General features: G+C 38.3%; 1 protein-coding gene across 1 annotated transcript; it reads left to right on the forward strand.

The window, feature by feature from the left end:
* Positions 1-37,459: 37,459 nt before the first annotated feature.
* On the forward strand, positions 37,460-106,831 carry TOPAZ1 (testis and ovary specific TOPAZ 1; the record flags this gene model as incomplete). Its single annotated transcript, XM_079714017.1, has 20 exons — positions 37,460-37,817; positions 38,275-40,732; positions 51,659-51,720; positions 52,416-52,543; positions 60,923-60,987; positions 62,904-63,049; positions 64,665-64,750; positions 65,484-65,609; positions 69,315-69,378; positions 76,986-77,137; positions 77,343-77,435; positions 79,143-79,258; positions 85,694-85,760; positions 86,817-86,991; positions 87,694-87,794; positions 90,686-90,851; positions 95,758-95,922; positions 97,486-97,689; positions 102,974-103,157; positions 106,612-106,831. 20 exons carry the CDS (start codon positions 37,460-37,462, stop codon positions 106,829-106,831), a joined length of 5,136 nt encoding a protein of 1,711 aa, XP_079570143.1.
* Positions 106,832-108,993: the final 2,162 nt, after the last annotated feature.

Below are 108,993 nucleotides of genomic sequence, written 5' to 3' on the forward strand. Positions count from 1 at the left end.
GAGGCTCTCGTTTACACTGAAGCCATCAAAGTATCTGAATAGACATGGGCAAAGTATCTGAATAGACATTTCTCCAAAGAAGATATGCAAAAGGACAATATTCACATGAAAAGATGTCCAACGTGATTAGTCACTAGGGAAATGAAATCAAAACCACAATGAATTATCACTTCACACCCGCTAGTATGATTAGAATCAAAAAGGCAGATAGGGCTTCCCTGGTGGCGCAGTGGTTGAGAGTCCGCCTGCCGATGCAGGGTACGCGGGCTCGTGCCCCGGTCCAGGGGGATCCCGCGTGCCGCGGAGCAGCTGGGCCCGTGAGCCATGGCCGCTGGGCCTGCGCGTCCGGAGCCTGTGCTCCGCGGCGGGAGAGGCCACAGCAGTGGGAGGCCTGCGTACCACAAAAGAAAAAAAAAAAAAAGGCAGATAAATGTTGGTGAGGATGTGGAAAAATTGGAGCCCTCATACACTGCTGGTGGGAATGCAAAATGGTAAAACAGTCTGGCAGCTCCTCAAAAGGTTAAATATAAGGCTACCATATAATGCATCAACCCCACTTCTAGATATATACCCCAGAGAAATGAAAACATATGTCTATGCAAAAAACTTGTGCACAAACCTTCAAAGCAGCATTATGCATCGTAGTCAAAAAGTGGATCCAACGCAAATGTCCATCAACAAATAAATGAATAAACAAAATGTGGTATAGCTATGCGATGGAATATTATTCATCAATAAAAAGGAAAAAAGCACTAATATACTGTATGACATGGATGAATCTTGAAGACATGCTAAATGAAAGAAGCCAGACACAAAAGATCACATATTGTATGATTCCATTGTTATGAAATGTCCAAAATAGGCATATGCATAGAGACAGAAAGTGGATTCGTGGTTGGTCGCCAAGGGCTGGGGTGGTTGGGAGGAAATGAGGAATAACTGTTAATGAGCATGGAGTTTCTTTTGCACATGATGAAATGTTCTAAAATCAATCGTGGTGATGGTTGCACAACTCTGAATATATTTTTTAAAATGTTTAATTGTACATTTTTAATGGGTTAATTGTATGGTATATGAATTATATCTCAGTAAAGTTGTCATTTCATTTTTTAAAAAACCCATTGGAATAAAACTAACAAGGTCTAATGGAACAAGTTGTTCTATATTTTGAAAATCTTTTTTGGTGGATTTGTTTACAATTAGGTCTACACAATAAGAAATTCTCCCAAGTGCATTTCATAAAAGCAGGGCCACTGTGTGTTGTTGGTTAGGTTGTACACTCAACAATGTACTTAGCAGTATGTAGCAATCCTGCCTGAGGGGAACTCCATCTCAGACTGTGTGCTTTCTAGCCTGGGGGAGTAGAGATGACCTGTGCTTTGACCTTCCTTTGTGTCAACAATCAAACAGTGGTGATTCTTCCTTTCCACTCGTTCTTCCACATTTCAAATGGCCCAACTCACCTAAGTCTCCTAAACAATTCTCTTGAAATGCATGGCCTACAAAAGAAGGCCAGAGCCAAGAGCAGAATGGATGTGAAACCCCAGCCTTCCTCCTGGTTGGGTTTGAAATATTTCTATTTACTTCCGGAGTCTGTACTGATCATCTGGGGACTCCATTTGTCTCCTCCCCGGCCCTGCAACCCTGGATTGTGATTCTTGCTAACAACTGATTGCCCTGATTCCATTTCAACAAAAAAGACTGGAAGTTTTACCTTGAGCGTTAAAGAACTCTTCCTTATCTCCTAATGGCTTAACATAGAAAACACACCTTAACTGCTAAAGGAAAGTGAACCCTGACTTATGGAACAGTTTGGTACACTATTATTTTGAGAATAAAATGAGATGACGTATGTGAAAAAAACCTTGAAGTTTTATAGAGAACAAATGATTTGAGAGCTAGAAATAATTAAGGAGTTGATAGTAAAACACTTTAAGCTGTGTCTCATCAGGCTAACTATTTTACTTCCCTGGGCCTCAGTTTATCCATTAGTAAAGTGGGCAGAATGGTAGTACCCTTTTCATAAAGTTGTTGTGAGTACTAAATGAATTAATATATATTAAGAACTTTAGAAAAACATCTAGTTCCTACTTTGCTCTTATTATCGTGTTTGCTCTTTCATTGTACATTCCAGATTCCACTTTGAACGAATTTTGGAGAGATCTGTTCTAATGTATTGACCACCAATTTATGGGGTTCTTCTTATCCTATCTCCAATTTGTCTAAATAAATAAATTAAGCAGCATTTAGTGGTTAAGAACCTGATTTTGGAGCTGATCATCTGGATTTTAAAGCTGGTTCTGTCATTTCCCTATAATCTCTCTGAGCCTCAGTCTTACCATCTGCTAAATGGGGATAATAGAAGGACCAACCTTATAAGGTTGTTGTGAAGATTGAGTCATTATGTGTAAAGACTTAGTACAGAGCCTGATACATAGTAAGCACTGTGTGTTTGCTATTATTAGGTTCAAAATGTGAAAATATTACTGATGGTCTTATGATCAGTCCTCCTTACTCTTCTGAGTTGCTGCTAAAGTAAAAAAAAAAAAAAGATCTCCATTGATAATCAGGTACAAACTAGGTCCACCCTCTCAGGCTAAGGTAAGGTAGACCTCACTACCAGATAATCATCTCAGGGTATCCATCCTGAGTTTAAAGCCCAGAATTTACATCAGGTTAAACATTTAATCAAGTTAAGCACAAAGGAAAATGACTAATAGGAACCATTTTAGGTGATTATTTTTTCATGCAAATTCAGATTTCAGGAGCACACAAATGACCCTTGCACTCAAAGGCAGCAAATACAATCTGTGCCCTCCACAACAGGGCAATGAGTTTGTTAGCAATGTGTAGGGAGGGCTACAGTTGATGACAAAACAATTCATCACACTTTAAGAATTGCTCAATGACTGTCATTTTCCCCATTTGCACTTTCCAAGGCTCTGATCACACTGTGATTAAGATGAACCCTCAGGGCTTCCCTGGTGGCACAGTGGTTGAGAGTCCGCCTGCCGATGCAGGGTACACGAGTTCGTGCCCTGGTCTGGGAAGATCCCACATGCCGCGGAGCGGCTGGGCGCATGAGCCGTGGCCGCTGAGCCTGCGCGGAGCCTGTGCTCTGCAGTGGGAGAGGCCACAGCAGTGAGAGGCCCGCGTACCGCAAAAAAAAAAAAAAAGAAAGAAAGAAAGATGAACCCTCAGATGCAAGGCCATAAGGGTAAGGGTTAGCAAGTACTACTGGGATGGTCCTGACCTGGTGTGCCACGAGGGAGAGAGCTGAAAGAGTATACTTGAAAGCAAGGTTATCCCTTAAAATCGTCATTATATTATTCTGACGTGTCCTGGGAATAATAATGTCTGACTGTTAAAAAAAAAAAATGACAACAGTCCACAGTAAAGCCCAAGCCAGTGCTGGACTCCAGTCCTACCAGAGTATGTTCATGAATCCTGGACTTTAGATTCTAAAAATAGGCAATATTCTCTTGTTAATACTGCTTAGTTTTGGTTAGATTAGCAGTTGAAGGATCAGAGGGAATTTGACAGAATATGCACCCTCAAGGGGTTATCTCTGAAGAATTTCTTACTGATTCACACAGAAATTATTGAACCACCTAAAACATTCAGTGAATCACAAAACCAAGTGATGAATGCTAATGTCAGCCAGTGATGAAGAAAAATGTATGGAAACATTAAAAAAATATTAATCTTGACATACTATTATGTGTCTGTAGCATGCATATGAAAATTTGGACCCCCAAATTTAAATATAAGGAAAGATTCATCACCACCCTACTTAAGAATCTTTATTAGCCATAAAATAGCTATCTCTCAGGAAGGGGGCCTCCTTCATATTTCTCTTCTCACAGAACAGAGGTTCTTATTAAAACCAAGTGTGGAAAGGAAAACACTGACAGACTGAAGCATAAAAATCCAAATGTTTTGTTTAACAAAAGATATTGCAGACAGAATTAAAAGACAAGCTACTGATGGGACAAAATACCAGTAACATACACAGCCAGGAAGGTAGTAATATCCATAATACAGAGATCTATAAATCCATAGAGAAAAATAATAAAACCCCCCATATTGTCAAAGGACAGGAATACAAATTCACAGAAGAAACAACAGTAATAAATACATGAAATATGTTGAACCTCAGTAATATTCAATGAAGTACAAATTAGAATATGCACTTTTTGGTGATCACAAGATAAAAAATTAAAACATTAACCATAACAGTAGGAATAGAATTTTATTTATTTATTTATTTTTAACATCTTTATTGGAGTATAATTGCTTTACAATGGTGTGTTAGTTTCTGCTTTATAACAAAGTGAATCAGCTATACATATACATATCCCCATATTCCCTCCCTCTTGCATCTCCCTCCCACCCTCCCTATCCCACCCCTTTAGGTGATCACAAAGCACCAAGTTAATCTCCCTGTGCTATGCGGCTGCTTCCCACTAGCTATCTGTTTTACATTTGATAGTGTCTGTATATCCATGCTACTCTCTCACTTCATCCCAGCTTACCCTTGCCCCTCCCCGTGTCCTCAAGTCCATTCTTTATGTCTGTGTCTTTTTTTTTTTTTTTTTTTTTTTTTTGCCGTACGCGGGCCTCTCACTGTTGTGGCCTCTCCCATTGCGGAGCACAGGCTCCGGATGCGCAGGCTCAGCGGCCATGGCTCACGGGCCTAGCCGCTCCGCGGCATGTGGGATCTTCCCAGACCGGGGCACGAACCCGTGTCCCCTGCATCGGCAGGCGGACTCTCAACCACTGCGCCACCAGGGAAGCCCTATGTCTGTGTCTTTATTCCTGTCCTACCCCTAGGTTCTTCAGAACCTTTTTTTTTTTTTATTCCATATATACGTGTTAGCATACGGTATTTGTTTTTCTCTTTCTGACTTACTTCACTCTGTATGACAGTCTCTAGGTCCATCCACCTCACTACAAATAACTCAATTTCATTTCTTTTTATGGCTGAGTAATATTCCATTGTATAAATGTGCCACATCTTCTTTATCCATTCATCTGTCGATGGACATTTACGTTGCTTCCATGTCCTGGCTATTGTAAATAGTGCTGCAATGAACATTGCGGTACATGACTCTTTTTGAATTATGGTTTTCTCAGGGTATATGCCCAGTAGTGGGATTGATGGGTTATGTGGTAGTTCTATTTTTAGTTTTTTAAGGAACCTCCATACTGTTCTCCATACTGGCTGTATCAATTTACATTCCCACCAACAGTGCAGGAGGGTTCCCTTTTCTCCACACCCTCTCCAGCATTTGTTGTCTGTAGATTTTTTGATGATGGCCACTCTGACTGGTGTGAGGTGGTACCTTCATTGTAGTTTTGATTTGCTTTTCTCTAATGATTAGTGATGCTGAGCACCCTTTCATGTGTTTGTTGGCAATCTGTATATCTTCTTTGGGGAAATGTCTGTTTAGGTCTTCTGCCCATTTTTGGATTGGGCTGTTTGTTTTTATGATATTGAGCTGCATGAGCTGCTTGTATATTTTGGAGATTAATCCTTTGTTAGTTGCTTTGTTTGCAAGTATTTTCTTCCATTCTGAGGGTTGTCTTTTTGTCTGGTTTATGGTTTCCTTTGCTGTGCAAAAGCTTTGAAGTTTCATTAGGTCCTATTTGTTTATTTTTGTTTTTATTTCCATTTCTCTAGGAGGTGAGTCAAAAAGTATCTTGCTGTGATTTATGTCATGGAGTGTTCTGCCTATGTTTTCCTCTAAGAGTTTTATAGTGTCTGGCCTTACATGTAGGTCTTTAATCCATTTTGAGTTTATTTTTGTGTATGGTGTTAGGGAGTGTTCTAATTTCATTCTTTTACATGTAGCTGTCCAGTTTTCCCAGCACCATTTATTGAAGAGGCTGTCTTTTCTCCATTGTATATTCTTGCCTCCTTTATCAAAGATAAGGTGACCATATGTGTGTGGGTTTATCTCTGGGCTTTCTATCCTGTTCCATTGATCTATGTTTCTGTTTTTGTGCCAGTACCATACTGTCTTGATTACTGTAGCTTTGTAGTATAGCCTGAAGTCCTGGAGCCTGATTCCTCCAGCTCCATTTTTCTTTCTCAAGATTGCTTTGGCTATTCGGGGTCTTTTGTGTTTCCATACAAATTGTGAAATTTTTTGTTCTAGTTCTGTGAAAAATGCCAGTGGTAGTTTGATAGGGATTGCATTGAATCTGTAGATTGCTTTGAGTAGTAGAGTCATTTTCACAATGTTGATTCTTCCAGTCCAAGAACATGGTATATCTCTCCATCTATTGGTATCATCTTTAATTTCAGTGTCTTATAGTTTTCTGCATACAGGTCTTTTGTCTCTGTAGGTAGCTTTATTCCTAGGTATTTTATTCTTTTTGTTGCAATGGTAAATGGGAGTGTTTCCTTAATTTCCCTTTCAGATTTTTCATCATTAGTGTATAGGAATGCAAGAGATTTCTGTGCATTAATTTTGTATCCTGCTACTTTACCAAATTCATTGATTATCTCTAATAGTTTTCTGGTGGCATCTTTAGGATTATCTATGTATAGTATCATGTCATGTGCAGACAGTGACAGTTTTACTTCTTCTTTTCCAATTTGGATTCCTTTATTTCTTTTTCTTCTCTGATTGCTGTGGCTAAAACTTCCAAACCTATGTTGAATAATAGTGGTGAGAGTGGGCAACCTTGTCTTGTTCCTGATCTTAGTGGAAATGGTTTCAGTTTTTCACCATTGAGGACAATGTTGGCTGTGGGTTTGTCATATATGGCCTTTATTATGTTGAGGTAAATTCCCTCTATGCCTACTTTCTAGAGGGTTTTTATCATAAATTGGTGTTTAATTTTGTTGAGAGCTTTTTCTGCATCTATTGAGATGATCATATGGTTTTTCTCCTTCAATTTGTTAATATGGTTTATCACATGGATTGATTTGCTTATATTGAAGAATCCTTGCATTCCTGGGATAAACCCCACGTGATCATGGTGTATGATCCTTTTAATGTGCTGTTGGATTCTGTTTGCTAATATTTTTTTGAGGATTTTTGCATCTATGTTCATCAATGATATTGGTCTGTAGTTTTCTTTTTTTGTGGCATCTTTGTCTGGTTTTGGTATCAGGGTGATGGTGGCCTCGTACAATGAGTTTGGGAGTGTTCCTCCCTCTGCTATACTTTGGAAGAGTTTGAGAAGGATAGGTGTTAGCTCTTCTCTAAATATTTGATAGAATTTGCCTGTGAAACTATCTGGTCCTGGGCTTTTGTTTGTTGGAAGATTTTTATCACAGTTTCAATTTCAGTGCTTGTGATTGGTCTGTTTACATTTTCTGTTTCTTCCTGGTTCAGTCTCAGAAGGTTGTGCTTTTCTAAGAATTTGTCCATTTCTTCCAGGTTGTCCATTTTATTGGCATAGAGTTGCTTGTAGTAATCACTCATGATCCTTCATATTTCTTTTTTTTTTTAACATCTTTATTGGAGTATAATTGCTTTACAATGGTGTGTTAGTTTCTGCTTTATAACAAAGTGAATCAGCTATACATATTAAAAAAAAAGAATATATCCCCATATCTCTTCCCTCTTTTGTCTCCCTCCCTTCCATCCTCCCTATCCCACTCCTCTATGTGGTCCCAAAGTACCGAGCTGATCTCCCTGTGCTATGCAGCTGCTTTCCACTAACTAGCTAGCAGTTTTACATTTGGTAGCATATATATGTCTCTGCCACTCTCTCACCTTGTCTCAGCTTACCCTTCCCCCTCCCCGTGTCCTCAAGTCCATCCTTTAGTAGGTCTGCATATTTATTCCCATCCTGCCCCTAGGTTCTTCATGATCCTTCATATTTCTGCAGTGTCAGTTGTTACTTCTCCTTTTTGCTTTCTAACTCTATTGACTTGAGTCTTCTCCCTTTTTTTCTTGATGAGTCTGGCTAATGGTTTACCAATTTTGTTTATCTTCTCAAATAATCAGCTTTTAGTTTTATTGATCTTTGCTATCATTTCCTTCATTTCTTTTTCATTTATTTCTGATCTGATCTTTATTATTTCTTTCCTTCTGCTGACTTTGGGGTTTTTTTTCTTCTTTCTCTAATTGCTTTAGGTGTAAGGTTAGGTTGTTTATTTGAGATGTTTCTTGTTTCTTGAGGTAGGATTGTATTGCTATAAACTTCTCTCTTAGAACTGCTTTTGCTGCATCCCATAGGTTTTGAGTTGTCGTGTTTTCATTGTATTTGTTTCTAGGTAATTTTTGATTTCCTCTTTGATTTCTCCGGTGATCTCTTGGTTATTTAGTAGTGTATTGTTTAGCCTCCATGTGTTTGTATTTTTTACAGATTTTTTCCTCTAATTGATATCTAGTCTCATAGCATTGTGGTCAGAAAAGATACTTGATATGATTCCAATTTTCTTAAATTTACCAAGGCTTGATTTCTGACCCAAGATATGATCTATCCTAGAGAATGTTCCATGAGCACTTGAGAAGAAAGTGTAATCTGCTTTTTTTGGATGGAATGTCCTACAAATATCAATTAAGTCCATCTTGTTTAATGTATCATCTAAAGCTTGTGTTTCCTTATTTATTTTCATTTTGGATGATCTGTCCATTGGTGAAAGTTGGGTGTTAAAGTCTCCTACTATGATTGTGTTACTGTCGATTTCCCCTTTTATGTCTGTTAGCATTTGCCTTATGTATTGAGGTGCTCCTATGTTGGGTGCATAAATATTTACAATTGTTATATCTTCTTCTTGGATTTTTCCCTTGATCATTACGTAGTGTCCTTCTTTGTCTCTTGTAATATTCTTTATTTTAAAGTCGATTTTGTCTGCTATGAGAATTGCTACTCCATCTTTCTTCTGATTTCCATTTACATGGAATATCTTTTTCCATCCCCTCACTTTCAGTCTATATGTGTCCCTATGTCTGAAGTGGGTCTCTTGTAGACAGCGTATATACGGGTCTTGTTTTTGTATCCATTCAGCCAGTGTATGTCTTTTGGTTGGAACATTTAATCCATTTACATTTAAGGTAGTTATTGATATATATGTTCCTATTACCATTTTCTTAATTGTCTTGGGTTTGTTATTGTAAGTCTTTTCCTTCTCTTGTGTTTCCTGCCTAGAGAGGTTCCTTTAGCATTTGTTGTAGAGCTGGTTTGGCAGAGCGGAATTCTCTTAGCTTTTGCTTATCTGTAAAGGTTTTAATTTCTCCATCGAATCTGAACGAGATCCTTGCTGGGTAGACTAATCTTGGTTGTAGGTTTTTCCCTTTCATCACTTTATATGTGTCCTGACACTTCCTTCTGGCTTGCAGAGTTTCTGCTGAAAGATCAGCTGTTCACCTGAAGGGGATTCCCTTGTATTTTATTTGTTGCTATTCCCTTGCTGCTTTTAATATATTTTCTTTGTTTTTAATTTTTGATAGTTTGATTAATATGTGTCTTGGCGTGTTTCTCCTTGGATTTATCCTGTATGGGACTCTCTGTGCTTCCTCGACTTGATTGACTCTTTCTTCTCCCATATGAGGGATGTTTTCAACTGTAATCTCTTCAAATATTTTCTCAGTCCCTTTTTTTTTCTCTTTTTCTTCTGAGACCCCTATAATTCGAATGTTGGTGTGTTTAACATTGTCCTAGAGGTCTCTGAGACTGTCTTCAATTATTTTCATTCTTTTTTCTTTATTCTGCTCTGCAGTAGTTATTGCCACTATTTTATCTTCCAGGTCACTTATCCGTTCTTCTTCCTCAGTTATTCTGCTATTGATTCCTTCTAGAGAATTTTTAAGTTCATTTACTGTGTTGTTCATCATTGTTTGTTTGCTCTTTAGTTCTTCTAGGTCCTTGTTAAACATTTGTTGTATTTTCTCCATTCTATTTCCAAGATTTTCGATCGTGCTTACTATCATTACTCTGAATTCTTTTTCAGGTAGACTGCCTATTTCCTCTTCATTTGTTAGGTCTGGTGTGTTTTTACCTTGCTCCTTCATCTGCTGTGTATTTCTCTGTCTTCTCATTTTGCTTAATTTACTGTGTTTGGGGTCTCCTTTTCACAGCCTGCAGGTTCGTAGTTCTCATTGTTTTTGGTGTCTGCCCCCAGTGGGTAAGTTTCATTCAGTGAGTTGTGTAGGCTTTCTGGTAGAGGGGACTGGTGCCTGTGCTCTGGTGGATGAGGCTGGATCTTTCCTTTCTGGTGGGCAGGACTGCATCCAGTGGTGTGTTTTGGGGTGTCTATGAACTTATTATGATTTTAGACAGCCTTTTTGCTAATGGGTGGGGTTGTCTTCCTGTCTTGCTAGTTGTTTGGCATAGGGTGTCCAGCACTGTAGCTTGCTGGTCGTTGAGTGGAGCTGGGTCTTAGCGTTGAGACGGAGATCTCTGAGAGAGATTTCACCGATTGATATTACGTGGAACCAGGAGGTCTCTGGTGGACCCAGGTCCTGAACTCAGCTCTCCCAACTCAGATGCTCAGGTCTGACACCTGACTGGAGCACCAGGACCCTGTCAGCCACACGGCTGGGTGTATGACTGTTGTCTCCTTTGCTTCACATCCCAGGGCTCTTTGCTCAAAAAAGGTGACCAGGTTCAGCTTAGAGACAGCAACACCTGGCACGCGGCCCAGAGGGCAGACAGGGTTTCGACCGCCAGGGTCTGTCCCAAACGCAGTGGCAGTGAGGCTTTGGGTGGGGTTGGGGGTTGGGCCACCCTCCTCTCAGTCTTTGGGACAATCTGTGACCGTGGAGGTAAGAGAAGCCGAGCAAGGAGTTTGGGCTCTGTGCAGATCCACTCGCCATCAGGAATAGAATTTTATATTGTAATTTCCATCTTCATTAAAATAGAGACTTTTAAAATCTCTTTATGACTAACTTCATTTGTTTAACCAGTATTGATTGGATGCTTCTAAAGCCGATAACAGGCTAGACCATGCAGTAGTTAAAAAAATGAATAAAAAGACACCGACAAGTAAACTGTAGTCGAGGGAGAAAGAGACCAACATCCAAGCAACCAATGGAATACAAGACAGAGTGAAGTAGGTACGTATATGAGAGATTTGGAAGATCAGAAAATTCCCAGTGGGAGATGTCTTCAAGAAGGCTGGCATTTGAGCAGAACTTGTAATACTGAGCTGAAATAACATAGGCAGAAGTAGGAAGAATATTCAGGTAGATTGAAAAATAAGAATAAGAAAAAGAAAAGTGAAATCACAGAAGGAAGGTCATATGAAGTCTATAAACACTGAAGCTGGTGTGAACATGGTAGCAGGGTGGCCAGTGGTTAGACTGGCAAGTTGAAAATGGCTCAGTATGGCCTATTTAAATAAAGTTCAAAAAGAGCCAAAACTTTACTAGGTCATTTAGGAACAGATGCATAGGGAGTAAAACTATAAAGGAAAAAAGAAGTGGTTATCACAGGAGGCAAGAAAGAATGGGAGTGGGGGAAGCTTCTCATAATAGGGAAATGTTCCCTTTGTTTCTGGCTCCTAGTGGTGGTCACATGGGTGTGTGCTTTACAGTTATGGATTAAAATATTCATTTTATCTAGGAATGCTATAGTTCACAATTAAAAGCATAATTTTAACCCTTTTTTAAAAAAATACAGATTTGATTCTCCTTCGTGTTCTAAACTATTTGGTAAGATTTGTTTCTAGGTGTTTACATGAAACTGTTTGTAACAAGTGAAAATCAGTCCTTCTACCTTTATGAGAATTTCAGTATTAAACTATGGAACATAATTCAATTTTATGAGTCTCAACACTGAAGGAAGGAGAAGGGGGAAGAAAGTTAAGCTCAGAATTCACCCTGCACCAGATTATGAACAGGCTCCATGTGGCCACACACTCGGCTGAACTGACTCTGCTAACCAGCAGGAAGGTGGTTATAAGAGGTAGGCTGAGCCAGAGCCTACCGGTCTTGGGGTCCTCAGGCATAGGTGGGTAGGGATGCCAAGAAGACAATTTCTTTGAACAGATTCAAGGAGTGAGGTCAGACCTGGGGAGAGAACACAAAGCTTGAGTCCAGAAAGGTAGAGACTTTTAGTGCCTGCACAGGAAAGGGGCTGCAGCCTTACGAAGGGCTTTGGATGTGGGGTATGAGGTGAAATTAGCAGCTCTATAGCAATTCTAGCTTATAGACAAGGCTCAAGGCTCTTTGAGGGGGTTGATTCCAGAGCCCCTTTCCTCCTTAATTCTTAGTCATTTCCATCGAGGCTCACAACGTCCAACTGCTTGCTTGGGACACTGTGGTATAAATAGCCTTTTTTTTTTCAATGTACTTTGCTCTTTGTAAGGTATTTTGAGACTCCTCTTATTCCTCAAAGTGTAGTCAGTAACCAAGGGGATGTCTATCAACAAGCCTAGAAAATGGTCAAAAACTTGTGACCAAAAACAAACCCAATTTTGAGCTAGGTATTGGCAATATAGTAGTACTGTGCTTAAGAACTTGCTATCTCAGGTGAAGGAGCAAGATAAAAACCTACCAGACCTAACAAATGAAGAGGTAATAGGCAGTCTACCTGAAAAAGAATTCAGAATAATGATAGTAAAGATGATCCAAGATTCTATTTCCAAGATCCAAAATCTTGGAAATAGAATAAACAAAATGCAAGAAACAGTTAACAAGGACCTAGAAGAACTAAAGATGAATCAAGCATCGATTAAAAACACAATAAATGAAATGAAAAATACTCTAGATGGGATCAATAGCAGAATAACTGAGGCAGAAGAACGGATAAGTGAGGTGGAAGATAAAATAGTGGAAATAACTGATGCAGAGCAAAATAAAGAAAAAAGAATGAAAAGAACAGAGGACAGTCTCAGAGACCTCTGGGACAACATTAAACGCACCAACATTCGAATTATAGGGGTTCCAGAAGAAGAAGAGAAAAAGAAAGGGACGGAGAACATATTTGAAGAGATTATAGTTGAAAACTTCCCTAATATGGGAAAGGAAATAGTTAATCAAGTCCAGGAGGCACAGAGAGTCCCATACAGAATAAATCCAAGGAGAAATACGCCAAGACACATATTAATCAAACTGTCAAAAATTAAACACAAAGAAAACATATTAAAAGCAGCAAGGGAAAAACAACAAATAACACACAAGGGAATCCCCATCAGGTTAACAGCTGATCTCTCAGCAGAAACTCTACAAGCCAGAAGGGAGTGGCAGGACATAATTCAAGTGATGAAGGAGAGAAAGCTGCAACCAAGATTACTCTACCCAGCAAGGATCTCATTCAGATTTGATGGAGAAATTAAAACCTTTACAGACAAGCAAAAGCTGAGAGAGTTCAGCACCACCAAACCAGCTTTACAACAAATGCTAAAGGAACTTCTCTAGGCAAGAAACACAACAGAAGGAAAAGACCTACAATAACGAACCCAACGAAATTAATAAAATGGGAATAGGAACATACATATCAATAATTACCTTAAATGTAAATGGACTAAATGCTCCCACCAAAAGACACAGATTGGCTGAATGGATACAAAAACAACACCCATATATATGCTGTCTACAAGAGACCCACTTCAGACCTAGAGACACATACAGATTGAAAGTAAGGGGATGGAAAAAGATATTCCATGCAAATGGAAATCAAAAGAAAGCTGGAGTAGCAATTCTTATATCAGACAAAATAGACTTTAAAATAAAGATTATTAGAAGAGACAAAGAAGGACACTACATAATGATCAAGGGTTCGATCCAAGAAGAAGATATAACAATTGTAAATATTTATGCACCCAACATAGGAGCACCTCAATACATAAAGCAAATACTAACAGCCATAAAAGGGGAAATTGACAGTAACACAATCATAGTAGGGGACGTTAACACCCCACTTTCACCAATGGACAGATCATCCAAAATGAAAATAAATAAGGAAACACAAGCTTTAAATGATACATTAAACAAGATGGACTTAATTGATATTTATAGGACATTCCATCCAAAAACAACCGAATACACATTTTTCTCAAGTGCTCATGGAACATTCTCCAGGATAGATCATATCTTGGGTCACAAATCAAGCCTTGGTAAATTTAAGAAAATTGAAATTGTATCAAGTATCTTTTCCGACCACAATGCTATGAGACTAGACATCAATTACAGGAAAAGATCTGTAAAAAATACAAACACATGGAGGCTAAACAATACACTACTCAATAACGAAGTGATCACTGAAGAAATCAAAGAGGAAATTTAAAAATACCTAGAAACAAATGACAATGGAGACACGACGACCCAAAACCTATGGGACGCAGCAAAAGCAGTTCTAAGGGGGAAGTTTATAGCAATACAATCCCACCTTAAGAAACAGGAAACATCTCGAGCAAACAACCTGACCCTGCACCTAAAGCAATTAGAGAAAGAAGAACAAAAAACCCACAAAGCTAGCAGAAGGAAAGAAATCATAAAGATCAGATCAGAAATAAATGAAAAAGAAATGAAGGAAACGATAGCAAAGATCAATAAAACTAAAAGCTGGTTCTTTGAGAAGATAAACAAAATAGACAAACCATTAGCCAGGCTCATCAAGAAAAAAAGGGAGAAGACTCAAATCAATAGAATTAGAAATGAAAAAGGAGAAGTAACAACTGACACTGCAGAAATACAAAAGATCATGAGAGATTACTGCAAGCAACTCTATGCCAATAAAATGGACAACCTGGAAGAAATGGACAAATTCTTAGAAATGCACAACCTGCCAAGACTGAATCAGGAAGAAATAGAAAATATGAATAGACCAATCACAAGCACTGAAATTGAAACTGTGATTAAAAATCTTCCAACAAACAAAAGCCCAGGACCAGATGGTTTCACAGGCGAATTCTATCAAACATTTAGAGAAGAGCTAACACCCATCCTTCTCAAACTCTTCCAAACAATTTCAGAGGAAGGAACACTCCCAAACTCATTCTATGAGGCCACCATCACCTTGATACCAAAACCAGGCAAGGATGTCACAAAGAAAGAAAACTACAGGCCAATATCACTGATGAACATAGATGCAAAAATCCTCAACAAAATACTAGCAAACAGAATCCAACAGCACATTAAAAGGATCATACACCATGATCAAGTGGGGTTTATTCCAGGAATGCAAGGATTCTTCAATATATGCAAATCAATCAATGTGATACACCATATTAACAAGTGGAAGGAGAAAAACCATATGATCATCTCAATAGATGCAGAGAAAGCTTTCGACAAAATTCAACACCCATTTATGATAAAAACCCTGCAGAAAGTAGGCATAGAGGGAACTTTCCTCAACATAATAAAGGCCATATATGACAAACCCACAGCCAACATTGTCCTCAATGGTGAAAAACTGAAACCATTTCCACTAAGATCAGGAACAAGACAAGGCTGCCCACTCTCACCACTCTTATTCAACTTAGTTTTGGAAGTTTTAGCCACAGCAATCAGAGAAGAAAAGGAAATACAAGGAATCCAAATTGGAAAAGAAGAAGTAAAGCTGTCACTGTTTGCAGATGACATGATACTATACATAGAGAATCCTAAAGATGCTACCAGAAAACTACTAGAGCTAATCAATGAATTTGGTAAAGTAGCAGGATACAAAATTAATGCACAGAAATCTCTGGCATTCCTGTACACTAATGATGAAAAATCTGAAAATGAAATCAAGAAAACACTCCCATTTACCATTGCAACAAAAAGAATAAAGTATCTAGGAATAAACCTACCTAAGGAGACAAAAGACCTGTATGCAGAGAATTATAAGACACTGATGAAAGAAATTAAAGATGATACAAATAGATGGAGAGATATACCATGCTCCTGGATTGGAAGAATCAATATTGTGAAAATGACTCTACTACCCAAAGCAATCTACAGATTCAATGCAATCCCTATCAAACTACCACTGGCATTTTTCACAGAACTAGAACAAAAAATTTCAAAATTTGTTTGGAGAAACAAAAGACCCCGAATAGCCAAAGCAATCTTGAGAACGAAAAACGGAGCTGGAGGAATCAGGCTCCAGGACTTCAGACTATACTACAAAGCTACAGTAATCAAGACAGTGTGGTACTGGCACAAAAACAGAAAGATAGATCAATGGAACAGGATAGAAAGCCCAGAGATAAACCCACGCACATATGGTCACCTTATCTTTGATAAAGGAGGCAGAAATGTACAGTGGAGAAAGGACAGCCTCTTCAATAAGTGGTGCTGGGAGAACTGGACAGGGACATGTAAAAGTATGAGATTAGATCACTCCCTAACACCATACACAAAAATAAGCTCAAAATGGATTAAAGACCTAAATGTAAGGCCAGAAACTATCAAACTCTTAGAGGAAAACATAGGCAGAACACTCTATGACATAAATCACAGCAAGATCCTTTTGGACCCACCTCCTAGAGAAATGGAAATAAAAACAAAGATAAACAAATGGGACCTAATGAAACTTCAAAGCTTTTGAACAGCAAAGGAAACCATAAAGAAGACCAAAAGACAACCCTCAGAATGGGAGAAAATATTTGCAAATGATGCAACTGACAAAGGATTAATCTCCAAAATTTATAAACAGCTCATGCAGCTCAATAGCAAAAAAACAAACAACCCAATCCAAAAATGGGCAGAAGACTTAAATAGGCATTTCTCCAAAGAAGATATACAGACTGCCGACAAACACATGAAAGAATGCTCAACATCATTAATCATTAGAGAAATGCAAATCAAAACTACAATGAGATATCATCTCACACCAGTCAGAATGGCCATCATCAAGAAATCTAGAAACAATAAATGCTGGAGAGGGTGTGGAGAAAAGGGAACACTCTTGCACTGCTGGTGGGAATGTGAATTGGTACAGCCACTATGGAGAACAGTATGGAGGTTCCTTAAAAAACTAAAAATAGAACTACCATATGACCCAGCAATCCCACTACTAGGCATATACCCTGAGAAAACCATAATTCAAAAAGAGACATGTACCAAAATGTTCATTGCAGCTCTATTCACAATAGCCCGGAGCTGGAAACAACCTAAGTGTCCATCATCGGATGAATGGATAAAGAAGATGTGGCACATATATACAATGGAATATTACTCAGCCATAAAAAGAAACGAAACTGAGCTATTTGTAATGAGGTGGATAGACCTAGAGTCTGTCATACAGAGTGAAGTAAGTCAGAAAGAGAAAGACCAATACCGTATGCTAACACATATATATGGAATTTTTTTTAAAATGTCATGAAGAACCTAGGGGTAAAACGGGAATAAAGACACAGACCTACTTGAGAATGGACTTGAGGATATGGGGAGGGGGAAGGGTAAGCTGTGACAAAACGAAAGAGAGGCATGGACATAGATACACTACCAAACGTAAGGTAGATAGATAGTGGGAAGCAGCCGCAGAGCACAGGGAGATCAGCTCGGTGCTTTGTGACCGCCTGGAGGGGTGGGATGGGGAGGGTGGGAGGGAGGGAGATGCATGAGGGAAGGGATGTGGGAACAGATGTATATGTATGACTGATTCACTTTGTTATAAAGCAGAAACTAATAAAAAATAAATAAAAATAAAAAAGAACTTGCTATCTCTATGTCAAGTTGTCTTGAATGTAGAGGTAACACTGGTGTCAGGACTTGCCTTTCAAACATCTCTAGCATTCTATGCACTCAGGAGAATTACTTTTCTAGTCTACCTTCTGCCCTAATCTGCCACTGATGGTGTGTTCTTGTTCTTTGTATGCTGACTCGTCCTTTTGACTTAAGGGTCTCAAATTTCTCTCAAAGGGGCACCTGGACAGTGATGGGTGTAGATGGGTAACTAAAGGGTCCCATTTACCCCCTTCTGTGCATACTGCCTTTGTGTAACATTCTCAATTCGACAGTGGAGTGGCCGTTATCTAAACTGATACAGAATGAGGTAAGGAGGGAGTTATGGGGATTTTAGAGACTCATCAAATTTTTGGAGGCAAGACTTGCCACACTTATAAAAATCATGGCATCCAATATTGAAAACTAGATTTCTTCCCCAAATTTTTCCTTCACAAAATCCTGCTCAGAAGGAACCAGAGGCCAGAACTCTTTATTTCCTTTTTCTGAGAGGGAAAAAGTGATTCTTAGGAGATGTCTATCCTGGTTTGGCAATTTCCATGAAGAAAGAAACAATGGGCTGTCTGAAATATCCAACTGTCTGAACTAATGCTGAATTGGAGGTTAACTAAGAAATCTAGCATTTTGGGACCTGGGGTGGGTTGATGGGGAGGGGAGGCAGATTGACAGGTGGAGACAGTAAAGTAAGACTCCTCCCTTGAGCCAGCTGTTCCCTGTGAACCCTAACTGAGCCGAGCAGTCTAGGCAGCAAAATCTGTCAAGAAGGGAGAGACACCTCTCAGGCTAAGATGAAGGGGAGATCCAAAAAATTGAGCATCTCAATGTTATTCCAGTTTGAACTCCTCACTCCTTTGGTGGTCCTAATAAAGAACTAGGTGACTAGGAGAGGGCAGAGCTCCAAGGAAAGAACAAAGAGCAGGGATAGGCTGGAGAGCTGGGATGTAGAAGCTGATCTTTACTTACAGGAGCATGTGCTTAAAGCCTGGTGTGTTCATGTCTCAAGTTCCCAGCTGCCTGTCTCTGCCTCTCCCAAAATTCCTGCCATTCTCTCATTGGGAAGATCAAGGGGACAATAAAAGTAACTGGATAACCGCTTGGGAGTTGCAGGAGACAGGAAGGATGCCTTTTACGACAGCCTTTTGGAGTTGCTTTCCTGCTGGCTCTGCTTCCCACTTGAAGGGACCCAGAAGAAAAATTGGTCAGGAAGAAGGCACAGCTGGCGAGCTCATGGACAGTACCTAATGTAGCTCATTGAATGGGGCTTGAAGAGCATTAAGGCCAGGTGCCCCTGTTTTCCTGTTGCGCTGGCCCCTCTGGCAGTAATTGGGGGGGCCAAGTATCCCCCCAAACTTAGAAGGCTCCTTGCCTCACTTGAAACCAAAGCCTTGGACATGTTATACTGGGGCAGGTGGAGGTTTTGGGGGTAACTTGCAACAGATAGAGAGAATCACTGGGGGATATGATTGGCGGGGGGGAAGCCAGGTCACGCTGCTTAGAAGGGGTCTGCTACCTGTGTGGGTAAGCCACGTAAAGGGGAGCAACTGCTAAATGATTTAGGGTTGGTTTGTAACTTTCTGTAGTGGCTCCAGCTGACTTCAAGGTGAATCACAGGGCAGGTAAGCAGTGACTGGGGGCCAAGCCAGTATCAGGGAAAAACCACAGACCCATAAAGTGTGAATGTGGCTTATCACAGTGACAGGGCAGTAGATTTTTAAAAGTCTGGATTCTACTCAGGGGAACAAACGCTTCTGGAGCATATTTAAGCCAAGCATCCTGCAGAATCTTACCTCATTTAGTCTCACAAGGCATGCAGGAAGTGACTTCTCACCCAGATCTTAGATGGCAGTTCTCAAACGTGAATGTGCATGGGAATCCCCTGCAGGGCTTGTTAAAATACACATTGCAGGGCCTCAGCCCAGTGTTTCATACTCAGAAGGACTTGCACTCTAGCAAGTCCCCAGGTGAGGCTGATGATTTTGGTCAGGGATGTTTGTCATTGGCAGAAATACTGTGCATAGGAAAGGGCAGTAGTTTCAGTAGTGACTTAGGTAGAACTGCAGGCGAATAGGGGTGTCTTCCTAAATGTTAGTGTATATACAAAGATGGTTACGTTGCCTGAAGCCACTGATTTCATGAAGAGCAAAGGATTTCAGTTTCAACAAAGGCCTAGCTCTCTGAGGTAAACTGTGTGTTCCCTTTTGTGAATACACCAGAAGAAAGTTGGGGTTGTATCTGTGTAAAGTCAGAAGTTTGCTATTAACTTCCAACTGGAAGTGCTGACCCTTTAGGTAAATGGTTTTTGAGAAAGTCAAAACAGGTACCAAAGGCTCTGGAAAATGTATACAAATGAGAACGGCTGAGCTGCTGTTTGCTTTGTCTGATGGGATAATGATAGGAGTGAAGTACAAATGTCAGCACCAATACAACTTAGATAAATGGGGGGGGGTTGCATGATTAATTGATTTCATTTCCTGAACCTGATTATCTGTTTTCCTGTCACTTACACCTGCATTACCAAGTACATTGGGGCAGGGAAATTGCTGCTCTGCTTTTCTACAGGTAGAGCTTGCATTTGATGACCACATTGTACAACTTACAATACACCAGTAATTTCCTGACAGCTTCCACTTAGGGAACATATTACTATATTTATCAAGACATCTGAGTTGCATTTTCATGATTCCAAGTATAGCTTGTTTGTTTCTTTTCTTTATCTGAAGTGACTTTGAGAATGTTGGAAGTTCTGGTGGAAGTTATGATGAAAAGTAGCATAATCAGAACTGAAGTTTTAATTGACAATATGGAATTCCAACTTTAGGAGTCCCTCCGGGTGATGTGAGTTTGAATAATTTTCTGAAAATATATTTCTATATTGTTAGAATGCGTAACAAAAGGCATGTGGGTTTTTTTTTTTAAAAGAGATACAAACTTTGAAAACAAAACTTTGTGCCCTTCCTCTAAGAATTGCCCTTCCTTTTGTAATCCTCCAAACTCTAGAAGTTTTCTGTATGTCCGTTATTTGTCTGCTTAAGAACCTGGAAGGGGCTTCCCTGGTGGCGCAGTGGTTGAGAGTCCGCCTGCCGATGCAGGGGACACAGGTTCGTGCCCCGGTCCGGGAGGATCCCACATGCCGCAGAGCAGCTGGGCCCGTGAGCCGTGGCTGCTGAGCCTGCGCGTCCGGAGCCTGTGCTCCGCAACAGGAGAGGCCACAACAGTGAGAGGCCCGCGTACCGCAAAAAAAAAAAAAAAAAAAAGAACCTGGAAACAGCCATGACTGTTATCTTACCTTCACATTCTTTATGATAACACACCATCTAGTGAGATTGTTAGAATGCAATTAGCATTCTAATTATGCAATTAGCATTCTAATTCTGCAATTAGCATAACCCAAGATGTCAGTTAAAGGGAGGGAAGAGTGTACATGTTCACAAAGATGAAAATACATCTGTGTAATATATGACCTTGGTCAAGTGTGCCTCCCTTTTCTTTGAAATCTGCTCTTTTTAATGTGTAAAGTTCTTGTACATAGGAAATGCTCAAGTGTCAGTTTTAGCCTAAACATTCCGGGGTAAGCTCCTGCTTATAGGGAATCAGGATTATAAGGGAGAGAATACAAGATGTAATATCTATTTGCTCTGGCAATATAGATAGAGCAAACCATTAAAAGCAGACAGAATGAAGAAAGCACATGGAAAAGTTAGCTGTCTTTAGCATTCACTTCGGTGGTGGTAGCAGCATTGGTTTTGTAGCTCTGAGAGTACAGTGTGTGTGATGTAGGAGGGCAAATGTGTAATTACGAATATTCCAATCTATCATCTTCTGTATCCTTGAGAACCAGGATTCTCTTATATGGAAGAAAGGAAACGACAGAGATAAGATGAAAGAAGTTAAGTAAAAATCCTGCACTCATGAATTTGAAATAAAAATATTAGCATGAACTCAGGGTATTTTCATTTAGCTTCCTAACTCTGCTGAAGAGGTCTAGAAATCATGACCAACCTGTTAGCAATGAGCACCCCTAGCTCCCAGACTATGGCCTTGAAACACCATTTTCTGTTAAAAGAAACCAGGGCTTCTTAGAGAAATAGATGATTCCAGGGGCAGGATAGAAAATGTACTAGATGAGTCTGGAACATCTTGCCATGTCAGAAAGTTAAGGAAGCTATCAAAGCTATCAAAGATTAACAAGATTGTGTTTCTAAGGACTTGATGAGGCACAGGCCATAGATGAGAGAATTTACACGGTAATAAAAAGATATAATGGTAATAAACAGAAACATTCAAATATGTTAAGTCATCAGTAAATCCATTACGAAATGTTACTAAAAGGAAACAAGTCACCTCTGGAGCATGATAGAGAACAAACTCTTTTTAAAAAGTAGTAAATTGAACCAAATAATGTCCCTGTTTTTTCTATATAGATGGAACCACTAGGTAACCAACTAGTTGATGAGGGGAAGTTTCTCTGTATGGAAGTAGCTACCCAGCTAATACATAAAAGAATAATAGATTTAGAATATCACCACTCTGCACTCCCCAGTGAACTAATGCATGCAGCATCAAAGGCTAATAATACCACAAAGGAGAGGTGAGCAGACATTATGTGCCTCCCAATGCAAAAAGACATTGCCGCCTATGAAATTATCTTGAAAAAAAAAGAACCTGAATTGGACCATCTCAAAATTCAGAGAACAGAAGACAGTGACAAATTACACTATAGGGATGCCATCAGCAAAAGCCAATCTATGGGAAACTTTAGAGCAGGGGTCCCCAACCCGCAGGCCACAGATCGGTAGCCTTCCATGGCCTGTTAGGAACCGGGCCACACAGCAGGAGGTGAGCACTGGGCGAGCAAAACTTCATCTGTCTTTACAAGCACTCCCCATCGCTTGCATTACCGCCTGCGCTCCACCTCCGGTCAGCATTATGGTGAGTTGTATAATTATTTCATTATATGTTACAATGTAATCATAATAGAAATAAAGTGCACAATAAATGTAATGAGCTTGAATCATTCCAAAACCATCCCCCACCCCCGGTCCGTGGAAAAGTTGTCCTCCCCGAAACTGGTCCCTGGTGCCAAAAAGGTTGGGGACCGCTGCGTTAGAGGACAAATGATTCAATTTCTTCAAATTGCAAAATGAAAAAGGGAGGTGGTGGAAACCTGTAGTTTAAAAGATTTCAAAGACATTTATTTTTAAGGAGCAAGCTAAATTACTGCATATAAGGATGCACATGTTGGGGTTAAAACTATAAAGAAAAGCAACAAAGAGCTGTGATTGCACAGGGCACAAAAGTGCTGCCAAAATAGATGGCAAAGGTCTATTTCTCGACCTGGGTAATGATTGCAAGGGTATTTGTTTTATAATTTATTAAGCTATATTTTATGTGGATTTTCTGTTCCTGTTTTACAAGCAAAAAAGTAGTGGGAAAAAGAGATACACGTGATCAACGGGGTCCACATCGTTTGTCAGAGAAAAAATCTCCTAGAAAACAGTAAGAAAAAGACAGTCAACATAAGAGAAAAATGAGCAGAAGACTTGAAGAAGCACTTCACAGAAAGAGAATATCCAAATAGCCAATAAGCAAGACAAGTGCTGAAGCGAAATACAAATTAAAACCACAATTAGACACTGCTACATGCCCACCAGAATATATTTAAAGTGTTGGCAGAGATGTACAGGGACTCTGAAATTGCTGGTGGGAATGTAAATTGGTACAACTGCTTTGAAAATAATTTGGAATTATCTGATAAATTTAAGGACACACATCCAGTGAGAGCTGTGAAATGTTCAACAGCCAGCTCTCTGGAAGCAAAGCCCTAATTTATAGTGTTTGCTGATTTCCATGGTGTAAAAACTAGGAAGTGATGAGTCTTTTTTAGAAATATAATTAATTGCAAGTTTATATAATTTAGTTTTTAATAAGAGCTGTGTTAATTACAAAATTCCTGAAAATTTAATGTTTGGCTTCATGGGCCAGCATGAGCTACAGCATATATATTGCCATGGCCACAGCCCATGACCCAGAAATTCCACAACACCCTAGAAAACGTGTTCATATGTGCACATACAGAAACATAGTCTTGTCTGTAACTGTTCAAAACTGGAAATAACCTACTATCCAATAATAAATGGATTCAATAACTTTGTTATGGTCATACAATGAAGTTTATTATACAACAATGAAAAAAGCCTGGAGTTACATGGAACAATATAGATGAACTTTTAAAACAATGTTGAGTAAAAAGTAGACACAAAAGAATACATCATTACAACTCGGTTAATATAAAGTTGAAAAGCAGGTGATGCTATAGTGTTTAGAGACATACACATAGGTAACGAAACTGTAAAAGCAAGTCAAGAAAATGCTGTAAAACACAGGATGGTGACTATCTTTGCTTGAAGAGGCAGGGTTGTGTTCAAGGCACATGGGGTATCTAGGGTGCTGAAATGTTGCTTCTTGAACTGATGGTGGTTACCCAGACCTTCACTTAAGCTGAACATGTGCTCCAAATACTTTTCTGTATGTGTGCTGCATTTCTAAATACGTTTCTGTATGTGTGTTCCATTTCACAATTTTTAAAAAAGTTAAAGTGAATAGAAAATTGTCTCCAAGCATATCTTTCAAGGTGCAGCAAAAGGTAGTATCTGAAAGGCACCCTAGAGAAATGCAGAAGGCCCAGCAGAGAGCAAGAATCCAAAACCTGGCCACAGAGCCAGTGGCCATGAGCAAGACTGATTCTCTCCAAATCATTTCCCTTTGCGAAACTGGGCCTGTCACCATGCACTGGCCCACTTCATGGCATGACCATAAAGATAAAATGTGTTGATGGCTTAAGCACTAGAGAAATACATTCAAGGGAGGCTTGTGATTCAGTGATGAACTTGATGGGCAATGCAGGCGTGAATCTCCGCCCTGCTCCAACCCACTGAGAGGACACCCCTCTGAGCCTCAGGGTTCTGATCAAGCATCCTGCAGCAGCAACAAGCCCTTCCTTGTAGGGCTGGTAGGGGGATCTTAAACACCACGTCCCTCATAGATCACACGCCGATCGTGATTCTTTAACAAATGTATAACCTGTATTGAGCAAGCATTACATAGGTGTGGGACCACAACTATTCTTTTGTTTTCCTCCGTCCCTTCAGACTTCCTACAGTGAGGAGTAATACTATCCTGAGCCTGGGTGAAGACTCGGGCAGGATGAGAATTTTCTGGTCACTCCCAGATAGTCCTCTGTTGCTCTTAGCCATAGATAATCTTGATCACAGAAATTAAAGTGTCTAGTCCCTCGCGATGGTCTTGGTCTCGACAACCGTGGTTGTCAGTTGGCTCTGCACTGTCTCCCCTCTCAGCTCATTCCTGCTCCCAGATGAAAGCCTCCAATGGGAAGAGGGATCCCCTTTCTCCTTGCCCCTCTTTTCCAGCTCACTGTTTTTCCTGTCTCCCTTTGCTTTTCCTCCCTTGCTAGTTGTCTCAGAGAGAAGCAGTGGTCAAAGTCATCTCTCATGGGCTCTGCAGAGCCTCCTCTTGTCCCTGAACCTGAGCAGGTGCATCTATTTTCCAGGTAGTCCTTGAAACTCTTTTGTTAGCCACCAGGCACCCAGCCTCCTCCTCCTAAGGACACCCCATCCTATGAGCTGACCCTACTAGACATGACCAAGACTCCCTTATGTCAGCTCTCCCCTGTATGGTCCCATCTGGTGCACAGTGGATGCTGTCCAGTCTCCCGCCCAGACTAGTTCTAGGAGTCCAGACCCACCCCCACCTAGCCAGCCTACTGGCTCCACTACCAAGGCAGAGAGTCAGCTCTTTCCCACTCTGGGTTTTCTGGGGAAGCAAGGCATCAGACTCCATTTGTGGTTCACTTTAGTTTTTCTGAGGCATGGGTCAGGCCTCAGTTCCGGGTCTCCCAACTGGATGGAGTCCAGATCAAACTCCTCAAGTGGTTTCCTGGAAGCCACCCTTGCTGGGCTTATGTCAGAAAATATCTCCTCACAAAGGGAAAGGATTCAGCAGAGCGGCAGCTCTCTCCCTTGAATATCCATTTGAGCCACCATAAACGTTAGCTGACTGTTACTTCTAAGGCTCGACCAGTGGCCAGGCATCACGCTGGGTGCTGGGAGAAGAGAGATCAATAAGACACTCTCTTGGCTCTCGAAGAGGAATTGTTCTTCCTCGGGGTCTCTTGAACCTGCCACTTGCTTTTCTAGTGTTTCGCTCTAACGCAATGGCTGTGGAGAGGGCCCTCTGCTTGGTTACCTCCCTCCTGCATGCTCAGCTCTTCCAGATCAGCCTTCCTGAGCCTCGACTCTGACAGTCCCACCATTCCACACTGCTCAAAAAGGAGATTTCAGGCCCCATGCATCCAATGAACGTGTACTCTGGGCCAGGTACTATTTTCAGCAGGAGGGATACAGCAGGGCGTGGAGGAAGACCCTGCTCCAGCTGCGGGCTGGAACAGACCGACAATGAACAAGCACACCATATGGCACGTGTTGGAAGTGCCAGGAGGAGAATGAAACTAGGGAAGTGCCTGGGAGGAATATCCCATCTTTGAGTGGTGCCAGTGTTGGAGTTTACCTAAGCCCTGTGATCCTGCAGAGCAGGGAAGGTTAAGGAAACCCCACTCACTCCACCCTTTGTGTTCCAGAAAACTGCTAACTGCAAAGAACAACCTTTCCGCCATAACTGAGATAAGACTCCCAGGTGCCTCTTATTTATCCATGACAAGGCCAGACGCTCAAAATTCCCTTTCTTTGCCGCATAATTAACTGAACTGTTTGTCCCCACTGATCAATTGTAACAAAATGCTTGTCTACCAAACTTTAGCTAAGCTTCTCTCCTCCCTTTAGGTTCCTGAACTTTGGCCCGCCCTCACCCTGAGCCAGCATACGACCTCCCCTGAGAACAGGCTGGCCTCAGGGTCAGACATCCTCCGATCTATCCGATCACGCCACCCTGTCATCCCACTACCCCAAACCTGGTTGATTCTAGCTTTATTTACTCCTCTCTGTAAATAATCTCTTGGAATCAATCCATTGACACCGACTAGATCAGCGATGTGTTTATGTGTAATATGTGAAACGATGTACTTTCCCAGTGTGTGAACTACACTACTACCTTATTCTTATTTTATTTATTTATTCTATTCTTATTTTAAAATTTAAATTATGTTAATGAAGATGATATAAAATGAAAAGTTCAAAAGTAGACCCACAGACATAGGAAACAAACTTATGGTTACCAAAGGGGAAAGGTGGGGAGGGGTAAATTAGGAGTTTGGGATTAACAGATACACACTAATATATATAAAATAGATAATCAACAAGGACCTACTGTATAGCACAGGGAACTCTACTCAATATTTTATAATAACCTATAAGGGAAAAGAATCTGAAAATGAATAGATATAGAGAGAGATAGGTAGATATAGATATATGTATAACTGAATCACTTTGCTGGACACCTGAAACTAACACAACATTGTAAAACAACTATACTTCAGTAAAAAGTAAAATAAAATAAAATAAAAATAAATAAATTAAAAGTTCATCTTCTCAGTTGTATCACCTACCTTTCAACTGCTCCAAGTGTTACATGTGACCAGTAGAGACAAGAGCATTCTTTAGAAAATTGAAGTTTATTCATTTAAATACTGAATTAAAGATCATTTGGATTGAAATACTTAAGTATATTGCAAAGCACCTGCCCATATTAAGTTTTTTTGGTGATTTAGATCATTCATTTTTTTCTTTAATATTTATTTATTTATTTATTTATTTATTTAGGCTGCTCTGGGGCTTAGTTGTGGCATGTGGGCTTCTTAGTTGTGGCATGGGGACTTCTTAGTTGCGGCATGCATGCAGGATCTGGTTCCCTGACCAGGGATCAAACCCAGGCCCCCTGCACTGGGAGCACAGAGTCTTACCCACTGGACCACCAGCGAAGTCCCTAGATCATTCATCTTTGAACTGTGTATATAAATCATGGTACTATGTGTATACATTGTACATACAGTGGTTTCCTATCCCTTTGATATTTACTATGTTTTTGCTGTTTCCCAAGAATCCAAGTGCTCATCTGCTTTTAGTATAATTTTCCCAACTGTGAAATGGAGATAACAATACTATTAGCTATCTCATAAAGTTAAATGATATAGTGAATATAAACAACTTAGAACAGTACCTGACACATAGAAAATACTCAATGAATATTATGTATGTTTAAGTTACAGTAAATCAACTATACTTCAATTAAAAAATAAAATTAAAAACAAACTTTTTGCCCAACTCTGGAGGCACTTGTAGATCTTATGGTCACAGTGTTCTCTCCATTGTAATAGCCTCTTTCCCCCCTTGCAATAATCCTTTTGAACAGAAGTCTTTCCTCGCTAAGTCCAGATGTGTTTTTTGTTTGGCTTGGTCAGGGAGAGTCTCTTTCCACAGGAACGTTTCAGCAGAGATGTGAGGAAGTCAGGACGTGGAGCTGATTGATTCTGGTGGGAAGAGACATTCCAGGCAGGGGGAGAGCAAATACAAAAGCCCCAAGGAGAGAACACACTTAGCATGTTCAAGTGACAATGAGAAGACCAGTGGGTTAGAGTATCACAAGGAAGAAGAAGGTGGTCAAATATTAGGGCAAAGGGATGCCAGGGACGTGATTATGCAGAGCCTGTGGAACATCAGAAGGACTTGGGATTTTATTTTAAATGGGACGGGTACCCAGTGGAGGATTTGGAGGCAGAGACAACTTGCATTTTACTGAATCAACTTGACTACCATGTGAAGAATAGCGGGGCAAAATTAGAAGCAGGGGAATAAGTTAGGTTTTTTACAGTAGTTTGACAAGAAGGATGGTGGCCTAACTAGGGGACAGAAGTGGTGGAGATGATGAGAAATGGTGAGATTTGGGATGTTTTTAAGGAAAGCAGACCAAGTTTGCTAATGATTGGATGGGGGTGGAGAAGTGGGCCGGTGAGAGAGAGGATCCCAGAATGAGTCTAAGGTTTTTGACCCGAGTAACTAAAATTATAGAGTTGTCATTTACTGAGCTGATGAAGCTATGGGAGAAGTGGGGGAATCAAGGGTTATATTTGGGGCACGTGAATTTAAAATGTCAATTAGATATTATCTTAGCTGGGACAGAGCCCAAGGCGAGGACCTATGTGTCAGTCGTTTATTTAGGAGATGCAGGGGCCAGTGGTAAGAATAGGGATAGTGAGACCAGGATGGAAGAGAATCCAATAAAAAGGTGTGCTATCCACTGCTATATATAAAATAGATAACTAATAAGGACTTACTGTATAGCACAGGGAACTCTACTCAATACTCTGTAATGACCTATATGGGAAAAGAATCTAAATTCAATCTAAATCTATGGATATATGTATACATATAACTGATTCACCTTGCTGTACAGCAGAAACTAACACAACATTGTAAATCAACTATACTTCAATAAAAAATAAATTTTTTTTAAAAAGGTGTGCTATCAAGGTAGCTTCCATGTGTGATGATGGCTCAAATCTTCAGAGATACCTGAGAAAATATACCAAATGCCCCCAGGATCGTCTGCCTGAAGGGCAGGAGGCAGGACCTTTTTTTTTTTTTTTTTTTTTTTTGCGGTACGCGAGCCTCTCACTGCCGTGGCCTCTCCCGTTGCGGAGCACAGGCTCCGGACGCGCAGGCTCAGCGGCCATGGCTCACGGGCCCAGCCGCTCCGCGGCATGTGGGACCCTCCCGGACCGAGGCACGAACCCGCGTCCCCCGCATCGGCAGGCGGACTCCCAACCACTGCGCCACCAGGGAAGCCCCGGCAGGACCATTTTTTCCACTAGCTCCCCACCCCTGCTGGCTGAGAGTTTCTCCAGGCATGCTAACATCACTGCACTTTCTAGTTGCCCATGCCCTGAATGAAGCCAGCTGTCTGCTGTGGGGCACTGGAGGAATCCCTGGGGTAGGAAAGGAAAACTCTTGGTGACTGCTCTCTGCTAAATGAGTCAAACCCTGCAAGGAAGTGTTTATCCCAGCCACTTGATCAAAGGCATGGACAAGAGGCTTCGAACCATTGGGCTGGAGATATGAAGTCATCAGTGTATATGTAAACGTATAATATTCTCTTGAGTGGGAAAAAGGCTAAAAAGGAGGAAAACTTCCCTGTCACACTTCAAATCAAACCATTTAGACAACCATCCACTCTATCCATTGGTGAGCTTGACTTTGACATAGTAGCTACCGGCAGAGTCCCCTCCCCTCTGAGGTTTTCCCATATTGGAAAGTGAAATGGGAATTCCCTCCTCCAAAAATGATATAATAGACAACAATGTTGGCTCTAATTCAACTGGAAAATTTGAGAGGCATAAATACAAGCTTCCTTACAGAGATGCTAGAACACGGGCACATGCACCACAAACATCCTTAGACAGGTGTGCAGCCCCATGCAGAAGCAGGAGAATAAATTTGTGCTTGCCTCGCTCTCTCTCTCAGACCAGAGGTGACTGTCTCCTGAAGAATGGCCACTTGGAAGTGCGGGCAACTCAGCAGCAAGCAGCGGAAACACTTAGGAAATGACTGATTCACAGCACTTTTAAATTACTTAGCTTCCCTTGCCTCACAGTAGTAAAATGAAGAGGTGAGACTGGATGATTTCTGAGGTCCTGTTCTGCTGACAAATTCTCATTGTGTTCCATTTTGGACTTATTACATTGAGTAATTGACTTCATCTGACTCAATGACACAATCAAAGGCTCTTAAAGAGCATGGAGTTCCTGGAGCCAGAGTAAAGAGCGGTGCGTCATCCTCGGCTGCTCTGGATCTGGGGCCCTCTAGTGGACAGAAAGTCAATTGAGTTTCCAAGTCCGGGCTTTAATACCTGAAGTAAAATATTTGGGACCCACTGGCCAGTTTTGAAATCTTTGACTCTTTTTCCCCCTAGAGGTAAAACAGGATTATAGATTTGTTTTTCTTACATTTAAAGCGTTCCAATATGTTATTCTCTGCTGAATATAAGATTCGGTGATATTCCTGGATGGAAGATTCACAATCTAAAGTCGAATAAGAAGCTACCCCTGGTGAAAATATTGGAAATAACTTAGGAGAAAGAAAAGCGACCATGTCTTGGGAGAAGACCATGGTTATTCTTGCATTATTTAGACATTTATTTCAAGATGGCAAAAGAACATTTCCTGCCATTATGGCAGAACAGAAGTCTTTCCTTTTATCCCCTTTGTTCCTTCATCCTCACTTTTAGTTACAGAGGGGTTCTCTTACCAAGAAAAAAAAAATTACTTTAAGTATCGTAAACAGAGGAATATAATGCAGGGGTAGAAGAACTGAGAGACAAACAGGGTTTGATGAGGTGCCCAGAGATCAGTAAAAACAGAAAGGCACTGCTACTCTGAGGATGGAGGGTAAAGGGACCTCAGGGCACCTGGCTGAAGCTACAGCCCAGTGAGCCTGCCCAGCAAGAGATGGAGGCCCAGAGGAGATGCAACTGCTGTCTCATAGACAGACTGAAGCAGAGGAAGATCTGGGGAAACGTCTCTCTTCTCCATTCTCCTACCAGTGTCCTTCATTGACCAAATCTCACCCATGATCCAGAAGCATGGAAAACACAGGCTGAGGGGCTAGCCCCTGTGATTCAGAGCAGGGCAGAGGCAGAGAGTGGAATTTCTCTGAGTTCAAACTGACCAAGAACTGGCACAATAAAGAGTAGAAGTTATGATGTCAACACTGATAAATATTAGCCATAGAGAGGTTTGTAGACCATGGATCTACAGGGCTAGCTTCATGGGCACACAACCTGTGTAGTTGCACAGGGCGCCACACTTAGTTTAATACTCTGCTGTCTCTGTCTTGAAATCCTTAATTTTTAACAAAGGGCCTCCAAAAAGTACATTTTCATTTTGTACTAAGCCTCACAAATTGTGTAGCCAGTCGTGTGCATTAATCATCTACAAATTATAGTTGTAGAATGCAGAGAATGTGGCTCTGCTGTCATCTTTCCAGCATAGAGCTAGGACCTGCCATGAACAAGGGACATGGCTGAAGCAGTGATCCTGAAGCTGACTTCAAGGGCTAAGCAGTAGTGTCCATCAGGATCCAGGGACAAGGGGAAAGGGGTAGAAAATTAAAAGGCGGGGAGGGGAACTAGAAGAGAAGGGACTCCCAAAGGGCTGACTCTGAGTGGACTGAGGTGCAGTCCAATAGATATGGGTAAATATTCTGCTCCATATTCTGGACTCCCAAATGTATGAGATCTGCCACCAGGAAGACTGAGTCTTTTCTGATAAACAACTGTGCCTGCCCTTTCCAGACACTGCCAAGCACAATAATAGGATTATGATAATCATTTCACAGAAGAAAACTTGTATAAACACACCTAATCTCCTCAAGTTTTCAGTGAAAGCAGTTTGGTATGAGGAATTTTAAAACTGTAATAAAGATTATAATTTTCTTATTCAGAACACTCAGAGAGCTTGATTTTGCAATTTCCTATGCTACTAAGCTCTTCCCATTTCTCTTTTATGCATTGCTCAACAGTTACAGGCTTAAGTCTCTAAATTCATGGGCCTATATCCAACCTTAAGACCCTCTGTTTTTATTAAGACCAAGGAAGCTGGACTCTTGAATTTTTATTTTTATTTTACCAAGATCTTAGTAACAATGTTTATTTAGAAGGTAGTAAATGTCAGAATTATATAGGATTTATCTTTCAATATAGAGGTTTTTATTTAACAAATCTAGTTGTTGTTTACAATCTGCTAGGCATTGTTCTAAGTGCTTTACAAATATTAGCACATTTAATTCTCACGAGAACTCCTTAGAACTCCACCTTCTATAGCATCTTCAACAGGGAACAATAAACTTGTATAGAAATTACAGGACAAAGGAAAGCAGTTTTAGGTGTCTAAGGGTGGCAAACTGCAAGAAGGTAAACATATGGGAGGAAACTAACAGAGTAAGTTTTATTTGCAGATTCCTCTAGTGCCATCTCCAAGCTGATAAGAGTCTAGAGTCATCTCCAGTAAAGGAGAATTTATATCTTGCCTCCACACAGAATTGAGGGAGGGTAGATAGTTTTTCCTGCATTTCCTGCTGCTTAATTGCCTTCAGCTCAAAAAAATGTTTATGTCAAAGAGGCATAGCTTGGGATGACATATTCTGGTTTCCTTCAGGAGGTGCTCTTATTTCATTTTACAGATGAGGAAACTGAGGCACAAAGTGAACTTGGAATGAGCATGTAGCCTGAAATCCCTAAAATAACTTTTTCTAAATTCTGTTATTCTTAAACTGTCTTCCCTTTCACTGGAAGTATTCACAAGCAGAAACAAAGTTTCTAGATCTTTTACACCTCCTTTACCTAAGTTCTATTTTCTAGAAGCTCCTAAGGATATTCCACTCATCCAAACTGCCACAGTACTCACAGTCTCTGCACCATACCTACCATTCTTGAATGCATAACACACATTGTGTTCAAAATCACCAACTTCCTCTTTAAACACACAATATGCACAGATTAAAAGAAGGTACCAGAACTTCCCTGGCGGTGCAGTGGTTAAGAATCCGCCTGCCAATGCAGGGGACCAAGGAAGCTGGACTCCTGGTGGTGCGTTCAATCCCTGGTCCAGGAAGATCCCACATGCCGCGGAACAACTAAGCCCCTGAGCTGCAACTACTGAGCCTGTGCTCTAGAGTCCGCGAGCCACAACTACTGAAGCCTGCGTGCCTAGAGCCCGTGCTCCACAACAAAAGAAGCCACCGCAATGAGAAGGCCGCACACCGCAACGAAGAGTAGCCCCCACTCCCTGCAACTAGAGAAAGCCTGGGCGTAACAATGAAGACCCAACACAGCCATAAAAAAAGAAAAAATAATAATAAGGTACCTGCCCTGAGGGGGACATACAAGTAAACAGTTGAAAGTGATGAGTTTGCAGGCAGAAACACCTGGCCCCTCCAAGTGTAAGGAGAAAGTTAGGTGGGAAGCTTCCTTGAGGGGTGATCCTTGCACTGAATCTTGGAGGGGAAAATGTACTTCATCAAGCAGACAAGCAAAGGAAGAATTTCCAGGACCAGCATGTAGAGAGGCAGGCTGTTGGGGAAGCTAGTAAAGTAGTCTTGTTCAGGCTTCAGAGGCGGCACCAGGCCTCTCACTGACTGGACAATGACGCTAAAGCTGGCTTCATGCCCAACTGCTGAGCTACACCCAGGCCAGCAGGGTGGCACCAGCACACATCATAAACCACTAGATAAGATCGAGCCAGTCATAGGACTTCTTGCATCTTGAGGGTCTGGCCAGCCCCCGGGATCAAGAACATTCCAAAACTTACCAGAGCTGCAAATTTGCACGTAGGCTGATTGTTATCATCCTGCGGCCTGGTGCTAAAAGCTGTGCTCCTTCGAGTGGCAAACTGAAGTCTTACCCGTGGGGTGGACGCACCACCGGGACCTTCCCAACTGGGACTCCAGATTGCTGTTCAAGGGGCTTCCCAGCATTGCTTGGATCTGGATGTAGGTGCTTCCCCTATTCGGAGATGTATAAACCTCTGTCTTTACCATTCTCTCTTAGTTAGTTATACTATTCTTTTCTTAATTAGTATAATGCAATTTGTTAATTCAATAAACTCTCTCTAAATTTTGTTTAACTGAGTGTAGAGTGGTTTTTTGCCAGCTAATCCTATGAACCTTGAAACCGAAAGTAAGGCTTTCAGCAAAACACAGGCATTGAACAATTCATCTCAGGACTTAATGAAGCTCAGGTTCTTTATGTCTCAGCACAGAAGGAATTCAGTGAGGAGCAAAGTGGTAAGAAGTGGATTTGTTAGTATAGGATGCTTGTGGATTTATTAGTATAGGATGGATTAGTATAGGGTGCTTGTGAAGGATACAAGCGGGCAGGCCAAGAGAGCTCTGCCCTGATAACTAAGTGGGCTACATTTTTATAATCCAAGGAAAAGTGGGGAGGGGGAGAAGACCACCTTCTTCCTCATTCTTTGAGTAGACAGCAGGCTTACATCATTAGCTCCTCCTTCATGTCATGGGGCTATTCAAATAAGAGTGGTAACATACAGTAAAATATGTTAAATCATCTCAGGTTTCAGTATGAGGGTCTTCTACTTTGGAATGTCACCTTTCCCCTCTATTCCTGTCCTTGGTACATGCAGAGGTGCATGTCCTAAGGATCATTATCTTGCTGACCTCAACCAGCAGGATGCAGGTCTCATTTTTTCACTTAATGGCCTGGGGCATATCTCGTGCTTTTGTTAGGGGAAACACTGACTGAAACTGCCCACCCTGGCCAGGCAAAGACTGTAACAATTTGCATGAGTTATTTTAGGACAGGAGATCCTCGTAAGGAACATGGAACTAACAAGCCACCACCAACCGGAAGAATATGGGAAAGGTCAAAAGGAGAGAGGAGACTCCAGTCCACGTGTCCTACCAACCTCCCAGAATCCTCCTCGCTGGAATCCATCTTGGCTGAGTGACGTGCCCACCACCAGAAAGGACCCTGAGTCAGAATGATTGGCCAGAGATAACCCAGAAACTAATCCCATCACCATAAAACCTGAGACTGTGAGCCACGTGGCAGAGCAGTTCTGAGTTCCCTTACCTTCCTGCTCTCCACCTGGGCACCCCTTCCCAATAAAGTCTCTTGCTTTGTCAGCACGTGTGTCTCTTCGGACAACTCATTTCCAAGTGTTAGACAAGAGCCCACTCTTGGGCCCTGGCAGGGGTCCCCCTTCCTGCAACGCTTTTATTGCATGGTTTCATTGTTAAGCAGGCCTGTCTTGTTTCACAATGTTCTGATTACTTTCTTGAGTGGTCATTAACTTACAATGGTCTCCCAAAGTTCCTTCTCTATCTATCATCCCCTAGTGGGATTTCTAAAGCTACCTGTGTAACTATCCTACTCTATCCCTATCAGCATGATGGATCATATGGAATCTAGCGAACTTCAGTAGTATTCCAATGTGGTTTAAGTGCAGGCAGGCAAGGGTATGTGTGGTGTTAAAAGATAGCCCCCCCCCAATTAAAGTTGTTACTGAACTTGAGTCTGCTCACCCACAGCACAGCAAAGCCAATTTACTGACACCATGTTGTAGTGAAGGAAAGTACAGCATTTATTTGCAGGGCACCAATCAAGGAGTACAGGCAGCTCATGCTGAAAAAGAGCCAAACTCTCTGATGGTCTTCAGGGAAGAGTTTTTAAAAGCAACATTTAGGGGTGAGGACCGCAGGATGCATGACTTTCTTCTGATTGGTTGGTGGCGAAGTAACAGGGTGGTGTTTCAGGAATCTTAATCATCAGTCTTCTGGTTCAAACTAGGCTGGGTTCCATGTGCTTGTGCTCAGTCTGAAGTTACCATCCTCTACCTGGGTGGGCTACTTAGTTCCTGTAGAACTCAAAGATATCAGATTGTTCTGTATATCCCTTGAGGAGGAATTAAGACTCTGCTTTATCAATGCACTGTTGTTTCTTGCACTACTGTTTTCCCTTTGTTTCTACATTCCCTCACTTCTCTAATTAGTAACTGTCTGAATCTGCCCTTTTGGAACTCAGAGGAAGCCTATAAACAAGAAATGGGAAAACAGAAAGCCTTTTGTAAGCAGGAGGGCCCCACAGGGTCCTGCTCAGTTTCAAAATCATGACTGTCATATAGATGTAAAAATGAACATGTTAAAGATTTTGTTTCTCCCATCAGGCAGATTTTATAATAACCACTCAAAGGGTGAGTCCAAAGAACAGACACGTTTATAGACCAGGAATATTGAAATGAATGTGCAAACGGAGGCAAAACTGGCTTCTTCCACAAGGAGTGGGAAGTCCACTGAACTTCTGTAGGAGAGAATTTGCATATCTATAGACCATTATTTTGCAATGCTACCACTCATTTACAACTTATATAGTTGTAAAATATCTCCCATAGAATCAGAATCAGATAATGCAGAAGGGTGACTCCTGTGCATAGATTTCTACTGAAGCACACCTTCTCCCCTACAGTGGCAGTAAGAGACAAAATCAACTATTCAGGGGCCATATCAGAAAGAGCCACAAATACCACAATAAAGAGTTTGGGCTTTGTTAGTTTCAGTCTTTGAGCAAAAGAGGTTCATGAAAGGTCAAGCTGGGAAATGCCAAGATATCCTTTCATTGGAAGGGCATGGCCCGGCGGCAGGTGGAAGCTGACTGAAAAAGCACAAGGATGGAGGCACGAATAAAATCTAGGAGGTTGATGCAGTGGGTCAGAGTCTGCAAGCCAGAGCCAAGGCGAGTGGCTGACAAACACAGAACGTCGAATCAAGCGGACCTAATGAAAGTGGACGCGAGGGATGAAGTGGAAAGAAGGGTATCTGATGGTTTCTAGGTTTCTGACTTAGACAACTGGGTAGACGGTGAAGCATCCACCAACACAAGAGGAGCAAGCCCGTGATGAAAGACAAGGTCAGTTTTGCACAACTGAAGTTTGAGCTGCGTATAGGATGTCAGGAAGGCATATGGAAAAGGACACCCCCCAGGAGACTTGGGGCGGAGTTAGAAGCCACTCGGTTTTTGCGAGCAACCAGGCGCGAGAGATGGCCGGGAGAGTCCGGCCTACTGGAAGACTCCACCCCCACGCCCCGCAACGAACCGCGGAGGGGCCAGCTGCAAAGGTTCGAGGTCCTTCCGCCCGTTGGGCCTTGCCGCGCCTGCCCCAGCCGGGCATCGCGAACCCCACTTCCGCTTCCGGTCGCAGGGTCTTGGCGGCTGGGCGCGGCGGGGCAGGACGGGGCTGAGGGCCGCTGGTGCCTGGCAGCCGGAGCAGCTTTTGCGTGGCCGGTGGGCTCCCGCAAGCGGGCGTGGCGGGCCTCGGTGGGCAGACGGGCGGCCCGGGGCGGATGCGGCGGCCGCGGACGTCGGGCCCCGTGACGGCCCCGGGGCATGAAGGCGACGCGCGAGGCCCGAGGAAGAGAGGCAGGTGGCCGGGACCAGGTGAGGCGGGAGGCTGTGGCCCTGAGGCCGGGGGGGCGGGGGGGCGCGAAGAGAGCAGGCAAAAGAGGAGGATGGTGGCCCGGGCGTCTGGGAGAGAAGAGGTAGAAAGTGACAAGTCGGGTGAGGCTTTCGGGGCTGGGAAGGCCTCAGCGAGGCGGCGAGTGGAGGGTCTGGGGGGCCAGGTGGGCTCTTCAGACCCGTCGGACCGGCCGGGCTTCGAAGCAGCGAAGGAGGTGGAGCTCCCCTTGCAATCGGGAAGACACAGTAAGGAAGCACGCAGGGGTCACTCCCTTTCTAGCCTTTGCACCCCTTCTCCTGCACCCGTGTTTTACCACTGTCGTTTCACTTGCATCTACATGGGCTTTACTGATGCACAGGGTTGACCCGGAGAGAAAAAAACAGGAATTCGCTTAAAAGGTGTTTGTCCTGTTAGGATCCCTTGCTCAGAAGTTCTGTAAAAGGAATTCCTACTAGTGATTCACTTTGGCTTGTATGAAATCATGATGCTAGAGGTTATTCAGCTGCCTTAGAATTTATACAGGTTTATACAGGACCTTAATAGAAATTAGGTCTTTGATTTAAAAACAAGTGTATGTTTCCATACAGCTATTCGGGGAAATAAAAATGGATGGCTTAACAATTTTTTTTTAAATTTTAAGTGGTATTGCTTTTTCCTCCTCAGTGTAAAATCTTTTCTGGTATGTTTTGTTGTTTTGATCAGCCAAGGAAAAAAGAAAAGTTACTGAAGCCTCAAGTGATGATCCACAGCCAGGGATTGACCTGGTAAGAAAGGAATCATTAAACAGTTCGGAATCTTTGCAAACAGTGGAATGCAGTGAATTTCAAAGTATGGCTTTCTTGCAGTCTTTGGGTAAGGAAGGTTTGGTAAAAGGTATTAAAAGAAGAATTCGAATTAAATTTAAAAGCTTAGAACGGCCACCTCTCAAAATAACTGAAAATAAGGCTACACAAAATAGTAAGGTTGAATTCCAAGATGAACTGTACAAGAATACTCCAAAATATTCTTGTAACAGCTTGTCACCTGGAGTAGAAAATAACTCCATTTTAAGATTACATGATTGCAGTTGTTTCCCCTATTTCAAGGGTTGTAATGATGAAAATAACCTTGCATATAAAACTGATGGTGGATGTATGCATGTACCAGAAAATTCCTCAGAGTTAAAGAAAGAAAACCCTAGGAGTCTTGCAGATAAGAGTGACACAAATAATATTCCTCAGCTTTTACAAACTGAAGAAAACTTAATGGGAGTAAATCAGTTATTACTTGAAGAAAATGATTCATACCAAAGTAAAAATAAGGACTTGCTTTCCTGCCTTCAAAGTGAAAAAAATAAACATTCATTAGAGGAGAGCAGTGTTGGGAGAAAACCCAGAAAAAAGATGAAGGTGTCTGAAAAAGGAGATGAAATGGTTATTAAGATGAAATTCTCTAAGGTGTATAACAAATATGAGCTGGTGTTACAAGAAAAAACAGGTGCTGAAGGTAAAGAAACAGAGACTTTAGAGGATAAAAAAAATCCTTTAGAAGTTTTGAGAAAAGTAAACAATAACACGCTGTCACCAATGGATCATTTATTAAGTCTTCCAGAAACAGGGAAAAAAACAAGTCATGAACACCATGTAAATCCTGTGTTTCAGAAAACTCTTGAGCCACTTTCAAAAGAAGAAAAAAAGAATGCTTCAGAGCCTTTAGGATGTAAAAGGATGGATCCAGAGGAGTATTTTAAGTGGATGAAAAACTCAATAGTGAAGTCACCTAGCAATTGCCATCCTATTGAAAAGAGAGCTTCGAGGGAAGACTCGAAGAATGAAGCTGAAGAATGTAAATTTAGCTGTCAAAGAACAATACCAATGACTGGCAAAAGGACTTGGCCTTGTTATTCATGTGCTAGAATATCTGCCTGGTGTTGGAAAAAGGCTTCCTTGCCACAGTCAAATAACTTTCTTCCTGGGTCTCAGGAAAGTTTTAGGCAAGATGATTTTCTTAAACACCAAACAAATCAAGCTCACTTAACTGACTCCAAATTGATGCTACAAAGTTCTCTAACAGAAACAAGCAGTGAATCTTCAAGTAGAGAGAAATTGGATTCTAATTTAAATTGTTTATCTTCAGTCTCTACAGTGGAACCTACTTTAATGGTTATAAAGGAACCTATCATCAATGGTAATAAAAAAATGAAGTCAGAGAAACTAAGCAGAAGTGCGTCAGAGGTAGTTTCTAATATTATTGAAGATACTCCATTAACTAATGTGACTCAAAACTTAACAGGAAGTAAAAAAAAAGATAGAGGGAATTTAACAAAACTGAATTTGACAGTGGCTTCCCAGGATGGCCAGGAAGCAAATAGCTCTACAGGCAAAACTTTTCATCAAAAAGCATGCATTGCTAAGCAGACACTGGTTGTTCCAGACTTGGTTAAGATATTGAACACAGGACGGCTGACTAATTTTAAAATTCCCTTACTTAAGAACAAAACAGAAAAAAGAAAAATAAATGGCAAGTCATCAGAGAGAGAAGTATATAGTCCCCTAGAACTTCTTGACAGATTATCTGGAGCAGAGGTAAGGCAGAATAGGACTAAAGAAAATGTCACCACAGTAACTTCAGGACCTCAATCTTTGAGCATACAAAATAGTGTAATTCCAGTGCAAGCTGGTTCTGACTCATACTGCAGTAAGAATTCCTGTATTATTTCTCCAAGCTTTTTAAAGCAAGGTAATGATAATAAACCATCTAACCACATCTCTAAACCAGGCAATATTGTTTCTAATAAGGAAACTGTTTCTCTCACAGTTGAAAATAATGCTATTTCTTGTGATCCTGGGTGTATAAAGAAAAGTCCTGCCTTCTGCTCTAGTGAACAAGAAACATTCAAAGCAGTTTTCTCTGAAGTTAATGGTAGAAAAATGACTAAGAACTTTTCAGAAATTGAAGTGGGGTTTCCAGATATTCTTAAAGCATATGAAGATGATGTTCTCTTAATTGATGTAATTCAAGATGACCCAGACCTCTTTGGAGTCTCCAATGAAGGGGAGCCCTCATTTACTTCCGAGGTTCCCATGATAAGCCAGGAGCCCAATGTTGCTGAAGAGCATCAGTCAGCAGACTTCAAGCACATGGAACTTCCAGAAAAAAAAGAACCAAGTGATGACTTGAGGTATGCATATTCAGGTATGCCTTTTGGTACAGATTTTTGTTGCAGGTTTCAAAAGCACTTTCTACTCTTAGGTGTCACTAATTTATTCAGTGATCATTGATGCTCCATTATTTTTTTAACCCAGTTATTTATTAAATGTAATATAGTGTATAATTGCTAAGACCTGGAAATGTCATTAATGCTGAAACTTAGAATCAAAATAAAACAATTATATATATTTGAAATTATAATGGAGCATATTAGCTGTTCAGAATTTTAAATGGTGGTTTATAAAGTGGCTTTTTAAATTACTGAGATTGCTTCTTTCCAAAGTCAGATTTATTTTCATATGTTTTTAAATAATTGTAAATATACAGATATACTTTTATTTCAGCCAAGTTACGTATTAAGAACAGTGCTATGTATTTTAACCCATTTTCTGTGACTTCCTTGTTAGATAAAAAATCCATTTTTCAGTGACCAGAGAAGCCTTGGAAAACTTTATTTGAATTAGAACTTGAAAGTCGAATCAAAAGTTAAACTAATATTCAGAGGGGAAAAGCATGAAATTTTTTTCATGGTTTTACTTTTAAGGTGATGGTTTTATTTTTTTTAATTTATTATTATTATTATTTTTTGAGTAAATGTTGCTTTAATATCAGCAAGGATAAAATAGGCATCTTGGTTTAAAGCAAGTAAAGGTGATTCTTTTTTTTTTTTTTGCCATAAATAGAATTTTTATTTTTTTTTTTAATTTTAGAATTTTATTTATTTATACAGCAGGTTCTTATTAGTTATCCATTTTATACATATTAGTGTATACATGTCAATCCCAATCACCCAATTCATCACACCACCATCCCCCCAACACCACCACTTTCCCCCCTTGGTGTCCATACATTTGTTCTCTACATCTGTGTCTCTGTTTCTGCCCTGAAAACCGGTTCATCTGTACCATTTTTCTGGGTTCCACATATATGCGTTAATATCCGATATTCGTTTTTCTCTTTCTGACTTACTTCACTCTGTATGACAGTCTCTAGATCCATCTAAGGTGATGGTTTTAAATGATGACTTAGCCCCCAAAGAGAATGAGTTTGCCTGAATCAACTTTAAATGGAGCCAAGTAATAACCTTCTTGTTTTGGAAATTGACCTATCTGATTGGCCTAAATTTTATTTACTATTATGTCATATTTTACTAAATTTTGATAATTCTTTAAGCTCTAATTTATATTTGTATGTTACAGTACTTGAATATTAGAATGTTCTGTGAACAGACATAAACACTTTCCACTAAGATTCAATAGTACATGACTTAAATTTGTCTGGTATTCATAAATTTTAGTTACTTTTGTGATATTACATTCCTCTTGATGTTCTTAGTGTGACAATAACTTGTAACTTATCACCAAATAGAGTACTTTCTATATCCCAAAGGAAGGACCAAGAGCTTTATCTGTTATTTTTTAAAACCGTCCATAATGAGGATGGTAATCTGCCCATTTTGAGGTGGAAAAGATGAAGATGACAAGTTGTCAGTTGTCCAAATTCACACTGCTAGTAACAGAATCTGGATTTGAACTATCTTAGTTTAAAATTAGTGGTCAAGAACTTAACCTTTATAGTCTGACCTAGGTTTTTGAATCTTTTCCTTTCCCTAATAGCTCTGTCACCTTGTAGGCAAATTATTGATATTTTACCTTATCTGTAAAAAGGGAAGGTACGTGCCTCTCAAGGTCGTGAGGATTAATCAGTGAAGGGATGGGAAAGGTTTTGGTGTAATACTGGGTGAATAGTAAGAGCTCAATAAAAGGTAATTAATTAAAGGTGCTTTTAACTCTTTCAAAGGCAAACATCTCTGTTAGCTAACAAGATGTTGACAATGAACTGCAGTTGAAGGTAGAAAGAGAGAAATGTTGTAAACTGGGCATAAAGTTTGTTTTTTATACTTTTTTTCTTTCTTAGGATAATGGCTGATTTTATAAAAATGATACGTGTTCATTATATTAAAAGTGTAAGAGGGAGGGAATCTCACCACCCAAAATAACAAATTAATTACTCAAAATTTGTATGCCTATCTAGGCATATATGTGGATATAATTTCAGAAAAGTTGGATCATGCCACTTTTTAGTAAAAAACATTTAATTTTACTTACGTTTAACTTGGGGAAGGAGGGACTGAAGTGAAACTAAAGGAACTGCTGAATCAATATACTTCTTTACAACAAGAAATTAGTTCCTGGGTTTCCCTGGTGGTGCAGTGGTTGAGAGTCCACCTGCCGATGCAGGGGGTACGGGTTCGTGCCCCGGTCTGGGAAGATTCCACATGCCGCGGAGCGGCTGGGCCCGTGAGCCATGGCGGCTGAGCCTGCGCATGCGGAGCCTGTGCTCCGCAACGGGAGAGGCCACAACAGTGAGAGGCCCGCGTACCGCAAAAAAAAAAAAAAAGAAATTAGTTCCTAAAAGTCTCTCCCAAGTTAATAAGAAAGATTATTTAAAAGTTTGAGTTTTTTTTATCATGACTTTAAAAATTTGTGTTCTAACTTCAGACAGCAGCATTTGCTTTCCTGATATAAAAGACAAACCAAGAATCAAATTTACTTCAGATAATTTTTCTATTATTGTAACTTCATTTCCTTTTATGGCAGGAGCACAAATTATACTTGTTTTTAGTTCTTTTTTTTCTTTCATCCCTGCTTCTGAAGTTTTGGTTTTTAAATAAACTTTAAAATTTCCTCAGTAGTTATTTTAATATTTTCATTTTTCTGCACTGGAAATACCAGTTTTACAGTCATCCACAGTGCTAGGATAAACCTTAACAGGGAAAAATGGATGCATGATCACCAGAGGGTCTGCTAATAGTTATACAGAAAATTGTTAATGGTTCTAGAACTAGATGAAGCTTAAAATATAATTTTTAATGTCAGCTCTCTCCCTTTTACCAATCAGTTGCTAATTAGTACATTACTGTTTCCTCACTCTATGACACTGAGAGGTTGAAACCTGTTAGAATGAGTTTCTGTTTTACAGAAATAGAAATTGAAGATGGGAGGGCTATGCCCAGAAATTGTCAGAAGCTCTGGACTACCTCTTATTGGTAAAACAGGTAGACAAACATGAGTTTATTTGTAAGGTATTTAAGTTATGTTAGAATACTTATTCATTGTCAGTCTCCACTGTGGGAGAAGTCCATATTAAAATCCAAAGCATTAGAAGCATATTAGAAATAATTCCCTAAGACTTGAACTGATGACCTTAGACATATATAATGGGTGAAATAGGTAAAACTTTTGAATTAGCCTGTAAGTATAGTTAGAGATCTGAGAACATCTGTAATAGTCAGTGCTGGACAGTTAATCTGTACTAGAATATAGGATTATGTTCAATCACATATGCTAAAATATCAGTCAAGTGATACTATACAGTGGATCATTGAGATTTTAAGAATCTGCCAAATATTCACGGGCATTACTATATAGCTGGGGAAGTGGGGACTAATGTGTTTGAAACAAAAATATGTAAACTGAGGTACAAGAACACTAGTAGTTTAGAAAAGAGGGTTGAAAGGGCCTCTTGGAAAAGCCAAAATTTGTACTGATCCTTAATGGTTGGATTGATTTAGATTAACAAGGGGGGAGAAGGAAGAAAGTTTGGAGAGGTAGAAAATTAATGAAGAAAATATGGGCAGAAAGTAAAGGTAGCTATGAATATGGTTGTGCAGGGAAGATTATGACTTCTTCGGATAGAAGTAGGAGCCGTTCTCTTTTCCCACAGCACCTTTTGCTACCTCACTTATGGCACTGATTTCATGATGATATAATTTACCTCTCTCACCTGCTAATACTATTGGACTTTTTTTTTTTTTAACTTTTCTTTTTTCTCTTTATTTCCAAATTTATTGAGACATATTTGACATATTGGAGACATATTTGATATATAACTTATGTAAGTTTAGGGTGTACAATTTGATGATTTGATATATGTATATGTTGCAAAATAATTACCATAATAAGGTTAGCTGACATATTCATCTCTGTTCCTATGAGTTCTTTCTTTTAGATTCCACATATAAGTGAGATCATACACTATTTGTCTAGACAAAATGAAAAGGCAGCCTATGGAATGGGAGAAAGTATTTGCAAATCATGTATCTAATGAAGGATTAATATCCAAAATACATAAGGAATTCATACAACTTAATAGCAAAAAACCAAATAACATGATTACTTTTTTTTAATCTTCACGTAGTTAGGAACTCAACAGATTGAGTCAGCCAACTAAGAGCCTTGTACAGGCCTGATTACACAACAGGAATCAGAAAATTTAACTTTAGCCAACAAAACATACACTAATCTAGTAGACCTTAATAATTTTGATAAAATATGTTTTATTTGCCCATTTTAATGTAAACACAGTTATTAGTCTTGTTTTATTTTCTTTGTAGATGCAACATTTAGTGAGTTCAGTGAAGTCTTGAGAGGAGAACATATTTTTTGTTACTGAATACAGGCTAATTTTCATGTTGGTACCCACTGATGTAAATACAGTTGCACAAGAATAATACTCTTGTGTATATTCTCTGTTTTTCTTTCTTTCCTTTTTGTTTCTGGTGTTATCCTCTATAATAAGTTGTTGGTTTAGAGTAGATATCTCAGACACTTTTCCATGGGAACATCATTTTCTCTTTGTGTGTGTGTGAGACAGATATTTAACTTTTGTGTACCATATCTTGTATTCCATGGTTCACATAAACTGTTGGACTTCTTGAGAGTGGGAAATGTCCATGTCTCATTTGCCTTTGTAAACCCAGTCACTCATACATTGAGGGAGGGGAGAGAATTAAGGTTTCAATTCCTACTATGTTGTAGGCTGTTTCTCAAGCATTGGAATATATGTAAATGGAGACAGTGAATCCTTTTTTTCTAAAGCAGATAGATGTTTAAGAATAGTAAAAATAAGACTTGATAAGTAGGGTGATACCAGACTAAGGTTGGAAAATTAGGCATCAAAATTTGAACTTTGTATAGAATTGGTGCTGGTGATCAGTTTGGATCATTATACCACCTTTGCAACTTGGACTTAAATCCATGAAAAGCCATTGTACATTCTAGAGCCGGTAAATAATAAACTTCTAGGGGGAAAAATACCTAGCACCACTGTACAGAAAATAAAAGCCTATTACTTTTGCTCAGGCATTTGAGTCCCATTAGACCATGCCTAGCATGGATCTATCCTGGGTAAATTATATTGTCTCAAGAAATCCACCCCACTTACTTTCTCAGATCTTGGGGAATCAGTTTGTTCCCCAAGAGACTGGCCTCAGTCACCAGGTTTACAATACCAAATGACCAAAAAAAAAACCCAAAAACAAAAACAAAAAATGGTTTCCAGCAAAAGTAAAGGTCATTCTCTTTCTTTCCCTCATATATTTAGACTCCTTGGCCTGTCTTTCAAGAAGCTCATCTTACTCCATTCTCCCTGTCCACTGAATATCTGAGACACTCTAACTATAATGCACAATTTTACACTTAATTGTAAGAACTGACATTTAGTGTCTACCCTGTGCTAGATACATTACTTATGCTATTTCATTAAGTAGAACAATTCTGAGATTGAAACTGACCCTATCTTTAAAATTGAGTCAAAGTCACTGACTTTCCAAAGGACACACAGTAAGTATCAGAGTTGAGATCTGGACACAGGGCAACCTGCTCCAAAGTCGACCTCCCCTCCCCAAAACAGCATGCTGGAAGAGTGGCACTTTGGTTCTTTACATGGCTTCAAATCCATTATTCTATAGACTGCCACAGAACATTATTTACTTTTTGACCCCTTTCCTCTCTCATCTCGTCCTCCTCTTTATTTTTTTTATTAATTAATTCATTTATTTATTTATGGATGCGTTGGGTCTTCGTTGCTGCACGCGGGCTTTCTCTAGTTGTGGGGAGCAGGGGCTACTCTTTGTTGCGGTGCGCAGGCTTCTCATTGCGGTGGCTTCTCTTGTTGCGGAGCACGGGCTCTAGGCACACGGGCATCAGTAGTTGTGATGCACAGGCTTAGTTGCTCCGCGGCATGTGGAATCTTCCCGGACCAGGGCTTGAACCTGTGTCCCATGCAATAGCAGGCGGATTCTCTACCACTGCACCACCAGGGAAGCCCTCATCCTTCTCTTTAAAGTAGCAGGTGGTGCAGTATGAAGATGCATCATTCTGATTTTTACTTTTTTCTCTTTTGGACCACATAAACCACTGTTTGTTTTGCTGAAATAAATGGTACTGTACTTGATGGAGTTATCGTTTCTAATATCAGGAGACTGAGCACCTCACATCCTGGCATCAGGCTTGGGAACCTCTGGCCCAGTGAATTGGATACTGTAATATTTCTGTTTTTGGCCACTGTTATCTACAGAGTAATTGCCCCAGTAAGTTTATGGTAGTCCTTTTCACAAACAATATGTGAATGTGTAAATAAGTGAACATTGACTGCATTCAGCTAGTTAGCATCTCAAAAGGAAGCAATAACATTCTGAATTTTTCTTGGGCATTCTGAATTTTTCTTAGGAATTTTTTCTGAATTTTTCTTGAGCAATAACATTCTGAATTTTTCTTGGGCAATAACATTCTCTCAGTTTTCACGCTTTTCTGCTAATAATTATTCTAGAACTGTCGTCTCCAAACCTGTTTGTCAGTTACCCATACTAAAGATACATTTTACATTACAGTCTGGTACCTACCTATGAATATGTAAGACAATAGATTTATAAAAATAGTATTTCCCTTACTACATGTGGTCTAGTATCATATTTTGTATTTTATTCTGTTTTATTTAAAAATCCTGGTTGGAACCCATTAAATTACATCAACCCCTTGAAAAATGCTGTGTTAGAGGATAAACCTGATGTAATCTATGTAGTTCTTCAGAAGCCTCTCTTATTCTCCTCTCCTTTTTGCTCAGATCCTCTCTTTTGCTTCCCTGTATTCTGTAGCCTCACCCAAGTCTGTTTCTCTACTTTCCTCTTTCTACCCTTCATTTTTCCCCCTTTCTACTCCACTAATGCAAAGCTGTAATATATTTATGGGGGTTACAATTTTATTTTTCCTAATCTCGATGAATTTAAGTTTTTCCTATCTCTTTGTGTCTTGCAAATTCAAAACAAAACTAAATTACTTCTAACAAGAGTGGCATGTGCAATTTTACCTTCCTTGTAAGTTACTTATTCATAGTAAAAAGTTTCTCACTCTTATGAACTATACCAGCAGTATTAAAAATACTATTGTAATACTTTGAAATTAAAGCAGTACACTTGCTATAGTTATTTACTTTTTTGGGTTTTGGCTTTTTTTTTTTTTTAAGGAATAACCTTCTGTGTGTCTGGGCTGTACCTATTTGTGAATGTAACTTTCAGTATAATTAGAAACAGCCCTCAATTCTTCTCTATTTATTGAGTCAGTTAATCCTATTCATGCTATTACCTTGAATATCTCTCATGGTTTTTCCTTTCTCTCAATTCTCACTGCTACTATCTTATTCATATTTCTTCTAAATTATTGCAATTAGCTCCTGGTTAATCTTCCTGAACTCTCTTAGTATATCCTCCTCCACAGTAATATTTTGAAGTAGAAATTGATCTGCCAGTGACTGCTTAGAGTGCTCCGGTGGCTCTCAGCCACCTGAGGATAGAGTCTAAACTGATTGGCATGGCTTTTTATGGCTCTTTGGTGGATCTGCATCCATTCTCTCTTTGGCAGCTATGGGGTTGGTGGGGAGGAAAGTGTGGGGAGAGGCTAATAAAAGATAATCAGAGCAGGCAGCTCACTGTTTCCACGATATGTCATTATCTGAATCCTTTTGCATGTGTTTCTTTATCCAAAAGTTCCTTTCTTTATATTCATTTGTCCTCTAAATCACATCTGAGATATTATTCTAGGGATTTGTTCCAGTAGTTCTCTTGGCACAGATCTCAGCATATTATGTCTGTTTGTATGTGCACCTCCTCCTATGCTGGGAGTTTGTAGACAGGAGAGAGTCATCTTCATTTGCGTCTCCCTAGTGTCTGGCCAGGAGGATGTTAGGTGCTGAGTATATGGTTAGCAACTAGATGCACATGGACCTTGTTCTCACAGAGCTTTTAGTCTATCAAGGGCTGCAAATGATTAAGCAAATACAATAAAATATGATAGGAAAAGTGCAAGGTGTTGAAGGCTTCCTCGCCCTAGTAACATTTAAGTTGAACACTAAAGAATGAATAAGGACTAGGCAATAGGTGAAGAAAAGTGAGTAGAAAATTGAGAGGGAAGGAGTAGTCTATAGGTAGGCCTGCAGGGACGAGCATGTTACAACTGAGAGACAGAAATAACATCCCATGGCTTAGTGTTTAGGTAGCAAGAAATGAAGCTACAGAATATTCAGAAAGCTCAGTCGTGCAGGGCTTTGTAAATAGGATGACCATAGAATTGATCTTCTGAATTGCAAAAATTTTGAGAGGGAATGGGGGGGGGAGGTATTAATAATTAATATTCCAGGATAAGAGGCATACACAGACCATCCTAGACAAACTAGAATTCATGGTGAGTTTGAACTTTATCCCAAGAGCATATAGGGATTCACTGAAGGACTTTACTTCAAGTAGAGAATTTGATCAGATTTACATTTTAAAAATCATCATAGCTCTGGTGTGGAGAATAAATTGGCAAGGAGCTATTGTCATAATTAGACCAAAGGACATGGTGACTTCAGCCAGAAGTGGGAGTGGATTTGAGAGAGGTTTAGGAAGTGAAGATTGATTAATCAAATGGGAGCGAGGTCAGAGGTAGGAGTTAAGGATGATACCTGGTTTCTCTTGTTTCAAAGAAGGGCATTACAATTCCGTGATGAAAACAGGCAGGACTGGGGAGGGATGCTGGTCATGAGGTCAAATTTAGACATGTTGAGTTGGAGAGACCTTTGAAATACTGAAATGGAGATATTCTAGTAGACAGATATGAGTCAAGAGGTATGAATTGGGGGAGGAGATTTGTATATATTTGTGTGTTGTTTGTAATTTTATTTTCCCATTCTTTTTTAAAATTTATTTATTTTATATTTATTTTTGACTGCGTTGGGTCTTCATTGCTGCACGAAGGCTTTTCTCTAGTTGCGGCGAGCGGGGGCTACTCTTCGTTGTGTTGTGTGGGCTTCTCATTACAGTGGCTTCTCTTGTTGCGGAGCATGGGCTCTAGGCACGCGGGCTTCAGTAGTTGTGGCACGTGGGCTCAGTACTTGTGGCTTGCAGGCTCTAGAGCGCAGGCTCAGTAGTTGTGGCGCATGGGCTCTGTTGTTCCACGGCATGTGGGATCTTCCCGGACCAGGGCTCAAACCCGTGTCCCCTGCATTGGCAGGCAGATTCCTTTTTTTTTGTTATATACACAAGTTTTTTAAAATGATAAGGTAATTTAAAGCAGAAAATCAAAGACGATACTATTTTCAGAGAAAATTTTTTTAAAAAGCAGAATTAAGGTTCTGAATAATTGAGGTAACATTGAAACTTGGAAGGAAAATCCCTCTCACAAAGTATATCATATAATTTTAAAAGCCATTGGTTTTCATACATGTGTCTATAAACTTAAAGTTATATAAATGCACTTACTTTTTTTCTTAACATCTTTATTGGAGTATAATTGCTTTACAATGTTGTGTTAATTTCTGCTGTATAACAAAGTGAATCAGCTATACATATACATATATCCCCATATCTCCTCCCTCTTGTGTCTCCCTCCCACCCTCCCTACCCCACCCCTCTAGGTGGTCACAAAGCACCGAGCTGACATCCCTGTGCTATGCAGCTGCTTCCCACTAGCTATCTATTTTACATTTGGTAGTGTATATATGTCAGTGCTACTCTCTCACTTCATCCCAGCTTACCCTTCCCCCTCCCCATGTCCTCAAGTCCATTATCTATGTCTGCATCTTTATTCTTGTCCAGGCAGGCGGAGTCTTAACCACTGCGCCCCCAGGGAAGTCCTATTATATTTTATTCTGTGTACTTTTATGTACTTTTGTCCAAGGTTTTTTTTTTTTTTTTTTTTTTTTGCGGTACGCGGGCCTCTCACTGTTGTGGCCTCTCCCGTTGTGGAGCACAGGCTCCGGACGCGCAGGCCCAGCGGCCATGGCTCACGGGCCCAGCCGCTCCGTGGCATGTGGGATCTTCCCGGACCGGGGCATGAACCCGTGTCCCCTGCATCGGCAGGCGGGCTCTCAACCACTGCGCCACCAGGGAAGCCCATGTCCAAGGTTTTAAAAATGGAATAGTGTTTGGCCATTTGTTTTTGAGTGGCTCCTATAGCTGTAGTTTTCATTTGTTGAGCCTATGCCATTGGCTTTAAGGACATTTTATCTTATTTAATCCTCTCAATAACCTCGTGGGTAGGTGGTATTCTCATTTTACAGATATGGTTAGACTCAAAGAATTTAAATAATTTTGCCACGGTTGACATAGTAAGTGGCAGAACAATATTTGAACCCAGGTTGGTTTAACTCTGATCTCCATAGCTTTTACCTTTAGACCTTAGGTTGTCTTCAGAGACTACAAAAAGAGATTCAAACTGCTTTCACACTCTTCCTTTTCCATTGGCGGTAAGACATACATACTCATGCTTAAGAGTAGGAGGTAAACGTTATCTTGCATTGGTGTAATATTTTAAAAATTTTTTAAATGCTTGGTGTATGTCATCAGTTCTCTCTGAGTAACAAAGTTTGAGTGGCAGCACTCCCTAACAATTGTGGCAAATGTGATTAAAGAACCAAATGCAGAATCTGCTTGGGTGTGCTATCCCAGAATAGTACTCTAACCTTGGAGGACTTGAGCTGATGTTCACCAGCTGCTAAAGCTAGTATTGTGTAATGTTTAGAGGAGTGGATAGTTCTGCTAGAATATGTTATAATGTGTACTCTGTTTGCTTTATAATAGAGAACTCCCTGTACTGGATCCTGAATTGATGAAGTCAGAGGTCTGCGCTTCCTTGTCAGCAGGTAAAATTTGACATTTTCAGAATGTGTAATATTGAAGTATTTTTATATCTCTATTTAGGCATAGTCAGAATGAATTCATTAAAATAGGAAACTTTTCATTTTAGAGTCTGTCAACCACGTTTTACAGTTTGTCAGTTTTCCTCAGTTTTGCCTGGTGGGCAGATCAGATTTTGAGAAATTTTCCAGTTGATTATTTAATAAATAACTTTGTTAGGCTTTATCTACAAAAGATAATTGACCTTAGCAATTTTTGTAGTCTCATTTTTGAAATTGAAATATATATTTAAGCTTTACCACATTTTAAATCTGAGTCCTTTTTAATATTTTTTTAATAATAGCTAATCCTAAGTTTAAATAACTGAATCTTTACAGGAAATAGTTTGAAAGTTAATTTCAAACACTTCCACGTTTTAAAAATATATTGAAAAATAGCTGGACATGATCAAGAAAGATTCTTAAATTTATCTTTATGTCTCAATTTTGTCTTACTGCCAATTCTTTTTATACCATGTAATGGAGTTATTTTGATAGAGAGGGAGGAATAAATGTATAATTTGCTGAAAATGCTGCTTCATATTTGTCACATTGGACTTTAAAAGAGTCTCTGAATTCTAACTCATTTTTAGAACAATCTTTAAATGACTTGGTTATTTTGTCATTTAAAGTTTCTACAGTTGAATATTATTTCTTTACAGCAAGTGAGATAAAACATGATTCCAAAGGTGCAAACATTTCCTTAGGTGAAGTTACTAATGAGACTTCTTCAAATGAAAAACTGGGAGACGTCAGTGAACACACAAAAAGTTCAGACTTGGATGAAAAGGTACTAGGGAATCTTTTGCATTTTCTTATTTCTTGGTCCAGATAGTGGTAAATACAGAAGTCCATCTTAGCCATGCTGTCAGGTGACAAGGGAATGGCCTTTTTGTTGAGTAAAAGGGTCACGTCATTCTGGCCATGGGACATACTGCTTGATGCTTGCCATAAGCACAGTATTAATAGAGTTTCACTTGTCTGGGAAAATGGGGTGTGCTGTTTAATTATATATTTAGCTTTTTAGAATCCCAAAGTTCTTCTCAAACCTATGTAAATCTTTCTAAATTGTTACATATCTTCCTGCCTCACTAAGTACAAAGTACTGAATATCATTTGAACTTCTTTGAAATTTTAGAATATCATAGTGCCTGAGTGCTATGAATGCAAGCATCAGTTATTCGACCACAGATGTAGAAGGCATAGGAGTCGGAGCTAAACCTAACTTGATGTTGGAACATACCACTGGTGTATGATATGGAGAAAATTTGGGGTATCAGTTATCTGCCAGATAATGTGTATGATTGTCTTAACCTTTTGAATAATTTAATTGACTCCTAGACAACTATTTCATGTTTCTTTCTCCTTATTCCTCCTCATTTGTCCTCATAGCTAACAACCTTGTTTCCTACTTTACCAAGAAAATTGAAATAATTGGAAAAGAACTTCCTAAGTTCCTACTAATACATTAGGCCACCTACCTGCACCTGTTCCCAAAACTCCAGCTTCACTTCTATTACACTGGATGAACAGGCCAAGGCTATTCCCTTCACCTGTGTGCTAGAATCCATCTCTTCCCTCTCTTAAAATACTACTCCAGTAATTCTCCTTTCATTACTGGATCATTCTCTTCAACATAAGCATGCTTGTCTCCCATCTTCAAACAAAACCAAAAATACACTTTCATGGTCCCATTTTCCTTTTCACCTGTCGTCCTATTTCTCCAAAGACTTGTCTAGACCCTCTATCCCCAGTTTCTCTCCTCCAGTTCCAAAGATACTCACCTTCACCTCCACCAAAACTACCTGTCTTAAACTCTCCAGTGACCTGCTCGTTGCTGAATCTAATAGACATAGTTCAGTCTTAATCTTACTTAACCTATCACCAGTATTTAACAGTTGATCACGCTTTCCTTGAAACATTTTTTTCACATGGCTTTCAGGTTAAACATGCATGCCTAGTGTCCTGTCTGTCTGCAACTTCCCAGTTGGTTTTGCTGGTCTCTTCTGATCTCCCTGACCTCTACATGTTGGAGCGACCCAGTGCCTAGACCAGGAGTCTGTTCTTTTTTCCTATCTAGATTTGCTCCTTAGATGGTCTCATCCAACCTCATTGCATTGAATGCCATCTGTGTGCTGAGACTCTCAAATTGATATCTCCAGCTTGAACTTTGTCTCTGAGCTGCAGACCTTTCTATCTAGTTGCCTACTTGATTTTTCCACTTGGATGTCCAATTACACTTCTCAAACTTAACGTGTTCAAAACTGACCTGTTAGATGTCCCCTACCCTACCACAAACCAGCCATTTCTGTAATTTTCCCCTTTTCTATTAAAGGCAACTGTATCCTTTATAAGTTATTTAGGCTCAAAAACCTTGGATTTCCTTACTTTCTTTTTCTCTCACTCCATATCCAGACTGTAAGGAAATCCTGCTGGCCTTAGCTTCAGATGATGTCTGGAAATTATTCACTTTTCATCACTCCCACACATACCACACAGGCCCAGGCCCCGCCTAATATCATCTCCTGCCTGAATTACTGCAGTGGTCTCCTAACATTTCTCCAGCTTCTGATATTGTCCTCTTGTAGTTTATTCTCAACATAGCATAAATTCGATCATGTTATTCTTCTGCTTCAAACTCTCCAGTGGCTTTTAATATTCAGATTCCTTGCTGTGACCTACATGGCCCTTTATCTGTTCCCCCTACCCCTCCCCTACGTTGTTACCTCTCTGATCTCTTTGACTACTCTCCTTATCCATTTTACTCTGACCACATTAGCCTCCTTGCTGTTCTTGGAACAAACCAGACTTTCTCCCACTTCACGGCCTTTGCCCTTGCCATTTTATCTCCTAAAAAAAAAAAAAAAAAAAAAAAAGGTATAGTTTACTTTCTTATTTCCTTCACATCTTTACTCAAATTTCATGTTTTCAGAGAGACCTCCCCTAGCCATCCAACCTAAAATTCCAGTATTCTCCGTTCTGTCAACATTTCATATCCCCCTTTCTTGTACTTATCATGATATAATATACTTTACATTTACTTATTTATGTTTACCTCCGTCTCTTCCTGCTAGAATGAAACTCCATGAAGGCAAAGATTTTTGTCCATTTTGCTCACAAATGAATCTTTAGCACCTAGAGCAGTGGCTGATACAGAGTAATAACACAAATGATTGGGTTTTTTTGGCCGCCCCGCATGGCATGCAGGATATTAGTTCCCCGACCAGGGATCAAACCTGTGTGCCCTTCAATGGAAGTGCAGAATCAACCACTGGACTGCCAGGGAAATCCCAAATGGTTGTTGAATGAATATTGAATGTGAACCTCATTTGAAAATAGTCTTTAGGGACTTCCCTGGAGGTCCAGTGGTTAAGACTTCACCTTCCAATGCAGGGGGTGCAGGTTCGATCCCTGGTTGGGGAGCTAAGATCCCACATGCCTCGGGGCCAAAAAATCAAAACATAAAACAGAAGCAGTATTGTAACAAATTCAATAAAGACTTTAAAAAATGATCCACATCAAAAAAATAAATAGTCTTTAAGTGTTAGAAGTGTCCTGTAGCATGAATAAAAATATCACAAAGTACTTGCTTAATGGTTTGATGATAACAGCCACTGTGTATTGAACCTTTATTAAATGCCAGCCAGCCAGTGCTAGAGACTTAGCACTGGTTATATCTTATCCCTATGATATAAGGAGGTGCTGTTCAGGAATTCCCAAAACCACCCTCAGGTTCAGTGATTTGCTAGAAGAACTCACAGAGGTCAGCAAAGCTGTTATTGTAACTCAAGGTTACAGTTTATTTCAGTGAAAGAATACAGATTAAAGTCAGCAAAAGAAAGAGTCACGTAGGGCAGAGCACAGGAGAAACTGAGTACAAGCTTCCAGTTTTTCTCTCCCAATAGAGTCACGTGGACACTGCTTGCTTCTCCCAGGAGTGATGTATGACAAAAACAGAATATTGCCAGCCAGGGACTTGCCTGAAGCTTGGTCAGGGTTTTTGTTGGGGTCAGTCACATAAGCATGGTTGACCACGTGCGTAGCTGACCTTAGTCACTCAGTCTCCATCTAGTCCCTCCAGAGGTCAAGCTAATACCACATGGCTCAAGGACCCCATCATAAATCACAAAGACTTTCTGGAGTGGCCCAAGGCCTCTTCCATAAATTACACTGTTAGCTTACATTATCTGTTGTGATCCCAGACACCCAGGTAAACAAAGACACACAGTTAGGCAGCATGTTCCAAGGGCTTAGAAGTTACCTTCTAGGAGCAGGTCACAGGCCAGGCCTTTAACATATGGCATATGGACAACCCAGATTTACTGAGTTAATCCTTTACTGCACATGAAGTGTGTACTGCTATTTCCCTTTGCAGATGAAAAAACTGAGACTTAGTATCTTGTCTAGGGTCACACAGTAGAATCCCTTGATTTCTATAGCAGGGGTCAGCAAACCTTTTCTTTAAGACTAGATAGTAAAAATACTTGTCTGGCTTTGTGGGCCATATGGTTGCTGTCCTAGCTACTCAGCTCTGTTATTGTAAGGAGAAAGAAGCCATAGACAATATGTAAACAAATGTCAATTGCTATGTTCAAATAAAACTTTATTTACAAAAACAGGCAGCCTGCAGGCTATAGCTTGCCAACCTTTGCTCTAAAGCATTAAAAAATAAACAGTTTGTACTCTATTCTACTTAAAGCAGAAGAGAAGACTTTTTGCTTTCAATTCTGCAAGGATAGATTTTAAGAGATGTTTGCCAGAATTCACTGAGTTCTTAACACTGAATATTTAAAGATGTAGACTATTTTCAATATTAGCTCTTTTAAAAATAATTCCCAAAATCATTTATCTGCTTCCTAGTGTGGTACTACTTTTTGGATTTGTTTAAGGGAAGGGCAATGATACTTTTATCTTTCTGATACGTGGTAAGCTTCAAAGTAGCAACTCTTTAGAAAATATTGATATATGATCCTGTCAATAATATTTGTCATTAAAATATCTGGCCCCCAAATTTGGGAATCAACAAACTTTATCCATCTCTCACCTTACATTTTAGGAACTTTAGAGGGTAAATAGGTTAATTTATAGGACATATGTCTAGCATACCACTTTTCTGCTTTTATGTATGGTTTTCTGTGAATTTTTAGAAATGCTTCCTTACTGATCTTTTACATATATATATATTTCTGTCTTTTCCACAGATCTTGTTTTTTCTTTCTCTTGTATATCAGTTATACCCAGAATCCATATATAACAATTTTTAGATTTACCATGGTAGTAGTTGCTTAATGATTCTAGTTTTGAGCCCCAGATAGTTGAAATGCTAGTGTACTTTTTAATTTTTATTTTGAAACAATTGTAAATTCACAGAAAGTTGCAAAAGTAGTTTTCCTCCGTGATTACATCTTTTTTTTTTTTTTTTTTGCGGTACGCGGGCTTCTCACTGTTGTGGCCTCTCCCATTGCGGAGCACAGGCTCCAGACGCGCAGGCTCAGCAGCCATGGCTCACGGACCCAGCCGCTCCGCGGCATGTGGGATCTTCCCGGTCCGGGGCACGAACCCGTGTGCCCTGCATTGGCAGGCGGACTCTCAACCACTGCGCCACCAGGGAAGCCCCATGATTACATCTTAAAGCACAATATCAGAAGCAGAAATTTGGTATTAGTATAATGAGTGTATGTAGTTCTGTGTATATTATCAAGTGTTCAGATTTTTGTAGCCACCACTGCAATCAAGATAATTATGCCATCACTACAAAGATATTCCTTATGCTACCCCTTTGTCACACATCCCTCCCTACCCCTAACTTCTGTAACCTTAGTAACCATTAATATGTTTTCCATCTCTGTAACTTTGGTATTTTGAAATAAATGCCCAGGTTTGCAGTTGCTGGGCTGTCTGGCAATTGCATGCTTAGGTTTTAACTTGGGTGGACTTGGCCTCCAGGTTACTCCCCTGCAGTAGTAGGCAGTTGAAATGTTTATTCAGTTCATTTAGTGTCATCTGGGTTGTTTGGAGTCTACCTTACAAAGGTGTAGTTGAAGGGTCAGCTAGAGATTTGGACCAAGTTTAAAGCAGATTTGGGGGCTTTCTCTCTTAGGCTCTCCCGTTTCCAGGATTCCCAGCCTCACTTCCCAGTTTCTGACTTTGCCCTGTACTCTGTCTTCTGGTTCTTTGTGTCAGTATTGCAGATGTTTAGCCTTCGCCAGTGGTTCCAGCCAATTAAGGCGTCTCTTTAAGAATAAATCCAGGGCTTCCCTGGTGGCGCAGTGGTTGAGAGTCCACCTGCCAGTGCAGGGGACACGGGCTCGTGCCCCGGTCCGGGAAGATCCCACATGCCGCGGAGCGGCTGGGCCCATGAGCCATGACCGCTGAGCCTGCGCGTCCAGAGCCTGTGCTCCGCAACGGGAGAGGCCACAACAGTGAGAGGCCCGCGTACCGCAAAAAAAAAAAACAAAACCAATAAATCCATAAAAACAGGACTGTTACCCAGTGTCATTCCCTCTTTCCCTCCAGATTCTGCCTACTTTTCATATCTCTCGTGTTTTCAGGCAGAGTTTTTTTTTATAGCTCATCTGAGAGTTATAATTGTTACCTGAAGAAGGATTAGCACAGTAAGAGATACTTATTTGCCATTTCTCAAACTGGACCTATTGTGTATTCTTTTTAATTTTATACAAATGACAGCTTATCATTCTTTGTCTTTTTTTAACTTAATGTATAATGGAGATTGTTTCCTTTCCATATATGTAATGATACTTTGTTTTTACAATTATATAATTATCCACTATATGGGTATACTCTATTCAACAAGTTACACTGTTGATGGACACTTGGTTTGTTCCCATTTTTTGCTATTTTAACATTGTTGCATTATGCATCCTTGAGCATAAGGCATTTTGCATATGTGCAAGCATTTTTGGATTAATTCTTAGAAGTAGAATTTTCAGATTGCCCTACATAGAGATTGCTTTGATTTATGCTTCCATCAACATTGTATGGGAATGACAGTTTTCTCCCCCACACACTCACCAACTCAGTATTAAAATTTTTTTATTTTTGTCCATCTGTACATTTCTACAAATGACTTTTCATTTGCTTTTCTCTTATGCGTCTAGTTAAGCATCTTTTAGTATGTGTAAAAGCCATTTACATTTTCTTCTGTGAACTTCTTTTTTACATCCTTTGCCCATTTTTCTTTTGGGATTTTGATCTTTTTTTATTTGCAGGAACTTTTCATATATTAAGCATATTTGTTCTTTGTCATATGTTGCCATACTTTTTCCTGTTTTTTCATTTGTGTTTGATTTGGTTTAGGAGCTTTTTACCTTGAAGGAGCTTTTTATTTTTATTTAGTCAAATGTATGTGGTTTTTTTTGTTTTGTTGTTGTTGTTTTAATTTATTTATTTATTTTTGGCTGTGTTGCGTCTTCGTTTCTGTGTGAGGGCTTTCTCTAGCTGCGGCGAGCGGGGGCCACTCTTCATCACAGTGCCCAGGCCTCTCACTGTTGCGGCCTCTCCTGTCGCGGAGCACAGGCTCCAGACGCGCAGGCTCAGTAGTTGTGGCTCACGGTCCTAGCTGCTCCGCAGCATGTGGGATCTTCCCAGACCAGGGCTCGAACCCGTGTCCCCTGCATTATCAGGCAGATTCTCAACCACTGTGCCACCAGGGAAGCCCCTCAAATGTATGTTTTATTTCATGATATTTGAGTTACGAGTTGTATTTAGAGAAACCCTTCCCCGTTTCTGGATTAAAAATGTTCACCTGTATCTTTTTCTAGTGCTTTTCTGGTGTTATTTATTATGTTTAGATTTTTTATCAATATAAATTTAAATTTTATCTTGGAAGAAAAAAAGTAGAAACGATATAACCTTTCTGTTCTTATTTTGACAGATGACTTTTGTCATCTTAGCATATGAAAATATTTTAAATGTTTGTATTCAAACCTACCGATACCGTAATTCATGGTTTCTGCCTTTGGTGTCAGCTTAGGCTTTCTCCAGCCTCCAAATTATATAACTACTCACGTTTATTTTATTTTTGATACTTTCAGTATTTTTTATATTTAAAGCTTTAATGAACCTAAAGTATTTTGGCATATGGTGAATTGGTACCAAGCTTTTTTCCATCCAGTCAGCTAGCCTGTTGTTCTGTTACTATTTATTGAATCATTTCCTCACAAATTTCAAATGCCATCTTTAATAGTTTCAATTTTTATGTATAGAATGATTCTTTTACTTGTCTTTTATTTCATTAATTGCTCAGGTCCTGTACCAATTCCATACTGTCAATTACTTGAAAAATAAAAACAGAAAGGCTTGCTTTAAAAGATACTAACATGTATTATAAATCTAAAATATTTTTGCCTATTCTTATATTCTTCTAAGAGCTTTAAACACACATTGTAAAGTAATTTTTTAAATGTATAAATCAATTTGCAGGCAATTAACATTTTTTACCTTTAACATTCTCATCTAGGAACATGGTATATCTTTCTATTTGGTAGTGTTTCGCGTTACTCAGTTGATTTTTATAGTTACAATAGTATATATAGTGTGTACCATTATTGTAAAATATGATTGTGTACTTCAAAAAGACTAGAAAGATACAAAGTAGGATATTAAGTGGTTATCTCTGGCTGCCCAAATGATGGGTGATTTGGGGTGTTTATTTTCTTGGTGTCTGTTTTTTCAGAGGTCTAATATGTATAATTTTCTTATAATTAGAGAATCACAATTCCCAAAACACTAATTACTAATTGTAAAGTGCTTTAAGTGTAGCAGTGTTTTAAATACATATAAATATTTCTAATGAAAAATACATTTATGTTGGTAAATACCACCTAAAAATAAAAATCACTCAAAGCTGTTTTTTTCTGAATAAAAAGAAATATAACTTTAATTGTCCAAAATAATTTGAAATGGTGGCTTGTATAATTAAAGGTGACATCAAAAACTGGGAAAAATGTATTGATTTATATTAGTTTTTCTCAACAGCAGAAATTTTAAAATCAGTGTTCATAATTTAAATAATGTAGAGTAGAATTATTTTCCTGCTTGACCATAAACTAGTCGTTTAATTAACATCTAGTACATTCTGATCTGGTAAGCCTCATAGCCTAATATGGAATGCAGAGACTTATACTATTTAACTATAATCTCTTCACAGTGTAGATTTTTGGACAAGGTGACTATTCAAGAAGAAAAAGAAGATATTTATGAAGTTTGCAAAAGGTCTGTAACATAACTTTTAATTACATAATGTTAAAATAGTCATTCATGTAATTTGTATCTTGAGCATATTTTTCATTCTCTCCTGTATATACTTGGGCTACTATGCCGTAAACAATACATGGGTATTATTTAATTAATGTGTCAGGTGTATACACATGTCAGGGATATTGTAAGTTACCTTAAAGCTATCACTAAGTGTTTGGAGCCATTAAAATATTTTTTGAGGGAGGAATGAGGAATAGTGATAAAATAAAAGAGAAAAAGATGTGTATGTGACTTCTATGAAGGTAAGACTAGCTGAAATCAGATGAACATTGCAATTTGCAGGTATCTTCTATGTCTGCAGCGATTAGTGCTGAGAGCTGCAGTACACTCACTGGAACATATACAGATACCAAATTTAGATTTAGAGGACAACTTGGAGGTCATTTGATCCACCCCCCCACACCTGTTTTGCTGTTGAGGCAAGGCACAGTCAGGTCAGGTGACAAATACGTTCAAGTTCTTTAATGTTAAGACAGTGTTTTTCAAAGTGTGGTCCTTGGAGCAGCTGCATCATGTGGGAACTTGTCAGAAATGTAAATTACTTGTTCCCACCCCTAACCTACTGAATCAGAAACTCTGGGAATGGGGCCCATCAATCTGTGTTTCAACAAGGTCACCAACTAATCCTGCTACATGTTCAAGTTTGAGAACCATTACGTTAAAGAAAAGCCTAGGTAAGAATTAGATTGGCATAGAAGCCTGTATGGTTCATGCCCACTTGAAGATCTTAAAAAGAAAATGTGACAAGGTTAACTTTTTTTTTCCTATTAAAAACATTTTGCTTACAAGCTAAATAGTTGCAACCTGCAGAGTTTTGTCATCACCTTGGCTCTGCCATAATGACCAGGAATGTGACATTGGGTAAGTCACCACATTACCCTGGATTTCATTACCCAATCAAAATAAAAGAATTTTTCTAGATAATCTTTTCCATCTATAAAATTCTATAATTCATATTTGTTTGTGTTATGTTACTGCTTTTGTTTTATTTGGGGGGGTATGATAATTGCACATATCAATGATATCCCAAGTTGGGGAGAGAAGCAAATATTTTTATTTTGTGTGAAATTATTGAACTCCCATCAGTGCTACTAGGTTTTAACTGTTATAATCATTGGCCCCTTTTCTTACTATTCTTACTCTCCGCTGGCCAAGGGGACCCCAGCTGAAAAAGCTTTATTAGAATGTGTTTAAGGTAAAATACTGTAGTATCTGAATGAGGGTATAAGTCTTCCTCCAAAAAAGTAAATTCATTTATATCTGATAGCTCTGAGGTACTTTCCACCCTCCCCCTTGCTTAAGTTATTTATTTTTCTAGGTAAGTGACCTCCAAATTAAGGGGTTTTTTTTAATTGGCTATATAGGATCTCACGTATTAGAACACAGTCAAAGCTGTTTAAATCAGTAGCCTAGAACAATACATTTCTTATACCTTCTTCCCAAAGGGAGGTCTCAAGTACATGTATAAATTTATTATATATACATGTCCTGAAGAATAACTTACAATTCATTTATTTTATTGCACTATTAATAGAATCATTGCATGATCTTTTCTGGATTTGGATGCTAGTCCAGTTCCTCCTCAAACCTTTTGTCTGACATGATCAGAAATACTTTGCTCTAGTTTTAACCCCACCACCCCACTTCTACCCATACCCTAGCCATTTAACAAGTATCATTCTTCTAGTTAAGAAGGCAGGAACAACCTATTGAAAATACTGAAGAATCATAGTATATGATGGTAGTACACAGCATAGTATGTAGACTACATCAATACTGTCATTAGGATGTGTTTCTACTTATTTGATTCTCATTACTTTATGTTTTTAGAATAAATTTAAATTCTGATTTTGGTTTTTCTGCTCACACAGCAACGATTCTAAAAATACAGAGAATGTGGTTGGTGAATGTCAGTTGGCAGCGCTGGGCCCCAAACCTCTGTGCTTATCAGTGCCAGTGCCACCTTTGAATCTAAGTGATCATCAGGAAGACACATTACTGAAGCCCTGGATGAATGGTACAATTTTCTAAGTAAAATTCTGTTGGCTTTTGATAATATAGAAATGATACAGGAGATTTTTCCACCCAAAACAAAAAAGTTAAGAAAAAAATTGAGGGAATTCCCTGGTGGCAGTCCAGTGGTTAGGACTCTGCACATCCACTGCAGGGGGCATGAGTTCAATCCCTGGTCAGTGAACTAAGATCCCGCAAGCTGTGTGGCAGGGCCCCAGAAAAAAAGAAAAGAAGAAAATTGAAACAAGTATAGGATATGCTAAGATTAGAAGGTTTGTGTACATTTAGTTAGTACTTTTGATGGAACAACTTCTGAGATATCCATATTTATGCGATAGTGGTAGTATAGGTAAAGTATAGTCTATACCTAAAATATTCATATTTTAAGTGAGTGTTTTAGAAATTTAGAATATAGTTTAGAATTTGTGTCTTTTTTTGATAATTCATAATGCTGTGAAAAAATAAACTAGATTGAAGAATTAATTTAGAAACAACAAAATCCTCTTGTGTATGTAGCTCACACCTAACTCTTCTGGACCTCCCATTACTGACTTCATGCTGCCTGGTGTTGTGTACTATAGCAGCAAGCCCATTATGATCACGTTTTATCTTAAAAAGCTTTACAGGTTTCATAATGAAAAGTACTGCAAAGCTATGCAACAAAAACATCAGCTTGTCCCAAATTATATCTGGATGCTGCCAAAATGAAAAATGAAATTACTTAAGATAAAAACATTTTTGTGTTATCTTTAGAAAAAATAATTTTTAAATGTCCTAATTCTCATTTTAAAAGACTAACATTAAGGGATAATGATCCCTGGTATAATAGTCAGCTCGGGCTGCCATAACAAAATGCCACAGACTGGGTGGCTTAAACAACAGATATGCATTTCACACAGTTCTGGAAGCTAGAAGTCCAAGATCAAGTTTCTGGTAGAGTTCAGTTTCTGGCTGTCTTCCTGGCTTACAGACGGCAGCCTTTTCACTAAGTCCTCACATGGCCTTTCCTTGGTGCATGTGCATGCGGGTGGTGGGGGGGGGGGGGGAGGGAGAGGGAGAGAGAGAGAGAGAGAGAGAGAGAGAGAGCTTTCTGGTGTCTGTTATAAAGACATTGATTCTATCAGATCAGGGCCTCATTTTTATAACCCCGTTTAGCCTTAATTACTTCTGCAAAAGGCCCTAACTCCAAATACAGTCACTTTGGGGGTTAAGGCTTCAATATATGAATTGGGGGGAGACACAGTCGGTCCATAGCACCTGGGTTTGTCAGTAGTTTTCTTCCCTAAGAAAGGTTTATTGTGTGTAATATTTGTCTGTTTAACTTACAGACAATCATTTGAATATATACTCAGTTCTGCTGTGTAAGGCTTTTAAGAAAGCATCTTTAGCTTATAATGAATTTAAAATGTTAAGTTCAGATCTAGACATCCTTAAGGAACACCTAAGATGTAAATTACTATATATTTCACAGGAACATACCACAGCAGCAGACCTTGAACGGAGCACAAGAAGTCCAAAGTGAAATATTAAAGCAGATAGTAGTAATCATCTGTTTGATTGTTACGAAAGGAATAAGTTGTAACATATTGGAATGTAATGTCATTCTTAATCATTTCTAGATTTCAGATTTCCAGAAAAACATTCTCTTCTAAAACCGCATGATCCTGAAATTTGTGAAATATTTAAGAGGGAAAAAAATGTAGGGGTAAGTGCCCCATTTAAAAAAATAATAATCTTATAAGCTTGTACTTTGGGGCTTTCTGATTAATTTCCCTATCATCATTTAAGCAGTTCTGGATATTTTATGGATTTTAAATGGGGGTTGGTGGTAAGGGACAGAAAATGGGTAGCGATTCAGAGGATATTCACAAACAGTATAACAGGTTTAAGACAAAAGGGTGGGAGATGGGATATCCAAAACAGAAAATACAGGATGAATAGTTCCCTGTGATGAAGGAGAAAGCTAGTCATATAAAGCAATTGATAGGAAAAGCCTGTTGTAAAAACCTTTCACTCATTGCCTTTTTCCGTTAATCAGAAAAGCTAAGGAAATTTTTGGTTCGAATAAATACATCTGAAATATGCATATTATTTACAGAATTAACTTTTTATACAAGTTAAAAGGGCAGGCACATGAGAAGGAGGAGGGAAAGTATAAACTTTTAAAACCACGTAAAGTAAAATGATAGTAACTTTGATGAAATATAAAAGTTTTACACTAAAGGAAATTGCAAAAATTCAGACAACTTTAAATTGATTTTTTTCATAATTTTTAAAAATATAAACTGTTTGGCGTTACTTTTTATCAAGTCAGCAAACAATTTATTGTGATACTTTTTTGGATGTATAATACTTCTGGTTGTTTCAAATACTTTCTCACTTGATTGCAGTAAGTGTTTTACAATTAACACAGAAAGGGAATTTGTCTAATTTTCTAGGTGTTCCAGAAGCCCCTAGGGTTGATGATACCCCATAGATATTGCAAATTTCATTTTAATACATTACGTGGCTGTGAGCGATCACAGTGCAAGTTTGCTCACGTGCCTGAGCAAGGGAATGAAAAGGTAAAATATGTTAAGTCTTTGAAGTAGAGATTGTTTTAATAACCATCTCAGTCATATGTTTTAATTCAGATTTTCATCAACTCCTAATATATGAGCTTTGCCTGATTTTGTGCTTTACATAAATAGAATCATACAATTTGTATTCTTTTGTTTCTAGCTGCTTTTGCTCAACATTTTTGAGATTCATCTGTACTTTTTTACTTAATTGTAGATGTTTCTTTCTCATTGCTGTATAATATTAAATATTCCATTGTATGAGTATATCAAAATGTTTTTTGTTGATCAATACCGCTTTTGATGGGTGGTTTCTAAATTTGGTAAATACAGTAGTGTTCTGCATGTCTTTTGGTGAACATATGAACATCTTCTGATGGGTTATACTTAAAACTGGAATTATTGGGTCAAAGGATCTACATATATTCAACTTTAGTAGATACTGCCAGACAGATTTCCAAAGTGGTTTACCAAATTACACTCTAACCAGCAATGTTTGAGAGTTCTGGTTGCTTTACATCCTCACCAGCTCTTGGTGTTATCAGCCTTTTAATTTAAGCCATTCTAGTGGGTGGGGAGTGATAACCCCCCTGGTGATTGATGAAGTTGAGCATCTTTCACAATGTTTGTTGGGTATTTGAATATCCCCTTTCTGTAAATATTTAAGTATTTTGCCTATATTCTAGAGGATTATCTTTTTCTTGTCCATCTTAAGAATTCTGTATATATTCTGGATACAAATGCTTTGTTGGATATACGTATTGCAAATAACTTTTACTACTTTACAAGTTGCCTTTTCACCCTTTTATTTTTTTAATTTTTTTTGGAGTATAGTTGATTTCCAATGTTGTGTTACTTTCATGTGTACAGCAAAGTAAATCAGTTATATATATATACATATATCCACTCTTTTTTAGATTCTTTTCACATATAGGTCATTACAGAGTATTGAGTAGAGTTCCCTGTGCTGTACAATAGGTGCTTATTAGTTATCTATTTTATATATAGTAATATGTATATGGCAATCCCAATCTCCCAAGTTATCCCTTCCCCTCCCCTTTTCCCCCTGGTAAACCATAAGTTTGTTTTCTACATCTGTGACTCTATTTCTGTTTTGTAAATAAGTTCATTTGTACCATTTTTTTAGATTCCACATATAAGCATATTTGTCTTTCTGTTTCTGACTTACTTCACTTAGTATGATCATCTCTAGTTGCATCCATCTTGCTGCAAATAGCATTATTTCATTCTTTTTTTTTTTTTTTTTTTTTTTTTGTGGTACGCGGGCCTCTCACTGTTGTGGCCTCTCCCGTTGCGGAGCACAGGCTCCGGATGCGCAGGCTCAGCAGCCATGGCTCACGGGCCCAGCCGCTCCGCGGCATATGGGATCCTCCCAGACCGGGGCACGAACCCGTATCCCCTGCATCGGCAGGCGGACTCTCAACCACTGCGCCACCAGGGAGGCCCCTATTTCATTCTTTTTTATGGCTGAGTAATATTCCATTGTATATATGTACCACATCTTCTTTATCCACTCCTCTGTCATTGGACATTTAGATTGCTTCCATGTCTTGGCTATTGTAAATTATGCTGCAGTGAATGTTGGGGTGCATGTATCTTTTCAGTTTATGATTTTCTCCAGATATATGCCCAAGAGGGGGATTGCTGGATCATATGGTAGTTCTATATTTAGTTTTTTAAGGAACCTCCATACTGTGCTCCATAATGGTACCAATTTGCATTCCACCAACAGGCCTTTTCACCCTTTTATTTTATTTTATTTTATTTTATTTATTTATTTTTGCTTAGTTAAATCTCTAATTTTATTTTATTTTAACATCTTTATTGGAGTATAATTGCTTTACATTGTTGTGTTAGTTGCTGCTGTATAACACAGTGAATCAGCTATACGTACATATATATCCCCATGTACCCTCCCTCTTGCATCTCCCTCCCACTCTCCCTATCCCTCCCCTCCAGGTGGTCACAAAGCATGAGCTGATCTCCCTGTGCTACACAGCTGCTTCCCACTAGCTATCTGTTTTACATTTGGTAGTGTATATATGTCATTGCCACTCTCTCACTTCGTCTCAGCTTACCCTTCCCCCTCCCTGTGTCCTCAAGTCCATTCTCTATGTCTGAGTCTTTATTCCTGTCCTGCCCCTAGGTTATTCAGAACCATTTTTTCTTGCTTTTTTTTAGATTCCGTATATATGTATTAGCATGTGGTATTTGTTTTTTCTCTTTCTGACTTACTTCACTCTGTATGACAGACTATAGGTCCATCCACCTCACTACAAATAACTCAATTTCGTTTCTTTTTATGGCTGAGTAATATTCCATTATATATGTGCCACATCTTCTTTTTCCATTCATCTGTCAATGGACACTTAGGTTGCTTCCATGACCTGGCTATTGTAAATAGAGCTGCAGTGAACATTGTGGTACATGACTCTTTTTGAATTATGGTTTTCTCAGGGTATATGCCCAGCAGTGGGATTGCTGGGTCATATGGTAGTTCTATTTTTAGTTTTTTAAGGAACCTCCATACTGTTCTCCATAGTGGCTGTATCCATTTACATTCCCACCAACAGTGAAGGAGGGTTCCCTTTTCTCCACACCCTCTCCAGCATTTGTTGTTTGTAGATTTTCTGATGATGCCCATTCTAACTGGTGTGAGGTGATACCTCATTGTAGTTTTGATTTGCATTTCTCTAATAATTAGTGATGTTTAGCAGATTTTCATGTGCTTCTTGGCCATCTGTATGTCTTCTTTGGAGAAATGTCTATTTAGGTCTTCTGCCCATTTTTGGATTGGGTTGTTTGTTTCTTTAATATTAAGCTGCATGAGCTGTTTATATATTTTGGAGATTAATCCTTTGTCCATTGATTCGTTTGCAAATATTTTCTCCCATTCTGAGGGTTGTCTTTTCATCTTGTTTATGGTTTCCTTTGCTGTGCAAAAGCTTTTAAGTTTCATTAGGTCCCATTTGTTTATTTTTGTTTTTATTTCCATTTCTCTATGAGGTGGGTCAAACTTTTCACCCTTTTAAAAGTGTCTTTGGTAAACAAAATTATTAATCTTTATATAGTCCAATCTTATCCATTTTTCCCCTTTTATGGTGTTGACTTTCTACATGCTGTTCAAGAAAGCTTTGCCAAGATCATGAAGATGTTCTTTTATGTTTTTCCTTTTAAAAGTTTTCTTGTCTTGTCTGATATTTACATTTAGAACTCTAAGCCATCTAGAATTAATTTTTGTTTATGATGTGAGACCGTCTAGATACATATTTTTTCCCATGTGTATCTCCAGGTGACCCAAAACCATCCTTTCCCCCACTGCACTGCAGTACCACCATGTCATAAATCAGCTGATTGTGTATGAGTGGGTCTATTTATAGGATCTCTGTTCTAATCCATCGGTCCATGTGTTTCTCCTTATACCAGTAAAAGATGTCCTCCCTTCCTCAGTTGATTGCTAATCTTGACTCTGTTTCCTAGACTATTTCTTTGACAGAGATTCTCTGAATAAGATTTTTGTAATGAATTCAATGTACATTTCAAATCTTAGTTAACCTAACATCAGCTTCTTTATTCCATTGCTTTCAATTAACTTAAAAAAATTGGAATAAGCAAAAAGATAGGACTGAAATTTGTGTAGATTTTATGAAATACAAAAAGGTAATTTTACATTTTTCTTGACTTTTATAGGTTTGTATGGATGTGTTTAAGAAATACATAAGTATCAACGAGCGTTGTTTGCTGCAACGTGCAGGTATGAGACAATGGAATGATTACTATGAATTTATTAATATGAGAATTTCAAACAATGTGCTATTGTCTTAATAGTTTGAAAGTAAATTCAGTACTTTTGAGTATGAAAACTGAATGCCTTAGAGTAGCTCTCGGTGTTAGAAAGGATTAATAATAAGTGTGGCATTTTGGTTAATAAAAAAATTATAAGCCACCTAACACTGTAATTCCCTCACATACTAATATTTTCGTGACATAGAAATTTTATTTACAGTTGTAAGACAGGAAAAAGGATATTGTTAATTGGCTTAAAATCTTTCTGAAGGGATCTTTCAGAAACTGTATCTTCCTTACTTATTAGCCCTTTTCTTTTTACACTATCCCTTGTAGCCAGTGCACCATCCATCATTCTGTGCAGTTCCCTAAATAGGGCATGCTGTGTTATAATAGAGAGGGCACTGCTGTCTCTACCCGGGATCCCTTTCTTGTATCCCACTTCCCCACAGCAAAGACCTATTCATCTTTCAAAGCTTACTCATAGGAAATAGGATAATCTCCTCTATTAGGCCCTTATCTGACTCCACAGCCTCATCCCATTCCCTGCTCCCATCTCCCCCTACTACGTTGTGAGCCCCAAGAGGAAGGGACCAAGCTTTACATTTGTCACCCTGACACAGCCACCAAAACCACATAGTATGATAGTAACAGAGCACCATATTCATCTGCTTAAAATCTCATCTAGCTAAAAACAAAATCTCTGACAAGTTTGTTTTGCTGGTGATATCATCTCCTCTAAGGATTAGAGGAAGCATATGAGGGAACTGGTAGTCTGGACTTAATCCAGCTGTAGCAAGGAGGAAGTAGTTAAGGTAGAAGTAATAGGAGCCTATATAGGGAATATACCTGTCACCTGACAGGTTGTGATAACCAAGGAGGAGAAGCTACATATGGTTAGATATGGATGAACATTTATATTCCAGAAATAATTCCATAACATATATGGAAGAAAAGAGGATGACATGGGAAAAATGCAAAACTCCCCAAAATATAATTCTGGTTGTGTGAATATCCAGTATGGGAAAAGGAAAAATACATGTCTATTCAGTTATAAAATAATAAATACAGGGGCTTCCCTAGTGGCACAGTGGTTGAGAGTCCGCCTGCCGATGCAGGGGACACGGGTTCGTGCCCCGGTCCGGGAAGATCCCACATGCCGCGGAGCGGCTGGGCCCGTGAGCCATGGCCGTTGAGCCTGCGCGTCCGGAGCCTGTGCTCCGCAAAGGGAGAGGCCACAACGGTGAGAGGCCCGCGTACCGCAAAAAAATAAAAATAAAAATAAATAAATAAATACAGCAAACAAAAATAAAAACCTATAGTGAAGAATAAGTGCAGGAAGTTGGCAAAAACCTATATAAATTACTTTTGATGTGAAAATAGAAAGTTAGATCAGCGGAACAGATAGATAGCTCAGAATAAACTTGATATTATGTATAAAGAGATTTAGCATTTAGAAAGACCATAGGGTTTGGGAAGGAAGACTCATTTTATGAATGATGTTAGGAAAACTGGATAGCAACTTAGAAAGAGAAACTCTGAGTATCACTGGTATAAAGTATAGGTCTAACTGCTCAGGCCCTACAGAGAGGCCTCAGGGACCACCTAGTTCACAAGGGGAGGTACTGAGAGGGTGGGACTCCCCATTACCCTATTTAACCATAAGTTCATTTTTATCTGTTTTATATTTGAATTTCCACATAAAATTCTTTTTCTAGAAGTTGTTTGACTAAAAACATTGTGAAAAACTACTACTGCTTAGCATACACCAAAATGAATAATTGTAGTATGTTGGTAATTCAGTAAAAAGAATTAACATTTTCAATCAGATTTTTTTGAAAGTTGATAATTTCTGTGGTTTAGAGTAATCAAAGGGAGCACAAAAGATAAAAATTTGTTTATATAAATGTAAACTGAAAAAAGCTATTAGCTTCAAATATTTTAAAATATATGTATTCTGAGCTCCAGAGTTACCACATTATTGGATTCAAATGCCCGCTTTTCAATCAAAAAGTCATATGACATACAAAGAAATGAGCAAAATATGGCCTATTCAAAGGAAAAAATAAATCAACAGAAACTATCCTTGTAAAAGACCTGATGGCAGATAAATTAGTGATTTTAAAACATCTGTCTTAAAGGTGCTTGAAGAACTAAGGAAGATGTGGGGAAAGTCAAGAAAATAATGTGTGAACAAAATGGAAATATCAGAGAGATAGGAAACCTAAAAAGAAACCAGAAAAATTCTGGAGTTGAAAAATACAATAACTGAAATGAAAAATTCACCAGAGGGATTCAAAGGCAGATCGGAGCAGGCAAAAGAATCGGAGAACTTGAAGATAGGAGAGTGGAAATTATCAGGTCTGAGGAACAGAAAGAAAAAAGTTTGAAGAAAAGTGAATACAGCCTGAGGAACACCATGAAACAGAACACTGTGGAAGTCTCAGAAGGAGAAGAGAAAGAGAAAGGGGTAGAGAGAATATTTGAGCAGATAATGGCTGAAAACTTCCCAAATTTGATGAAAGTTGTAAATATAAATATCCAAGAAGCTCAGCAAACTCTAAGATGAGCTCAAAGAGACACACACCAAGACACGTTTTAATCAAACTTTCAAAAGCCAGAGGCAAAGAGAGGATCTTGAAAGCAGCAAGAGAGAAGCAAATTATCACATAAAAGCGATCCTCAATAAGATTATAAGCAGATTTCTCATCAGAAACTTTGGAGGCCAGAAGGCAATAGGCCAATATATTCAAAGTGCTAAAAGAAAATATCTGTCAACCGAGAATCCTATATTTAGCAAAACTGTCCTTCAAAATTGAGGGATAAATTATTGGTATGACATTCCCGGATAAACAAAAGCTGAGTTTGTTTCCTTTAGACCTGCCCTTCAAGAAATGCTCAAGGGAGGCCTGCAAAGTGAAATGAAAGGGCATGAGACAGTAACTTGAGGTCATATGGAGAAATAAGGATCTCAATAAAAGTAAATACTTGGATAGTTATAAAAGCTAGTATTATTGTAACAATGGTTTGTACTGTACTTTCTGGTTTTTACATGATTTAAGAAACTAATACCTTTAAAGAAAAGTATATTATTAGTGTAAAAACTAGTATTATTGTAAATTTGACTGGTAACTCCGAATCCTCTTTTCCATATTATTTAAGAGACTGATGAAGAAAAAAAAAAAAAAGGGCTTCCCTGGTGGCGCAGTGGTTGAGAGTCTGCCTGCCGATGCAGGGGAAACAGGTTCGTGCCCCGGTCTGGGAGGATCCCACATGCCACGGAGCGGCTGGGCCCGTGAGCCGTGGCCGCTGGGCCTGTGCGTCCGGAGCCTGTGCTCTGCAACGGGAGAGGCCACAACAGTGAGAGGCCCACATACCGCAAAAAAAAAAAGAGACTGATGCATTTGAAAGAACTGTTAGTTAATGTTTTCGGGCACACAGTATATAAAAATGTAATTTGTTACCTTAGCAACTGAAAGGGGTGGGGATGGAGCTGTAAAGAAGCAGAGTTTTTGTATATTATTGAAGTTAAGCTGGTATAAATCCCACGGTAACCTCAATAGCTATAGAATATGCACAAAAGGAAATGAAAAATGAGTTAAAACTTTCACTCAAAAAAATCAGCTAAACACAAAAGAAGAGAGTAATGCAGGAAATGAGGGACAAAAAAGCCATGAGACATACAGAAAACAAATAGAAAAATCAGAAGTAAGTCCTTCATTATCAGTAATTACTTTTAAAGTAAATGGATTAAATTCTCCATTCAAAAGACACAGATTGGCAACATGAATAAAAACACGTTATCCAATTATATGCTGTCTACAAAATGTTCACTTTAGAGCCAAAGACAAATAGATTGAAAGTGAAAGGATGGAAAAAATATTCTATACAAATAGTAACCAGAAGAGAGCAGGAGTGGCTATACTAATATTAGACAGAATAGACTTTAAATCAAAAAGGTTACAAGAGACAAAGAAGGACATTATATATAGTAATGAAAGGTTCAGTACAGCAGCAGTATAAACATTTATACCTAATGACAGACGATCAAAATACATAAAGCAAAAACTTACAGAATTAATGAGAGAAATAGACAGTTCTACAGTATTAGTTGGAGACTTCAATACCCCACTCACAATAATGGATAGAACAACCAGACAGATGATAAGTAAAGAAATAGAGGACTCAACACAATATACCCACTAGATCTAACAGACACATACAGAACACTTTACCCAACAACAGTAGTATACATATTCTTCTCAAGAGCACATGGGGCATCTTCCCGATGTGTTTGGCCACAAATTGAGTCTCAACAGATTTTAAAAGATAGATGTTATACAAAGTATCTCCTCTGATCACAACAGGATGGAATTAGAAACCAGTAACAGAAGAAAACTGGAAAATTAACAAAATTGTGGAAATCGAACATACTTTTAAGCAACCAAGGGATCACAGAAGATATCACAAGGGAAATCAGAAAATACTTAGAGACAAATGAAAATGAAACACAACATTCCAAAACTTATGAGATGGAGTGAAAATGGTACTTAAGAGGGAAATTTATAGCTATTGTATAAGTGTTTATGTTAAAAAACAAGAAAGATGTCAAATCAACAACCTAACTTTACAACTTAATAACTAGAGAAAGAAAAACAAACTAAACCTAAAGCTAGTAGAAGGAAGGAAATGATAAAGATCAGAGCAGAGATAAATGAAATAGAGAACAATGAGAATAGAAAAACAATAAGAAGAAAATCAATAAAACTGAAAGCTGGTATTTCAAGAAGACCAACAAAATTAACAAATCTTTGGCTAGATGGACTAAGAAAAAGGGAGAGAAGATTGAAATCGCTAAAATAAAAAAAGTGGGGACAATAATACAATTCTACAGAAATAAAAATGATTATAAGAGAATACTGTGAATAATTGTGTGCCAAACAAATTGGATAACTTAGATGAAATGGACAAATTCTTAGAAAAACAAAGTCTTCCAAGACTAAATGATGAAGAAATAGAAAATCTGAATAGATCTACAGCTAGTAAGGAGATTGAATCAGTAATCAAAAATGTTCTGACAAAGAAAAGCCCTGCACCAAATGGTTTCACTGGTGAGTTCTACCAAACATTTAAAGAACTAATATCAATCCTCAAACTTTTCCCAAAAGTTGAAGAGGCAACACTTGCTAACTCATTCTATGAGGCTGAGGCTACCATTGCCCTGATACCAAAGCCAGATAAAGAAACTGCCAAAAAGGTAACTACAGATCAATACCCCTTATGAACATTGATACAGAAATCCTCAACAAAAACTAACAAACCAAATTCAGCAGCATATTGGAAGGATCATAGACCATGACCAAGTGGAATTTATTCTTAGAATGCAAGGATAGTTCAACATACAAAAATCAATCAAAGTAATACACCACATTAACAGAATGAAGGGGAAAAACCACATGATCATCTCAATTAATTCAGAAAAAGCATTTGACAAAATTCAACACCTTTTCATGATAAAAACACTCAAAAGACTAGGAATAAAAGGAAACTACCTCAACATTTAAAAAGCCGTATCTGGGCATTTTTATACAGACACTGAACAATCTGAAAAGGAAATTACAAAAACAATTCCGTTTACAATAGCATAAAAAAGAATAAAATACTTATTAACTTAACCAAGGAAGTGATAGACTTGTACAATGAAATCTACAAAACATTGCTGAAAGAAACTAAAGATAAATTAATGGAAATACATCCCATGTTCACAGATTGGAAAACTTAGTATTGTTAAAATGTCATTACTTCCCAAGTGATCCCCAAGGAATCCCAAAATAATCTTGAAAAAGAAAAAAACCTGGAGGACTCATACTTCCTATCTTGAAAACTTACTACAGAGCTATAGTAATCAAAACAGTGTGGTACTGGCATAAAGACAGACATATAAACCAATGGACTAGAATAGACAGCCCGGATATAAAGCCTCACATATGTGGTCAAATGACTTTTGAGAAGGATGCCAAGATCATTCACTAGTGAAAGGATAGTTTTTTAGTGCTGGGAAAACTAAATATCCACAAGCAAAAGAATAAAATTGGACCCTTATCTAACACTATATACAAAAATTAGTTCAAAATTGATTAAAGATCTTAATGTAAGACCTACAACAATAAAACTCTGAGAAGAAAGCATAAGGACAAAAGCATCACACATTGGATTTGGCAGTGATTTCTTGGATATTACACCAAAGACAATGGCAACAAAGAAAAAATAGACAAATTGAACTTCATGAAAAATTTAAAATTTCGTTCATTAAGAGACAATATCAGCAAGATAAAACAGCAGCCCACAGAATGGGAGAAAGTATTTGTAAATCATATATCTGATAAAGGATTGGTATCCAGAATATACAGAGAACCCCTAAAACTCAACAACAAAACCTGATTCAAAAATAAGCAAAGTACTTGAAAAGACATTTCTCCAAAGATACACAAATGGCCAATAAGCATGTAAAAAGATGCTCAGTATCACCAATCCTAAGGGAAATGCAAATCAAAACTACATTGAGGTACCACCTTACACCCATTAGGATGACTGCTATCGAAAAAAACAGAAAACAAGTGTTAGTGAGGGTGTGGAGAAAGTGGAACCCTTGTACCCTATTGGCAGGAATGTAAAATAGTTAAGACACTGTGGAAAAACAGTATGACAGTTCCTCAAAAAATTAAAAATAGAGTTACTGTATGGCCCAGCAATTCTTCTCTTGACATATACACAGAAGAATTGACAGCAGGGTCTCAAAAGATATTTGTACACCTATGTTTATCGCAGCATTATTCACAGTAAAATGTGAAGCAACCCAAGTGTCTGTTAAGGAACTACTTTCTCAAAGGAACTTAATAAGTGTTATAATTTTTGGTAGAATGTTCATATCATAAATTGGAATAAAAATATCCCCAGGGTCAACATGTTGGTGGGGGTTAAAACAACAAGAAGGGGTATATGTCAAAATTGTCTGCATCCACCCCTAAACAGGCCACTGCCTAAAGTCTCCATGGGAGTGTGGCTCCTTAGGAGTTCGTATTTAGACCATTATGTATGAGGCAATTTGGCCCTGTTTTTTGTGGATAGCACGTGAGTTAGCTCCCAATCTAGTGCCTAACATCCTGGTTAACATGTTATTGCCATTAACTTTTGCTTTAATTTATTTTCATCAAGTATTTCTGATACTGGAAGTGTACCTTTTTTTTTTTTTGGTGGTACGCGGGCCTCTCACTGTTGTGGCCTCTCCCGTTGCGGAGCACAGGCTCCAGATGCGCAGGCTCAGTGGCCATGGCTCACGGGCCCAGCCGCTCCACGGCATGTGGGATCTTCCCGGACCGGGGCATGAACCCGTGTCCCCTGCATCGACAGGTGGACTCTCAACCACTGCGCCACCAGGGAAGCCCCGGAAGTGTACCTTTTAAGAAAATGAATTTATACTACTTGATCTTTAAATATGGAAAGATTGTCTAATTTAGGAAAGATGAATATTTTAAAAGCAGCAAATAACTTTAATATATACTTCTTCCTTTTTAGTAAACATGTTTATGGCGTACTACAGCAAGTTCCCTCCGGGTATACACTTTGATCTACAAGTGCTAAATAACCTTCTCAATTCTTTACTCAAACATTGTTTACTGAGAGAAGTATTTCAGGTCATGAGCCTCAGCATAATGGTTAAAATGCTGGTAAGTAACCTGAAAATATATTTTTCTAATATTTTAAGTTAATTTATCTGTTATATTTTTTGTTTGTATAATTGAGCAGTTACATTTCTGTTTGTTGAATACTTCGTAGAGAACACTTGTGTTTTTCAGCATAAACGAATTTGAGAAACTTAAGGTGTACTGAAAGAAGACATGAAAATGAGTGTAATTTTTTTGTTTTATGCAGCCTGCTCTGAAAATATTACTAAAAACATTTGAGTGTGTGGCAACTATGAAATTAAGGAATGCTGTACCTGCTTTAATTGATATCTTTTGCAAGGTATGATTTCATTTTATCCCTTTTATTCTCTAGTACTGAATAACCAAGAAAATAATGATTTCTGCTTACACTCTTAAATTGCCTTTTACTCACATTCTTAATGCCAAAGAATTGTTTTCAGAAATGTTCTTTTTCTCCCAAAATAGGGTTTATAAACAGACTCCAGTGACTGACAGATCTTCCCCTTAATTAAATAGTTGTAAGCACTTGAGGTGACTTCTTTCAGCTTCGTGAACTGTCCTCATCTCTACTTCTTAAGGATGATTAAAGAAAGTTTTCTTTTTCAAAAAGATGTGAGGTCATATATAACAAAAGTAAATACACAAATCAATGTATAAATAGGACATTGTTACCAAACAAAGCAGATAGATAAGAATATGGTGGCAAGGAGTTAATTTTCTATTTGGCATTAAGCAAAAAGAAAAACAAAAAATTTTACAGCTTTTTAAAGGTATATTAAAATTTTTACTGTTGTTGAATATTTCCTAGTATTTGGTACTACCCAGCCATTCATTTCAGAATAGGCTTAATAGCAGGAAAACACCCAATTCTCACCCATTCTCTTTAGGAAGCAGCATTGGAACCACTCTAGCAGATGAACAGATATTTCAGTGAATACCTCTAGTTCCACATTACAAAACTTGACAAAGTTACTTGCCTGGAAACTTTTTGAATCAAGAATTACTCAAACTTCCAGTTATGTAACAAATGAGTCACGGGGATGAAATGTACGGCATGGGGAATATAATCAGTAATAATGTAGTATCTTTGTATGGTGACAGATAGTAACTAGACTTATGGTTATCATTTTATAATGTACAGAAATATCAAATCACCATGTTGTGCACCAGTAACTAATGTAGTGTTGTAGGTTAATTATACTTCATAAAGCAAACTCAGAAAAAGAGATCAGATTTGTGGTTACCAGAGGCAGGGGGTGGGGGGATTGGGAATTGGATGAAGGTGGTCAAAACGTACAAACTTCCAGTTATCAGATAAATGAGAACTAGGGATGTATTATACAACATGAAGAATAGAATGAACACGGCTGTGTGTTCAATATGAAAGTTGTTAAGAGAGTAAATCCTGAGAGCTCATCACAAGGAAAAAATTTTTTTTCTTGTATGTATATGAGATGATGGATGTTCACTCAAATTACTGTAATCTTTTCATGATGTACGTAAGTCAAATCATTATGCTGTACAGCTTAAACTTATACAGTGCTGCATGTCAGTTATATCTCAACAAAACTGGTAGATAGATAGATAAGTTTAAAATTAAAAAAATAAAAAGAAATTACTGCTCACCTGTAGTCATTGTAGAAAACCTCAGTTTAATACCTCTCAGGAATTTTATCATCAGGGATACAGTACAACCACCAGTGCTATACTTACTAAAAGACAGAATGAGCACCAAATGAGGTACAGCTGATAAAGTGCTTGAGATAACTTGGAGAACAGGAAGAATATTCAAGTTTGCATTCAAAAGTATTATTTTCATTTTTGCTTTAAATTCTTGATGTAAGCAGTCTTATTGTGGTTCTCAAATATTTGAAGAAAAATATGCTTCAAAGTTTTAAAATGAATTTTAATTCTGTTTGCCTTCATGTTTCATTTCTTCCATCAGTCTGTTAGTTTTTTCCACACACATTGGTTTTGACTCTTTCATATTTTTATGAGAATGACTACTGTTTTCCCTATTCTACAGCTTGTTGAAGCTGGGATGGTACTTGATCCAGAACACTTTAACTATATTATTAAGCTTTTATACCAAGTACAGGCTTCCAAGCAAGAAATAACTGAAGTTCTGGAAATGAAATCCAGGTAAGAAGAATTATTATAATTAGGACTAAAATATATGTATTTTGGTGGGGACTTAAAAAAGGATGAAGGCAAAGCACTTATTATTGTTCATATGCTCACCATAAGCCCTTCTCCTTCTTTTGGCTATGGCCTAGTCACACTGTCATCAGCTGCTTCTAGCCAACCCTCCTGGCCAGCCTCACCAGATCTTTTTCAGTACCTGATTTCATCTCAGTACCTGGCAGATCAAATGTAAAGTCTCCCTTGCTCTGTTTCACAACTTACTTGATTCTACTTAATGCACTCTCTTATGTGTATACAAATTACTTTAATTCTTTTTTCTCTTTCACTTCTTGCCACATTAACTAAATAAAATATTTTAATGTCTCTCCTTCATTCTTTTTATTGATTGATTGATTGATTGATTGATGCGTTGGGTCTTTGTTGCTGCGCACGGGCTTTCTCTAGTTGCGGTGAGCGGGGGCTACTCTTCGTTGTGGTGCGCGGGCTTCTCATTGCGGTGGCTGCTCTTGTTGCAGAGCATGGGCTCTAGGTGCCTGGGCTTCAGGAGTTGTGGCTTGCGGGCTATGGAGCGCAGGCTTAGTAGTTGTGACGCACGGGCTTAGTTGCTCCACAGCATGTGGGATCTTCCCAGACCACGGCTCGAACCCGTGTCCCCTGCATTGGCAGGTGGATTCTTAACCACTGAGCCACCAGGGAAGCCCTCTCCTTCATTCTTTCTCTCACTTGTTCACTTTCTCTATTCAGTTTATGGGCCTCCAAAGGCCTTAAAAAAAAAATACCCTGTGCTAATTGTAAGAGTAGTACCATAATATACCTGTATTGAGAAAAAGGAAAGCCATGACTTCTATAAAATTTTTTATTATGCTGTCACATACATAGAGAAAAGTATACAAATTTTAAGTATTTAAATGAACTATAACTTTTTAACAAAATCAGATTTGATAAAGTGCAAATGATATCAACCACCAAAGTCCTTGAGAGTGCCCAGAAAGCTCCTTCAGAGGAGCTTCCAGAGTTGTTTTTATCTTATTTCTTATTATCCTCTAGTACAGAGGTTTCCAAACTTTCTTGGTTCACAGTGTCCAGAGGCCAAAATAAATACATTAACAGTACCATTTATTAAGTAGTTAAATCCAAACAATATTAGCAGTTTGACAGTGTCTGACAGATGTCGCTTGAAAATTTAAAATAACCTGAGGAGCCCCTGTGAATTTGCTCTCTGCTCTGGATGCCATAGTGCAGTTAGGGAGTTTCAGCTCTAATTATACTACTTCCCTTCAAACACCAGCATTTAAGGTACATTTGAGTTCTTCAGGTTCTATGATTTTTTTAATTCCTTTACCTAGTGATAGTTAATAATATTTATGTTGCATATGAAAATTATGACAATTTATTTGGTAACCCCTAATTTTGAAAATTGTATCCTTATGCACTCTTCCCCTTCCTATGTGCTTGCTTCAAAATAGTTACCTTGTATTTTTTAGGAGGTATTAACATTGGTGACCTATTTATTAGTGAAGGAAAAAATTTAAAAATAACTCTGGGTGGCTAAGAGGCATAGATCATGGTTGGGGATATGGACCCAGCCCTAAGGCAGAAGGAAAAAGAAATTTAGTATTTATTATTTTATATTTGAATTTATATTTCCTGATGCTCTTTGAAATAATTACCCGTTTCTAGACAAGGGAAATGAATTTTAATGGACATTCTTATTTTGATTATAATTTTTAGTTAGCTATTGTTCATTTGAAAGGCTTTCACTTTCAGTGGATAAGGCTACTACAAAGAATTCTGCTATTTATATTCAGGACATCAGTGAAAATTAAGGTGTGTATATAATCTAGGAAATTTGTTAACATACATTTAATGACTTTAAAAATAGTATTTTGAAATAATCTTAGATTTACAGAAATGTTGCAAAAATTAGTGTGGTGAACTCCCATGTTCCCGTCATCTAGCTTCCTTTCATGTTAACATCCTACATAATAATAGTGCCATTATCAAAACTAGGAAATTAATTTTGGTATAAATCCATTAACTCACTACAGATCATATTGCACTGTAGTAGGATGCACATGGTTCAGTATATCTTATTACTGGTTAAGTTAACCTTTATCACTTAGTTAAAAAGATTATCTGCCAAGTTTCTACACTGTAAAGTTACTCTTTGTCCTATTGTAATGAATAAATATCTTGGGGAAGAGATTTTAGCATTATGTATTATGCTGTTTCTCCTCAAAACTTCATACATTAATTTTAGTATTCTTCAGTGGCTCTTTACTACAGATTACTACTGTGGTATTTACCCAATGGTGATTTTGTATTTTCCCCATTTTTTCTACATTAAAAAATTTTTTATTTATTTATTTGGCTGCACTGGGCCTTTGTTGCGGCACGCAGGATCTTTAGTTGCGGCATGCAGGATCTAGTTCCCTGACCAGGGATCGAACCCGGGCCCCCTGCATTGGGAGCGCTGAGTCTTAGCCACTGGACCACCAAGAAAGTCCCTTTTCTACATTTATTTATTTATTTTTAAATAGCATGCTTCCTTTATTTTTAATAGCTATTATTGCTGGGGTTTTTTAAAAATATTTATTTATTTATTTATTTGGTCACACCAGGTCTTGGTTATGGCAGGTGGGCTCCTTAGTTGCAGCTTACCAGCTCCTTAGTTGTGGCATGTGAACTCTTGGTTGCGGCATGCGTGTGGAATCTAGTTCCCTGACCAGAGGTCGAACCCAGGCCCCCTGCATTGGGAGTCCGGAGTCTTAACCACTGTGCCACCAGGGAAGTCCGTCCCTTTTCTACATTTATTAATTGGAATTTTTCAGTAAAGAAGAGCTGTCCCTTCTCCATTTGTTTACTTATTCAAAATTTATGTCAGTGTGAACTCATGGCTATTTATTTTATTCTATGGGTTATTTATAATCTAATAATATAGTTATTTATTTTGTTGCTCAAATTGTTCCAAATTTGACCTTTGGGAATTCCTTCAGGTTTGTTCCTACATCCTTTCATCATTTTTTTTGTTTGTTTTTCTACCACTTTCGTGTTATTTGAAGCCACAGAGTTAAGTCTCATCTTCTCTTTTCCCTGCTCCAACATTGGCAGCAACCATTTCTCCAAGGAGCTCTGGTTCCTTTTATTAGAGAATGATATTTCAAATCCAAGACCTGAATGTGTTCATTGCTGCTAGAGTATCATTGCAGCCAGGTCTTCTCAGTGGACAGGGCTAGGAAATATATGTATGTATACACAACATACATACACACACAAGATATATATATATTTATTTCTCTATTTTTATGTATATTACAAAAACCATGAGTACATACTGATAGCTTGATTCGCATCCAGCACTACAGGTTCATCTTAGCCTTCCCTTTTTCATATTTATAAATTCTTTCTCCAACAGTGAGAAACCTGACTCTAATTGTCTACAATATATTTGCTCATTTATTCAGTCTTACGATCCACAAAAAATAATTTCAGAACTGCTAACCCATACCTCTGTGGGAAAAAAATTTAGTACATTTTTAGTATAAGGTTATTATAGTATTCAGCCAAAATATTGCTTCCTAAGTTACTTTGTTTAGTTCTTTTTTTTCCCCTATGCCCATTCAATGTGGTTATTCATTTATAGACCATTTAGGTTTATTTATTACTGTTTGTATTATATTTTCAGTTATCCCACATCCTAGCTGGTTTGAATTATTTAGGGAAGTATGTGAAAAATTGCTGTCTGTTCTAACAGTCAATGCTGTACTAAAAAGATGAATGAGAAATGTTGCTCCAGCTTACTCCTGCTCCACCGTTTCCATTTCGTCCTTCTCTCTACCCCTTTTCCACCTACATACTGGAGGTAACCAGTCTTTCAGTTTTATCCTCTTATAATGAGCAGATGTGTATGTATTTTCTTATATCTACTTCTTTATTACATATATAGTTTAGAAAATAATGAATACTCCTTTTTTTTAATTTGCTTTTTTTCACTCAGACAGTATATCCTGGAAATCAATCTAAATCAGTCCATAGAGAAATTCGTCATCTTTTAAACAATGCAAAGTACTCCATTTAATGGATATACTTTAGGTTATTCAATCAGTGATGGGTATTTAAGTTGTCCCCAATATTTTGCAATTTAAAACAATGCTACTGCTCTTGGATTGGAAGAATTAATATTGTTAAAATGACCATCCTACCCAAAGCAATCTACAGATTTAATGGTATCCCTATCAAATTACCCATGACATTTTTCACAGAACTAAAACAAATAATCCTAAAATTTATATGGAATCACAAAAGACCCAGAATTCCCAAAGCAATCCAGAGGAAAAAGAACAAAGCTGGAGGCAGAGCCCTCCCAGACTTCAGACAATACTACAAAGCCACAGTAATCAAAACTGTATAGTACTGGTACAAAAACAGACATGCTGATCAATGGAACAGAATAGAGAGCCCAGAAATAAACCTACACACAGTTAATCAGTTAATCTTCAACAAAGGAGGCAAGAATATTCAATGGAGAAAAGACAGTCATTTCAACAAGTGGTGTTGGGAAAGCTGGACAACTTCATATATTTAAATCAGTAAAGTTAGAACATTCCCTCATACCATATACAAAAATAAACTCAAAATGGTTTAAAGACCTAGATATAATGACACCATAAAAATCCTAGAAGAGAACATAGACAAAACATTTTCGGACATAAAACGTAGCAATAGGGCTTCCCTGGTGGCGCAGTGGTTGAGAGTCTGCCTGCCGATGCGGGGGATACGGGTTCGTGCCCCGGTCTGGGAAGATCCCACATGCCGCGGAGCGGCTGGGCCCGTGAGCCGTGGCCGCTGGGCCTGCGCGTCCGGAGCCTGTGCTCTGCAGCGGGAGAGGCCACAGCAGTGAGAGGCCCGCGTACCGCAAAAAAAAAAAAAAAAAACAAAAAAAAACGTAGCAATATTTTCTTAGATCAGTCTCCCCAGGCAAAAGAAATAAAAGCAAAAATAAACAAATGGGGCCCAGTGAAACTTAAAAGCTTTTGTACAGCAAAGGAAACCATAAACAAAAGACAGCCTACAGACTGGGAGAAAATATTTGTAAACGATGCGACCAACAAGGGCTTAACTTCCAAAATATATAAACAGCTCATACAACTCAATATCAGAAAACCAAACAACCCAATCAAAAAATGGGCAGAAGACCTAAATAGACATTTCTCCAAAGGAGACATATAGATGGCCAACCTGAAAAGATGCTCAACATCGCTAATTATTAGAGAAATGCAAATCAAAATTACGAGGTATCACCTCACACCGGTCAGCATGGCCATCACCAAAAGGCTACAAATAATAAATGCTGGAGAGGGTGTGGAGAAAAGGGAACCTTCCTACACTGTTGGTAGAAATGTAAATTGGTACAGCCACTATGGTGAACAGTATGGAGATTCCTTAAAAAGCTGAAAATAGAGTTGCCGTATGATCCATCAATCCCACCCCTGGGCATATATCCAGAAAAGACGAAAACTGTAATTCAAAAAGATACATGCACCCCAATGTTCATAGCAGCACCATTTACAATAGCCAAGACATGGAAGCTACCTAAATGACCATTGACAGATGAATGGATAAAAATTAGGAACTTGTCCTTCCTTTTTAATGCTCTGGAATAATTTATAAAGCATCAGGACTAATTACCAAAATTGACCCCATAGTTGGCTGTCACACAGTATTCTTAGTTTAATGGAACCCTCCTCTTTTCTCCTTTTCTTCTTCTCCTCTTCCCAGTTGCCAGTGTGCTGCTCCTTTCATTTTTGTCTTTTTTTCTTTCCCACAAGCTATCTGTACATTTCACAGATTGCTTTCTTTAAATCATACAAAACTTTTAAGTTCCTCTGTGTGGTTTGTGTTCTAATATACCCAGACAGTTTTTTTCTTAGCATTTTCAAATTTAGTGTGGACTTTGTCTTTGTAATGGTAGTTCTTAATCAATGTTAGGTCCCTCTGGTAGTTTCCCTTTTTGGTTCTCCCCTACAGGTATTTTTGTTTGTTTTGTTTTGGTCAGTATTTGCTTACCACAAATCCTTATGGACCAGTGAGAGTGAAGTGGGAGCAGTAGAGATCAAGTGCTGAGATTTAGTTTTTTTTCTCTTTTTATTCACAATTATTTTAAAGTTTTGACATTCTCTGTCTTCAAGTTAGGATGAAGGTATGATTTCATGTGGAATTTGCTTTTTCCTCCTTGTTGCCTGTGGTTTAGGAGGAAATAGTATAAAGTTAGGTATCTGCGCAGTTGCCATTTTCTTCAGCGCTGAATAATTTTTATAGTATATTACTCTCTCTTTCTCCAGTCTCTTAGGTATAAATTATAGAACAAATGAATTAGGAGCAATATTGACTTTTTGGGTGATGAACATAATTAACCCTTTTTTATTGTTAAAGGTTACAGATGAGGCAGTTTATAAAGAACTGGAAGTGTGATTTAGAGTCAGCCTTGAATGAAATAGAGGTATGTTGCTTATCTTTTAAATAAATTTCTGGGATCTCCGAAAACCAATAACAACAAAGAAACTTTGGATAGTAACCCAGTTTTAGAAAAGTTTTACAATGCGGCTGTTACACAGAGAAAAGAAGGAAAAGAAGTTTAATTTTTTGCAGGTTAATACTTTGAAATGCAAACATAATTTCTAGAGTTGTGAACTGTTCTAAAAATAATTCTAGAAATAGTTCGGTTTAAAATTAACTTATGTTAAGCCATAATAATCTATAGCTTAGCCTTTAATTCTTGTCACTAGGCAGACTCCCTCAGTGCACAAATGACTTGGCTTTCTTGTCGAGATCCATAGGTGGCTGCAGTATGTGACATGACGGGTAAAGCCAAGGTCATTGTGCACTCTCCAAGCATTTAAAGTCTGGATAAGAAATAGAGGACTTTCAGGATGACTGTACTTTTTAATTTAAGATCATTTTTGTACTCATTCTAGTAATTGTTGATCTAGTCTAAATTAGAATTTATATCCTTGAAACAATTTTTTGTTGGCATGGGAAACTTTCTTAGTTTAGAATTGAAAATAATAGGAAGATAGTAAGTTTACTGAAATTTACTTTGTAGTGCCTTTTGTAGAAGAAATGTAATGCCCAAAATTATGTGTGGGCTGCAAATCATAAATGGCCAACTAACTGTAAAATGCAATCTCTAAAAGTAGTAAAATAGTATTGCTGTGGAAGTAGCTCAAATCATGCTGCTAATCATCTGTTTTCCTTAAATCTATCTCCACTGTGTAGTTCAGGTTTGAGGGTGACATCATTAAGTACATTAGGAGCTAGATAATTAAAACAAGTGTATGTTGACATCTGGAGCTTATAGAGGCATTGCTATGGACAGAAAAGCAAATTGTACAGTAACATGTTACTGCTGTTGTAACACTTGTCGGTAAGTTTATAAGATTTGCAGAGATTGTCTTATTAATTTCTGTATATCTAATGCCTGCATGTGCCTACCCCATAATATGTTTGCATAAATGACAACTTGCATTTTTTGTTTTGTTTTTAATAATTCTCATAGCATTATAAAGAAAAAGGTGACTGGACCAAATTGGGAAATTTATACATGAACTTAAAACTGGGCTGTGAAAACTTTGCAGATTTCCAGAGATTTTGTGCTTGTATTGCTGAAACACTGACAAAAGACTGTAAAGAAGAGAGACCAAGTGTTCCATTTTGTGAATTCGCTGAAACAAGTAAATGTCACTGTTTTGGTCTGAGTATTGTGGGTTAGGGTGATACAGTGTCCTTTATTATTGATTGATGGATTGACTGGTACAATGTTCATAACATATAAAGCTCTTAATAATCTCCATGTTGGGGATAAGTTAACACTGCAGTTTTTAGATACTTTTCCTTCTTTTTATAAATTTTTCCATCTATTTATTGTTAAATTAGATTATAATGATAAAAGGTCAATAGAATATCAGATGTTTCATGTTCTTATTTTTCTTTTCATTCAGATTGGTAAAACTATTGCTAAGAAATTGTAGTGGAGCATCTGAATTTTTGAATCATTAAATTGTTACTATCTTCACTATTGCTGTGTCAACAAAATTCGTATATTTTTGAGACCTTTCTTTTTACATCAGCTCTTCACTGCTATATTCTCTGTCAGGGTCGGCAAACTGTAAAGGACCAGATTTTAGGCCTTGCACGCACAGTATGTAATCTGTGTCACACGGTTTTCTTTTCAAACAACGCTTTAAAAATAAAAACCATTCTTAGAAGCTCATAGGCTATACAAAAACAGGCCACAGGCCAGATTTGGCCCATGGGCTATAGTTTGCCGATACCTGGTCTTTGTGGTAATATCACTGATTCCATATTAAATTTGCCTTTTCCATCATTCTAAGTGACTGTTTCACTTTCTTCCATATGCCTGCTTTGTGTTTCAGTTAGCAAAGATCCACAAAACAGTGAAGTAGATAAAACTTTGCTGGGAAGAATCGGAATCAGTGCTATGTACTTCTACCACAAGATGTTGCAGTGGTCCAAGGTACTTCACAAAATTTTATTTTGACTTGGTATATAGAGTGTTAATTTAAAATATTTGAGCAGAATATAGGTTAACCCTGAAACTTTGCTGATAATTTGCTAATTTGCTAAAAATTTGCTAATAATCATTATGGGTGGCAAATTGAAACTTACACAATAAGTGAATTATTAGGTGGTATGTTAGGCAAATATGGAAAGGAGATGGCATGAGAAGAATATCTGTGACTACTATGAAGAATCTCAGTATGAGGAACACGTAGGAAGCTGTGCTAAATACCGTATTTATTTGAAGCACCTTTCAATTCAGAATTTATTTTGCCAGCTTCTGAGTATTGGTGGTATTATAATTTTGGAAGCTCTCTCTTAAGATGAACCCGAGATACTAACAATGAACAGAACTCTTTTAAAATCACTTCTTAGGATCCTCTGGAATACTGTATACCATATATCTTCATGTCTACCTTTGAGGCTTAGCTCACCATAGAAGTGGTGTAGTGATTCTAGACCATATTGTACTATCATTGTTTAGATTTCCCTGAGGTGGTGGTGGAGTTATAGATTCAATAAAGTTAAGTAAAGTGAAGGACAGAAAAATCCAAAATAGGGAGCAAAGTGCTGAGGGATGGAGAGTGAGATGGTTGAGAGTGGGGTTACTATTGAATCAACTATTAAAATGTATCTTTTATTCCTTCCTTCTTTTTATAAAGAGGTTATTTCACAATTGAAATAATATTTAAGGACATGGTCACTCAGGTACACATACAAAATTCATGAATTTTTTTTTAAAAAGAAAATAATTTTTAAATAATCATTGTACAGAAGGTCTCCAGTCTCCAGCATCTTGTAAGTGGTTTAGCACTTATTGTGTGGTAGGCCTGGGATGGGCAAAATGTACCTTGGCTCCGCTCTCACATTCTAGCTTAAAGTCTATCATAGCATTTATTTCTTGGCTATTTAATGCTTGAGAATTTGAGGACTACCTAGTTAGAAGACCCTTTTTTAAAACTCAGACTGATTTTGCTGAAATTTTAGAGTATGTTTTAATTCTATTTGGTTTCTTTTTAAAGAGTTATTTTTGATATGGAACATTTTTTTGTGTGTGTGCTGTACACGGGCCTCTCACTGTTGTGGCCTCTCCCGGTGCGAAGCACAGGCTCCGGACGCGCAGGCCCAGCGGCCATGGCTCACGGGCCCAGCCGCTCCGCGGCATGTGGGATCCTCCCAGACCGGGGCACGAACCCGTGTCCCCTCCATCGGCAGGCGGACTCTCAACCACTGCGCTACCAGGGAAGCCCGATATGGAACATTTTTTAAGTCTTTATTGAATTTGTTACAATATTGCTTCTGTTTTATTTTGGTTTTTTGGCCATGAGGCATGTGGGTTCTTAGCTCCCCAACCAGGAATCAAACCCGCACCCCCTGCATTGGAAGGCGAAGTCCTAACCACTGGACTGCCAGGGAAGTCCCCTTTATTTGGTTATTTTTATTTAGGATATAAGCGGTTGGTGAATTTGTGCCCTTTTCTTTTCTTTTTTCTTTTTTCCTGGCCTGCTGCGTGGCATGTGGGATCTTAGTTCCCAGACCATGGATTGAACCCGTGCCCCCTGCAGTGGGAGCACGGAGTCTTAACCACTGTACCGCCAGGGAAGTCCCAATGCCTGTATTTTTTTTTTTTTTTTTTTTTTGCATTACGTGGGCTTCTCACTGCTGTGGCCTCTCCCGTTGCGGAGCACAGGCTCTGGACGCACAGGCCCAGCAGCCATGGCTCACGGGCCTAGCCGCTCCGCGGCATGTGGGATCTTCCCGGACCGGGGCACGAACCCGTGTCCCCTGCATCGGCAGGCGGACTCTCAACCACTGCGCCACCAGGGAAGCCCCCCAATGCCTGTATTTTAATTTTAAATGTTAACTGTCTTATTTAGAATGAGTATTTTATTATCTTACTTAGCATGAATTTTTTAATGAAACATTCCATTTTGAACATAAAAGTAAAACCATTGAAATTAAACTTAAGGTATCCCTTGAAAAATGCACTCATTTATACAGTCAGATTGAAAGTACTTTGACATCATAATATGCATCTGACTCAAAATAGCATGTAATATAATATAAAACAAGAGTCTGAAAACCAAAAGCCAGATCTGGCCCACAGCCTGTTTTCATACAGCTCATGAGCTAAGAATGTTTTTTACATTTTTAAAGATTTAGAAATTTAAAAACAACCAAAAAGAATATGCAGCTGACCAAATGTGACCTGCAAAACCTAAAGCATTTACTGTCTGGGTTTTAATGGAAAAATTTTGCTGACCCTGGTATAAAATAATAACACATGTCCAATTTCTGATGTCCACCCTAGAGACAGCCTTTATGTAGACAATGTGAAATAATTAGCCTATTGACTCAAAAAAATGATTTTCAGACAACAATTTTATCCCCCTTTTTTCCCTTTATCATTCTTTATCTAAATTTCATATGAAATAATCTCCTTTTCATTGACTTTCCCTCCTGGATCTCAGGGTGATCAACAGAAGAAGAGCAAAAACATATGATGGGTAGCTTTCCACGTTAAGGCATGAAATCCTTTTGTCAAATGAAATCTCTAGAGGAGGCACAGTGAATAAAACAAATGAAAGGAGAACCAATGAAAGGGGGCCCAGTGGTGGGCGTGGTTAATGAGACAAAGCCTGGCTTGCTACCCTTCCCTTTCCATCTTTGTGGCTGAGCAGGAAAGGGCTTAAGGAGAGAGTCTTAGAGCAGTTTGACAACCATCAGTCTAGAATTATTCAAATTGCATAATTGGCTTCTATATAATTATCAGTGACTTTGTACCTCTATAATACTCTTAATGATTGATACTCAGTGGGTTTTTTTGTCTTTTTTTTTTAACTCTAGGGAAGGAAGGTCTTAGATAAACTATATGAATTAAAAATACATTTTACAAGTTTAAAAGGACTTACAGGGCCTGAGAAGTTAGCACCGAGATGTCAAATTGTGAATATTGCAGCAGAAATTTTTCTAAAAAGTGGAAGCCTAGATGGTGCCATTTGGGTATTAAGGGGTAAGTTCTGATATATGCCAGCATGAAATAATTTGTTAAGCTTGTTATAAATTCTTGGTTTTGTAGTTACCTCAAGTTGATATTGAATTGTGGGTGACAATTTGGTCTAAACCCCTAGTGATCATGTGGGTAGGAGAGGTTGTTATATAAAATGAAAGGAGAATGTTAACCTAGCTTTAAAAAGAAACTGTGTGAACCTTTGCTGAAAAGTTAGTTCTTACTTTGGCCTAAGCACTGTATAGATGCTTTACCTGATTATCTCAATTAATCTTCATAGAAACCCTATGAGTTTGGAATTATTACAATCCCCATATTATTGATAAGAAAATGTTGTCAGAGACAGTAAGCAGCTTGCCCCAAATGACATAACAAGTAAGGAGTGGAGGCCGGATTTAATCCCAGACAGTCCAGCTTCAGAGCCCAAGCTTCAGCTACTGAGACAGGGAAATCCTGATTGCAGTCTGCATAACTCTATCTTTGCATGTGCTGACAACCATGGCTCCAAACCAAGACAATAAAGATTATTTCCCCTAGTAAGTCAAATCATCTAACAGAAATTACCATGAAATTAAGCCAGCAGAAGCAACTAAGGTTAGTTTGGCATGAGGTAAATAAAATTTAGAGAGCACAGTAGTAGCACAGCATCTAATGTAGCTTTGGCTACTTGGACCATCAAGCAGATTTTATTTGATAAAATGAGATAGATAAGAATGAAGAAACTTTGAGAATCTCAGTTTAGGTGGAAGATGGAATAAATTCACAAGTAAATAAAATAGAAAACTTTTATACTAACACACAAAACTAACATGCATACATATTCATATATACATAAAATACTGTATTTGTTCAGTGCTGAGGGTTTATGGAATATAGAGGTTGTGATTAGACTTCGAGATCAAAAGCTTGTTGGAAAAGTTTTTCTTCAACTTAACAAATGTAACCAGTGAGTTTTCCTAGGACGGGAAGATTAATCAAAATAGAAAGATACCACACAAAATACAAATATACAAATACAAAATAGAATGTTTATAAAAATAAGAAGTAGCAAAATGCAAGCCAGAGCTCACAGGCTCTGTGAGAAAGAAAAAATATGGCAAGAAATGGAAAGGGTAAAATAGTTGGTAAAAATGGGCCTGGATGATCTTCTGCCTAAAAGTTTCTGGCAAAACTAGTCTTTCTCAAACTAGAGACTGGGGGAGGGTTTGTGGGAGGGGTGTGGAGTGGTCTATGGAGATTTAAAATTTTTACAATTTTGTTGTTTCAATTTTGAGATTATCTTTTTAAATTCTATCAGTTATAAACACAGGATTTTCATTTGCAGTGACCATTCCAATTGAAAGTCATTTTTCATAAGTAAAATTTTATTTCTTTGAAAAAAAAGGGCCCACAGAAGTATGTTAAGTTGTCCCCAGAATTTTTTGGCTCTTCAAAGGTTCTGCAGTGAACAGGCCACTCTCAAGAAAGGAAATACAAATGGCTTGATCTCACTTGTAATAAGTGAGAGTAATACTTGTATTAAGAGAAATAAACATTAAAATCCTAAACACCTGTCAGACCAGCAAAGATTAAAGTTTTGTGATATGCTTTTCGTGAGGGTATAGAGAAATGAGCCTCCACATATATTGTCTTTAGGGGCTTTTTGACAAAATATCTGTCAAAATTTAGTAATGCATATTTCCTTTAATCTATTAACTCCATTTCTAGGAATTTGTCCCACAAACACATTTATATTTGTATACAGGGGTATGCACTGTAAGTTATATGAAATCTCTTTTTTAAACCATCAACAATGATAACAAAGAATTCCAGATAACTTAAGTGTCTGTTAAGGGTGTACCAGTTAGTGAAACTGTGTGACAGCCATATGATGGAACAGAACAACGACGTAGAGCTGCAAATACTCATTGGAATGATCTCCAGGATTTACTACAAGTGAAAAAAGGAATGTGCTCAATGGTGTACACAGTATGCTACCACTTCTGTAAAAAAATAAAATGGATACATACATACTTGCTTTATACCCTTAAAATACTTGCAGAAGGATGCACAAGAAACTAGTAATGGTGGGTGCTTCTGGGAAGAAGAATTGACTGCTTGGAGGACAGGGATGAGAGGCATATTAACTTGTTACATATTTTTTCTATATTTTTTCCTTTTAAAATATGTGCATTTATTACCTACTAAACTTTTTAAAGAGGGGGTTTACATACACTTACTCATATTTGAGAAATGTAGAATATTTTATACATTTTTATTTAATGGGTGGCAGCCATTATGCAGCAGTCCCCAACCTTTTTGGCACCAGGGACCGGTTTCGTGGTAGACAGTTTTTCCACGGTGGGGGGGCAGGGTCGGTGGGGGAATGGTAATGCCAATGATCGGGAGTGGGAGATGAAGCTTTGCTTGCTTGCCCGCCGCTCACCTCCTGCTGTGCGGCCCAGTACCGGTCTGCAGCCCATGGGTTGGGGACCCCTGCTCTATTGTTTGGGCCTTACACATTTTCACTTTCACATTTTAAACTCTTTTTCAGCATTGGTACCTTGTATCCTGGCAAATGAACAACAAATTCCTACCTTGCCTTATACCCTTACCAGCATTAAAAAAAAAAACAAAAAAAAAAACAACTTAAAACTATAATTTTATAATTAAGGTTTGGGGGCTGAAAAATAAATGTCTTAACATTCTAGAATACAAATTTTGTAAAAAAAAATTTATATGTGCTATTGAGAAACTGCTCTTGAATTTTAAAATAACTTTTATTGCCTTTATATAAGTAATACATGGTTATAACGATTTAATAATATGTTTTGCTTATCCACCCCTTCTTATTTCTCTATAATGAAATATAGAGAAATTTCTATAGAGAAATAAGAAGGGGTGGATAAGCAAAACCGATGACAAAAAGTCCTTATTCAGCCACCCACCCAGTGTTATAAATAACACTACAGTGTTACTATACAGACTCTTTAGTGCCTTTCATTTTCATCAGGCAACATCTTTCTGTGGACATCTTTCTGTGAAGGAATATTCCTCTATAACATCACTTAATGGGCTGCATAGTTTTCCATCTTATAAACAAATATAGATAAACATAGATACATAGATATGTCCATGAGTCCACTTTTCTTGAACTAGCTGTTTTTTAAATTTCTATGATAAACAAAATCCCTACTAAACATCCCTGCTAAATCTTAATTATGCCCTTAGGATAAATTCTGATGGAATTGCTGGGTAAAGGTAAGAACAGTTTAAAGCTTTTTGATAAATGTTGGCAAATTTGCCCTTGTTGCCATTCAGATTTGCAGCAAGTTATTTTGAGTTTATTAGAAAGCCTCCCTTTGTGAGAAAATCCTTAGAGAACAATTGCATAGGTATTGTCTATACAGTCATTGTCCTGTTAGGGATCACAGGTGCACATAAACAGTCCAGATGTTAGTGCCCAATTTTATGTTTTTTAGTTACGAGACAGACTGGCGCACTTCAGTTTATGCAAACCCTAATCTGGCTATTCCGAACGTTGCATTCCAGGTGTTACCTCTGTGAATAGAATACAGAAGTACTCTACGCCTTTAGAAGTGTTGTACTAATTATAGTCATCTTGCCAGCATTTCAAGATGCGTATTATGAAACACCCTTGCCAAATTCATTATTATTTTTCCTATTTCTTTGTTAGTTTGACAGGATAAAAGTGATATTCACTGGTTTGTTTTGCATTTAATTGCTTATTAGAAAATTTAACTATTTTTCTTTTTATTTCTATTTGTACTTATTCTTTTGTGACTTACCAGTTCACATTCTTGGTCTGTTTTTTAGTATTAATATTTCTCTTCATTATTGATTTAATCAATTTAGGAGTAAATTAATGAAGGTATCTGTCTAAATGAGTTAATGATTGTAAAGCACTAATATTTATAAAACACTGCCTCGTAGGTAGTATAAATCAAGTCAACCAGTCAAGTGAGCTCTAGTAATTTAAAAACAAGCTCCTACTTTAAAGTTTTCTACTCGATACTTAAGTCTTTATTTTGGCATTGTATGCTTGAATTATCAAATCTTTCTTTAATACTTTCTGTATTTACTGTGCTGGGAAGGCCACAAAAGAAAAGGATTGACTCCTGCTCTTACTCCTGTTGAAAAAGAACACAGGAACGTGATTTGAATGTTACATGACAGCGTTTCATTATGTGTCTCATTATGTGTATAATGATTGAGGGAATTAGGTAAATGGTAAGATGCTGACATTTCTAACATGTTAACACCTCCGTGTTCTATACTACAGTCTCCTATTTTTCTCAATGTGAAAATCAGGGCAGAAATTAAGGAACTTCAGCATTATAGGTAATATTCTCTTTTCTTTAAGCTGTGTGATGGGTACCTAAGGATTCTTTTTATTATTTTATTATTATGCTTTTGTAACTTCCATATGTTAGATATTCCTCTGTACATAGCAAGTATTTTATTTAAAAATTTTTAAATAGGCAGATATTGTGGGGGAAAGCTGCTCCCCAAGAATACCAAAACTAATTAAATTATTCTTTACTGTAAAATTGTTTAAGTTGTCTACACAAACAATATTTTACCTTATAATGTATACTCATTATAATCTGAACATTTTGTCATATAAAAATAACCATTAACTTCAGAATCAACAACTGGTACATTTAGAAAAATGAAGAATTAGTAAAAAGGTAAAAATAACAAAATGGTCATTAGTTGCATCTTCTTAGGATGATGATCATCACTATATAAGTTGTTTCTAATAAATTTGAGCTATGGTTATCTTTCTGAGTACACATATTTAAGTTTTTCCACTTTCTCCAAAAGATACTTAAAAACATTTGTTGTGATTATACTGTTAAATGTAATTTTCATGGTGTAAAGTACTTGTACTTTTTCTTTTTGTAAGAGTCAGAGTGGGTCATCAATACACCACTGTGGCCTTGTGATAGACTGGATGTGCTCAGTCGGCATAATCTGCTCTGTACAATTGCAAATGAAATTTTAGCGAAGAGTCTTTACAGACAGACATTTGAAGTTTTGCAAAATCTACCAGGTTTTCAAAATTCTCAAGGTATGTTTTTTAAAAAGTCTAGCTTAATTATCTCTGGCCCATCTGGTATTTAATAAGAAACAGTTCTCCACCTGTTTTGGTTGAATTTTATATTCCAGCATATATTTTTAATGATGTTTTTTGTGAAATGTGTTCTCTGCAAATTGAATATGCTTTCCTGATGGTTTAAAAAAAGAAAAAGAAAAAAACCTAGAGATGCTTATCTTTTGTCAGCAGTTCCTACAAGGAGCATTTCGTCATTCCTTTTCTAACCTCTGTCAAGTCATCAGCAATCAATGTTAAGTGCCCCCAGCAAGCTTTATACTGTACCTTAAAATAATTTTTTGCATTAGCATAATAAAGAATACCTTTTCTTTGATCACTTAACAAACATAGAACATAGTTTCCATTACCTTGGAACATAGGAAAACATGAAATAAATGGAGGAAATTAAGCAGATGATGGGTTCAAAGAAAGAGAATGCCAGTGTGGGCAATGGCGGGCAGTGCTCTTGAATGCTTGCAAGTCATATGAGAGAGTCTGTATGAAGGGAAACAGCAAAAGCTTTGGGTCAGGAATGAGCTGGGCAATGGGTTCAGAGTGGTGGGTTAATGTTTAATGAAAACATAAACTTGAAGGCCTCCCCTCAGTGCTTTATCACTCTCCATTTTCCCATGTATTCCACTGAGATACTGTATTGTCATTAACATTCTTATCTAGCTCCTTAAAGGCAATTGTTTTCTTTATCGTGGTATCCCTGGTACAATGGCTGCTGTAGAACTGGCTTTTGATATACAATTATCGTGATAATGAAACAAAGTATAATAGTGAGATCAAACAGATAGTTGTGTCAGATTTTGGAAGACCCCGAATGGCAGGCTAAAGGAATTTTCTTCTCTATGTGTAGTAAGGGGTTACTGGAGTTTCGGTGCCAGGGCGTGACATAATGGAGTTGGTGTTTTAGGAAAGTTCCTCTGGTGGTAATGTTTAGAAAGAGACTAAAGGTAAGGAGATAAATTTCCTGATAAGGCCTAGACCACTAAAAAGTCCTAAAGTGATAAAGACCTAGAGTCTAGGTCATAGACCCACCTGACTGAATATAGGGGATAAAAGAGTTGGAAGTATCCAAGGTGACTTCACTTTCTTCTAAGTGAAAAGCAGAAAGGAGTAGACATACCCAAGAAAGGAGGTTTTGGGTTTTTTTTTTAATTTGAGAGTGAATATTTATGAGTGGATGATTTATTTTTAGTCATGGGAAAAACAAGTCTGAGGTCTGCACTGTAGATAGAATGCACACAGAACCGTGCAGATGCAGTGACACTTGAGGACCATGGACAGAGGTGTTAATGTAGCCTCTGAAATCATATTCCTTTCACATTCTCCAATACAAAGTGAATGAACCGTTTTGCTTTTGTTGAATTTTTTGTTTCTTTGTTAACTTAGTATGTAAGATGATTGCATTTTGGTGACTCTGACTCTTATAGCAGGTAGGAAGGGGCCAAGGAGAGTAGAGGGGAAAGGAGTAAGAGAGAAGTTTGAGAAGATAGATCAGTTTCACTATATCAATGATTTTTTTCTTTTCAGAAACTGTGGAGGTCTCACAGTACAGCCTTCTTTTTAATAAACTTCTAGATGCCTGTATAGAAAGCAACAGTCTTGGTATATCATCCTCCGTAGCAGAATTCATGATTTCAAAGAGCATCCCTATTGATTTTCCCTTTCTTAGAAGATTAATTACTTCTTTAGGAAGAAGTTGTTTATGGCTCAAAGCCAGAGCCCACTACAAAAGTAAGTTACATTTTAAAATTTTAAATTTTGATATATTGGTTTTGAATTTGGTTTTCTAACTTGAAATCTATGTATAATATTCATGGCGGGGCATTAAATATGTAAAAAGAGCAGTTGATACACATTTAAAAATAGTGGTCTAAGTAGATTTGTGCTCTTTTGAAGCCTGTTATTTCTCATTTCTTTTTTTTTTTTTTTTTTTTTTTTTTGTGGTACGCGGGCCTCACACTGCCGTGGCCTCTCCCGTTGCGGAGCACAGGCTCCGGACGCGCAGGCTCAGTGGCCATGGCTCACGGGCCCAGCCGCTCCGCGGCATGTGGGATCTTCCCGGACCGGGGCACGAACCTGCGTCACCTGCATCGGCAGGCGGACTCCCAACCACTGCGCCACCAGGGAGGCCCATTTCTCATTTCTAATTGCTATATTTTTATTTCTTTCTGTATTGGCATGTCCACGGGAGGATATGAAAAGGAAATAAATGACAGAATTTGTACCAGTTTGGCATATTTTATAAATATATAGGAGTAAACCAATTGGTAGAATGAAGCTTAAGGAATACATATTTATCCCTGGTATATCCCTGATCTTTTTGGTTAGAATATGTTATAACAGGCACATGGGAAGTACAGAGGGTGTCATTACAATGCAACATGATATATAACAGTTTTTCACATGGCTCCTAGTAATGTTTACAACTGCTCCTCTCTAACGAGTAAGCCTAGAAAACGAATACTTTCTCTAGTCCCAATCTCCTTGCAAGTATTTTAATTAGAAAACAATTCTGTGTAGAATCTAGATCTAGAAAGGCATTCTTTTCTGCCTTCATGCAGTAATTTGTCTTAAATTTCCATTTCTACCACCATCAACTACATGACAAACATTTGAGTACCTACTCTGTGTCACCACTGTGCCAAATGTGTCAAACATCCCAGCCATCCTACACCAACAAAAACCTCTCTGAACTTGGAAGTGTTTTTCATGTTCCCAGCTGTGATCAGTTTAGCAAGTGGTAACTTTTTTTCCCCAGTGAAATGGGAAAGAAACTATTAGTGTGCATTACAGGTAGTAAGATAACATATTATTTGATCAGATTTTCATTTCAGTTACATGTATTCTTATATGTGTGCTAGGGCATTATGTAAAATGTATTTCTTATTGTAGGTTACAATAAAAAGTTTTGAAAGCAGAATTTTTATAAAAGGATGATCAGAAATTTAGAGGCAAGGTGGAATTATTTGTTCATAACACCTCATTTCAATTTTGTGGTTATGTTACAACTCCTTATACTATTTCCCTGCAGAATGCTAGAAATCACACCACAAAGTATATATGTACTATTTGCTATAACTTCTTGATTTTAGTTTTTAGAATTGATGTTAATGAGGTATTTTTTTCAAATAATTGTGCAATTTGGGAAAAATGCCATCAGAAGGCATTTATATGCCGCAGGAATAACGTGTTTACTTGGAAACATATAAATGAGATTTCTATGAATCTTTCTGTTTTTTAGTTGAAAATAAAATTTTGTATTAAAACAGCTAAACTTAATCATTTAAAAAAATTTCAATTGACAGCTTTATTGAGATATAATTCAAATGCCACACAGTTCACCCATTTAAACATGTACAATTCAATGGTTTTAGTGTATTTACAGAGTTGTGCAACCATCACCACAATCAATATTAGAACATTTTCATCAGGCCGAAAAGAAACCCCATATGCATTGAGCCACTCCCCATTCCCCCAAATTCTTTCAACCCTGGTAATTATTTAGTTTTAAAGACTTTTTTAAGCGATGTGTTAAAGCATTTAATGCCTGAGTACAATTCAGTACCTTTCTTATTAGCTTAACACATCTATGCTTAATTTCATATGTAGTGAAACTTCCGGGACTTATGCAAGTGAGGTTATAGGGTAAAGAGTATTTTTGTTTTGTTTTGTTTTTAATATACCTGAGTTATAAAATGAAGTGAGTCATTTATAGTCACTGATCAGTCTTCAGAACATCTCATTTCCTGACAGTGTTGACATTTAAAATATCAGTGGAACTCTCTTTGGATCTATCTTCACACACAGGTTAACACATGCTAGGAAAGCCTTTCAGTGCCTTATAATCACATCTAGTAGTACATATTTGATTCTGAGCTTACAGTTAATTTTTCATCAAGGCACTGTTAAGGCTGTAGTGCCAGTGCCTTTGTTTTGCTTTTTTCTTTAATATTTTTTACAGCTTTATTGAGATAATTTCACATACCATAAAATTTACACATGTGAAGTGTACAGTGCATTTTTATTTGTTTGTTTATTTTTGGTTGTGCTGTGTCTTCATTGCTGCACGCGGGCTTTCTCTAGTTGCAGCGACTGGGGGCTACTCTTGGTTGAGGTGCGTGGGCTTCTCATTGTGGTGGCTTCTCTTGTTGCGGAGCACAGGCTCTAGACATGCAGGCTTCAGTAGTTGTGGCACACGGGCTCAGTAGTTGCGGCTCATGGGCTCTAGAGCACAGGCTCAGTAGTTGTGGCACACGGGCTTAGTTGCTCCGCAGCATGTGGGATCTTCCCAGACCAGGGCTCAAACCCGTGTCCCCTGCATTGATAGGTGGATTCTTAACCACTGGACCACCAAGGAAGTCCCTACAGTGCATTTATTTTTATTTTATTCACAGAGTTGTGCACCACAATCTAATTTTAGAACATCTTCAACACCTCTAGAAAAAGAAACACTGAACACATTTATATTCACTCCCCATTCCATGTATGTTTCCCACCCGACCCAGCCCTAAGCAACAATTAATCTGTCTCTATGGATTTGCCTGTTCTGGGCATTTCACGTAAATGGAATCATTCAATTTGTACTTTTTTGTGACTGCTTCTTGTACTTAACATAATGTTCTCAAGGTTTCAATGTTTTCAAGATCCATATCATTAGCCTATATCATTATTTCTTTTCTAATTACTGAATAATATTCCACTGTATAGAATTTGTTTGTCTATCCATCAATTAATGGACATTTGCTTTGTTTGCACTTTCTGACTATTGTAAGTAACACTGCTGTGAACATTCACATGCAAGTTTTTGTGTGGGTGTATGGTTTTCATTTCTCTTTGGAGCAGAATTGGTGGCTCGTATGGTAAATCTATGTCTAGCATTTTGAGGAATTGCCAAACTGCTTTCCAAAGAAGCTATCTGTTTTACATGTATATTCCCACCAGCCATGTATGGAATTTCTAGTTTCTTCACATCCTCACTGAGTTTTTTATTTTAGCCTTCCTGGTGGATATAAAGTGATACTTCACTGAGGTTTTGATTTGCATCTTCCTAATGACTAATGATGTTGAGCATCTTTTCACATGCTTATTAGCCATTTGTATATCTTTGTAGAGAAATGTCTATTCAATCCTTTGCCCATTTTTTTCTTTGTACTTTTTTAAATTGAGGCGTTTTTCTTCTTTTTTTTTTTTTTTTTTTTTTGCGGTATGCGGGTCTCCCACCGCTGCGGCCTCTCCCGTTGCGGAGCACAGGCTCCGGACGCGCAGGCCCAGCGGCCATGGCCCACAGGCCCAGCTGCTCTGTGGCATGTGGGATCTTCCCGGACCGGGGCACGAACTCATGTCCCCCGCACCAGCAGGCGGACTCCCAACCCCTGCGCCACCAGGGAAGCCCTCTTGTTTTTTCTTGTTGAGTGTGTTAAGTATGTGTGGGGGTACATATAAATACATACTATTCATATGCACTCTACATACAAGTCCCATGTCAGATATATGAATTCAATTTTTTTTCTATTCCAGGAGTTATCTTTTACTTTCTTGATGGCTTTGCTTGTGTTCCCTAACTAATCAGAAGGAAATTATCCAGGGACAGCAGAATTGCCTTCCTGATGCTCCTGATGTGCTACTTAGTCCTAAAAATACGGCTTTTCTGTCAGAACTGAAAAGTCGGGAAGGGAAGATGTTATTAGTAAATCTTTTCCTTACTTTCCCCCGCTAAAACCAAATAGGAGTATTTTTCTTTTCATGTTTGATTTTAGGGGAAAAGATAATATTAGTAAATTTCTACTTAGTTTGTTGGCTTTTGTTTTCCTCTTCTGCTCAGAAGTAAAACAGGTATGCATGTAAATTATACCTACCAATATTTAGGAATGTTAACGAGTCAATAGTTTGTTGGTCCTGGCAGTGATCTAGGAAGGTGGGACTTCCTAGTGGTTAAGATTCCAAAATCTGGAGTCTGAAGGCCAGGGCACTTACCCAAAGCCTCCCATCTATAATATGGGAGTTGTTGTACCTAATTGCAAAGGTAGTAAACTGTCAGGTTAAAATTAGATAAAACCTATGTGTTTAGCTCAGGTACCTGGCATATAGTAGGTCCTCAAAGATTAGTCATCATTATCCATATTAGAAAGATTTATTGAAGATATTTAACTTAATAAAACATTTTAAACAAATTTTACACACAGATTTAAATTGGTTTCAGTAAAAGACAACAATATAATACTGCCTATATACAATTTGGATGTCCTGGACCGATGTATAGGGGATTTCCCTGTATATCACTTGTAATAAGAACCTAAACAGTTTAAAAGTTGAATCTGTTCTTTGGAAAAGCAAAATTTTTAGAACATGAATTGGAGAACAACACACTGAGCACCTACATGATGGAAATGTATCTTACTCATTTTTATATCTAGTGTTTAGCGCAATGCCAGACATTTGTAGGAACAGCAAATATTTATTGCACAAACTTTAACAGCACTATAAATAAGTATACTAAAAAATACTATAAAACTATGATAGAAAGTAAAATCTTCAAATTATAATTTCTATTTTCTTTCTACATTTTGGATTCATAATTCAAGATAGGTAGTTATATATATAATTATATATAATAATATATATATAATAACTATATGTAGTTGCTATTAGACCCAGATCCCATTAAAACAAAACCCAAGTAGCTATTCTGGTTTTTTAGTTATTCTGAAATTATGTTGTGTTGACTATGGCTTAAAATAAATGGACATTTGCTACAGTGAGGCTCAGAAGTTCTTTTTCAGGGTTTGTTTTCTTTTTAATTTCTCACTTCATGTTTAATGTTTCAAAACCATTTTACAAAGAATGATCTCAATTGTACTAGGATAATCTCATTACCATATAATTTATGCAATAAATCTGCTTCTAATGTGAAGAATTATTCTGAAACAAAAGTAATTATCACCTGTGGATATTTTGGAAGTCTAGGTTTTCACCTATTGGGGTTTTAGTAAAGTTTAATCTGTTACTTGACTTTCAGGTGCTCTTTCATTGGGTTGCTACCCACCATTGGAGGGAAATTTATACCGAAAACTTCTACTGATTCCTTCATATATGTCTGAGATTGAAATGCTTTTAGCTATTGAAATTTTCATGGTATCTAATGCTAGTAGTATTCAGAGTCCTGGACCTTCTACACAGATGCTGCAGATAGTTTTAAAAAGGTTGGTTGAAATAACTTCTGACTGCATCCTGAAAGCAGATCATGGCTCCCTACACTTGCCCTAGGATGTAAATGTTTCATTTATTTGTATATATATATAAACATATATATATAAACAGTTATATATTTATATACTGCATATTTATATATTTATATACTTGTGCATGTGTGTATTGGCAAACTTTGGTACCATTTATATTGAGAAAGGATTTGACCTATTTGAGGTTTAAATCCAAACAAGTTAGTACCTTTCAGTAAACATTTTGACAACTTCAAAGATCTTGTTTAGGTGTTCAAAGAGATGGGTCTTTTTTTTTTTTTTTTTTTTTTTGTGGTACGTGGGCCTCTCACTGTTGCGGCCTCTCCCGTTGCGGAGCACAGGCTCCGGATGCGCAGGCTCAGCGGCCATGGCTCACGGGCCCAGCCGCTCCATGGCATGTGGGATCCTCCCGGACCGGGGCACGAACCCGTGTGCCCTGCATCGGCAGGTGGACTCTCAACCACTGCGCCACCAGGGAAGCCCAAGATGGGTCTTTTTTAGGTGTGGACATTTCTCGTGTACTGGTGGTTTTTAGTTAGGTACCTAAAAGTTATCTTTCTGGTCAACACAAAAGATCTAAGAACCAGGTCTAAAAGGGAAATACATGATAATTTATTAGGTTCAGTCAAGAATCCTGTTCAAAATAAAGCCATCAGCCTAGTTTCAATATTTTAAAATGTTGTTATAAATGCATAAATATTATAATGTAGCTGTTGGATCAGAGTGGCATCCCTTCAGATAATTTTGTTCAAAATCCCAGACTTTAGTTTTACACCACTCCAATTTCTTGTCAGCTTTATCTAGGAAACTTGTAATATAAGGATCTCATGGGACTCCTGTTTTGGCGTTTCTTAACAAGAATTTTGCTTCCGTTTACTGGTGTTAGAAACCAGATCCTCAGACTGAATATTCTGTTAGTTATCTATTACAGTGTATAAGTTATCCCAAAGCTTAGTGGCTTAAAATAGCAAGTATTTTCTTAGTTTCTGTGGGTCAGGAATTTTAGAGTAGCTTAGCCAGATCGTTGTGGCTCAGGGTCTCTCATGTCATTGGACTCAGGATGTGGTCAGGACCTGCAGTCGCCTACTTGACGGCTTCACTGCGGCCGGAGGATCTGTTTCCCAGCTGGCTCACTCATGCCTGTTGGCAGGAAGCCTCAGCTCCTCACCACATGGGCCCCTCCATAGGATCCTTAAGTGTCTTCATGACACAACAGCTAACTTCTCTCAGCGTGAGTGATCCAGGAGAGAGAACGCAAGGAGGAAGCTACAGTGCCTTTTGTGACCCTACATCAAGAACTGTGAAGGCTCTGAGATTCCACCCCATTTGCAGGCTGTAAGTCAGCCTGCCATAGTTTCACGGATCCTGGCATAAGACACAAGACCTCCTGGGTTGGAGACAGGACTTTATTACTCGTGGCACAGCAAGCAGCATGATTATCTGCATATTTGTATCTCTTCCTCTTGCTCCCAAGTCCCACACTTGGGCCCAGATGGATACCTGCACATGCAGTGGGTTCCATTACATGAGAGGAATCCTGAACTTAGGAACCCTAATCATTTATAATGGGTAATAAACATACCTGCCCCTTTGCTCTTCAGATGGAAACGCTACCTCCACCTTGTAAGGCTGTAAGCAAACCTGTCTTTTGTTCCTGAAGGAGAAACTACCTTTGTCTTTCAAGGTTGTCCACTATATTAAACATCCTTGAAATCTGGAACAAGGGGTAATCAGTGTCTCTGCTCTCAGAACTTCCAGAAATGCAAGGGACCATGAAAATTGATATCTCACAATCTAGTGTCCAAAGTTGTGCATCATTTCTGCTCTATTTATTGGAGATAAACAAGTCATTCAATCCAGCCTACACTTAAGGGGAGGAGAATTTATTTTAGGTCCACCTTTTTTTTTAAACCCACTAAAATTAGCTTTTTTGTTAATTTTAGTGGGTTTAAAAAATTAACAAAATTTATTAATTTCGTTAATTTTCCTGAGGGCCTTCTGTTTACAACTATGCACTACAGTTGCATGAGGCATTTGGGCTCTCCATCATCCTAATGAGGGTTTGGTTTTCTCATAACTTTCCATTCCCCACATATGCAGTCTGTGTATTCATTATTGAATTTTTGGGGTATTTGTGATGCCACCACATAACTAGTGACATGCCTGGATCTTCTATTTTGTCCTAACCAATATTGTTTTCTCCATTACTGTTATCATACCAAGCCCTGCTTTGTTACATTAACCTCTGAGAGAGTTTTTATTCATCTTAAGACTTTCAAAAACTGCATATAGTTGGTGTATGCCCAGTCTACCAGATTTCAGGCACCAATCCTAAGCTAGAATGTACTAGAAGCGGCCTGACCAATCTTTGCTCTCTATGATCACTGATTCCTGTTCAAAGTGGAAGTCCTTACTCCCACCACTCTGTGGACCACACTGTTGTGCTAACACAGGTAGGCTCATACTCAGGCCTTGCTGCTGAGCCTTATAGGTGCCCAGAGCAGGATGCAGTGAACACAGAGAAAAAGTGATGCCTAATAACAGCTACATCTCTATTTTATATACTTCTTTCTCCCTATCCCATAGGAGAAATAGCCATAAGGTATGAGTTTTATGAAATTTGGTGACTGTTAGAAAAGTTATTTTAAAATTCCATCACTTTAGTGAAGTACCTTAAATCAGGACTGAAAATAACTTAGTAGAAATTTATTCAGATATGAATATACTATAAATATTATCGTATACTATAATATACTATATAATATACTATATTATAGTATATATATACTATATAATATAGTATATTATAGTATATATATACCATATAATATACTATAATATTATACTATAAAAATTTAGTATAAAGGCATACAGCTACAATTTCTGTTACCATATGTGAGCTACAAATTAAGTATATGCTTATAATTTAAAATAGCCATATCAAGGTAAAACACATGAATGTTAGTAACTCCAAACTCGATTAAATTTAATATTTTTTATGCATTATAATGAATAATTACACAGTTATTAATTTGAAAATACAAAGAGAGAGGTTATTAGTTGTGTTCTAGATCAGTGTTTCCAAACTGTGGGTTGTGGCCCATTTGTGTAGTGAAATCAATTTAGGGGGTTGCAACCATTTTATTTTAAAAACTGAAACAATAGAAAATAGGGTCATAAGGGTAAGTCTTGTTTTGTGAAACTTTTCAGTTTTTATGTATGCAGGTATATATTGGGTCACAATATAAAATGTCTATTACTGTGTGTCATGGTCAAACAAGTTTGAAAGCCACTGTAAGAATATAGTAAAAAGACTGTCATAGCTTAGAACCAATAAATGTAAATTACTATCTTTTGAAGAAACTACATAGCTTCTTTTTAGAGTTTCTGACTTTGTGAGGTGTTCACTTTGTAGATGTGAAGAAAACAAATCTTGGAGCAAGGATGAATATCAAGCTGCAGTGGAAAGATTAATTATGGCTGCTCGTATATCAGATCCAAAGCTCTTCATTAAGCACATGACCGTCAATGTTAATAAGGAACAGGTTTATAGTTTGGAACATTATTCTGCCCTGAAATGGTTGAAAGAGAATATGAAGTGGGCTGGAAAGGTTTGGCTTTTCAGTAACCATTAGTTATTAAAGGCTTTTTTTTTTTAAGTTCAAGTAATCATTGTTGAAAATAAAAGGCAATAAAAATAAAGACAGTTTTCACTATACTCAGCTTTTGCTCTTTATTGATTTATAGTACGTCAGTAGTTTTCAAACACTAAAAATTTTGTTTGAGGTATGCAATTTATAACAGTTTTACCCATACTGCAAATGATTTTTCAAATTACTTTTTGACATCTCTTTAATTTATGTAAATCTAAGTATGGTGAATCCCAATTTATTCTGAAATCCAAACAATGAAAAATCAAAAACTGAGTATTGTGCAGCATTTAATAAGAGGGAGACATAAAGGGGAAAATACTCAAGCAGGTGTCTGGAGCTTTCAGAACAACCTTTAGGGTTATGAAGTAGATTTGGTGAGCACTCAGTCCAGTCTCTAAAGCCTATTGTATATTTGTAATATAGAATAGTAAAATAATACTGGAAAATGACTCAAAACACTAAAATTCCAGAGTACCTTCTGAGTTATACCAGAAATTTTAAATTATTCTCTAAAGTTTTCCTTTAGTGTATCTTAAAATACTATGTGTATCTTGAAAATTTGTAATTTATGTACATTACATTAGGTATGACTAAAGAAATCAGTATTTTAAACAAATATACCAGAACCTATCCAAACAAGACTTGTACCTTTCAAGCCACCTTAGGAAGTTTAAGCTCCTTTTCTGAAGCCATCTGCAGAATCTGTAGCAGTCATTCTCCAAGGTGGTCATCCTCAATCCTTAATTTGATACTTTAGATTTGATACTTTAAACCATAATTTAAATCATTTAGAGAAAATGTCTGAGGGGAGTAATAAAAGAGTAAGTGGTGACTAAGGGGGCTGAAAGTATTTCTTAAAGGAGTTCCCAAAATATGGTAATGGCAGCATCACTGGAATGTCTATAACCTCACAAGAATAAAAAAGTTAAAACCTAGCACTTAGCAGAATGCCTTACTATGATAAAATGTGGAATGAATACTCTCGTGAATGGGATATGGGAAGTAAGGCATAAGTAGACATCAAGAAAGAGGCCCAGTTCTCTAGTATGAACAAATTGGGTGACTAACTGCCATTACTGAAATTCAGCACCTAAGAAATAAATTGGGTTCGGAGATTACCACCATCAGTTTGAAGTGCCTTTGAAGACAAGTGAAGAACGGTAAGTGGGCAATTATAACTTTATGCTGGTGGCAAGGATGTATTTGAAAGGATGAAGATGCGAAAGATGATAAATTAAGCTTTTAGGAAAAATGGGATTGGATGGAACGGACCACAAATTGACCAGATGGTTTCTAATGAATGATAAGTCAAGAACCCTTAGGGCTGGAACAAAGGGAGGTTGGTTGGTTGGTTGGTTGGTTTTGTTTTTTTGGTATTCTGCGGGTATTTTTTGGTTTGGGGGGGTTTTTTCCCCCACCTCGGTCAACGGTGCTAAAAGGTAGGAAAGGAGCGGTTATTTTGTCTTATTCCATCTGTGGCAGTTCATGGAAATAACCAGTCATAGAAGCGAAATACAGCTAACAGTAAAAACCCCAAGCTGATAGTGGAGAATTCCTTAAGGGCCAAAGTCAAAAGGAAAATGCAAACCGGAGAAAATAGTTTTAATTAGCTATATTTATGTAAAGAAAGCCAAAGGCTATACTCAGTAAGACCTTTAAAATCTGGAAGTCTCAAGCGACAGTCGTCCTAAGGCGTCAGAGCCGAACGCTCTGCGGACTGATCCGCCGAGCCAGCCTCCTCCCCTCCCAGGCGCCGGGGGCTGGGCCTCCCCGGGCCGGGGAGGAAAGCTGGGCTGGCGCGGAAAGCGGGGCCGGCGCATGCGCACGCTCGGTCGCCCTTCTTTCCTTGCCCTCCCCACCAAAACCCTCGGTCCAGGCCCGGCCACCTGCCGCCCAGTCATTTTCCGACTCGCTCCCGCCTAGTCCATCCTATCCCTTAGCGCTCATTCGCGCCTCCTAAAGCTTTCAGCTGAGTGCGCGGAGCCCGCTCCGGGCCGGACTGTAAGAAGAAGGAGGAACAGGAGCTTCCACGCTGCGAGAAGGTGGGCGGTCACCTAGTTGCTGACGTCAGGGTGGGGCTGAGAACCGCTAGGGTTTTAAGCCGCGTCCTGGGGCTGTGCGCAGGCGCCCCAGAGAGGAAGACC

The sequence above is a fragment of the Hyperoodon ampullatus genome (assembly GCF_949752795.1).
Source record: "Hyperoodon ampullatus genome assembly, chromosome: 10".
Classification (NCBI taxonomy): Eukaryota; Metazoa; Chordata; class Mammalia; order Artiodactyla; family Ziphiidae; genus Hyperoodon; species Hyperoodon ampullatus.